Consider the following 123832-nt stretch of genomic DNA (forward strand, 5'->3'; position numbering starts at 1 on the left):
TTACAACTATTTTCTTAGATGCTTTTTACAACTCATATAAACTTTAAAATATAACTAGATAAGTACACGTAAGTGTATGGTTTGACGAACTTTCACAAACTCGGTATCTGTATAATTAGCACTCAGCTTAAGAAACAGCATTACCAGAAGCTCCCTTGTGCCCCTTCCATTTACTCTCCTACCCTCGAGGATAACTACTATCATGATTTCTAACTCCAGACATTAGTTTGCCTGTGTTTAAATTTTATATTAATGGAATCATTTGGTATATATTCATTTGTGCCAGTTTTCTTTCACAGCATTATATTTATAAGATTTATCTATACTGTTGTATTTATCAGTAGTTTGTTCTCATTGCTTTATTAACATATCATAATATATTTCTCCACTCTACTGTTGATGGACTTTGGATTGTTTCCAGCTTGGGGCTATTACAATAGTACTGCTCTGAACATTCTTGTATACTTATTTTAGTGAATATATTTCTGCTGAGTATATACCTCAAAATGAAATTGCAAAGCCATGGTGTGTGTGTATGCATGTGTGTGTATTTCCAAAGTGGTTTTACCAGTTTACACTTCTGCCGGTAGTGTTAGAGTTTCAGTTGCTCTATATCCTTGTCAACACTTGCTAGTATGTCTTTTCCATTGTAGCCATTCCAGTAGGTGTTTGGTGTATAACACTTTGTGGTTGTAATTTCTACTTCTCTATGACAAGGTTTTTTAAACTCTGGGAAATTCTGTAGCATACCTGCATGCTGATGGGAAAGCCCCAGTAGAGATGGGAAGCAAAAGCTCAGAAGGGAATGGGCTGCAGGGTAGACAGACTGATTTTCTTCTTTGGGTGGAATTGGGAACATTTTTATCTTGTAGGCTTCAGGGTCTTAGCGACTTCGTTCAAACCCTGTAACTATGACCTTTAGCAAGTTTTATAACTTCTCTGAACCTTGGTTTTCTTACCTGAAGATAGGAAGAACTAATCTGCCTTCCCAGAAGTATTGTGAGGATCACATGAGATAACACTAAGTAGTACCTAGCTCAGGGCCTGGCAGATAAGCATTTTTCCAATGGATAGCTACTTTCTTCTTTACTATTTAATATATGTAATTTCTTATCAGTTATTTCAAAAAGGCATAGCTAAGCCATATTGATAGGCTCTTCATAACATTTCCTTTCAAAACTATTGAAATTGTACTTTAATTGCTTTTTAAAGATAATATACAAGATGAAGCAAAGCCCATTCTGTATTAATAATCCACATGTGGGATACTTTTCTTTATGTACTTACAGCATAGATACTTTTAATAGTTCCAGGAATATAGTAGTGACAATAGGCAAACCACTCTCAATAAACTAGAGATGATTCTGTAAGGCTTGCCATCTAGCTATTTTCTGATTTGCTGTGTCAGAAAGGTACTTCTTTGAGGATTGAGGGCATTTTAATTAGGTATTTTTAAAGGATTTTTGTAAAATCTTATACAATAGGTTCACCAAAATGTTGCTCTCTTGCATCTGTGTGAAGACTTGTTGCAGAAGTACCTTGGTACACAGACTGGTTAATTAAAATCACAGTAGATTGGATGAGAACCTTGGAGACTTGATTTTACTGCCTTAGATTTTGTTGCAAGGCGGTTTTGGAGTTGCACTGCACACTAGCGCTAATTCTACCAGGGCACTGACATTCTGACTCTTCTACTCCATGGGTCCATTTTCACACTTCTCTCCTCCATGGAAAAGCCCACGACAACCACTGATCCACTTAAAATTATTTGACTTGGGCAGATAAACAAGAGAAGTGACTGTGGAGAGAAATCACATTACCTCTCCTTTTGCCTCTAATTCTGACTGTGCTCAGCCTACCTGGGATAGGACATTTATCTTACCCTGTGGTTAACATTAATTGTCTTGTTCAGCAGGGCTCAGTCTCCCAAGAAATACCAGCATACTTATCAAGCTGACAAAATCCTGTGTGCTAGCTAGCCATTCTTGCTTCATCCCCTGGGGTTCTTCCATAGGGAATAGTAAATTTTCTTGTTCACTCCTGCCCCACCTCCCCCATCCTTCTTCCCGTTAGGTAGAGTGGAAGAGGAGAGCTTAGCAGGTTTCAAACAAACTCAGTAGGAGACCAGTCAGAGGCTGTATTTGAGGATTAAATCACTAAGCCCATCTTTTCTGAAGAGGGTACGGGGAACTGGAGAAGGAATTTTCAAGCCCTCAGTGAAGATCTGATAGTTTTCTTTCAAGATCAGAAGGAGGGTTGCAGATTGGAGAGGGACTCTTTCCTTTCACTCCCTGAAATAACCCTGAATATAGTTGTTATTTAGGCTTAGGGCTTTCCAGTTTAGCAAGAGAGTACTTTTAACAGACCACATTAGGAAATGTGTCTTTTTTGTATTTAATGTGTCAAAAAGAGTAGAAGCCTAGTCTTTTGACTTTAGTGAACCTGTTCTGTTAGAGTGAGCAGGTCTAAGGTATTTTAGCAATGGAGTCTTTCCACTTAGCCCCTTCCATGATAGCCCCTTCTCCGCATAGACATATCCCCAGGGTAACACTCTGTTCTCATCTAAACGTGGGGCCTGTAACAGTGGCAAATTTCAAGTCTTTCACAGTGCCAAGTCCTCCTACAAGTAGCCAAATACTCGGACAGGCCAACAGCTTTTCTTTCAGAGCTGTTCAGAGGGGACAGTTAAGATTAGAACCAAAGTTGAGAGAATTAAAACAGTGCTGAGAAAGATAGGTTCTCTTGATTTCCAGCTAAGGAGGACCTTTCTTTGCTCTAGTATCAAGATGGCCTAGTTGAGCTATACTATAGCACCTTACTGGGAACAAGGACCTTGTTAGAATCACTTTTGGTATTCCCAGCGCCCAGCACATAGTTGGTGCATCCTAAGTGCTCGTAAATCATATGGGTTGAAACAGTATACAGCTGACCAGCTTTCCAGGTTTTTCCTACTGATTGTGCCTTACCAACTAGGTCTACCCATTATGTGGCAAGGGCCTTGTCTCTTAGGAAAAAATTGCAACATGTAGATTCCTAGTGTGGAAGAAAAGTTTATTTTCTTCTTGTGGTTAAAGTACATTCCACACTTTCTTTCTTATTTCATTCTTTCGCCTTTCGCTGCTAATATGAAAAACTTATCTTTGGTTACATCTGCCTTCACCACTGTTCCACTCTGGTGGAAGAGGTGACTTCTGTCTTGATCAGGAATAAGTAGTCCACTGGCATCTGATCACTTGGTCCTTTTTCTTTCTCCTCTCGGCCCTTATTTTCATCATTTATTGCCTTCCCCTATCATCTTCTAGTCTTTGGGAGTTTCCCTCTGCAGTCTGTGAATATGTCTACATTTATCTTAGTGACCCGGGTCCTCTTAAACTACCACTTTCTCTCTTCTCTTCACAGTCAGAAGTTTCTTGAAAGAATAATTTGCTCTTAGAGTCTGGCAAATCCTCACTTCTCATTCACTTTCCAACCAAAGGTTATTGTTCAGCTTCATTCTTCCTAAACTGCTCAGGGAAAGAGCACAGTCACATTTTCCTAAAACTAGATGCATTGGAAAGTTTGCATTTTTTATTATATTCTGCTCTCTGGGACCTTGGACAGTGTTGGTTAATTTCTTGAAACTCAAAATGCTCTTCCAGTTTTCCCATTTCTTCCTTTCTCTGTTCTGCTGGCTGGTTTTCCTCTGTTTCCCCTTTAGATCAGGTGTTCCCAAGGTTCGCCCAGATCTGCTGTTTGCTTTTTGCGTATACCTTCCCAGAGAAATTGAAGTTAAAATGCTGTTATAATGCTAGTAGCAAGAAGTAACGTTTATTTAGTGCTTCACAGCTCAGAGAATGTCCAGATGAATAAAATGAAGTACAAAAAAGTTATGACTTGTTTGGAGTGGGTTGCACTCATACAAGTCCATAAGTCCATAAGAAGTAAAGCAGGGCTTGGGACCCAGGTCTTCTGATTCCAGATCCTATGTTCTTTGTATTATTACATTCTGTCTCAGATGTTTCTATGAACAGGCAATTTCAAGAATTACAGAATCCCTCCTTCAGAGGGCTACTACTCCACTGTTGTCTCCCTTCTCTTGCCAACAAAGAACTCATTTAATTAACTGCTCTTTACTTCATTATTCCATGTGAACCATTAATTGCAAGTAAAGCAGATTAGATCCCTGTCTTCTGGGAACTTAGAGTCTTCAGACAAGTAATAGTGAGTCAAAAAGAAATGTTTTTGATGTGTAGGAAATAGAACGAATGTGTGCTTAGTTAATATTTATATATTGTATGCGATTCATTCATTTGGTAGTCCTTGTTTTCACCTATCTGCTGGGCAATATATGACTGTCATGGTCCCTCTTCTTATGGGGTCACAGGCAAGTGAGGGAGCCAGGTGTTAGTTGGACCCACTTACAGAAGTGAAGGAATTATATTACAGATGTATTAGAGGCCTGTTAGGAGGCTGAAAAGACCTTAGAGTTATCAGAGGCCTAAGGTTATAGCTGTGTTTAGGAGGCTGAAAAGACCTTAGAGTTATCAGAGGCCTAAGGTTATAGCTGTGTGAACCAGGAAGTTCCTCTGTTGGGCCTCTTTCTTTTCCTCTATAAAATGACCAAGGTTGAGTCTGTTGGCTTCTTAGTTCCTTCTAGCTTATCACATCTTTGAACTAGGATTTAACAAAGGCACTTTCAGTGAGTCAGGAAGCAGAGCAGAAAGTACCATTCTTTTGTGTGAACTGATTATTGAGTAATAATACTAAATGTTCCATTTATTATCTCTGTAAAAAGGGTTCAGGCTTAAAATGTCCATATTGACTGCTTTGGTCTATTGAGAAGCACACACTCTAACTGTATCATAGTAGTGCTTGGTATTTTAGTGGACTGTCGTGCAATCTTTAGGTTATTCTGACATTTGAGGGATTGGATGCTCTTTGTTCTGTGATCTTAAAAAATCATCAATCTGCTTGTCCCTAGTACCTGTATTTGGCATGTAAGATGGGAATAATAGTCCAAAACGTCTTAATAAACTGACAGGGGCACTGATTAAGCAAGGAAGGAAATGTTTTTTGAGCATCTGCTATGTACACGATGCTGGGTAGGGTACAATACAGACATGAATAGTCCCTGTGCTCAAGGAACTTATTGTTTAGTGGTAGAAAACAAAGTGTACATATCTGTGCAACAGACTTATATGTGCTGTGATGGAAGCTTATGTAAGATTGCAGATGCAAGTGTCAGGGTAGTTCGTTCTGTTGGCTAGTGGGAGGGGAAACCAAGAGAGGTGGCAGCATGGTATAGGGAGAAGAACATCAGGTTTAGAGTCAGAAGACCTGGGTTTTTAGAATCTCAGTTCTCTATATATTAGCTGTGTGACCTTGACTTCTTGGAGCCTGGGTGGCCTCATCTAGATAAGGGAAATAATACCTCCTCACATGGCCATTGTAAGTATGGAATTATACACTTATAAGTGTGTGTGCATGTTCTTTCTATCTGAGCTCTAGGGGCAAGGTCATGTTTTTGAATAAAGTGGGTGTTAGGCCACTTGTAATTGCTATGGCAAAAGATTTTATTGAAGTTAGATCTCAGATTAAACCCAAGCAGGAATTAGCAACCTTTCAAAGGCAGCGTGCCAACTTGGCAGCCCATGCTGTCGTGGCAGATCAGATGTCTGTATTCACTTTTTATGTACAAAGTCATCTATGGTGGTAGAGGAAGGAGGTGGCAAGAAATCTGTGGACCCTAAAAACATATCTTCACTCTGGTAGCAGGTGTGGATTGAGTTTCCCTGCTCCCCTATGCCCTCAGGAATGGGAGCGCAGTAGAAGTGTGTCTTAACTCTGACCTTTATCCCTTTCCTCCCTTGCACCAGATTTTATCATGTGGGCAACCTGCTGCAACTGGTTCTGCCTGGATGGACAGCCTGAGGAGGCCCCACCCCCCCAGGGAGCCAGGACGCAGGCCTATTCCAATCCTGGGTACAGCTCCTTCCCTTCTCCAACAGGTTCTGAACCAAGCTGCAAGTCCTGTGGGGCCCACTTTGCAAACATGGCCAGAAAGGTGAGTGTTGACTTCTTGGCCTGCTACAACCTCAGGCTCTTGGGCCAGCCTGCTGACCTTTCTATAATGCCTGCTGCCTCGCCTTTGTCTATGCAATGCTGGTAACCTAGACCCGTTCTTTTCACAAAACTATTAAAGAAAAACTAACCAAGCAAAACCAAAGCATCTCAGCATAGATTTTGAGCCAGCTAGACCTGAATTCACATGTCAGCTTTGCCATTTTCAAGCTGTATGACTTAACCTTTCTTGAGATTCATTTTCCCCATTTATAAAATGAGGATATCATAGTTATACCCGTCTCACAGGGTTGTGAGAATAAAGTGATATAAGCTGCGAAGGGTGCCCAGTACAATGCTTAGAATGTAGCAGTCACTCGATGTTATTTTCTTCATTAGCTGCCATCATAAAAAGGCTGACTACAGATTAAGTTGTTCTTTTTATTGAAAGCAGTGTCAAGGACGTCTGGAGTACATCAAGACCCTAACAACACTAAGACTGAGTTTATTTACTGTAGCGATTTTATTTGAAGTATGGTGTAGCCATGTGTTCCAGATTAGCGAGCAGGAAGTAAAACTATTGGCTGGCTAATGGTCTGTGGGTGTAGGCTTTCCCTCTATCAGCGCTCAGAGGCAGTGTGTTTTCTGTGGTCAGGTAGGACTGGGGCTGACGGTGAACCTTGACCTGGAGAAAGAACTGCATTCTGTAACTCCTGCATTCTGTATTCTTCTACAGAACAAGAGGTTTATAGCCTAGAATGTGATGTTAAAATGGTGATAACGGGAAATTTGAGAGAGGAAAGAAAAATCCTTTTTACACCATCTGCTATATGCCAGGGACTGTTTTAAGCGATTTAGATTTTTTGTTTCATTTAATTCTCACAATGACTCTATGATGTAAGTTTTAGGGTCCTTAAACTCCCATTTTACATATGAGAAACTAAGGCTTAGAATTTAAGTTAAAAAGAAACTTTATATGTGAAGTTCCTGACGAATAGCACAGGAGACATTAAAATACTCATTCTCTTCCCTCTACTTAGGTAGCTCTCCGAGATTACATAGTTATTAAATGGCAGAGCCAGGATTTAAACCCAGGTCTTTGACTCTCAAGCTGTCTCCCAGAAGACATTCAACATGTCAGAAATTCCGCAGTTCGATGTGTTGACCACTTCTCTTTTTGTACCTGTAAGGTGATGGAGGTTTGGCATTTTGCCTTGTAGGTTATATTTTGCCTGCACTTCACTGTAATGCAACGAAAGTGGGCACATAGCAGAGCTTTGTTGTGATTTGTGTGGCTACCCCAGGCATTGCGAGAACTCAACCAGAGAGGCTGCTGCAGGCCGCCAGGGAGCTGTGGCTTAATGAGCAGAGATACCCTGCCTTTGATACACTGAAATGTTTAGTTAATGGTTTGAGACTGACGTGGAGAATGGAAGGAACTCGGCGTGGCATAGCCTCTGTCTTCTCAGTGATGGAGACATTGGGGTAGAGTCAGGATCTGAGATGAGATGGAAGGAGGGCTTTGGGTACTTGTCACATGCCTGGCGCTGAGTTTGGCCTATCGAATGTGTTATCTCAATGAACCCTTACAACAGCCTATGAAATATGTACCATTATTTGTTCCCATCTTACAGATAAATTTTTCTCTTTATCTAAGATACTAGATTCAAGGATTCCTCAGGTACATCAAGAGTCTGTTTGATAGCCAAAGATCTCGCTGTTTTCATCATATTACATTGTGGGAAATGCTAGGAACAGCCGCTGATAGAAGTGGCAAAGTAATTGATAAGAATAGGGAAAACCCTTATTTAAATGAGGCAGCATGAATTTGCAATATGTTTGCTTGAACCTCTTTTTTTAACTTGGTGGTGAATAACTTTTGTTATTCAATAATTAAATTATTACAGTTATGTAAGTATACAACTTACAGAGTCAAAGTGTTCAACAAAGTTAGTCACAAACAATAGAATCCCACTTCTCACTTTGCTCTCCTCAGAGGCAACTGCATTTACTTCTTTTGGCTGATTTTTGTTGTTGTTGTTGTTGTTGTTGTTGTTGTCGTTATGTCCACATTACTGATACACACACACAGTTGACCCTTGAACAATGTGGTGGTTCAGGACACTGACACCTTGTGCAGTCGCAAATCTGTGTATAACTTGTAACTCCCCCAAAATTTAACTACAGTTCCACAGTACCCGCAGGGGATTGTGACCTTCCCTCACTTTTAAATGTCAGCTATATTCTCAGAGTGGAAATGGGGAAAGAGCAAAGAGGGCAATGATGGCGATCCAGGCTTGGAGATCAGCACATCAAGCATGTTGAAAACTTGAGAGAACTAGGGCATGTAGCAAGTTCTTGACATTTCTCAGCCAGAAGAGAGAACAGAAATGAGGAAGGAAATTGCCCTCAGAGAAAAGAGATTGATGGTTAGGAAAGAATGGGAAGATGCTTTATTTTTTTTGTAGTGGTTATCATTGCCTGACATAAATATGTTTATGGATTGCCTGTCTTCTGATGGTACATAGGAACAGGGATTTTGTCAATTTTTTCATAACTTTTTTCTCCAGTGCTTAGAACAGTGACCGACACATAGTAGGTAGGCAATAAAAATTTTAAAATAAAACGAATGAATGAATGGACAGTTGAGTTGAGAATAATTTGAAAAAGAAGAAGTATACCCAAGAGTTTTTATTTTTATTACTTTATGGTAGATGACTCTATGCTGGAAATTTTCCTTGAGGGCCCATTTCTGTACCAGCAGCATGCTAGCAGCTAGAGGTTCTAGCTTTGTGGAGACAGAGCTGAGGAAAGCTTAGGCTTTTCCCTCTGGGAGCTTACTATCTGGTTAAGGAGGCCCACATTTGCAAAGAACTAGTAACCGCTGCATAAGTTATGTACTGAGGAATCCAGCATTACTGGTAAATTGATAATTCTAGCTGGATGAAGGAAGATTGATTTGCAAAACAGTGGCTGAAGTAAAGTCACCAGGTTTAGGGTAAGTGTAAAATGTATTTGGGAACTGTGAATGGCCTGTTTGGCCAGAGTGCAGGGTACTTTGGAAGTTAGGGTAGAATGAAGTTGGGATCAGGTGGCGAAGGGCCATGACTGCCATAGTAAGGAGCTTATAGCCACCAGACAACAAGGAGCCATCAGAAAGATTTTGAACACAGGAATGACCTGATCAGTCCTGTTTCAGGTGGTAGATGTGGCTTCGTTAGTGGTAAGGATAGCACTTAGGAAGAAGCTCTTACACACCTAGTGAGAAGTTATTAGAGCCTGGTCTAGGGTGGTGGCTGAGACTGATTGATGTAACTGCCATTTAGTGAGCATCTCTTTATGTCAGACTTTGTGAAGTAGTTGTTGTTAACCCATTTTACAGATGGAAAATATAAGACTCAAAGACACAAAGGTACTTAGCTACCTAAGATAGAAGGGTACGCAGCCTATGAAGACAGGTGAAGTTAGGAGAAGGTCAAAAGATGACAGGATATTGGCCTGGGTGCCTAGGAACATGAGAAATGATTGAAATAAGGAACTGTTTTTTCCTACTCATTAGAAAATAAATTATTGACTATCTACCATGTGCCAAGTATTGCCTGGGGTAGGAAGGCAGAGATAAAGTAAGTCAATCCTTGTTAACAGGGCGCTTGCAGTCTAATAGGAAGGTGGGGACAAATATATAGCCATCCAAAGAGACAAGACAAAATCTTCTGTGGCAAGAAGAGCTTTCTTGGTGGGGCAGGTGGTCAGGGGAGACAAGTTTCAGTTTGGTTGGTAAAAGATGGTTATCAATAAAATATTTTCTTGCTACGAAAGTAAGAGATAATTTTGTGTAGTTCACAGTGAGTTTTGTGAATATTAAGGATGTTTTCTCCATTATAAATTTTCATTTGTAATTTCATGCTTAAGTGTATCAGCATGCTTATCATTTAATAAACAGCCACAGGCTTTTAAAATGTCTTTTCTATTGAATTGTACACCTGAAACTTAACTGGATTTTGTTAACTAGTCACCATAATAAAATCAATCAAATAAATAAATAAATAAAATGTCTTTTCTAGGAATGGTTGAATTGATATGATTACATGGATCCTGCTATCTTATTTTTATTGTGGTCAGTAGTTTCTGAATGCTCATTTGATGCAAAGCACAGATAACATTTAAGACTTTACAGAGAACACACAAGGATTTAGCCCTTGCCTTCCTAGAGTTTCGAGTCTTGGAGAGAAATGGCAGGCTGTAATTTTGCCACAAGCTAAATATCCCATCTGTTTTGGTAAAACCTACATGTGGTTTAATAGCAGCCCTGACAATTTTGGAGGGAGTTTGGGTCCCAGCCTCTTTAGTTGGACCAGTTTGAGGAGAAGGCGGAAGAGGAGGAGCTTGTGTTAGGAAACATGAAAGAGATACCCAAATCTCAGAGTGGAAAGAGAGGAAGTGGTTCCTAGGTACTTGCAAAAGCTCAGAGATGAAGCAAAAGGGAAAGAGAATAAAGGAGACTGTAACCTTTTTGTGAATATACCCACCTATGCTAAGGTGTTACATACATTATCTCATGCGAAACTTCCATTAGTCCTTAGAGGTAGGCTGACCACCTGGTAAGGAATCTGATGCTCTGGGAGGTTATCTGTTTTGTATGAGTTCCCTTAGCTAGGAATTAATCCTGGTTCTGTCACTCCTCTGGCTGCCCTTTTTCCTCTTAGTGGGCTGCAGGAAGGAATAACTATAGGAAAGATGGTGAGGAGAAAGGGCTGATAGGGTGAGAAAATGAGCCCAACCTGTGCCAAGGAATATGGATGGGGAGGGGGTAGGAATAAGAGAAGGGCATATTAGCAAATGAGAGCAACCCACATAGCATCCTTGACCGGTGATGCTTACCTGAGGTGCCACTACCAGCTTTTTTGATCCTGGATTTTTGTGTGTCTCTTGGCATTTATGCAGGCACATTGGCTCCACTAATTCATCTTTCATGCTGTGTTGTTACTCAGTTGGTTTGCACCATTTGCTAGAATTTATATATGCGTGATTCCTTTGCTTATTCTGCCCACATTTGTTGATAGCCATTTTTTCATTTTCCTTTGTTCTCTCCTGCCTCTGAAAACTGGGATTTAGCCTCCAGCACTTTCTCCTTTAGGATATGTTTCAGATGCAAGCTGACTTCAGAGTCTCTTGGGAATGGGGGGAGATCACGGACATAGAAACTGGGTTGCTGTCTTTGCATTCTGATCTTGCACCCAGTGAGTCACACACATTTGAGGAAAGAATAGAGAGTTGTTTTGATCTGGCTGATTGAGCAACTCAGGGCTTTTTAGTTGTGTCAAGCTAGGTTTTGTCAAAGTGCATTGACTTAAGTAATGTTCCATGTCAGGACCTACAGCTTTATGACGTTGAAGCCTCTTCATTTCACTATCAGTCATCCTAAACACATTTCATTTCCCAATAGAAAAGCTTTAGTATGAATGAACCCTTAATACCCCCAAACACCCATTTTCCACCTAGGGTGGCTACTGGTCCCAGAACAGTTATGATGTTAGTGCAGCTGTGTGTTCTTTTAAGTCAGTCCACAAACATTTTATTGTCTGGTTATAACTGTAAAGAATAGGGAGCTTGATATGTGTTGTTTTACAGTGCCTTCTAAGTATTAATAGTCAAAACTGTATGGTAAACATTATACCTGTTTTCCTTTACTATCTGAATGACACTTATACAAAATTAAATATTACTATCTCAGCTATGCAGACTCATACTTCAGTCCCACACAAGTTTCTCTGATTTCAACTATGAGAATCTGAGTCTTGGGCATTCTTGTTAGCTTGAATAGCTTTCTATACTTAGAAAAGAGGGAGCAGAAATGTTTAGGTTAATACTTAAGTCACCATAGACTGAAAAGTTTTTTATTTCTTTAAACAATTAGTGAGTGTGCCCTCTAGGACCATCCCAGTGTACCCAGGAATTACCTCTCCTGTGAGAGTGTAGCCTGCTCTTGCCTGCAGCAGAACTCAGTCAGATGTCGCTGTGCTTGCTCAGCCTGTGGGGCAGGAGGCTGAGGATTTGCTTCCTGTGAGTTGAGTTAGCCATCGTGTGTTGTGTTGTCTGTGATTGTGGGAGTTGCTGTTGCCAGACGTACGAGCTTGCTTGCCAGCTGCTATTGTTGACCATCTGAGACACTACTTTTGCAAACGAGAGCTTCCTAATCATGTCCAGAGAGCCTCCTGTAGCTGTCTGAATATTTGTCTTGGATGCGCTCTTATGCACCACTGAATTCCCAGTACTCTGAGTGGGCCTTCCTGGGTGAGGGAGCCTGGGCACTGGCTCTGGTTGGGAGTTTGGAGATAGAGTCAGGCTTTTGATTCTGTACTGCTATTGGCTTGAGTGGGACCAAGTTAGCAACATGGCCTGGTAGAAAGAGCATGATCATGAGCATTAGATGGACTTCGAGCGTGAATTCTAACTCTGCTGTTTACTGCCTGCCCTTGAATATGATACTTAGAGCTCTGGGCCTTGGTTGCTTTGTCTGAAACAGGCAGGTACATGAGTACCTACTTTACTGGGTTGCTTTGAGAATTAAATGACAAGCTAGGTATAGCTCTAGCACATAGTAGCCCCTCGATAAATTGAATTACTAATAGTAACAGTTACTACCACAACCTTTATACATTTGCTTTCTTATCTCGGCAATAAAGTAGAAAGAATCATAGTTCATGTTTTTAATTCTGGCTCTCATCATTAGCTTATATTTCCTAGCAGTAATCATCAAAACAGTTACACTTATTGAAGATTCCTGTGTAAAATATGCTAAAATGTATTATCTCTTTACTGTAATCCTATGAGGTACTGTTATCACTCCCGTTTTACAGATGAGGAAACCAAGGACCAAAGAGGCTAAGTTACACACCCAAGGTGACACCACAAGAAATGGAAGAGAGAAATAAAAATAGAGGGGTTTTTGATTCTAAAGCTGGTAGTCTTGATAGCCTCCATTTCTCTCAGTAAAATAAAGAAAGCCTCAAATGGGATAATAAATGCAGTGTCCTGTACATAGATACACAGATTCACACAGGGGTTTGCCACCCCTGAGTGGCTTTTAACCTGAAATCTACAGGTTAGCTTGCACCTATAGGTAAAGGAGAAAGCTTAGAGTGATTGGCGGTCTTGTTGGGCATGGCAGCCCTAAGTTCCCAGCCCATTCCATCTTGTTCTCACACTCTGATGTCGTTTCCTCTGCCTCTTGCTCTAAGCAGCAGACCTGCCTGGACTGTAAGAAAAGTTTCTGCATGTCCTGTTCGAGCCAAGTGGGGAATGGGCCCCGCCTCTGCCTTCTCTGCCAACGATTTCGAGCAACGGCCTTTCAGCGGGAGGAGCTCATGAAGATGAAGGTGAAGGACCTGAGGGACTATCTCAACCTCCATGACATCTCTACGGAAATGTGCCGGGAGAAAGAGGAGCTGGTGTTCTTGGTGCTTGGCCAGCAGCCTGTAATCTCCCAGGAGGGCAGGACTCGTGCCCCTACCTTGTCCCCAGACTTCCCCGAGCAGCAGGCCTTCCTGACCCAGCCTCATGCCAGCACAGTACCTCCTACCTCACCCAACCTCCCTTCTTCACCTGTACCAGCCACCTCTGTTTCCCCAGCCCAGGCTCAGGAAAATCAGCAGGTACGGGCCCGTTTGCAGTCTCTGCCAATCTTTGCCGGTTTGAGGGCTCATTTCCCTTCCTGCCTGTGATGTGGGAGTCGGGTGGGACCTTAGGTGTTTTGATTATGTGCAACTTTTCTGCCTACTAATGTATGAATGGTATTTTCTTGACATCACAGTTACGTTTTGGCTTTTTTCAAAGATGATAATGCACGGTACCAGGTTTTTTGTTTAATACATACATATCCCAGCTAGACATTTAAAAAAATTTCATTGTCCCAGAAATAATTCGAGAAAACTCATTGTTAACTCTTGAAATTTAGTTCTATTCAAAATACCCTCCTACTTACTCAACTTTGTCATGGTCTTCCTTAGCTGGATGGGGACAGCAGTTTCTTAGTAACCATCACAAGGCACATAGGGACAAAGGAACCTATGTAGAGAGAAGGAAGAGTGGGGAAACTGATCAAAACAAGGACACTGCTTCTCTCACCAGTCACTGTTTGGGTGGGGGAGTGGCTGGCATACTATCGAACAGTAAGCTGCCTTATCATCATCCCAGTGGGCCTGGAAATGGAAGGCTAAGAGCAGCACATTGAGTTATGAACCAGGAATAGGAAATACTGAAACGGGTAATACATTGCCTCTGCCCTCAAAAGCCTCTCCAAGAAGGAAGGTAGTGTTGACATAAGAAACGTCCAAACCTGTTGGGAATTTTTATGAGTTTATTTGAGCCAAACTGATGACAGTTGTCGGGAAGCAAAATCTCAGTGGGTTGAGGAAATGCTCTGGAGAATGGCAGTTTTATAGCTTATTTTATACATTAGAATCAAAGGAGGAGATGTAATGGGGGTTACGTGAAATTCATTGGTGGCAGATTAGGGAGGCGGGAGGAAGAAAAGTGGGGAAATCTCTGAGATTGGATAAAAAGTAAAATGGAGAGACATGTATTTCTTACTTTGGCGGGTACAGGCTGGTACACAGAGGGTGTGTGGGCAACAAGATAACAATAAGAGTTTATGTGGTCTCATGCTCTGGTGGGAGGTTGTACCCCAAGGAGTCTAGAAAAGGGATTACTCTGAGATTTCAAAGATATGTTATCTTAGATTAAAAAAAGACAATAGATAGACTTACTAAAGGTAAAGATTGACTTTTGTCAAGGGAGCTACAGGCCTAGGACTTCACTACCTATCACGACTTGCTTTTTAGTTAAGAATTTTTATGTTCAGACCATCCTTTGTGGTTACTTTCAGACTCTGAGTTTGTAAGGCCTGCCATGCAGGCCTTCTTGAGCTTGTCGGGTTTAGTACATGGCCACTTTTTGGTCCACAGTCGACATGCAAACCAACTGTTGGATTAGAGTGAGGCCGGTGGACTTAACTGCTGTGTTAGTGATGGTGTCCCATAGATGTGCTTAAGTACCTTAAGGACCCTTTTATTTATGTGGCTTGGGCAGTAGTGAGGGGATTAGGACCTAGAAGATCCGGTTTCCACATTCAATATGTCACTGACTGTTTAGTCACCTTGGCTGAACTTTGAGCCTTCAATAGTAAAATGGAGTTTTGCTCTTGCCAGGATGTTGTGAGGATTGACTAGTGTGATGCCATGTCTTAAGAGCTTTGAGCTACTTATAGCTGGCATAGTACTTGGATTGTTAGTTACCACATGGGATGTGGATGGCTGCTGCCTCCCGTTGATGATCACCTCCTTTGCCAGGACTGGGCCCCGTGATTCAGCTCTGACAGGCATGAGGCATAAAGGCCATTGTGATAGCATACTTTACCTGCAGTAAACTCATTTACTTCTTTGTTGACTTGAGCATGCTTTCTTCCCAGCTGGACTTTGACTCTTTCCTAAGCTCTGGCTCTCTGTCCCCTGGACAGGTTTTTACCTGCTGCTATGATTTCTTCTCTTCGTTTGGTTGAGCTCTCCTCTCTGTTTATAGGGAGATAGGAAGATAGTAACTTGAGGAAATTGTTCTTCCCTAATGAACCTTCAGGTGCGTTCTTCAGTGAAAGTTCTTCACTTGGTTTTAAGCTTCCTCTTGTTAACCGGAAATTTCCAGACTCTACCTACAGGTCGGTCACACAGTGTACCAGATCTAATTGGGTACTTCTCCTCCGATCGCTGATATTTTCAGAGGGCCTTCGTGTCAGCTCACATCCCCTGTTCCAGTGAGATCTACATTTTGCAAGCCAGAAAAACAGATAATTTCACCTAGAATGCAAATGTCCTCATAGTACTTATGCCACCAGAGTTCTTTTCTTTAAAACATTTAATGCTCTGGCAATAGTTGCTAGGGAAGGAAGTGAATGGAATAAGCAAAACTGTGGACAGATACTAGTTGTGGATTTTGATTTAGCCAGTGGGCAAGAGAAAAGACAACATGCTTTTCAGCATGAGATCCAGTTTCTCTTTCTACGAAAAAAGGACATACAAAAGCTGTCTGTTTAGGAACAGTTTAGGCTCTGAAAGACTTTTTGTAACTCTAAGGTGACACCAGGAGGCCAGTGGGTACCACATCTTCATAAAGCAAAGAGAAAACTAGAGGTGCTGATGAAGACATTGTTTTGGGTACCTCCCCATACATGTATGCTATATGTATATCTTAGCCTCACTTGGCATTTTTGGTGGTGGTGATAATTCCTACTTTTCATTCCCCCTGTAGTTGGTTGTTTCTTCTTAATTAGCTCTCTTTTTATATCCTAATCTGAAATGAGTGGCCAATGCCTGCTGGTGACTGGTTTCCTAGGTTGTCTCTTTTACTGGTGCTCCAAGACTCTAGTGGAAAAGGCCTGTGAACTCAGATACCTCTTTGCTCTGGGCTCACATCAAGCCCTTTGCCTGGAGGGAGCAGTGGGTGAAGAAGGCCTAGTTAAGGGGTTTGTTGTGGCTTAATAGTGATAGAATTAGGAGGTTCATAGTTCTGAGTACTCATTGACAAAACCTTTTGAGAAGTTAGAATTCTAAACAGAATTAAACTCCTTAAGAATAGGTATTTATCTTATGTAGTGTTAGGCTAATAGATTCTTAGATGCAGTAAAATAAAATTTTGATCAGGTTTCAAGACAACTCTTGGTAATAGTGTGTCTTGCTGGTTAGAACATATTTCCAGAATGAAAGAGTAGTTACTTGCCAGAAGAGAGAGAATGAATAGGGTGGTGAGGCTCTGGAAACTTTGTCCCATCTGGGCCAGATGAGGAAGCAAGGCACATTTAGTATGGAGGAAGGGAGGACATGATATGAACAATTTGGAAGAAAATAGTGGACATTAGTCCAAGGTGTGGAACCAGGGAGGGTGGGTGGAAGAGCAATTTGGGGTCAGTGTCAAGAAGAAAACTAGATGGCCGTTAGCAGTCTCCAGCAGTGGACATGTGATCTTCCTTTCAGTTGGAGTGTTCAAGCTGAGACTAAATTGATGAGTGGCAGCTAACACCATCCGGGTGGTGGGCAGAATTAATGCACTCACTCTTGTTCTAGAGTTGAAATCTGTTTGTAATGTTTCTCTGCCTGACAAAGTCAGTATTAGAGGGAAGGCTTTTGTAATGCTGCTACGTGAGACTCCAGATTTCTGGGGGAGTTGAAAGTACATTTGGGACATGGTGTGTGCTTGGAAGAGGCCCATGCTGTACAAATCCCTGGGACATCTTCATGGATGTGATGGCACCTTTCTCTTCCCACAGGCCAATGGCCATGTGTCTCAGGACCAAGAAGAACCCATCTACCCGGAGAGCACAGCCAGAGCACCTGCTGAGGATGAGACCCAGGTGGGGCCTCTGCTCGGGTCTGTGCCTTTGCCTTTGCCCTTTCACTGTTCTTAGCTTAGGCTGTTAGGAACCTCTCAACAGACTTAGATGTGGAGAGAGAAGCAGCAGCCTGTGATGAAATTCTGTTTTCAGGGGCAGAGTTTAGTGTTAATGTTCTTTCAGAGCTATCAGTATGTTAGTGTGGAGTTGTGAGATCACAGTGGAGACTGGGGAGCCTCATGGCCCATTAGTTTCTAGTCTCTTGACTTTCTAAGAGCTGCCAGAGTGCCAGCTTGTGGTGCTGCTGTGCAAATCTGTTGTTCTTCTGCTTCTAGCACACAGTAGCCATTGCCAGGGGAAGGAGGTCAGATAATCAGGAGGAAAGATGAGAGGGAGTTCAGGCCTCAGCCATAGTGGGGCCAGCCCAGAGGGCACAGCCATCAGGGCCATGGAGCTATGGTCAAGGTTACATACAGAGGAGTGCTTACCAGGGAAGTCTTCCTCTTCCGAGGGAAAACAGAACTCTCTCCAGTGGAGAGAGAAAGCCAGCACCATGCTCCGTGGTTTCCTGTACTGCCACATTTAGTCTTCACAGGAATCCTGTGCAGTAAGATTACTATCTCTCCTTCATGGAGGAGCAGATCAGCTCAGAGTGGTAGTAACTTGCCTAATATTATTTAGCATTAACCAAAGGAGGAGGTAGGATTCAAAATCGGAGCCATCTGACTCAAATTGATGCTCCTTCTGCTATATACACTGTCTGCTTGGTTTGTGACCGACTGTGCCTGAGCACAGAACTAACTGTAGGTCAGGAAGAGATGGATCTATTTTGTAATGCAAAGCACCATGCCAGGTACTATTCCTGCGCCTGTTTCTACTCTTGAGGTCAGTCACCAAAAGTATGGTATGACGAGTGCTTTAGGGTCCTTGGAGAGAGAGCCTGGCGAGGTAAAAGCTAAACTCATGGATTTCATCTTTGCTTTTTCAGTCTGTTGACTCAGAGGACAGCTTTGTTCCGGGTCGGAGGGCCTCTCTGTCTGACTTGACTGACCTGGAGGATATTGAAGGTCTGACTGTGCGGCAGCTGAAAGAGATTCTGGCTCGCAACTTCGTCAACTACAAGGGCTGCTGTGAGAAGTGGGAGCTGATGGAGAGGGTGACACGACTGTACAAGGATCAGAAAGGACTCCAGCACCTGGGTGAGGGGCTATCTGGGTGGCAGCTGCACAGAATTCCGGAGTGCTTGCTGTGTCTCACTCTAAGGAATGACCGTCTTCTAAGGAAGGATTCACCTTACACATCTGGCCATCTAATAACAGCTGCCATTTGGAATTGGGTGCCAGGACTGGGTTAGGCATTGTATATACTTCTATTTAATCCTCAGAGCAGCCTATGGAATAGGCATAATTAGCATCTACCTTTTATTATAGAGCCCAGATTTTAATTGAGAATTTCCTGGTCTGTTTCCCTGGTCTTTCTCACCATAAGTCACCCCTACCATACTTACTACTACCTCCAACAATACTTACTTTAAAGAGTTTGGAGATCAGGAAGCAAATCTTTGCACACATTGTGTAAGGAAAATATCTATTCCGCCTGCACTTGGGCTTTTCCTTTTATTCATTTCCCAAATCATTCTATATGGTATCATTATCAGGTGACGCCCAGTAAAATATCTAGGACTGTGGTCAAATGAATTTGGGAAAAAATATATTATGTCCCCCTGTTACTGATTCCTGGTCGATACTATACTAGTAAAGGCAGAGAAGTCCTACAAAAGAGAAATGTGTTTGTCTACTTTGAACTCTGCATTTCCTGAGATGCTTTCACGTAGAACCCTCCCCTCCCGTCCCCTTCCCTCCCCCACTGAGTTAGCTCGTGCACATCAACATTTTGATTCCTTGCTGACAGTAGTTGAAGTTAGATTTTAGGCTCTCCTCTCCTAGTAGCTCGAATTCATCAGAGTTAGGGAACATCTGACCAATCACCTGCTCAAAGACTCTCTTCCCTTGGGAGTGTTCCCAGAGTCTCCTTAGAGTTGTGAGGACATGGGGAATAGGAGATGGCTCCACCTGGGAACTTCATCCAGACGCCCTGGCCGTCTAGAACAGACTGTTCCTTTCTTGACTTTAATGCTAGCTTTGAAAGTTATAGGAAAGGCTATTGTGCTTATTATGCAGTATCCTTCTTACTTGAAGTTTTGTTCATGCAAACCAATGGACTCCCTTTTCTTAAGACTAGACCAGACACACCAGCAGGAGCTGTGTGTGAGTTCTTAGCATGTGAGTGAGGAGGTGTCTGTCCGGGCTCCGGGCCATCCTGGTTTTCAGTAGGAACCTAGTCAGAGGTCAGATATGAAGTCAGGGTAGTTGGAAACTTTCTTCGTACCATCACATATTGACATCTTTCTTTTTCCTTTTTAGTGTGTGGTGCTGAAGACCAAAACGGTATGTAGTTGTTTCTCCTGTTTGAAAACGGACTTAGGCTCTTAGCTCTCTGTCCTTCCGCTCCTTCAAACCTGATTCCTGTTACTAGTCTAAGAACTCTGAGCATATTGGCATCCGGACAGAGGGTGTGGAGGAAATTCACTGAGAACCAGGGCTTCTCAGCATCTTTAGAAATTTTCATTCTCCCCTCCCTGTGAAGGGGGAGGAGTGCCAACATTACGGGCAGGGGGGGGGGGGGGGCAGAGACGACGACAGACATCATGAATTTTGCATCTGGATTGCCCACGCTCAGAAGCCAGCATTTGTAAAATATTTAACAAAGCGAGTCGTGATATGTGTCACATTTGGTTCACTTTTCATATTCCTCTTGCAAAGGCACTCCTTCCCCTACAATTTTTACTCTGTTCTGGTCTGAGTGATATGGTTTCTGAGTATATTTCAGGGAGATCATTTGGGATGTTCAACAGCTTCTGGTCCCACCAAAAAGAAAGGGTGGTAACCTGAGAGACTTGTTTGTACGGGGCTGGACAGTGGCAAGAGCTGCTCTGGGGACAGATCAAGAAAGGTGGCACACACGGTGCTTTCTAGGCACAAGATGCATATCCCACCTCCACTGCCACACATGCACCTGGGCCCTTGGGTGTCTTCAGAATGTACTGTGGGACTCTGACTAGATTTGGGCTCATTCTAAAATACTATGCTAGACCTTTTGAACACCTCAAGGCTATACGGTTGTGGACTCTTTCTCAATTTTTCAGAGTAGTGCAGGGGCCCACAAAGCATTTTAAAGCTTTCAAAAGATCTCCAAATTTTTTATTTAGTAAATGGCCTTTTGCTCAGAATGGGACAATCTTCAGGCTGATAAGTTTTCAAGAGTTGAAGTCTTCTCAGTTCCCCCAAACCATTTGGAGTTCTAGATGTACTCTTTCACCTTGATTGTGCTAATCCACTTGGTGTCTTTTCTGATTCCCTGAGGGAATGCTGGCAACCGAGTTGATGAGTTTATTGTTCTTCCTAAGAGAAGTAATCAGTAATGAAATTCTGTGCATTACTCCACTCTTAGGTATTTATATAGTTCAGTCCTTTCATACTTTCCTTGTTAGGGCCAATAGCTTAAAAGGTTGAATAGGTTTCACTACCTTTCACAGCCAGCCCACCTCAGGTATTTCTTGACTTTTTGAATAGTCCAGGAAACAGAAGAGAAAGTACAGGAGCAACATAATACGGGAGGATTCCCCTGTGGAATGGCAGAGGTGACTGGTATGAGTCCAGTTCCCAATTTATGGCTACCCATTTCAGGCAGCCATTCAAAACATGCTGGCTGGGAATGGCCGGATGAAGGTCTTTCTTTTTGTGCAACTAAACTAGGAGACTGGCCATGCCCGCTGTGTCTCACCACTCAAACAAGCCAGTGAGCTGTTATTAAGAACTCTGTGCACTGAGCAGTTAATACTGTTATCTTGATAGTCCCTGCCCTTAGGCCAGTTGCCCAGAAGGCTCACCTGTCTGAATTTGAATCCTGGCTTCTCTACTTAGCAGCTGTGTGCCCTTAAGCAAGCCACTTAACTCTTTGGCCTCAGTTACCTCGTCTATAAAATGAGTAATAAGAGTACGACTTCATAGGTTTTGTGAGGATTTAATAAGTTAAAATATGCAAAGCTTTAGGATCCTGCCTGGCACCTGTAAACATTTAGTAAATGTGAGCTTTTATCATTCCCTTGGGAGATGATCATTTATCAGACATTTAGAGAACACCTACCACCTGACTGGCATATTAGGGATTCAAAGATGACTATCTGACCTCAGAACACATAACAGTGCTAAGTATATAATTGTGGAAATTGATTGAATTTGTTGAATTAAGGAACTCATAGTGTAATGGGGGAGATAAGTAGGCAAACTCAAAAATTGTAATCCAGTGTGGTAAAGCAGTCATAGGTATATGGACGAAGTTCTGTGGGGGTAGCACAGAAGAGGGAGCTATTTCTGTTGGGCTCTTCCACCAGGAAACCTCCTCAGAGGAAGCCCATTTATATCTAAACTTTTTGGAACCAGTTTTATCTTTTCAGCATGTTCTGCCTCAGGAGATAATGCGTACCTAAGTGCTATTCACTCACTCTATTACACACTCAATTGTCTGAAAATTATTTCTTTTAAACTTTGAAGACACTGTCTTATCTAGTTCTCATGTTCTGGGATGTATTTGACCTACAAGTACCTTACTTTTCAGATCTATAACCTGACCTATAGAGGTCCACATTAAACAGGCAACTGGAATTGGTTACTGGGAAAATGTTTCTTAGAGTTCTTTTTTAGGGGAAGTGCGTGAATTATGGGTTTGTTGACAGTGTGCCTTTTCTCTCCCACCTCCATCTCTCCACCACCTCGTACACTTAATAATAATCTTACTTTCCCCTCTGCCCCTTTTCTGCCCTGTGTCTGTACAGGAGGAGCAGTGCCATCCAACCTGGAGGAGAACCTGTGTAAAATCTGCATGGACTCACCCATTGACTGTGTTCTGCTGGAATGTGGCCACATGGTAACCTGTACCAAGTGTGGCAAGCGCATGAATGAGTGTCCCATCTGCCGGCAGTATGTGATCCGGGCCGTGCACGTCTTCCGATCCTGAGGGCTTGGTACCAGCTTCTTCAGTGCCTTATAGGGACATAGCGCCAAGTGTCTGGGCTCAGGGTTGGCCAGGTTGCAGAGGGGCAGGCTAACAAGAAAATTTGCAGTATTCCCAAGACCGGGGCAGGCAAAGATGCTATGTCACTTCTGGGCATGTCTGTCTTGCCATGGAGGTGCTCCTCTTAACCGGCAGAGCCCAGGTCAGTGAGAACTGGTACAGATTGCATGGGCAAGTCCCTGTTTCAGTGGTCTTAGGTGATGATGGTAACTGATGAAGAGAGGACTTTCCAGAACTTGGACCATATCTTCTTCCCTACTGTACCCTACTCATCCCCCTAAGTTGCTTGCCTGTGTTTCACCAACCAGAAGTCCTAGTAGAAATGGTACTCTTCCTCCCCAGCACATTTGGACTTATTTCTGGTCTCTCTGGCTTTCTGTGCTTTAAGCTATCTTTGCTAAAGTTTCTTTCTGCCTAAAATCCATTTGTTTTTTCAGACCAAAAGATGTTAACTTAACACACCAGTAGTAATCCTCCTTAGGATAGAATTTGGACCAGTAAACTTATCCCTGGTGAGAAATGAAACACAAATACTATTGAAAGACTTCAAAGTTATTAAGTGTTGCTTCTTTAAGTGCTGGGATTAAAACCTATCAGTCTCCTGACCTGACCTTGGGAACCAACGAAGTATCTGGTTCCCAAACTGCTGGGAAATTCCAGTCTCTGCAAGAGATGTACCTGGATCATCTGTTTCTTCTCTTAGGGCCTGACTTTGGGCCATCCTTTATTTTATGAGGAAAGGGAAAGTGTTGGGTGGAAGCAATGGCTTTCTACTTAAATTTGACTTCTCCAACAGACAGGAGTTTTAAATCACTTTCCCCTGAGACTGAAGTTCCTTTCTTTGCTTTGGAGGTTTTAAACATAGCCTCGCTGAAGACATAGAGACTTAGGAAAGAGCCTTGCTCTTCTCTAGTCAGACTTCTCATGAAGTTCCTGGAGATCAAATGTGTTAAGATACAGAGCACCTGAGAGGTATCAGAAGGTACTGAATAAGCCTGGTTTCAGCTCTTGAGCAGACAGCTGGAAGTCTTAATTCCCTAGGTTGGTGGGGACTCCCTACTCCCTTTCCTTTCTTAGTCTACTGATTTGGAGGCTAGTAAGGAAGAAACATTCTCTAGGCCCTTTAGGAAGGACCATGCAATGAGTAGGTCATGTTCTTGATCCTTCTTAGGGTCCTTAAACTACTGGAAGAGTCAAAAGGGCTAAAGAAAAGTGCCAGGAACAGCTTAGCCAAACATAAACATACATGCTATCAGAAGAGCTGTGTGTGCTGCCATTACCAATGGATGAACTATGCAAATACTAAACACTTGAGGGCCTTAGCAGACACCCCCTGCCTTCCCCCATGCAGCCAAGATCTCAGACTAGAACCACTCATGACTCTGGAAATCAGTGGGAAACCTCTGAGGGCACCTATTTATCAGTACACACTTATGCTTTTCCTCCATCAGCTAGTAATCCCTTTTTGAGGGAACAAAATAATGTAGTTGTCAGCTAAACACTAGGCCACTTACCTTGACATTACACCAAGTCCTGGATGAGTTGATTCTGAGCCATAGCCTTTGTAAGAATTGGGAGAAATGATTTCTCTGTGAAGACATCTTTTCTGCTGGACAGTACATACTATAGTTTACAATGCCTACCATTTTAGCAAAAGATTCAGCTACTCCTCAGTTCCACTGTGAAACAGGTCTGTATACATGCAGCTCAGTTAAGATCTAGCAATAAATAACTTCAGGGCAGAAGCTGGCTCTCTCTCTACGTAAAACTTGCTTTCTCTGCTGAGGCCTTACCTCTCCCTACCTCCCCATTTCCCTCCTAGACTGAATTAAAAATAATAATGGTTGGTTAGTAATAACCTCAGTAAGAATTAGAACTGATGTTATTTACTCATTTTGGAGAACTTGCCTTTAAGTCTTTTGGTGAAGGTTTTAAGAAAAAAGATGTCAAGCAACCCTGATTTTTTAAAATTGTATCTTCCTTATTATTACACCAAATAAAAGTTGGGAATTTCAAGATCCCATTTCAGTTACTATCTAACTTAGGTAGCAATTGATTTTTATCTTTGAATGCTCCTTCTTACCCCTCTTGGAGCCTTGATCTTAATTATGGAAACATCTAATTCTTCCAATTCTGGCTTTTGCTATGATTGTTCAGAAATTTCAGTTGAGACTTGTTTTAAAAGACTTAGAGAGCTGACTGGTTCATAATACATTGGATTACTTGGATCCAGACTCATAAAATAAGCTGTACAGGAATTAGTGCTCTATATATTGTATAAACTCATTGAAATCTTTTGAATGTGAATGTGTTACTTCAAGTGGCTTATATTTTCTCTGACTTACTTGGGTGTTAAATCCAAATGTGTATTTTTTTTTGTTACAGAGCTCTGCCTTATAATTAATTTTGTAATAAAGTTTCCATATAGATGGCTGTCCTATCTGGTATGAGGATGCCAGAGGTCTGATAGTTACTATTGACAAGAGAGTTGATAAACCACAGGCTAATCCCAGGCTGTGTGTGTGTAGCCATGCTCCTGAGAGACTGCATTATTTTTGGAGATGCTTGGGCCATGTGACTTTAGTCAAGATATCCCTGTTCAACAAATGAAATTGAAGCTTAGTGTTGTGATGTGTTCAAGATCTCATAACTATTATGTGAGAGGTCATGGAACAGCCTAGAAGAGGATGGAAGCTGAGTAGAAAAAAAGACCAGTCAATCCTAAAACCAAATAGGAAGAAGCATTGAGTTCAGACATTGACACTTTTGGTGGAGATGGGTCTTATAGACATGGGTAGAAAGGAGTTTGAGAACAGCCAGTGTGGCTAGTTAAGTCTTCAGGTGACCCTGGTAGATAGATGGTAGCTTCTGGATACAGCTGTGATAGTTGGGAGTATGGCTCGGAGGTTGGCCAAGCCTTATGGGTAGACGGCTATGTGTGCACAGGCCTGTACATACCCCTTGACCAGGACCCAGGGGAGGGGACTCCTGAGAATGCAGCCTTTGGGAGAGCTCAGTTATGTGCAGATCTGCCCTGTGACTGGACAGAAGAAGAAGGAATCTTGTCCAAAGTGCATAAACGCTGGGGGCTGAGCTACAGCCCTTTGTCCTCATTGTTCTGGGCAGCTGGCCCGTTTAGCACCCAGGATGACCTCTGTCTGCTGCCAAGCAGCCACATAAAACAAAGGCTCAAGGTCTGTGGAAATAACACGAAAAGATACAAAATATTTGGTATAAGCTCAGTAGCAAAAAAAACCCCAAAAAACAAAGCAACAACAACAAAACACGTGTCAGAAAGACTGGAAGGAAATAGACAAAACACCTTGAACAGTGAATTGAAGATAATACTTAGCAAGGCAGGAGAGGGCCAAAGGGCTGAGCTCTTTTCTGAGCTGATCCCCTGCAGCTGGCAGGCTCCTGTGCTGTGGGGGCACACCTTGAGTGTAAGCACCCAGTAAGGGCAGGTGAGGCTGGGTCAGCATCCTTTGGCAAATCTTGAGGGGAGAGCCCTGTTCTGCTGCCCTGCCTGTCCAGTTGCTTGGTCTGAGGAGGCAGGAGAGGGGGATGGCAGTTTATGTAGGTCAGTGCTCAGTGGAGCAGCTTTTGTCTCCATAGAGGATAGAATAAAAACAATGTCTTATTCTCCATACTGAAGCCAGACTGAATGGTGCCTATTCAAAAACACCCAATGTCCTGGGCTAGAGACAGGGCAGTACCTTCCTCTCCTACCCTTTCCTCCCAACATTTTAACCAGGTCGGTCAGGGTTTGGCCTTCAAGCTGACTGGCAAACAGCCTCCCAGCAGAGTATATTATCTTAGTTGAGCATACCAGAGGAAGGCTGAGGGTAGGTAGTGGTTCTCAGTCTTACAGGCCGAGACACTCAGGTATGTTCCAAAGGTTGAGTCGCATTCACCTAACCTATATGGGGTAGACAAACAAGCCTACCAATTTGTCGATAAGAAAAAAAAGAGTTGACCTTCAGGAGTTGGCAGACCTGAGTACATGGAAGCCAGTGTATAAATGGCCACCTGATGAGCCTGCAGAGTATGAGCTGTCACATGCATACCCAGGAGGCTATGGAAGTGGTCCTGTGGTGTTCTGGTCAGAGACCAGGCCTCCTCTCTCCTGGGTAGGGTCTGAACATGCATGCCAGTGTTGGTGTTCCTAACTCCATGCCAGGCTGTGCTGAGAGCTTTACGTAACTTACTTTTTCACAGCAACCCTGTAATTTAGGTGCAATTCTTATCCCCATTCCTCCTGGAGGAAGAGAGGCTCAGCTATTAAATAGCGTAAGGTTGTAGCTATTAAATCATCTCACAGCTTAGATTTGCATCAGTGTGTATAACTGCACTGTCTGATGAGGTGGTTACTAGCCGCAAGTGATCATTTAAAGTTGACTTACAATGAAAACTTCAGTTCCTTAGCTGTGTTTGCCACATTTCAAGTGCTCAAAGGCCAGTGTGGCTAGTTCATATTGGCCAGTGAAGATTTATAGGCTATTTCCATTGCTGCAAAAAGTTCTATTGAACAGCACTTGTCTAAACTAAATTATTTTTATAATAAATTAGCCTCAGGGTGGCATAGGAGCCATTCTTTGTAAATAAGTTGTGTAGATTTGTCCTCAGGTGGGTTATCTTAAAGAACAGCCTTGTTTCTAGAATTTGAGGAGGCAGATCATCCTGGAGCCTTCTGTCCCCCCGAGGAGTAGCCCAAACAACTTATGTTTTCTTCATAAAGGCCCCATTTTCCTACCTGATTGTGATTCCCTCCCTTCAAACCAGACCCATACCCTGGAACAGAACACAGACACGTCAGAAAATTCATTTTATTTTCTTTCCAATGAGGTTTCATTCCTGGGAAAAAGGGATGAATACAAGTTTTGCCAAATGTAAGCAGCATTTTTCTGAGGGAGGGCAGTCTCTGAAATACAATTTTAAAATGAGCCTAGAAGTAAAAGGAGGCAGGCAGGAAGAAGACCGTCACTGGGATTGGCTTCGTGGACAGAGCTTCAGTAGCCCGGCCTTGACTTTACTCGGGGTAGAAGTCGGGGGAAGGACAGAGATAACTGTAAGATGTGTTATTTTTTTTAAAGGAAAACAGCTTTTTAAAGAACAAAAAGACAAAACTAGCACACAGATCTGAAAGATCTATGTAAACCAGCAGGAGAAACGGAAGTCAGTTTCTTCACTGGTGGCACCCATAGCACCTGACTCCTGGCTGGGGAGAGACCATGCATGGTTGGTGGGTTTTGGAAGACACATTGCTTGGAGAAGAAAGTCTGTCCCCATCCTGTTCTGCCCCAGCCAGAACCCATGGTAGGGAAGGGTAGGCAGCAGTCCTAGCAGGGAGCTACCAGTCTCCGTTTCCGGATACATGCCCAAATCCACTCGGAGGAGACCTGTTGGGCCTCAAGATTCTTGTCCCTGCTACCCAGCACATGTGTAGCTGAGGCCATGTCAAATTCCTGTACCAAGTCTCCATTGAATGCCACGAAGTAGCGTCTGAGACGGCTGAAGTCTGGTGTGGAGGGCGGCAGGTAGAGCCGCACCCCAGTGAAGATGTCTAGTAGCACCTGCAAATGCACAGAGGTCAGGGTGGGGTCAGAAGTGGGGTTGGTCCTGTGCTGGCAGCAGATGTGTCTCCACCCAGATGAGCACAGGTCAGAGAATAAGGTTAGAAAAAGCCAGAAACAGGGAGCCTAGAGGTCAGGACATGAGTCAGAATTTACTGAAAAGGCACAGGTATCAAAACCCCGCATTATCCAGCCACTTCAGATTACATAGGGCTGACACTCCCCTCCATTCCTGCCTAAAAAGGATGGAGAGGGGACAGGTCCCAACGTTAGGGACCTGGATAAGGGAAAAGCACGTCTCCGAGAACCGTCTGAGAACCATCCGGTGGCTGGTGGGATGGGCCACTGGCTCTCAGTGATGCTGCTCATTCAGGTAGTCCACTGTGTATAAATAGTTAGATGTGGGGTGAGGGGTGGGGAGCAGAAACCCAGCTCATTACTGTGGATGGATTCAAGGGCTTCAGGTAGGAAAAGATGGGAAAATACTATAGGTTTGCTGAGGCCTAGAAATAGGGCCTGAGCTGCCAGACTTCAGTGCTTGCTCTTGGCTGGTGGGGGTGTGGGGTGGTGAAGTCACACTATGGTTATCACATTTCTCTATCTGCCCTTTAGGCCATCAGCTCCCCCAGAACTGAGCCTAGTTACTGGCCTCACTAGGTGCTTGGCAGCTATAATTCCCTGACCAGGGAATACAAAAGGGAAAAGGCTCCTCAGGTGGGAGGAGAGTCACTAAGGCAGTGCATGCCCTCTCCCCGGTCCTCGCTGGCTGGCACAAACTCACACCGCTGCACTCATACCCAGAGTGGGCTTTCTCCCCTTTAATGTCCCTGCAGCCTCCCTTGGCTAGGCTGGGCTGTTCTATCTCCTGCCTGTAGGCACAGCTCTCCTTCCTCTCTGCTTGCTGGCTGGCCGCCTCTGCAAGGCAACAAGAGGGCACAGGGTGGAAGAGCAGCACTGCTGGCCCTGCCCAGGACAGAGGAGCAGCTGCAGGAAGGGAGAGGGGTTTGGCCATTAGTCCCCAAAACACCTTTGCTCATCTCTCAAAGTTCAAGTGCAAAGGGTTGGGAACATGAGGCCCTAGGCAAAAGTGGCCCCTAGTGCACTGCTGTTCTTAACCCTCACCTTTGCTTGGCATGGGGTCTCGTCAGGAGCCTTCCGCTTCACCCCAACTTTCACAGAAGACTTTGTGACCAGCTTCTCTCCCACCTTCACAGGAGAAGGCTTTGCAGTCAGCTTGTGGCCTGCAGGAACGAGTTGAGGATAAGAACTAAGAAAAGGGTAGAGGGACCCGATAATGGTTCCTGAAGTCAGGGCAGCAAAGAGAGGGCCAGGTCTTGCTCTGCTATGTGCATGGGTGAGAAAAGAGAGAGCTCAGAGGTAGCTTATCTCTGGATCAGATGGGTTCTCCCAGGGTCCTGTCAGGTTTACTGAGCAGATGGAGAGTGTCCAGCAGAATGGCCTGTGGCCCATGGCTGGACATACAACAGGAATGCAGTCACTGTCAGCTGCGGTGGACAGAGAATCAGATGATTTGAAAGCTGGAATGGGACACTGGATCCCTGTCCTTTGATCTTTGCCCTCACATGCATTTTTCATCACGTCAGCCCCCTCCCTTCTTACCACCTTTGCTGTTAGGGCTACTCAGATTTCCTTCTGCCTTCTTGGCACTGGCAGAAGGATGCTTGGGGGAGGTTCTGGTTTTGCGAGACACAGAAGGCTTTGAGGTGCCCTCATTCTCTCCGCTGCTGCCCCCTGTAGTGGAGCTCCCCTCATCTCCAGCCACCACGGTGAAGTCTGCCCTCTCCTTGGATAGCTGGTACAGTTCCTGAGGAGGGGTTGGGAGAATAGCAGGTGGTTATTCCCTTCCCAGCCACTGGCCTCAAAGGCGGTCTGTGTGGTATGTTTTAGGCGCATGTGGCTGGAGAACAAAGAGGGAAGAAAGACAAATAGAGAAAAGCTGGCTTCCTTGGTGCTTTTCTCAACTCTGGCTATGTTTCCTTGAGTAATTGGTATAAATCACTGTTCTCTGTTCCCTAGTTCTTATCAACAATATAGAGGCTATAGCCTGGGGCCAAGTCCTCAGCAGGATGCTGTGAGAGCAGAAGCTCTTTGGGACCCAGGGCTGCTCAGTGGGGCCTGATGCCTGTGCTGCTGCTCTGGCCCATCAGCGGTTTGGTCTCCCTTTCTGACTGCCTTCTCAGTGGAATGGGGTAAAGGAGAAGACAGAGGACATGTGAATGGGCCAGATGCCCAACATTCCAAAGTTGGGACAGTGGGGCAGAGGACATATATGCAGCTGGCACCTTGAGCTTGGGGAGGTTAGTGGCAGATTTCCAATCCTTATCATGACGGATTCGGGTGCAGCGAGGGAATCGGATAGAGATCCCATCAGCTGTGTGAGCCTCAGATTTGGAGAATTCAGCTCCTGTGATCTCCCACACGGCAGCTTTCTGTTAGGAGGAAGTCAGGTCACTCACTGGTTAAGAAGCAAACATCTCCCAATCAGCTAGAAGCAATACAGAACAGTTAAAACCAAATAAGCACTGACTAACAGGTGGGAGACGGTTCAAGTCTCACTTTTGTTGCTGATGCTGTGTGACCTTAGGGAAGTCCTGGGCCTCAAGTGTCTGTCAGTGAAGTGCAGACCCTCTTTCCCTCACTATTGAGGATGATTCCTCAGTGTTGACTGGCCATCCCCAAGCCTGTCACTTGGCTGAACAGTCCAGATCCATGTCCCTGGGTAGACTGTCAATGAGGCAGAGACGGTGTCTCTGGCATTAGAGAATTTGCAAACTCATTCTGTGGGCTAGAGGACCCCAGGCCACCGGGTTGATACCTTTGGGTCTGGGACGATAAAGTCAGGATAGTAGATCTTGTTGATTTTCAGCCAGCTAGGTATCTTGCTGGGATCCTGGAGGAAAAAAGATGCTCTCCTATATTCCCAAGCCAAAACTAGACTTAAGCCCCGTCTTGGTCATGGGATTGTGAGAAGTGACTTAGCACAAAAGGCTGACCCTCACCCCACAGGATCCTCCCTGCCCAGAGAGGGTGTGGCCTTGAGGGCATGCAGCCCAGTTTCCACAAGGTAGGCACTCAGAGACTTTGAAGCCCTAATACTGTTCCCATGGCTAAGCAGCAGCTCTCCTGTCTGTGGAAACAGATAAGTGATACCTGCAGTCCCCAAAGTGCAGCCTGTCTCAGTAATGATGGCCAGTCCAGAGGCCAGGGCCAACCAGGTCCCTTCCTCACCTTGCTGATTTTCACCATGTCCAGCTCCTTCTGCAGGCGGGCCAGTGTTGCATCATCATGGCCACCTGAACACTTGGTGACTGTGCACCACTTCTGGCTGCTTGGATCGTAGCAGCCCATGAGGAAGATGGACATCATACCACCTGGGAGGGGGATGAGTTAAACTGTGGATGGAGGGAGCCATCTCTGCCAGCCCCACGTGCCCAATTAGAGACAGCCTGTTGGAAAGGGCTGGGCCTTGGTGTCAGAGTGCCAGAGTTTACCTGTTTCTACCTCTTACTAGCTGTATAATTTAAGCTTTATGAGCTCCAATTTCCTCTTCAGTAAATTAGGAATAATCACGCATAACTTGTTGGGCTCTGGAGGGGAGTACAAGGAATTGAACAGTGCCTGGCACATAGTAGATTGCCTAAAAGTACTAGTTCCTAAGAGCCCAGCTTTCCCTCCAGTGAGCAAACCAATTTTCCCTGAGGAGAAGGCTATCATGCCCTGAAGAAATAGTTGGTGAACTTCTTTGTGCTAGACTAGCACAGGGTATTCTTGTCTGACCTCTCCCTGCCTAAGTCTGTAGCTCTCAGATATTGCTGTCTGATGGGACATGGGCTAGGTTGGGGCTCCTGATCCCAAAACTTTGGAAGTCATGACTAGCCTAACTGGTAAATCAAGCCAGTAAAAAGGCCAGCCTCTACCTTCCGTGGTGCCTTTCAAATAAGTGCCATCCCACAGGCCAGAGGCCACCCTGACCTTTGCTCCCTTGCCCATAGAAGGCCCCAAGGACCACCAGGTCAGCTGTGTCAGCCATTGCCCCCTCATTCAAATAGTCTTTCTTCACTTTCAGCCAATGCCGCTTTCCAGGCTCATATGTACCCTGAGGGGAAGCAAGAGAAACCATGAACTAGAATGGAAATTCCATGAGGGCGGGATTTACCTCTTCACTCAATATATCAGATCTATCAGTGCCCATCCCACCCTGGGGAAGAGCCCTTAGGCTCCAGGCACTACAGAAGACACACACTAACCCATTCTCTAGATCCAGAACAGAGGTGTCCAAACTCTGGAAAGATGACCCCTCAGCACCCACCCCCCAACACCTCAGACCGCCACTGCCATCTCCTGGCCAGGGCAGGAAAGGATCAAAGGAGAGCTTCAAGTCTACAGGAGAAAACAAAGGATCTTACCTTCACGTCTTTCAGCACCAGCCCTTCCAATCCCTCTCTGATCACCCGGTTTATCATGTCAACCAAGTCTGAGACTTTCTGAGGGATAACAGGAGAGATGTTGAGAGTAGAGAGAGTGTGAGAATTGAGAGGGTGCTATGGGAGTAAGATGGAGGTTGTTCCTTTTCTCACACTAATAAAGTGCCCACTGCAAACACCCTGACTTGAATACAAGGAACAAAGGGCTTGCAAAGCAGGGACCCTACCTAGGGTGTTTCATACCCTGCCCTCCTAGGTGGAGACTAGTAGACAACATATACATATCAGCAGCCCCCATAAGAAAGTAAGACTCACTCCCAGTCACATCTAAGCCAAGGAGTTCTCTACCCTGCTGCTCTTAAACCACTAGGACACTGCTTTCGCTCACCGTCACTTGCTTCATCTCTGAGAACATGATCCGATTGGGAATTTCAACCATATTATCATGAAGAAACTTCCGCCGCTCACACAGAGGCCTAAAGGGGAGAGGAGAGCTGAGGTCTGGCCAGGACCCTCCCGCCCCCATTAGGAGTTCTCAAGAGGGAAGGGACACAATAAACTGCTTCATGAGAGGGTTTGCAATGGCTTAAAGCCTTCGTGTCTAACATTTCTGCCTGTCAAGGGCTACAAGGGCTCCAGTGACCAAAGACGGACAATCGTGAGCTATGGCATAGAGCTACTTCATTGTTCTGGTTCCTGTTTCTACTTCATTGAGTCACAGGAGAACTGGCCTTTAGCCCAAACAGATTGTATGAATTCTGGTCCCACTTGAAAAATGACTCTCACTCTCTTTTTTTATCCCCAGCACCCTGCCATACCTCAGGCCCAAGGCTGGCTGGTTCTTGGGTCAGCAGGATGACAGGCCTCAGGACCTGAAGCCCAAACCCCAACTCCTACCCCCAACAATTATTTCTCCCTTCCACTTCCTTCCCCTTCCAAACTCAAGAATGTGAGCCAGTGTGGGAGGGGTTATGGCAGGGATACACTTTGTAAGTGAGAAGGCCAGTACTGGTTTCTTGGGCCTAATAATTTGGAGGCAGCTAAGTCAAGACTGCTCGTTTTCTCTAAGACAGTCCCACTCATCGCTTCCTATTGTTGGCCTCTTCTGAAAGTAAAACCTCTGACCTGAAAACCATCTGCCTTACGTCCCTGTGGGTGCTATTGTAGAAATAAACTGAAACGCTACTGTGCTCAGTCTATTTCTTGTCAACAGTCAATTTTGCTGTAGTAGAGAAAGTATGGGGTGGGGGTTGGGGTTTTCTCTGTGACTTAAGCTGTCAAGAAGAAATCTAGTCAACACATCTACTCTTCCTAACACTGAATGGAGAGTTGACTGTAATATGCAGCCCCTGGCCCTGCCCAGCTACTGGACACAAAGAGGTATATGCTACAGGCCCTTCTCCCTCTTTTCCAATCGGAACCCCCCACCTCACCACCTAGGAAATGAAAAGAGATTCCTCACCTGTCCATCAAACTGACATCATTGAAGTAGATACAATCGAAAACAAACAGGCAGACATTAGCATCCTGGAAGGCAGCTTTCTGTAAAGAAAAATGAGATAGTAGGTATGTGAAAGACAAAAATAAGAGGGCATGAAAAATGGGTAGTACCAATCCACTTCTGAGGACCCTCTGAAGCCCCCGATAGAAAAGTCCTATTTGTGCTTTGAAGCCCCTGGGCCATTAGGGCACTTAGCAGATGGTCCTGAGTGGAAACCAAAACATCTAAACTCAGGGCTAAATTCATTAACAGTTCAGAAACAGAGTAAGCCCAATCCTGAGTGATGGATTCCTCCCCTTCTAGACTGATAGCACATGCACATATATGCAGACATGTGCATTCATTTTGTACATTTGCCCTCGGCCAGTACCTTGTGCACTCCCAAAGTCCCAAAAGGCAGTGGTTTGCCTGTCTTGTTGTCAATCAGGAGCACCTCAGAATCCAAGATCATGCTGTGGCCCCCAGGGAAAGCCTGGGGGATGTAGTCCTTAAAGTGGGCCACCTGGAGGTAGAAGGGGTCACTTAGGTGAGGGAGAAGTAGGCAGCAGGGACCTGAAGCTGAGCCACCGAAAGCAAAACCCAGTCCCCAGAAGGAACACAGACCACCAACATGTGGAAGGCCACTACTTAACTCTCCTCTGAACACCTGGAACAAGTGGCCTGACTGCTCGGTGTTACAGCAGGAAGGCCAGATGTAAGGATGCGAGCTACCCATCATGGAAATCTGAGCTAGGAAAGAAGGGGTAGCGGGGACAGAAAGTCCATCTACTCACAAGCTACTGGAGCCAGATGTTCTAGCTGCTTTTCCTAAAGATACCCCCAAATGTTCACAGAGGCCCTGTGAGCTAAGAAAGGCTGAGGAATGAGGTTCTCCTGACTGAGGGCAGGAGTCTGGCTCCCAGATGTCCCACATGGGATTGTGTTTACATCAGAAATGTAAGCTTCCAGAGGTCCAGAACTTTGGTCCACTTTTTTTTTTTTTTTTTTTACTGCTATACGTCTACTACCTAGAACAGCACTTAGCACAGACTAAGTACTCGATAAATATTTGTTGGACAAATTCATGAATGATGGCCCAACAACCCTTTGTACACGAGCCGTAATTTAGCTCAGAGGGGAGGAAGCACACAGGAAAGAGAAACACAAAAGATAAGCACTATAAATCACTCACCAGATGAGCTCACTGTCCCAATACCATGGTGGGCAAGAGAAGCATCACTGTCCACTGGGGCTCTGTGCTAACTAACTCAAGTCTGGGCTCTTTGGCTGTGCCTACTGAGCAGCCCCTCATTATCGGAAGAGTCCAAAAATGAATAAATTAATTAATTTATTCATTCAACAAATACAAAACAAACCTATTGTGTACCAGAGCTAGAACGGCTATGGAACTCTGACCTTGAGATTCTTAGAAGCAGAAGGGAAAGATAGTCCTGGTAGAAATGAAGGAACCTTACCTTGTGAGGTAAGACAGGCTTGAGACTGCGGCTGAAGTAGCTGAAGTGGTCCCCATTCTTATGCACCTGGACTCGCTCCCCATCATACTTGATCTCAGAGAACATGCCATTAGGACACTTCCTTATCGCATACTCTATGGACTTGCAGGCCTCGGCCTTGGGGTGGAGAAAGAAAAGCCTGGAGACTTACAGGTGTTCTCCCAATGAAGGACTACACAGCAGGGAGAGCCCGAGAGCTCAGGTTCTGGGGACTAACTGCCAGAACACACCCTCACAGTAGGCCACTGAAGAGGTGATGAGCATGGAAAAGGCTGAGCAGTGTCATATATAGAGATTGCATTTTGAGGAATGCAACTCATTGTAGAGAAAATAAAATTCCACTGAAACAGCATTTTGGTCCCCCCCAACCCCAATAATTTAGGATCTTGCAAGGCCTTTGGCTTATTATTTAACATTTCAGTTATCTCAGCACAGGCAGTACATAGAGGTAAGATTAAAAAGTGACAGTGAGGCTGGCAGGGTGGCAGTGACCAGGGAGCCTGAGGACAGGGAATGACACAGGAATGCTTATTCACATACCTGTGCCATCTTAACTTAAACAACAGTGGCTACCATGTTAGGGTCATTTATGTGTGTCAGATCACAAATATAATTTCATTCCTTCCTTGATGTGATATCTAATGTGACAGATACTGTTTTCATTTTATGGATGAGAAAACGGAAGTTTAAGGAAGTATTTAAGGTTACATAGCTAGTAGGTGGCAGGAATGAGGTTTGAATATAGGCCCAACTCTAAAAGCTATGTAGTTAACTGCTAAGCTATATAATCTATGCCACTCTTTAAATGGCAGGTTGTAGAACAGACTCCAGAAAGAATTCTTATAAAAGTCAGAAAGGCCACTACTGCAGGTGACCGGGGTCCCGTTCCTGGTATGCAGATCTCACAATTTTGGTGCTGGTTGTCCCACCTTCCTGGGAGGGAGAGAACACTTCCCCATCTGAAACATAAAACCCTAAACCAAAGCTTTAGTATAACACACAAAACCGTTTCATTAAAAGCACTGCACACCACTAGAACAAATCAAAGGATCCGACAGTGGGCATGGCAGCATTCATGGAAGGTCCTGTAACATAGGAAAACCAATGCCAGAAAGGAAATCCCATTTCTCATGAAATGAGCAGAGGCCCATGATGCTCTCTCTCAGAGCTGGTCTCCATTCCTTAAGCTTCCTCTGTCCAGAAAAAAAGGAGGCCTAATTCACCCTGTCACAGAAAGCCTGACTCTGCCACCAACTTTCACAGCTACTTTGGGGCAGGTCACAGAACCTCAGGAGTTACCTAACACATCCACTTGTCTTCAGGAAAGATGATAAACCATTCTACGTAGACGCTTCAGAGGGTTTCATATGTCATTCACATAGGTAAACTAAAGATCAAGAAAAGCTAAGTAACTCATCTAAGATTTTATAGCTTATTGGTGGCAGAGCTGGGCCTAGAGTTCAGGTACTTACACTAGATCATGCTGACTTCTCCTTTGCTTTTACTTCCTCATTGAGAAACAGCCCTCTGCATCTCTACTTTTCCTTCCCCAAACTCCTATAGTCAACTTGCAAGGGGCTATCAGCATTCATATGCTTCCATACCTCACATGGAAGGATAGTATACTTGGAGAGGGGTAGAAAGCAAGGCCAGAGCAGCTTCCTTACCAGCATGGGCTGCACTGGGGTCATCAGTGAGGCCTGCACACTTAGAGATCGTCTCTGGCCTGGCTCCTTCTCCACCTCCTGCTCATTGTGAAGGACCCGCTCAACCACATCCTGCAGGTTGCGCGAGGCTTTGAAGGCTTCATAGGCATTGGGGTCAAGGGCGTCTAACCTGCCAATGTGAACAGGAGCATGGAAATAAAAAACACTGTCTTTGACCTTATTGCTTTGGATAGCAGTCTGTCCTCAGAGAGAGGAGGGGTCTCAATATATGAGGAAGGGGTTATGTTCTATTATCTAAAGACTTTCATAGGCAAAACAGCTCTTGGACATGCTGCTCTAACAAAGAGGGGGCTGGAGTAGGCAACTGACTCATACTATGCTTACGGAACATATTCCATCCTTTGTGATAAGAGTATTGTTATCTCCATTTTATATATGGGAAACTAGAGGCTGAGCTAGGTCCAGTGATGGGTCCCACAGGAAAGAAGAAGGTAGAATCAGGATTCAAATGCAGATCAGGACTCCAAAGTCCTGATACCAGCTGGTAACAAAGGAAGCTGGCAGCCAAGGCTGTCTGAAGAGCTGGTACTTACACATGTTTTGCACCTGAGTTCATCTTCAGATCATGTTTAATCAACCTGATGATGCACTTGAGGTCATTGGCTGTACACCTAGGAGATGAGGCACATTCAACTTGGTCTTTGAACAGCTCTGGACCCCCAAACTTTCTTTCCCTAGAGATTCCATCTTCCCAAGCCCATTTCCACTGGGCAGCTTCCCCAACCTGGAGGCGATGTCCTGCAGGGCCTGTTGTTGCTCATCCTCCTTGGTGAGCTTGGAGAGCCGCAGGAGGAATTCGTCCACCTCCTGGATGGTGAGGAGGCTCTTGGCAGCTGGGGGGAAAGACTTGCTCTGCTCAAAGAAGACTCTGATCGTCTCTGACACGTCACCCTGTCTCCAAAAACCAAATGCCACTGCAACAACCCCTGAGTGGCCAAGTGTGTCCCCCAAACCCCCAGGGCTTGAATCAGAGATTTCAATCATCACTCTTGTCCATAGCTCACACATATCGACCTTACTTCTTAAAGAATCTATCCCACCCACAGTCCTGGAAAGGGTACCCCCACCCACCAAGGGTTCTGGCCACCTGCCTTAACGAAAAATGAAACAAGGACAAATCCAGGGCTGAGCCAATTTGATTCCTGTTAGAACCTGAACTAAGAGACCAATACGGTCATCAGATAACGGGGTACTTGGACAGAAACTTTCCGTGCAGTCATGAACAAACCAAAGCTGAATGGTAAGCCCAAGTTATAGGGGAGAAAAAAGCAAGAAAAACTAAGGTCCAGAATAAGAGTCCCAGGAAGGACAGCAGGAAGTCTCAAATCCTGACCCTCGAGAGCTAGGCTTTCATGGCTCAGCAGTATAATTTCAGTCCTCAGAACCTTGTGAAACTAACAGCTGTAGTCTCACATTCAGCTCCTCTCAAACGGAAATTTGCGCAAATCGGTTTCAGTTTCTTAAAAAAAATATGTGCCCCAACTAGAAAAAAGAGATTGCAGGTGCTTGGCTTGGCAGAACCCCACCTGGAATGCCCCTGACCTTGCCCTTCCTCTGACCTGCTCTAGGTCCCGTGCCATATCATCTGGGTTGCAGTTAAAAATGCGGCTAAAAAGCTTCACGATCTGCTTATCATTCAAGTTGTAAACACTCTTAATAACACCTGGTAGAAGCAGCTTCACTGTTAGGTACACATCACCGTGGAAACCATCTGGAGACAGAAGAGGAACCCTTCTTGAGAAATAAAGCTTAAACACATACATTAACTCAAGGAATTGCAAGAGATGTCTACATCACTACCTGTGATGCTATAGTACCGTGTGCATTTTATGACACTAGCAGAGACCATGGTGTTCTTTGGTGGTGGCTGGGGTTTATGTGTCTGCATCCCCAAATTTAGCCCCTGGATGAACTACTGCAGTGCAGAGCCATGACTTTTACTTCAGTGTGCCCAGTGACGAGCACCTTATAGATGCTCAGTGATGATTTCTTAGATGAATGAAAGCGGGGTTGGAAGATTCTATTCCAAGCTGTGCATGTGAGTCACAAAAACCTAATCAAACATGTAGGATAGTGAATATTCCTCTTAGTCAAATGGAATAGAGTCTTTTGACTTCCTGGGGGTAGAATAGGGCAGGGGAAGAAAGATGCCAAGTGCTCAGAGCAGAACTGGCTACATCCTTTGTGCGGCCCAGTATAAAATGAAAATGTAGGGCTCGTTGGTCAAAATTATTAAGAGTTTCAAGCCAGCAAGAGCAGAGCAATTAAACCAAGCATGGGGCCCCATGCAACTGAACAAGTTCATATGCCCATGAAGCTAGCCATGGCTCTGGGCTTTCCAGGGGAAAAGCCCACCCAGGATGCTCTAGGTCCTACCTCCTGCTGAGCCTTTCCGAAGGAAGTCCTGGATGATCTGAGTTTTCATGTTGTAGCTAGGATTTTCAGCCACTGTGGCACACAACTTCCGAAACACACGTAGCAGACAATCCTTGTGCTTAGGGTCACATTTGCTTGAGGAAAGACTTCTTCTAGGGGTAGGGCTTGAGCGGGCTTCCCCAGAGTTGTTGGGCATGGCTGTTGGAGAGAGAAAAAGGGAGAAACAGTATAGATAATTCATTCTGCCTTGCTGAAAAGGAAGAAAGAAAAACTAACAGGCACTCTGCTGGTGCTCTATGTGTAGCTTCATTTAATCTCCCCATATAGCCCTTTGAGGTAGATACATTACGCTTATCTTACAGGTAAAGAAATGGAGATCAAGTAATTCCCCCAAATCTTACAGCTATTAATGGTAAAGAAACAGCGGCCTCACACCCAAGCAGAGGACCAGCTGATGTACATCTTTTTATATGAGCACTTCACAGAAGAAAAAAGGCCACCTTCATGCCAAGAGTGGTTAGAAGGATCTCAGAGCAATTGTAAAGCTGAACCCAGAAAAGTTGGGATGAGGAAGGGGAAAGAAATCATGAGACATGTTAGTCAATGTGAAACCAATGCTACCACAGGCTGTTAGAGCTAGAAGAAGCCTTAAAGATTATCTAGTTTGATCTCTTCTTACTGATTAGAAGACCAAGGCCTGAGAAGACATTCCCAGCCCCTTGCCACTCCCACCCACCACCATCACCATGATCTTTTCTTTCTTATTGTCAAAATAAAAGGTTTTCGACCAGCAGGGTTTTTCTCCAGATACCCTAAAATAACTGTGTAACTCTTGAGTGATCCCTTCTTAAGTTCTTGTGACCATTTACAAAGCAAATTTCACTCTGCAAGCTTGCAGGAGAGCCATTAGCAAGCAAGTTGCTGATGTAAGCGTCTTCTTGTCTGGGCTTTGTAAATTATAAATGCATCCTCATCTCTGACCTGGAGTCTAAAGAGGATTTTAGGGGACAGAACCTCCAAAGTGTTGATGTTCAGCAGGTTTTAAGCACCAGAATACCTTGTTCTCTTCAACTTCTTTCAAATTCCTTCCCCAGGACCAGGGCCCTTCCAGAAACATGTTGTTATTGTCACCTGAACTCTTCCGTATTTCTATCTTTGGCCTACCATTAAACAAAAACACAAACCTCAGAGTTTTAAAAGAATAAAATATCCCATAGAGTCAGGCACCATGTTTACAACCATATCTCCTTCAGTCCTCATGAGAACACTGTGGAATAAATGAGGCAGGTGTTGCCATTGCCACTTCACAGATGAGGCCACAGAGGTGCAGAAGTGAAGCGACTTGCTCCCCTGAGCATGTTGTCAGGTGATACTGCTGGAATCAGGACCCAGGTCTTCTAAACTCAAGTCTAGGTTTCTTTTACTACTACTTCAAGCAACTTCTGAATCCATGTATTTTGGCTTCATTTTGTTTACCTGAGTCAGTCACGGAATGTCTCCAAATAAAAGACATAGCAGGGTGTAGGGTAAAAGAGCACAGGTGTTGGGAGTTAAACAGATTTCAGTGTAAATACTAATACCATAATGAACCTGAACATAAACTTTCTCATTCATAAAATGGACCTAATAAAAGTTCTTTCAAAGGTTAACTGAAGAACAAATGAAACTACATATGTAAAAGCCTCTAATCCAACACTATCTGTTACACAGGGCAAGCATGATATCTGCCTTCTTTCACACTTTCTTTGGTATGGGTAAGTTTAGGGATGCCATTTCTCAAAATTCTTTATCAAAAAACAAGGAAGTAAAAGGCAAGTTATAATACTCTGTCTGACCTAAGTAACTACTGTGAGAAAAGTCTTGACAAAACAAACATCTTTTTGCTGCAATAGAAATTAAAGTATGCAAAGAAATGCCATACAGTTGGGGTGTTGAGAATTAGCCATTATCTGTCTCTGCTCAGATGGAAGCAAATTATTGAGACGAGACAGCACAGAATTTTCACTCTTAGCCGGAGTCCCAAAGAGGACACCAAATTAAAAGGTGGACCATAACAGCTAAAGTAGCCTTAAACCTATCTATCTTACCTGAAAAGCCAGAAAATTTCCGGGTATTGGTACTGGTAACAAATGAGGCACCTTTCACTGGAGATGTCACCTGGCCAGTAGCTGTCAGCTTAGCCTGGACAACAGCTTTCTTCTTTGGTGTGCTTGCTGTCTTAGAAGATAGATCTGTAGGACCCCAAAAGAAAGAAAAATATCCTTCAGTGAAAGATCCCTGAGAAAGCTTCCAAAAGGTCTATCATCCACTCTTAGAACCTCGCTTGTTACTACCATGGCGTCACCCCAAAGCTGGCTGCTGGCTGGCCAGTCTTTTTGAGTAGAGGTAGTGGGTAATTGGAGGGAAAGGTTTTGGAGGGGAAGATGTTCTGGGGAAAAAGACCCAGTTACCCTTTACTTCTATTAGTAATAAATTTTCACCAACATTTTCCACCTCTTATCTCACATATAATAATCTCCAGATTATTTGTGGGGAGAGAGTGGAAATCACATTTTATCAATAGATAAAACCTGAGAAGCTTAGCTCCACAGAATTAACCCCAACTTATAGGTGCACAAGAAAGTAAAATGAAGATGGATAACAGAGAATGTTGGATTGACATAGGCAGGAAAACTTCCAGCTGCTGAGTTATTTGAGCTATATGACAGTTTAACTCTACTTTGTATTTCTCTTCCTCTGAATTAGATGAGTCAAGAAGTAACAAAGGCTGAGGCCAATGGCTAAGGCAGCATAGGGCAGGATGGGGGCTTGAGAAAGGAATTATGAGAAATAGTTTTCTCTCCTAGACGTCTTTTTTCCTTCCAAAGAACAAGGATTAAATGCCCATTTTTAGAGCCACTGTTATTAATCTTCCTATAGTGACAAGAACTATACTTAATTGAAACTATGAACATTACTTTAAAGTTGAGGACACTGATGGTCATAAAGGACTAACTGGATTTGGAAGCATCAGTGTAAAATTTATAAAATATGCATACATGTAAATATACATGCATGTGCACATATATTATATGTACCTGTGTATGTATGTACGTGTTTTCAAGTATATACATAAATTTTCTAGTTCTAGTCTGCTAAAAGGGCTTAAGAAAAGATACTCATGGCAACAAAGACACATAACACCCAGATTATGGTTTTTCATGCTATTCTCCACTAACAGGAACCAGAACTTTTCAGAGAAATGGCTGATTCCAGGGCAGGGACAAGATACACAGAAGGTAAACCTAAGAGCATACTGTGTTATGCCAGAGAGTAAGGAAGAACTTTAAAACATTTTTTAAAATAATGATAAGGGTATCCAGGACACAGAAACTAGCTCAAAGGGGCTCCCCAACTGGCCAAATATGGAACAATAAGAATCAAATTAATAAATCACAGTAAAATTATGACCCACCAGGAAAAAAAAAGTAATCTGTGAGTCCATTCAGATAAACTGATAGATAAAAGGAAGCAGTGGTAGGTATAGTACCCTATTCTTCAAAAATGTCAATATCATAAAAGAAAGACTACAAATATGTTCGATTAAAGGAGGCTAAAGAGACATGATCACCAAATGCAATATCTGATCTTAGACTGGGATTCTATATAGAAGGGGGAAAAAAAGCTATAAAAGATATTTTATCAATTGACAAAACTGGAATACGGACAGTAGATTAAAGTATTATATTAAGAATAAATTTACCGAAATTGTTAGCTGTATTTATGGTCATGTAAGAGAATATTCCTATTCTTAAGATATATACATTGAACTATTTAAAGACAAAGGGCCATAATGTATGCAACTTACACTCAATGGTCCAGGAAAAAAACTAAATGTGTGTGTAAGGAAAGAGTAATAGAGCATACAAGAACACAAATGATAAAGAAAAGACAGCAACAATAATTAAAATGGGTAAAGGGAATATAAACATTCTTTGTACTATTTTTATTCTTGCAACTTTTTGTGAGTTTAAAATTATTTCTAAATAAAAAGTTAACAGAGGAAAGAAAGAAAGGGAAATTGGACTCTATTCTCCTTATCACTTTTTCTTTCAGCACTAGCAAGATGAGAAAGCAGTATTCTTCACCCCACCTGTAATGTGCTGGTTTATCTGTTCTTTCTCATTATCTTCCAGCTCTTCCCAGCCTTCCAGCTCTGTGAGGTCCTCGATTTTTTTTGTGGTGGCCCGGGCCCGCTCCAGTTTCTCAAATATGCATTTAATGTGGTACCACTCTTTCATATCACCCCCGGACTCTGAGAAAGGATTAGGTACCACTTTGCCGATTCGGCACACACCCTTTACAATCTTTTCCTTGCATTTTTTGCAGCCGGCTGTGCCACGCTTGGCATAGTCAACACAGAACCGTTGCTCAGCCATCTCACAGGGCCCACTGCAGAGTCCCACATGCGACCCTGGCAATAAGACAAGGCAGGTGGCACGTAGTCTTAGACTGCCTTCCTGGAATGACAGAACAGGCTTTCTTTTCCGGAGTAGGCAGGGCCCATGAAGCCGATCTGTTTCTGACCACTGGCTGAAATGTTTTATGTTTGGCCAAAGATGTTCTTCTCGGAATAGGCACAATTCTTTTCGGCTGAGTGCACGGAGGGTTGATGGGAAGAGAATCTTGAAAGCCAAAGTCATACAGCTGCACGACGGGGTGAAGAACAGAAAAGGTGAGATATAAATGAGGGGCTAGGCTTCCCATTTATTCAAAGGCCAAGGTCCTAATACAGTCTATGCTGACTAATCAAACACTTCCCAAAATATTAAAGATTTATTGCCTACAGGATAAAGAAGAGTTCCAGTACAGGAAAATTCAGTTTGCAAAAGGGTGTTCAATTAACTACTGCACACATGTATAACTAGTAAATCACAATCAAGAGAATCCAAATAACATAAAACCTTTCTTAAGGCCTCGGCAATACCTGATATTCATAATGATGACCCCTAAATATTACGAGACCTGAAGTTTCTTTTTAATCACCAAAAAAATTCCATTATGTTCATGAAGTTTTTAATGTTAAGTATAACATATATGCCATCCTTAGAAACTAATTAAGCTACTATAAAGATCTGTGATTTAATCAGAAGCCCTATTTTGAGAAGCAATTAAAGGGAGTCTAGAACCAGAATGCCTGGGTTCAAGTCCTAGCTCATTAGCTGTGTGACTTTGGTAGGTTACTTAACCTCTCCACTCCTGAATTTCCTCAACTGTAAAATATGGGTAATAATAGTACCTAACTCAAGGGATTGTTATTCTAAGAGTAAAGCCCTTAGAACAGAGCTGGACACACAGCAGGGGCTCCGTACGTGCAATTAGCCTGTTTATACCTCAGTAACTTGAATCATGGAATGCTGACATAAATGGACAGCAAGAATCAAAGAAACTGAAAAAATCAATCCCAATGGAAACAAGGGATAATATCTGCATGGTATCCTTCCATCTGCTTAGATTAATTATTTTCTGAAGTATTTTCATAGTTCCGATTTTAAATGAACTGGAAATTATTTCAGCCTGCACACCGCTTTGTAGTGAAATTGCTATTGGATTATAATGAAAAGCAGGCTTCACTTACTGTAATGAAACATGATGCAGAGGAAAGTAGGTGGATGGGAATCAGGGATGGGAAAAATCCTTTAACTCCTCTCAGTTTTATTTCTAAAACAGGGAAAATAGTACCTACCTCAAAGAATGGTTGGGAAAATTAAAATGAGTCCACAGATGGGGTGGGAGTGGGAGGCTCTGAATTCCTTTATATATAAAATATGCATATTAATATGTACCTTTTTGGGGGAGAGAAGGTTTATGATTTTTCATGAAATTCACAAAGTACTCTATACTCCCCAAAAGTTTTATAACCACAGAGGTGAAGTATGTGAAAGTTTGGCAGGCCCATAAGTGAGACTCAGAACAAATGAGGTTTCAATATGTTCCTCAGGAAGAACGATTTATGAAGCACCCCTTAAAACCCGTAATGAAAGGTACTGACTTCAGAGTACCCCAACCTCCGCAGGGCCGGAGGCCCAGAAAGCACCGGGCCACGAGGAGGCACAATGCTGCTTTGAGGAAACCAGCCTGTCCCACAGTCCCCAACGGCCACTGCTCAGAATTTCATGAAAAGAAGTCTGTCTAGAAGGAAACCACTGAGGCCTGAACGCAGCCCGGGCCGCCTCGGGCCAGTGAGCTGCACCAGGCCGGGAAGTGAAAGCCTTGCTGCCGCTTTTCCTGGAGGGCCATCCCGCGATGCTTTCGGGGCAGTGGGCAGGGGTTACTAGCCGGGTGCAGACCCCGGGGTCACCAGAGAGGAGGTGGGGAAGCGAGTCTCTTGGCTTCGGACGGCCGGGGACCAAGCAAAGAGCCCTTGGATGGGGAAAAGGACGCAGCAGCAAAAGAAAGGCTTCAGCGTGCTGAGCCGGCAGGGGCCAGAGCAGCCCCCGCGGAGGAACCTTTCTTGGCGGGGACCCGTAGGGGCCAGGGAGAGCCGCGAACCATCCCCCATGGGCTCCAGGGGGGCCGTCACGTCACGGAGGGTGTGCCCTGGAGCTCTGCGGGCGGGGGAGGAGCCGAGGAGGCTGGCTCCCTGGCCGCGCCGAGCCCCGGGCCGCCTCTCTCCCCACTGCCCAGCTCCGCCGCGCCGCCACTCACCTGCCTCCCCGGCTCCGGCGCACAGTGTAGGCCTGTGACTTAGCGACTATTGGCCACGCTCAGCCACGGTGGTGGTAGCGCCTGTCGCTTTAAATCCGGGTCCTTGAGCGGGCCGCAGCGCGCAGGCGCAAAGGTCCCGGCCCAGGCCGCGACACGCGTCCGCGTCCCGCCCCCCGCCTGCCACGCGGACCCTGGTCGGATTCGACTAGTGAGGCTCCGGGTTTGATGTTGGGGAGCGGGGTTGCTTCCCAATCTTGGGTCGCACGCAGCCGAGGAAAGCGGAGGTGCGGGCAGCTGGTGGCGCCCAGGGGTGCAGCCTGGCCTGAATTTCTGAGGACTCCCTGATTTGCTCATAATGTTAGAGATTATCTAGTCCTCAAAGGTAGTGGTTGAGAAAGTATATTGTAATAAGTTTAGTGACGGCAACAATCACGTCAATTCAACCTACTTTTCTGTCATGCCCTCTGTCCCACACAGTGCCTAGCACATATTTAGTATTCAATAAATATTATTGAATTGAAAGGAGGCACTAGATAGCTATAAAGTGTAAAGGAGCGATTAGGAGAGTAACCTCTTGATTGTGTATCGTTTAAAGTGTGTATTATTTCTGAAACCTCAAGTCAACTTTGAGAGATTAGGATCGCTATTTTTACAAAAGAGTAGTAGGCTCAGAGAAGGTTAAGTGAACTTTTTCTGGGTCCAGGAACAGCGAACAATAGGGCATTGTTAGGTAAGCAAAAGTGAGATCCTGCAGGGAGTCCTGTGCTATGTGAAAAAGCTTGGCCTTTATTATGTAGGAGATTGAGAGCCATGTAGGGCCTTATGAAGCAGTAATTACTTTTGAAGCTGAGTGGGAGAGAGAGAGATAAGGGAACCAATAAAAAGGATCTCGGTGCTGGCTTTGGCGGCATTTATACGAAACTGGAACAGTACAGAGAATAGCGTGGCCTCTGTCCAAGGATGACACACAAATTCATGAAGCAGTCCATTATTTTAAGCAAAAGTTTTTTCCTTTTTTCTTTTTATTTTATTTACATGAGATGATGGATGCTAAATAAACTTATTGTGGTAGTCATTTCGCAATTATGTAAGTCAAACTATTACGCTGTACACTTAAGCTTATGCAGTGATGTATGTCAATTATATCTCAATAGAACTGGAAGGAAAAAAGAGTTCTTGTAAGAGATGAAAGTGGCCTGAACGAGCTGAGTTAGTTGGGGTGAAGAGGAAGCTGCATTTTTGATAAGAATTTAGATTTTAAATCACCTTCTAGGTATAGCGCTCACTTACCTAAAGATGAAATGAGGATGACTTGAGTAAGCAGGTATATAATAGTGCCATCAACTGAAATAGAAAATGAGAGGGGAGGAGGAGGTATTTAAGATGAAAGGATGAGTTTTGTTTTGGACATATTAAGTTTGGTTTGTTGAGGCCAACCACAATTCCATTGTTTGAAGTTGGCAGAGTCTCTAATGAGCTGCAGAATGAACAAGGCCTTTGGGATTGGAAGGTCACTGGAGGCTTAAGTCCTAACTGGCAATTGAGTGAGCCTGAACATATCTCTATCACTGCATTTACTGTGTTGTTTTGAAAATGCCCTTGAATGTATCTGTCTTTTTCCCTAGCCCTGTGCTGTCAGATGCTGTCATCACCAGCCACATGTGGCTCTAGAGCTTTTGAAATGTGGCTAGTCCAAATTGAGATGTGCTGTAAGTGTAAAATACACATTGATTTCAAAGACATGTTACCAAATAAAAAAAGACTGCAAAATTGCTCATTAGTATATTTATGTTGAAGTGATTATATTATATTATAATATGAAAATATATTATGATTTTATTTTTTTATTGTTTCTCTTTTTCATTTCTTTATTTCTTTTTTGCATTAAATTATGTTAAAATTAATTTCAACTGTTTATTTTTACCTTTTTGAAAATGCAGTGACTAGAAAATATAAAACTGCATACTTGGCTTGCATTGTACTTCTATTGGACAGCACTACCCTAGACCTCAAATCTGTTTGTAAAGAGTGACATCTGTGCCTTATGCATTTTTTTATACTTAGTGCCTAGAACAGTACTGGGCACATAGTAGGCACTCGACAAATATTTATGAATAAATGAATGAAACCCATGAGCGAATGGAATGAATGAATGAAGCTCTGAAAGTGGTAAGCTCCCTCAGAAGGATGTTCAATACATTGTATCATTGACAATGTTTGATATAAATGTATAAAAAGACTCAGACTCTAAATGTTTGTTTTGCTTAATTAGAGCTACAAGGAACCCCTAATGAAGGATCTTTTTTACTCAGGCTCCTACTTTAAAATGAACTACCTGGCAGTTGCATATCCTTAGGAACTGCTACCAAGAGAATGAGGTAGTGTGTGGTGAGAATAGCAGGGCTTTGGAATCCCACAGACTTAAGTTTGAATTATGAACTACCACTGGCTGTGTAACTACCATCTGTTTTTATAACTTCTCCGAGCCTCAGTTTTCATGGGAAATGGGAATAAAAATACCTCTTAGGACTCTGTGTGACAATTAAATGAGGCGACTTATATTACTTGCAAACTGCTTGAGAGAGATTTCAGTAAATGTATATTCCCCTTTACACCCCAGCCCGGATACATTACTACCACTGCAGAATTTAATCATTCAGTTAGTCATCAATCAGTCAAGTATTTATTGAGTGTCTACTCTATGTTACACACTATTCCAGGAACTAGAATACAGCAGTGAAACAAAACAAAAATCCCTACCCTTCTGGAGCTAACAGGTTAGTGTGGGAGATAGATTATAAACATTAAGTAAAAATGCATAGTATGTAAGATGATGATGGGTACTATGGAGAAAAAATAGAGGAGGATAGGAGGTCCTAGGCAGGGCAGGGTGGGGTTGTAGTTTTAAATACTGTGTTCCGGAAGCCTTCACCAACAAAGTGACAATTGTGGATAGACTGGAAAGAATGAAGGAGAGAGCCGCATGGAGTTCTAAGGTAGAGGGAGCAGCAAGTAAAGGCCTGTGTCTATCATATTGGGAGATCAGCAAAGGAGATGGGTGTGGCTAGAGCACAGGAGTCAAGGTTGAGAAGAGCTGGAAATGAGGTCAGCAGGGTATCCCCAAGACAAATCTTGTAGGGCCTTGTAAACCACTGTAAAGATATCGGCTTTTATTGCAGGTGAAATGGGAAGATAGTGGATTATATCAAGGAGGGAAGTAAAATGATCTGACTTAGATTTTAACAGGATTGCTATCACTCTGGCTGCTGTGTAGAGAAATTGAGAGGTGAGTTAGGTAGCTACTGTAAAAATGTAGGGGAGAAATGAGGGTCACTTGGGTGCTAACAGTGAAAGTAGTAAAAAATAACCTGAGGTTCATGGACCTCTAGGGGATTTGTGAATAGGCTCTGGGGTACTCTTGAACTCTCCTGAAATTTTATACAAATATTTGTGCGTAAGTGAATTTTTAGAGGGAGAGCTTTTATTGGAGTCTCAAAGCAGTTTCATGATCCAAATCAAGAACAACCTTGGTGGAAAATAAATACAATACCTCCAGCCTGTTCCTAGTTATCAAAGTCCCCAGGTGAAGTCCCTCCCTCAGACCTTGATCCTAAACCCCCCAGGGCACTGATCCTATGTTGTAAGCCTCTCAGAGCTTATACCACCTCAAGAACAGAGCATAACTTGGTGTTTAGACTCATCAGGATTCTTAAGGAGAAAAAAAATTTACAGAGAAAGGGGTGGATATTTTTTATGCTACTCACTGGAAGCTTGGCAGCCACAGGCAGGAATAAGAAAAAGGCTTCACACCTTCTGAGTCGGTGTGAGGCACTCGAGGATAGTTTGCACTCAGTGGATCCCTTTTTTAATAAGCTCTGTTCTATGAATTACATAAATCTCAGTACCGAGAGCCAGTTTTATGGTTTGGTTTGCTTAATAGCCACACAATTAAAATAAGTTGTAAAAAACAGTGGTGGTATTTGCCAGGTTAAATATTTAAAAGGGAACAGCTGTAGAGAGATGTAGTAATTCAAATCAGCCCATGGCTCTTCATTCTTATAAAGGCTGTGGAGGTTGGTTCAAAGTAAAGGTTTCTTGGCCTCTACTTTGTGCTGCAACTGCCAGGTTGAGGTAGGACAGAGCAAAGAGGAGTCAAATGTGCCTTTGGGAATAGCTGATCTACAGGATGGAGATGGGTCTTCTAGGGTAGGGTTGAGGTCAGAGATATGGAATGAGAGACTCGAAGTTGCTACCATCTCCTCTGAACTTTTAGATTGGGTTTTCTAGTGTGAAATCCCGATAATCATAATTTTTAGGAGGCAAGTTAATAATTTTCATAGGGGAAATTTATTTTACAAAGAGACGAGGCTGTATGGGAAGCAAAATTAAGTTCTCTGTCCTCTACTGGGCTCTGAACTGGTTAATAGGCTAGCATTGATGACAATTGGTTTTCTAGCTCTGGTACGGTGGCAGAGGTTGAAGACTGGGTTGAATGCTTCCTTCCTCTCTTGTTCTTCATGCCATTTCCTTTATACCAGCAGAGCTCCCCACTTCCCTCCCCTGGGAGCTTCCACCCAAGCCCTCTTACTGAAGCCTTCCTACCATGTAGCCCAATGTGCTCTCTCTCTCCTGCCTTCAGCTCCAGTCTTGGTCTTGGTGTTTATAAAAGAAAAAACTCTCATTTCCATTTACATTACACACAATACTCTCAGAATACTACTTAACTTTTGACATGAGACATGTAGGTTTTCTACATCAAGTAACGCTGTGACACAAACTGGGTGTCTTACAATTTTATTCAATTCTGTTACTGTCTACCTGGAATTAGTGTCAGATTCCATAGGTTAAGGGCTCAAGTGCACAAGACTGTTCCTTCCCACCACTTTAGATGCTAATTATCAAATCCAGGATGTTACCTGTGCTTCTGACTGACAAGCTATAGATCAGAGTTTCCCACAAACCCCTCTTCGGGTTTGATTAATTTGCTAGTACAGCTCACAGAACTCAGAAAAAACAGTTCACTCACTAGATTACTAGTTTATTATAAAAGGATATAACTCAGGAATGGCCAGATGGAAGAGTTGCATAGGACAAGGTATGTGGGAAGGGGCACAGGGCACCTCCACGTGTTCACCAACCCGGAAGCTCTTAAGCCCCATCCTTTTGGTTTCTTAAAAATATTATATTATTAGTTTCAAGCATACAGTACGTTGGTTAGACATTTATGTAGTTTATGAAACAATCTTCCTGATTACTCTCTTCTCTGGCTCTACACCTAGCCATTACATTACTACTGACTGCACTTCCTATGCCGTGCTCTGCATCCCTATGACCATCTATCAACTACTAATTTGTATTTCTTTAACCCTTCACCTCTTTCTCCCAGTCCCCCCAAACCCCTCCCCTCTGGCTGTCATCAGATTGTCCTCCTTATTTGTGAATCTGTTTTTGATTAGTTTGTTCTTTTTGTTCCTTAGATTCTGCATATAAGTGAAATCATATGGTATTTATCTTTGTCTGACTTATTTCACTCAGCATAATAACCTACAGGTCTATTCATGTCATTGTGAATGATAAGATTTCATTTTTTTATGGCCGAGTAATATTTCATTGTATAAATGAACCATAACTTCTTTATCCAATCATCTGTTGATGGTCATTTATGTTGCTTCCATATCTTGGCTATTGTAAATAGTGCTGCCACCTTTTGGCTTTTTATGGAGGCTCCATCACATGGGCATGATTGATTAAATCATTGGCCATTGGTGATTGAACTCAGTATACAGCCCCCACCCATCTTGGAGGGCAGGGCTGAAAGTTCTAACTCTAATCTTGTAGTTGGTCCCCCAGGCAACCAGGGACTTTCCTAAAGTTACCTCATTAACATAAACTCCTTTGTGGTTGAAAGGGGCTTGTTTTGAATAATAAATGATACCTTTATTACTCTAATCATTTAGGAAATTCCAAGTGTTTTAGGAGCTCTGGGAGGAACTAGAGAAAGGCCACAATATATACAGGTATTTATTATAAATCACAATATCAGTGATTGACAGGTGGGAAGGTCCTTAGGGAATACTCAGATAGCAAACTACCCAATACCCAGAGAGGGTAAAACTAAGGCTCAGGGAATAAATTGACTAGATTGATACCACAGCTAGTGAGTGGGAAAAGTTATAGACTCTAGACATGATCAGCCCTCTTTCCACTACTTACCAGTAGTTTAATAAATAATTGGGTCCTGCCCATTTTGTTTACAACTAGATTATAATTTTCTTGTCTTCATTCATTTATTCGACTAGTATTTGAATGTCTGCACTTAAAGCATTTACATGCATTTAACTCATTTAACCCTCTCAGTAATCCCAGAAGGTAGAAACAATTACTGTCCCAATTTTATAGTTGAGGAAACTAAAGGTGAAGTTAACTTACCCAAGGTCACATAGTTAAAAAGTGGTGGACTACAGGGCACATGATGTAACTGTTGTTTCTCAGTTGTTGGAATGTCTAGGAACTGAAATCATTATTCTTGCTTTCATCAGAGACCACTAAGGAGTAAAATTTATTGCTGGTGAAATGGGGAAAGACAGGGCAGTGTGGAGAGAATCTGATAAACTTCAAAAAATATGGCTTTCCAACCCAGCCAAGGTCTCTGAACTGTACCCTTAACCTTGAGGGGAAACTTCTCTAATCTTAATTCTTGCTATTTTGGGAGATCCTCTCCCATTTCCTACATTTCGTTATTAACTAGTAGAGAGAATATTGGGCCAGGAATCAAGTTATACCTAATCTTATCTTAGCAATGAATTTGCTGAATGACCATGGACAAATCATTAGACATCTAAAATGGAGGTGATAATTGCTTTACTTCTGGGAGAGGGTGTTAAAACTTGAAAACCAATCTGAAGGTTGGTGAGTAAACAGTACTCTAACTATGCAAATATAAGGTAATATAAAATAATAATGATGCAGAATAATAGAAGGATTTTGAGATCGTTGCCTTGAGCAAAGTCCTTCACTTCTGAGCATGTTTCCTCATCTGTAAAATGAAGATATTTTATACCTTACAAGGTTGTTGTGAAGATTAGAGATGTCACACACCAGCGTACTGCTGGACACATGATAGGAATCCAGTAAATGGTAACTATTATTAATAACCTGACAACCTGGCTTGGTTGACACTCTCTTATAACCACACTTGGCAGAACAACAAGCAAACAACACAGATGCATAACAAAAACAATAACCACCACCATCAACCCCCCAGTATGGTCCTCTGAACTCCTCTAAAGGTGACCACTGGCTCCCAAGTACACTTGAAGCCTGGCAAATGCTGTTAGCAAAATGGTGGTGCAGCCAGATGAACCTCCTTTTCTCCTCTGAGACTGGGAGTGCTTTCAGTGAAGGATGGCTGAGTGCAGACTCACTCTGAAATAGCTTTGACTACCAAGTGACAGGAGGAGTGAGCCAAACAAAATGGCAATGGCAGAAAAGGGGACTGAGGGCTGGGAGTAGCTGGGAGGCAATGTGTACTTGCCGACTCTCTGATTTTACTCTACCACTGATTTTTATTCCTCCTTTTCTCCATTTAAGAGGCCTCTCAGCAGCGAGGGCTACCCACTAGCTCCTGCTGACATATGGACATCCCTCTTTGCTTGGTTGGTGCCATGAGGAATTCTTACTAGCTGCTAAATGTGAAGGTGGCCCATTATACTCTTGAGCTTGTTGTGTATGCCTCCTGTGCTGCTTTTCTTAGAATAGGTAAGGGATTCATGCGCTAGAGAAGGGAAACACAAAGCAGGAAGATTTCTTAGCCCTTTAAGCCGTTGAGCTGACTTGTTCTGGGACTTCCATGAATCAGCTTGGTCTTTTTACTACTTTTCCAAGCAACTTGGATGAATAATGTGGGTATTATTCATTCAACGGATATTTATCGAGTTCTATTATGTGCCTGGTATTATTTTAGGTTGTGAACAAGACATACAAGCTCCCTGCCCTTATGGAGTTTACATTCTATCGGGGAGAAACATAAATTATGTATAAACGAACAAGCTAAATTAAAGTAGTGATATTTAATGAATTCATAGAATAATGTGATAAAATGAAAGGAGGTGGGAAGATGGCTGTTTGTGTCATCTGGGAAAGAGCCATTAGGCTGAGAAATGAATGATAAGATTGTCATGCTATTTGAAGTCAGGTTCCAGGCAGAGGGACCTGCAAAGCATGTCTGAAGAATAGGAAGTTAGCCAGTGAGAAATGAGACATAGAGAATAAAGGGGAGGGTGTAGCAGATGAAGTTAGAAAATAGGGTCACAAAGTGAGGGCCAATGGATCCCATTCAGTCCAGTGTTTGAGATTTCACTAAAAACAGAGACAATCTTGACTTGAAATTTCTCTTAAAATTAAAAAAAAAAAAAACAACCTGGCTATGCCAGGCTACTGTTTCTGAATAATGATTGGTTTCAACAAAGAGCAGTTATGCTTTCATGTTCCCTCTTATCCTCCTTTCATGGGGAGTGTAGTCATCAGTTCACATGTAGTAGACATTTGAATTAGCAATTGCTGAGCACCAGGTAGGCTTAATAAGGGCCTAATTTCTTTCTTTTTTTTCCCCCAAGTGTAAGGGAAGAATATAATGAAGTTTTAAGTGAGAGTGACTTCAACTAAATTTTTAAAAGATTACTCTGATTACTTTGTTGATTGAAGATTGTCGCTAGGGTGAGGGAAATAGGTAACAGTTAATGCAAGAGATGTTGGTGGCTAGGGCCAGTGGAGACAAAAAAGTAGACAGATTCTGGGCACATTTTAGAGATAGAGCTGCCAGGACTTAACTAATGCATTAGATTTGGGGGCTAAAAAAAGGGAATGAAGGATAACTTCCAGAAGAAAGGTCAGGTCTAGGGATATAAATTCAGAGTCAACAGTATATAGGTGATATTTAAACCCATGGGAATGGATGAGATCACTGAGGGAGGAAAGGTAGAGAGAAAACTGAATGTAGTTTTAGGATTTCTTTTTTCTTGTTTAAATTTAAAGCTTCTAAATTCCTGGTATCACTTAGGCTACCAGACTTTTAGTATTAAAAAGCAATCTAAGGTCACTTATCTAGCCACACGATTGCTACTCATACATTTACTCAAATCCCCCTATACAACATCCAGCCAAGTAGCTAGCCAACTGGTGCAATCAATTAACAGGAAACATACTATTTCAATTAAGACTTGCCATTCTGTTCATTATAAAGTGGTTTCCTCATATAAAACTTTTAGGTAGGTGAGCCTGTCTCCAAAAGGAGAGAGTATTGAAGGTGAAAGGAGGCACTATTCATAATTACACTAAGACAACTGGAACTTATCTTGGGCAAACCTTGCAAGCAAAAGTAATAATACTTTAGCCATCTCTCCAGATAGTCAACCAGATGACTTTAAAAATCTTTAAAAGGTGAGACACCAGTTGTCTTATGGTAAAATTAAATATCTGGAGTTAAATTTCAAAATCACCTGCTTGAATTCCCTCAATTTAGAGGAATTATTACCTACAATCAGCTTAGTAAGTTAGTAGCCTGGGGCAGGGGAAGACCAGAAACTACTAGTAGAAATACTTATCACAACTTCATTTTTGAAACCTCTTTTACATGCATGTCATTTGACTCTCACCACACCTTGTGAGGTATCATCACTTTACAGTAGAGTGAACTAAGGTTCAGAGAGATGACTTGCTCAAGATCACTAGCCTTAAAAGGAAGAATGGGAACTTGAACCTGTGCCTTCTGTTTTCTCTTGCTAACTCCCTTGTTACTATTTAAGGTTTTAGGTCTAAATTATATTTTTCCTTGCAATTTTAATTCCACAGTCTCTTATTTTGTTTCCTGATACGGAAAAAAGTAGTCATTACTTCCATCATTAAATGAATTCTTACAAGTTGGGAACATTGATGATATTATTCATGGTCTAATGCCAAAACCTATTTTACCCAGCTCAAAGAGGTATAAAGGAGCTCTCCAATGTGTGGAAGATCAGGAAGGATCCACCAACTCCTATAACAATGACCTCAGATCCAACAAGGATTCACTTAATTTTGGTCAAAGCCCCATCACTCATGCCCTTGGACAATGGACCCCAACCCCTGAGACCCCAGGTGGCCTATTAGGAACCAGGTCACACAGGAGGTGGCGGCAGGGGAGTGAAGTTTCATCTACATTTGCAGCTGCTCCTCAGTGCACAAGGATCACCGCCTCAGTTCTACCACAGATCATTAAGCATTAATTCCCACAGGAACACCAGTCCCTGGTGCTGAAAAGGTTGGGAGCTGCTTTTGGACACCCACACTAAAAAAACCCCAAACCCTTCAATTTCATCTTTCTCTCTCCTGTTTTTCCTTTACTTCTAGTTACTAAAATGTTAGCTTCTCCTGTGAAATTTTCAATTCTATTCCTTTTCTCTGAATCTATACCTAATCAAAGTCGTCACCTTGCTTTTAAAATCTAGTTTCCCAGTAGTCTACCAGCTTCCTTTTCCTCTATGTTCATTCCATTTTATATACTGCAATTTAAATCATCTCCCATATTTTTTTTGCCGATGTAATTCTTTATTCAAAAATTTCCACTTTTCCCATATTGCCTACAAAAAGAATTCTTTCATCTAGCCTTCAGGGCTTTTCATACCTTAATCTTGGTATTCTCCATAAAACCTGGGCTTTAAGGAAACTAGACTTAATTTACATGAAGCACTTAGAACCCTGCCTAACCTATATAGTAAGAACTCTGTAAGTCTTAACTATTATTATTACTGCTCACTTTTATTTGAATGTGCTATATGCATTTCTATCCCCAGAACACTGTTAATTCCTTTTTTCTATTTGAACATCTCTATTTCCAAAGGGAGAAGGAGTGATTTAAACTATTGGACCAGCACAAGGAAATTGTTACTCCTGGAGAAAACTTATACAGCAGGTCTTCCAATAATATTTTGTTAGTCCTTTCATTATGAGATTGATGAAATGCTGCAGGAATTTAACTCATTTATATCAATTATCTATGGTAAAATTGGTTTCATTATGTCATTCTGCTGCAGTTCTAAGAACCTATCGAGTACACTGAAGACTTTACTTCCTACAATAGACAGAACCTGTAACTCTGAACCCTAATTTGCCACAAAATCTAGTAATAAAAGACTGAATGGAATATAAATAAAAGGTAGTATTTTGTACAATAGACAGTAAACTTATGGTACGTGTTATTTAAAGAAAAAATAAAGCCTGAAATATTAGAAATGGGTTCAAGATTTAGGGCAATGGCTCCTCGAATTTGGTGTAATTAGAATAAATTGGGAAGCTTTCAAAACTAATAGATGCCTGGGCCCCATCCTAGATTTATGAATCTAACGGTAGGGCTCAGAATCAGGAGTTTTAAAAAAACTTCATAGGTCATTCACATGCACCCTTTTGTTTCGTAGGTGACCTTCATGTGCACTTACATCTGAGAAGTGCTGGTTTAATCAAGAGAAACACTGGGTTAAGAAGGCTGGTCATGTTTGGCATGTATTCTTCACCATGTTCTCCTACAGCAAGTTTATGAAACAGAAACAGAATACTCAGAGAACTGATTAGCCCTGAATGAACTATGTATCTACAAGTAGTGTTCTTAAAAACCAAAACCAAAACCAAAACCAAAACCTCCTTCTACCTTCTTGAGTTTGATTTAAGGAGTCAGAAAAGATAAATACCACACTTGGTGCGCATCTAAAAGCTTGTCTGTTGGTCTTCTATTAATTTACAAATTTCAAGAGTTATTTAAGTAAATATATATTTAACTATGTACAATATTTACGGCTTACAGATTTTCAGACACAAAATTATACATTTAAGTCCGTAAACGTGAAAAAATTGGCCTTTTGGCATATAATACTTCAAAAATTTCAAAACGACTTCACCTCAAAAATATTTCACACTACTTTTCTAAAGAGCTATCTTCACAGGCTCGTTGTACCGCAACAACTCAGGTAAGATATCAAACCTCCAGGCATAGAGAAACCGATATTATATTGAGAGACAGCACTTTTTATACAGTCACGGGCGGTGTTAGAAATCTTGGGTCCTCGAAACCCTATAACAAAGCCCCTTTCACCCTCCAATCCTGAGACAACAAATCCTGTAGTTCTCCCTCATCGTCGCTGTCAACATTCTCTTCTTCCTTTTTCTGCAGTTCTTTTATGGTCAGAACCTCTTTAAGTTTATTTTTTATTTCATCCTGGCGATTCCGCAGCTTTTCTACCCGACGGTAACACTCTATTTGCTCATCGATCTCCCCAATCTGCCGGTCCAACCGTCCCTCCTCATCCTCTTCAGCAACTATGGCTTCGGAAATAGTGTTGACCTGTCTCATGGCTTTTTGAAATTCGTCCCATTCTTTGTCCATCTGATCTTTTGGGGCATCAACCTTTCGAACCCTCGCATCTATCTCAGGGTCGTCAAAAAAACCTTCCGGTAATGCTTCCGCGGTGTTTTCTCTCCTTTCCACTACTTTTTCCTGTATTTCCGCTTTCTCAATTGACCCTGAATGAGGAATTAAAGGGGCCTTGGGAGGATTTGTGTTCGAGAAATTGCTTGGCAGCATATTACTTGTTGCCTCCCGGGAAGAGGAAAGCGAGTGTTCCTTGCCTTGTGCGTCGGGCGGCTGCATACTGGCGTCCCTCCCTTTTCTTTCTTCTCCCTCCTCCTCCTCCTCTTCCTCATCTTCATAATCAGGGAGTAAACCGAGTCCCGAAGACTTACCAAGGTTCGCTCTAGTGGACTCCTTTCCTGCTTTGTCAACGTTGGTGGGCAAAGCGGACGTGGAGGGCTGTACCTGGGGCACCGGAGAGGCCTTCGCTCTTTTGGCATCGTGGCTATCTGCGTCCGGCGCCTTCCTCTTGGCGGACTGAGGCACTGCGCTGGCAGACGGCCCCTGGGTGGCTTCCTTCGCGCCTTTCAACTCGGCTACTTTCTCTCGGTGCTGCTTTCCCAGGACATGAGTCGGCCACAGGAGCTCGCTCTTAACCGGAATGTTACACAGGGCACAGCTCAGCTGCCCCAAACGGTTGTACTTCGCAAGTGGAGATTCTATCCGTTTCCGGTTGGTGCTCAGACGCTGCTTCTCTCTCATCAAGCGCCGCAGTTCATCCTGACTCACTACTCGCTTCCCAGCCGAAGGCCGAGCGGAGGCGGAGGATGCCATCTTCCCGATACGACCCAAGGCGATTCTGGTTTCCGTCTCGGCGATGCCTATTGACGTCACTTCCTGTCTGCCCGGGGATTGGCTGAGGCTCCGGAGCGTGAGCCACGGCGCCGGGGTTTCCCTCCGAATCGTGGCTCAGACTGTTTTTGTCGGTTAGGTATCTCCTTCATCCGTTGGGCTATGGCTGCGATAAAGGCGATAAACTCCAAGGCTGAGGTTGCGCGTGCCCAGGCTGCCTTGGCCGTCAATATATGCGCCGCCCGAGGGCTGCAGGATGTGTTGCGGACCAATTTGGGTCCTAAGGGCACCATGAAAATGTGAGACGGCCGTTGGAGCTGCGGTTAGGGCGCCGGGGGGGTTGTTGGGTGTCGGCGATGCGCTTTGAGGCAAACGTTCCGCGAAGGGATTGGAGCGATATAGACAACTTGGTGGACTTGGTTTCCCCCACTCGCATACCTGCTCTGAGGTTCTCTCTAGCCTGATGGGGGAGGAGGAGAAAAGCCTTCCCGAGGAAAAGGTCCCACGAGTGAATTTGGTCTCTTCGCACCCCCAAGTCCGCCCCACCAATTTTCATTAAGGTTCATATGCAATTAGTTAATGTAGTATTTCAAATGAAATGAGCCATCTACATCCCCTGCTATTTAACACTATATACATTTCGGTTTTTTTTTTTTTTTGGTAGCGTGTTATAGTGGAGAAGGTACAGGCTTTGGATCCTGGCTGGCTAGGGTTCAAATCCAAGTTGCCCTCCTAGCTGTGAGTCCTTAAACAAGTCTTTTGGATGCTCTGTGACTATGGTTCTTTACATCTGTCCATCCTTTCCGCATATATTCATTTAGCGTCATTATTTTCCTCAAGAGAGTGAGAGGAAGAGGCTAGTGAGGGCAAAATGGTGTAAAAGGAGAGTCTCAGAGGAATGAGCAAAATAATAATAGTGTAAAAGGGCACTTATGTACTAATAGGGATGCTAGGAACCCAGAGATGACCAATATAGTTTCAGTTCTTGAGATTTCGTAGAAATAAATGTCCTAATTTGTGTGTGTGTGTGTGTGTGTATACAAATATACACGCACACATACACGTAGTTATACTGAGGAAAGGGACTAATTATTGATGGGAGAAGGGAGAAGAAAAACTTCTAAAATAACAGGATTTTTTTTTTGTCTTTTCCCAATTAAAATAGTGGAATGATATTTATTTTTTAAAATTTATTTTTCTTTCACAGTTGACATTAGTTTTCAGGTGTGCAACATAGTGATTAGACATTTAGATACCTTATGAAGTGATCACCCTGTTTGGTACCTGTCTGACATCATATATAGTATTATAATATTATTGAGTATATTCTCTATGCTGTACTTTACAACCCTGTGACTATTTTTATAGCTGGCAGTTTGTACTTCTTAATCCCTTTCACCTTTTTCATCCTTTCCTCCAACTACCCCCACCCCAATCTGGCAAACTCAATTTATTTTCTGGATCTATGAGTGTGTTTCTGTTTTGTTCGCTTCTCTTTTTAGATTCCACAATAAGTGAAATTATGAGGCATTTGTCTTTGACTTATTTCGCTTAGCATGATATCCTCTAGGTCCATCCATGTTGTTGCAAACTGTAAGATTTCATTTTTTTATGGCTGAATAATGTCCCATCGTATATATGTACCACATCTTCTTTATCCATTCATCTATCGACGAACCGTAGATTGCTTTCATATCTTGGCTGTTGTGCTGCAATGAACATAGTAGTGCATATATCGTTTTGAATTAGTGTTCTGGATTTCTTCAGATAAATACTCAGAAGTGGAATTGCTGGGTCACCTGGTAGTTCTATATTTATTTATTTATTCAAATTAATTATTTTTACGGTGACATCGGTTAATGAAATCCAATAAGTTTCAGCTGTACATTTTAACAGTAAGGCATATATATAGTTACATAGTGTGTTCACTTCCCATAGTTAGATTTCTTTCTGTCACCACATATTCGACCCCCTTTACCCCGTCTACCTCTCCCTCCCCCCTACCCTCTGGTATGGTAGTTCTATTTTTAGGTTTTTTTTGAGGAACTTCCATACTGTTTTCCATAGTGGCTGTGCCAATTTACAGTCCCACCAACAGTGCATGAGGATTCCCTTTTCTCCACATCCTCACCAACACTTGTTGTTTGTTGATTTATTGATGCTAGCCATTCTGACAGGTGTGAGGTGGTATCTCATTGTGATTTTAGTTTGCATTTCTCTGATGATTAGTGATGCTGAGCATCTGTTCATATGTTATTGGCCATCTATATGTTCTCTGGAGAAATGTCTTTTGAGGTCCTCTGCCCATTTTTTAATCGGATTTTTTTTGGGGGGTGTTAAGTTGTATACATTCTTTATACATTTTGGATATTAACCCCTTATCAGATGTGTCATCGGGGAGTATCTTCTCCCATTCAGTGGGTTGTATTTTTTGTTTTGTTGATAGTTTCCTTTGCTGTGCAAAACTTTTAGTTTGATGTAGTTCCATTTGTTTTTTGTTTGTTTCCCTTGCCTGAGGAGATATATCCACAAAAATTTTGCTAAGAGCAATTTCAGAGAGTTTACTGCCTATGTTTTCTTCTAGAAGTTTTATGGTTTCAGGTCTTAAATTTAAGGCTTTAATCCATTTTGAATTTATTTTTGTGTATGGTATAAGAAAGTGGTCTAGTTTCATTTTTTTGCACATATCTGTCCAGTTTTCCCAACATGGTTTATTGAAGGGACTGTCTTTCCTCCTTTGTATGTTCTTGCCTCTTTCATCATAGATTCATTGACCATATAGGCATAGGTTTATTTCTGGGCTCTCTATTCTGTTCCATTGATCTATGTGTCTGTTTCAATCCAGTACCATGCTGTTTTGATTACTATAGTCTTATGGTTTAGTTTGATATCAGGTAGCATGACACCTCCAACTTTTTCCTTGTTTCTTAAGATTGCTTTGGCTGTTTGAGGACTTTTGTGGTTCCATATAAATTTTAGGATTATTTGCTCTAGTTCCATGAAAAATGCCATTGGTATTTTGATAGGGGTTTTATTAATCTGTAGATTGCTTTGGGTATTATGGACATTTTAATGATGTGACTTCTTATCCATAAGCATGGTATGTGCTTCCATTTATTTGTATTTTCTTCAGTTTCTTTCTTCAATGTCTTATAGTTTTCTGAGTACAGGTCTTTTCCCTCTTTAAATTTATTCCTAGGTATTTTATTCCTAGGTATTTAATGCAATTGTAAATGGGATTATTTTCTTAATTTCTCTTTCTGATAGTTCATTGTTGGTGTATAAAAATGCAATTGATTTCTGAATATTACTTTTGTGTCTTACTTTACTGACTATCAATTTTCGTTTCTTTTTCTTGTCTGATTGCTATGGCTAGGACTTCCATGGATGATTTTTGATTAGAAGCTTGAAAGGTGTGTTTGAGTTCACCAATTGCCGAAGGGAGTAAAGGTCATCTAGACAGAGCAGGTTCAGGAACAAGATAGCTCAATGGTGTAAATCCAACTGAAACAAAAACAAACATGATGTATTAAGAGAACCACAAGATTTTTCCACAAGATCTCGTTTGGTAGACAGGAAAAATAGACAAAAACCAGACTGGGAGATGTCAGCTATTCCCTTCCTAAATAGTTTGGATTTTTCCTTGAAGGTGATGGAGAACATGAAAATCGTTGAAAGATTTTTGGTCAGGGAAATGGCTGAGTCACATTGCCTTTTAGAAAGATAGTGTAATATGGAGAGTAGATTTAAATTTAGAGATATCTGGATGCTAATAATCCAGACTACAGGTGATGATGACAGTAGAAATGGAGAGAAGAAGGGAGATTCAAGAGACATTTTGGATACAAAATTGACAGAATTTGATCTAATAAATGTGAGAGATGAGAGAAGAAACTGAGTTGAGTGAATGAATGGTAACATTTCACCAAAATAAAAAACCTGCAGGAAATTCACAAATTTGTGATTTGTAGACTTCCAAGTACTCTTCTTGATCAAACCACTGTTCATAGCTCATCAGCTACTCTTAACCTCATAAACACTCCATGCGGAATGAAATTACCATAGCAGTTTATCTTGGGAGAAGTGATTCTGTGGGCTGCGGATGGTGGTAATTACCATGGTATTTCCTCATGGTACAATGGAAGTTTTCCAGGCTCAGTTCCCTATATTAAAGATAGTTAAGTGGCAAGCACTGGAAGTGTCTTGCTTGACTTTTGCCATATGAAATTGGTAACGTCACTTTTTTTCTGGACAGGCTTGTTTCTGGTTCAGGTGACATCAAACTCACCAAAGATGGCAATGTATTGCTCCATGAGATGGTGAGTTGATGCTGCTGACTTTAATAAACCTTAATAAGCTTTAACTGAGAACATAGTACAATTTGTATATATGTAAACCAAGGCTGTCAGCTAACTACTGCAGTCATGAGTTATGCTTTTGAATTAAACCTTGCTAAAAAATATTTTTGGGTGTTTTCAAATCTTTGTATAGTCCAGTTAATAGCTTAAGGATGCTTTCAAATTAGTTACATCTTTTAAAGGCCCTGCATTATGTTCTTTGTAATCATGGAAAAATAAAAAAAAATCCTGTGCAATTTTAGTAAATATATTCATCTTTGAGATTGAAGGATTTAATCTAAATTTGGAAATGTCATTGCATTCTGAAGCAAAGACACTTTTATACAATGCTCAAACTTCATTAGTTCTCAATTTTTAACTTTTGGTCTTGCCATTTATCAAGTATCAATATAAAACTTGTGAACTTGTAGAATAAAACATTTCATTTCTTAATTTTACTATTGACTCTTAGGTTATCTTGTTTTTGGTGGACTAGTTCTTTATCTCATTCTCTCTCTTATAATCTGTTTCTTGCTTTTTCTAGCAAATTCAACACCCAACAGCTTCCTTGATAGCAAAGGTAGCAACAGCCCAGGATGATATTACAGGCGATGGTACTACTTCAAATGTTCTAATTATTGGGGAGTTACTAAAACAAGCTGATCTTTACATTTCTGAGGTATTAGAATTTTATAGAATTCACATTCATGTGGTACTTTATTTTGAGTGGAAAGTTGTTTTCTTCCCCTTATAAAATGGTTTAATTTCAGAAGGCAAAGTCAATATTTATCAAGATTTTTTTAGACAATTATAAATGAAAATAATAATGAACTTTTTTTTGCCAAAATAATGCCTTTTATTGGAATTACATATCTCTTTTTAAAATGAAATATTTATGATATATAACAAGGTAAAAAATACCAATGTACTCATGATTAATGGCCTAAGAAAGGCACCATCACTGATAAAGTTGAAACCAAATTATAGTTTTAAAAAAAATTGGTGAAAAATTAGTGAAGGCTTTTCACAACGTGAATTTACGCACCTTTATAAATCATCTACTCTAGCCACACTCCTTCATTCACTACCCTCCAAAATCATCACAAACATTTCTACCACTATGGCTTTGTTCAATCAATATTCTTTCCTTGGCATTACTTATCTGTCTTCTTTAATTAAGTATTTGAATTTTTCCTCTCTTTCAAGGGCCATTACAGCAAAGCATAACCTGGAAAAGTGTTAAAATTATTACTTCTTTGTGTTTCATTTAGTATTGGGAATTGTCTATTAATTCAGTACCTGCAACTTATTTTAGTTAGGATGCTTTTGGCTGGAAGCAGTGGAAACTTGACTAAAAGTAATTTAAACAATAAAGAAATTATCTCCCATAACAGAACGTAGAGAGATATGTCAGGCTTCCAGGGCTGGTTGATTAAAAAGATTCAATCAGTTATCAAGTACCCAGATCTCTTAGCTCTTCCACTTACAATGCTGTTTCATCATAAGGCTTATTTCTATTATGAATGTAAGACTGAGGAAATCAGGGCTACCTGCTTCCCTTAGTAACACTCAGTAGGAGAAGGCAAGAGAGAACCATTCACCCAACTATGGAATATAAGTCCTTCCTTTATGTGATTGGGCCAACTTTGGTCTCATGTCCATCCCAAACATAACGGTTTTTAGGGGAATTTACTTAATCTAATCAGGATCCACCCCTTGAGCTAGGGATAGGGTCAGCTTCTTCTGAAACACTGGAAGAAGAGAGATATCTAAATAAAATTAGGGTTGTATCAGGAAGAAAGAAGTTCAGAAAGGGGGAGATACTGACAGATAATGACATAATTATGAAACTGTGGCATATCGATAGAGCTAGGCACAGGATATGATGGAAACACTGAGGAGAGAGGTAGTCAGGAAGTACTTTCTGAAGGAAACAAGGCCTGGGCTAAATTTTTAGGATGAGGAGTGAACCGGATGAAAGAATGAGGAGTAAGAAGAATGGCATTTCAGGCAGAAGGAACAACATGAACAAAGGCACAGGGAAGAAAAGAAATGCAGTATGTGTGTAGAGCTACAAGAAATTTTGTGTTGGTGGAGTTTAAAGTGATGTGGACAGTAAATAGGCTGGAGAAGTAGGTAGATGCCAGATCACAGAGGGCACGTTATATACTAACCAAGAAGAATAATTGGTATTAATATACTAATGAGCGATATGGTCAGATTGGCATTTTAAATATTTGGGGGACAGTTTTAAGGGAGTCAAGACTGGGAGTTTTTAGAGCAGTTTGGATGAGAAATTGTGAGGTCCTAGACCAAGGAAATGTTTCGAAAATGGTTTGTAACAGGCTCTGGAGTCAGGCTTTAAATCCTGGCTCCACCTCTTATTAGGACAGTGATCTAAGGAAAATTACATTATCCTTTTAAGCCTCAATTTCCTCATCCGTGAAACAAGAATAATAAAATCTATTTCATACTGTTGAGAGGACTACAGTAATACATGTAAAGCTCTTTAGAATAGTGCCTGGCACAAATGCTCAAATGTCAACTTTTAGAAATTGTTATAGGATTGATGTAAAGGAATGGAGGAAGGGAATAAATAGACCTAGTTCTAGCTTTATTTTCAGGATAAACAGTACTTTATTATTTTTTTTTTAATATTTTTCTCTCTCAGATAAATAAATATATATGTGTATGTGTTTATGTATATGTAGTAATGTCCACATTTTTTTCTGAATGATATAAGAATAAGTTGCAGACATGATGGTCTAAAAATTTATCAGTGTATATTTTTTAAAGTGAAGGGATTATATAATATGGTGTAGTGATCAAAAACAGAAAATTAATATTAACATTCATATATTGATATAGTGCTAATATCTAATCTGAAATTTTATTCATTTTATTCAAATTTTATCACTTGTCTCAACAGTGTCCTTTATAGCAAAAGAAAATCTAAGCTTATGCATTCAGTTGTCATATCTCTTTAGTCTCTTTTAAGCTGGAATAGTTCCTGAACCATCTTTGTGTTTCATGACATTGCTATTTTTAGAGTACAGACCAATTATTTTGTAGAAAATCCCTCAATCTGGATTTGTCTGTTTCCTCATGATTAGACGCAGGTATTGGCAAGAATACTATAGAAGTGCTGTAGCGTTCTTAATGCATCACATCAGGAGGCATATGATGTCTCTTTGTCTCATTCCTATGATATTAATTTTGAACATTTGGTGGAACTGGTGACTGCCACTTTTCTCCAAATCAGTGCTGTTTCTTTTCCTCTACATTAAAAGGACTCTTGTTTTGTGTCCCTATTCAGAAGGATACCACACAACAGTGTGTCATAATTTTCAGAAATGTGAAGGATTTTGTAGGTTTTTATATTGGACTTACAATTTTTCTGTAAGTTTGAGATTGTTTGAAATATGAAGCACTGAAAAATTACGTTATAGATTATATACATACACTTATATTTAGTGGCATTGATGTCATATTACTTTTTTCAGACATACCTATTAATAGGAGAGGATGGTTACTTTTAATTTGGATGAATTACTTTATAACTTATAGTTTAATGTTGTTTAATAGGGCCTGCATCCTAGAATAATAGCTGAAGGATTTGAAGCTGCAAAGAAAAAAGCGCTTGAAGTTTTGGAAGAAGTTAAAATTAAAAAAGAGATGAAAAGAGAAATTCTCTTAGACGTGGCTAGAACATCTCTACAAACTAAAGTTCATGCTGAACTGGCTGATGTTTTAACAGAGGTATGTGATTAAACTTTTGCATTCAAGAAAGAGTATAACGTGACACTTTTTCCTATGAGATAATCAATTATTACATGTGGTTCTTTAGAAAGTAAAATAAAATATGAAGGACAAATATTTATAGGCTTACTTATAGACTAGATTTTATTGGTCAGAAAAGTATGTATAAGTTTTCAAAAGTTTCATATTAAGCTTTTTTTAAAGTTAACCTGAAAGTTGAGAGGGGCTTGGCTGCCTGCAGATCATCCTCTGTGGAAGATGTTGGGGTGCTATACAGGTCCATATTTATTATGTGAAGTGACACATGGGGAAGTTGTTTTGGCATCGTGCTTCGTAGTTAAGGTTACTACTTTAATGAAGCATGATTGATTTGATAGATGATACATTTGGGAAATGCATATTTATTTTGTTTACTTCTGAAGGTATAACATATATAATATAAGGGCAAGATTATGTATTTTGGGAAGCCTTTTATCAAGTGGCTATAGTTTGGTGATACCATTGTTTCTTAGCTTCGCAGTTTCTGAAACTCGAATATATTAGTTGATCAGGAATGATGAGTTTATAAACAAATTCACAAGACATTGACATATAAATTAGAATGCTATCTTACTTTGAGAAACAAATACCAAATGTATTGGAACACCTGAGTTATTTCTGGTCCATCCTGCTTACCCATAGGAAAACCTACTTGGGAATTCATATTAAGACAGTTTCTTACTAAGCAGAGTCCAAATAAAGACTCTGCTGTATTTTCTGCTGTTGGAATACGTATATCAAGTGGTGTACAATCTTCATGCTGTCTGGTTAGGGCCCTCATTCTCTTTTGGAGTTATGGAAACTCTGATACTCTCACTCTTCAGTAGTTTTTGTCCTTATGACCTATTAGGCTCCAAAACCAAATATCATGTTACCTCAAGTAAACTTTTCTAAGATACAGTTTTTTTTTTTTTTTGCTTTATTCATATTTTAGGATGGTTTTACCATAGCACTTAATTTCTGTAGTCAGTTACTTTTATATTACTTTCTGAGTTAAGCACTAGGGTGTCTTGTTCTGTGCTTCTCAAATTGCCTATCCCTGGGACCGTATGGCAGAATAAAGGAGACACAGCTTTCTGGAGTGTCAATTTTACTTTATGGTTTGGGGAAAAGCATTATTTTAACATTGAAACAAACATATATATATATATATATATATATATATATAAATATATATATATCTATATTTATATATATATATAAATAGCATGACATGGAAACTTTTCATGGTAAACACAAGACAAGAATTTCATATTGTTATAGCCAGCGAATTTGAGCTCTTCTCTTAGATTATATTTCCTTCTTTTCCATTAAGGTGTCCTTTGGTGGAAAAGTTTGAGTAGTGTTGGTATAGTAGAAAGAGCAGTGGCTTGGGAGTCAGAGACTTGAATACTAGTGCTGGCTCTGCTACTATCATTTAGACTTTGTTTTAAGATCGTAACTCTTTAAAGTCTTGTCTTAGTTTTCATAACTGTAAAATTAAGCGTTTGGACATGATGATCTATGAAGTCCCTTTAGGCTCAAAAATATCTGTTGGCATTGGTTATTAGTGTCCATGACAAAGTGGCACTCTTTGGCCTCGTGCTATGTTTTAGAGCCTGAACTCTTTATCTGTTTAGTCTGGTGATAGATTACTTGGGCCAGTGGTTTCTTTTAGTAGACCACTAAAATTTACTCTTCTCATTCACTTCTCTTCTAGGCTGTGGTGGATTCTGTTTTGGCTATTAGAAGACCAGGTTATCCTATTGATCTCTTCATGGTAGAAATCGTGGAGATGAAGCACAAATCAGAAACAGATACAAAGTAAATTATATAAACTTTTAGAATATATGTATTCTAGAATATATAGTTATCTTTAGATAGTCTTTCTTTAATTTCATTGGTTACTTTTATTAAACATCAATCTATTCATTTAGCATATATTAATTAGATACTTACTAGAGCCAGTCACTGTTTTAGGTGCTAGGAATGAAAGGTAAACAAAACAGAATTCCTTTCTCCGAGAAGTTTACATTTCTAGATGAAGGAGATAGTAAACAAGTAATATTAAATTCTTTGAAGAGGCTAGAGTAACAGTGTGCGAGCATGCATGTGATTTTAGAGTAGCTAAGGAAGATCATTGTGATAAGAAACTAAACTAGAGAGCTAAGGAGGTCTCTGAAGAAATAAGGGAGCTAGCCATGTGAATATCTAGAAGAAGAGTGTTCTAGGTAGAGAGAACAATAGTTGAAGAGGCTCTGAGGCAGAAGTGTGCTGGGGTGTTCCATTGTGCCTGGAATAGACTCAGAGGGAAAAATAGTAAGGTGATGAGGCCAGAAAGATGAGATAGGGAAGACAATTAACATTATCTGAGGATGTATGTGCTCAAAGTCTGTAGAATCTTGTTGATTTTGGACTTAACTCATTTGAAACTTTCTATTAAGGAAAATTCTAAAGATATATTCAAGTAGAGAATAGAATAGTGAACTCATACCTGTCTTTATGTGAACTCACATATACTCATCTTTATCTACTTGCAGTATATGGCCAATCTTATTGTCTTTTATATATTCCTCTTTCTTCTTCCTTGCCCCAAATCTGGATTATTTTGAAGCAAATCCAGATATCATATTTCATCTGTAAATACTTTATTTATTTTTGATATGTGTGTGTATATTATTTATAGAAGTTCTGTTTGGTTCCTTCTTAAGTTTGCCATGTCACTATTTATGTTTTCCTATGCCCTACATAGGAAAACAAACTTACCTTTTTATTTATTTAAACGTGTAGCTCATGTCTGATAATTATAATATTTAAAGTTTTGGCTTGTCTATTAATGGTGTGTATTGTTTTTTGCTGGTTCTCACTCAGCATACTTTGTTCCCATGTCTGCCATTCATCATATTTGAAAAATGTATTTGTAGAAATAATTTGAGACGTAGGATGAAGTTGCCTTTCTGCACAAAGGATTTGAATTTGCTGCTGCAAGGAGCCCAGAGACTATTTTAAATTAAATCCAAAGCCTGAAGCTCTTTGGGACTATCTAGTTGTGAATTCTAACTGCTAGTCCATATGAGGGCTGCTTGCTTCTAGTTCATCCTTCTGGTTTATACTCTTAATTATGTAGCCTTTTGGGGTTCCTGCTTAATGTGAAGAGGACCTTCTATTAGACTTTCTACCTTAGATATCCCTGAACTTTTAATTCTATCCCCCTCTCATTGTGAAGTCATTGAAATAAAAGTTCAGATTTGCCTGAATTGTCATATGACTTTATGATAATAGTGCCTGCAGTTGTCTATTTACCTCTTAGAGTTCCTGTTATCTTTTCAGTTTTGAAAAGAAAATTATTTTGGAGCTCTTTACTATTTTTATAGCTCTCCAGTGTTTTTAAGGTTTCTTTTTTTTAACCTAGCATAGTTTTTGGTAGTATGGTTGGTCCAAATTAGCCTACCATTGCTGAGGACAAGTTCTTGATTTATATTTCAAAAATCTCTCTGTGATTATTGTGTGGGGAATATACCGTGGGTGGGAGGTGCAAGGGCAGAAGTAGGAGACCAGTTAGGAATCTGTTGATATACAGATAAGTAATGAAAATGGTTTAGATCAGGATATAGACAGAGGGAGCAATAGGATTTGTTGTTGATGGTTCAACATAGAACGTGACAGAAACAGAGGAGTCAAAGATGTCTCGGGTTTTTGCATGAGCAGCTGGAGAAGTGGAGGTGCCATTTCCTGAGATGGAGAAGACTGGAAGCAGGTTTGGGGAAATAAATCAAGAGTTCAGTTTGGGGAATGTTATATTTTAGATGCCTATTAGGGATCCATGTGAAAATGTTGAGTAGGGAGTTAGATGTGTCTGGAGTTCAGAATAGTAGTCTGGACTGCAAATATATATTTGGAAGTCATCAGTGTACAGATGACTTAAAGCTACGAGAGTTAATGAGATCGCCTGGGAAGTAAATATAAGTAGAGAAAAGAGGACGTTTAAGGTTTAGGAACAGTGTTTGGAATTGAGAAGAGGAGGAACATTCAGCAAAGGAGACTGAGAAAGAGTGGTCAATGAGAGAGGAGGAAAGCCAAGAGAGACTAGTGTTCCAGAAATGAAAAGAAGAAAGGATTTCAAGAAGGAGAGAATAATCAGGTATGTCATATGCTGCTGAAAGTTTGAGCAAGTTGTTGTGAACTGAGAATTGACCACTAGATTTGGAAAACATTTAGTTTTTTGGTAGCTTTAATGAAAACTGATTCAGTAAAGAGGTAGGAGTGAAAGTCAGATTGAATAGAGAATGGTTAGAGAAGCAGTGGAGGATGCAAATGAAGACAACTCAGAGGAGTTTAGCTAGAAATCAGGCAGTACCAGAAGGGAATATGGGATGGGGTTGAAGGAGGAGAATCCTTTGTTTTGAAGATGGGAATTATTATGGCAAGTTTGTATCCTGATGAGAATTCTCCTGTAGGCAGAAAGAATTGATGTGGGGAAACAGGGGCGATGCAGGATCAGAGAGAGGAAGTGGAATACAGTACACGACTGGAGGAGTTATCCTTAGAGAGGAGCATGGACAGTTCATGTGTAGTAATAGGAAGTTCAGGTTCAAGTGTAGGTAGATTGGTGGAGGTAAGAATGGGACAGTGTTTCTTATTTCTCCAAAAAGCAAGGTCTTTTGCTGAGAGTGAATCAGGGGAAGAGGAAAGGAGACTTGAAGAGTGGAGAATAGTCAACATATAATTTGTTTCTTTCTAAATAAAATATCTTCACATTAAGTTAGGAGTTGGATTAATGTAGTTAGATTAAAATTTTGAAAACTTTCTTATATTTAACTATTTAAAAAATAATTTGGTTATGAAAGATTCATAAGTAGAAATGCATTCCCTAATTGGGCATAAATGAATTTTTAAGAGTTATAAAAATATTTACTCTTAAAAGAACATTTGGAAAACAGGAAAAAAGACTGCCCCCCATTATCTGTATTCCTGACCATCCAAGTGTAACCCCATTCTTCGTTTCCTTCCATTCTTTTCTTTTCAATGCCAAGGTGCTTATTTTTAAAAAGAATAGTTATATTTTATATGCAATTTGTCATTTTGTTCTTATCAGCTACCCCTGTAAATATTTTTTCATGTTATTAAATAGTTGTCATGACTGTGAAATAGTTGGGTCATTATTTTTTGGACAATGCCCTATTGTTGGACATTTAGGTTAGCAATTTTTAGTCGTTCTATATAATTATTTTGAACAAATATTTCTAAGAAACTAATTATGTGCTTATCTTTCATTACTTGATCAGCTGTGTTGTATGTTTGAGCAACAAAATTTAGAGAATAATTTTAGGTTGACATTTCACTGTGACTTAATCACAATGTGTTAAAGTAGATTCTCTTTTCTAATTTGACTAATTATGTGTTAGGGTTAAAGTTGATACAAGGAAACAGTGTGTGCTCTGGCAGTTCTGTTACAACTTTAAGAGTATAATTCTAATTTTATACCAATAGAGTGTATATTCAAAGTAAGAAACATTACATGTTTTTAATAGATTGATCAGAGGATTGGTTTTGGATCATGGCGCTCGTCATCCAGATATGAAGAAGCGAGTAGAAGATGTATTTATCCTTACTTGCAATGTATCACTAGAATATGAAAAAACGTATGTATATCGTTTACTATTTATAACCTTTAAAATTGTTTTTTTCTAAAAGTTTTTTAAATCTCTTTCTTCCTTCCTAAATGTTTAGTGTAAACTCGCTACCTTTTCCTCTACCCCCATTGCCTTTACTAGCTCGTTTTTATTAATCTTTTAGAGAGGTGAGCTCTGGTTTCTTTTATAAGACTGCAAAAGAAAAAGAAAAATTGGTAAAAGCTGAAAGAAAATTTATTGAAGATAGAGTACAAAAAATAATAGACCTGAAAGACAAAGTCTGTGCTCAGTCCAACAAAGGCTTTGTTGTCATTAATCAAAAGGTGAGAAAGAAAGCTTATATTTTAACTATTTGTAAATGTTCTTCAGTGTTTCTCAAAGTATGGTCTGAGAACCCGTAGGAGTCCCTAAGACCATTTTAGGGAGTTCATGAGGTCAAAACTATTTTCATAATATTAATAATAATGCCTTTTATGTTGTGTTGAAATTTGCAATGATGATGCAAAAGCAATGATAGATAAAACTGCTGATGCCTTAGTAAAATCAAAGCAAAAGCAACAAATTATGCTGGTAGTCATCATATTCTTTATTGCCACTCTACCACACACTGGCAGTTAATAAAAAAAGGCAGTTTTGTTTAAGACTGTCTTGATGAATTGGTAAAATTTATTAATTTTATTAAATTTTGATCCTTAAATATGTATCCTTTTGTAAAATGTGAACTATGCACAAAGCACTTCTGTGTCATGTCAAAAGAAATGCCTTAAAAAACACTTAATTTAATATCTCGAAGGAAAGCTCTTGTATAATTGAGTTGCAAGCTAAACTAGTTACTTTTTTCATAGACTTCCAGTTTTGCTTGAAGAATGACTGACAAAGTATCTTTACTTAGACATGGGTATTTGGTAGATTTTTCTCAAAAACGAATGCAGCAGTCTTGTCATTTGAAGGAAAACAACTGACGATATTTGTTGCCAGTGATAACATTTGAGCCTTCAAACAAAAATTAGAATTTTGGAAAACTTGTGTCTGCCACCATGAGTCTGACAGCTTTCCAAAATGTAAAATACTTTCTGATAATATTAACGATGATATTAGCAAAGGTGATATTTTTGATATTACATAACTATGATATGTGTCAACATTTGGAAGCTCTGCCTAACTTAGTGAACCAACATTCTCTGACTAAAAATTCATTATTTAACAAAATTATGCATGGGTAAATAATCAATTCAAAGTACAAGACAGACAAATGGATTTTAATGTGAGAGAGTATGGAAAGTTCATTGATATGGTTATATATTTTACATTGAAACTACTTGTTTAGTTTTGGTATAGTATCAAAGAATAATATCCACATTTATCTGAAAAGGCTATTAAAATATTCCTCCCTTTCTCAATACATATCTCTGTGAGACCAGGTTTTCTTTTTATACTTTAATCAAAACAACATATTGCACCAAATTGAATGCAGAAGCAGATATGAGAATTCAGCTGTCATAAGACAGACATTAAAAAGATTTGCAAAGATATAAAACAGTACCATTACTCTCACTATATATAATTTTTGGTTTAGGAAACTATAGTAAATTTTCATTAAAAAATGTTATTTATGTTAATGTAAAATGGGTTTATTGTTATATTAAATGGATTAATACTTTAAAGTTTTTTCAATTTATAATATGGTAACTATTATAGATACAGCTCACATGAACAAAAACTTTGGGTGCTTAACAATTTTTAAGAGTATAAAGCGTTGCTGAGATCAAAAAGTTTTAGAACTATTGGCTTAAAACATGCTTGTAACTTTTGTGCTAATTTGATTATAGGGAATTGATCCATTTTCCTTAGATGTGCTTGCAAAACATGGTATAGTAGCTCTTCGCAGAGCAAAAAGAAGAAATATGGAAAGGTAAGCTTGCAGATAATTATATATCCTAAGTTTATTAACAGATTGAATTGAAATTATCCCATGCGTATTCCTTTTAGCTTACATATAAACACTGTGAGCAAAACAGCAGCATACAAGTTCCGAATTTTGTTTTTAATTTCAGTAAATAATGGAGCTGTCAAAAGTCAAGATTGTTAACCAACCTCAGAACTTTGTTGAAATACAAGGAAGGTTCTCACCTTCCTGAAACAGATTTTAAAAACAATGCGATACAGTGACAATGCAGTCTTTGTGTTAGATATCTTTTCACCTTTAAGAAATTAGTCTTTATGTTTTCCATAGCCAAAGCTATGTTGACATATATGTAATTTCAGACTCTCTCTTGCTTGTGGAGGAATGGCTGTGAATTCTCTTGAAGACCTCAATATAGATTGCTTGGGACATGCTGGTCTTGTACATGAGTATACATTAGTGAGTATTTCTGGGGGAAATAGTTGTAAAGTGAACAGTAAACCCTTTTTTTTTTTTAATACTAAACCTTTTAATTCAGGTTTTACATTTTGAGGTCTGAATAATTCACAAGATAGATTTTACAATTTATTTACCTAAATATTTTTTAAGAGTTTAAATAGAATTTAACTGATTTTAACATATATTTAGTTATACATGACAAAAAAATTCACATGAAGATTGGATTCTATTATTACAAACTAAAAGTCTTGATTTCATAATGACATTGCTTATTAAAGTTATATCTTCTTGTATTATCCTTTAGGGTGAAGAAAAGTTTACTTTTATTGAGGACTGTATTAACCCTCGCTCTGTCACCTTATTGGTGAAGGGACCAAATAAGCATACTCTCACACAAATCAAGGATGCTGTAAGGGATGGACTTCGTGCCATCAAAAATGCCATTGAAGATGGTAAGCTCTTTTTTTGTGATGGATATGATCCTCTTGTATTTTTAAAGTGGTGATAAATCTATCATGGCATATATAATATTTTAAAAATAAGAGTTATGACTGTTCTCTCATTTCACTTTGGACAGTTTATAGTTTGGATTGTGAAAGTTTTTCCTGGAATAGCTTAATGGTTTGCTGACCTTTTATTTATCTTATGTTTATGAAATAAAAATGCACTTAATTTAATGCTGTCGTATTATTTTTTATTTTTAAAACCATGAAAAAACTTTCATATCTTAGAACTCATTTCATTACCTTAGGTGTAGTGCAATTTAAAGAAATATTAGGAAAAAATATTAGCATTTATTATTTATTGATAATTTATAATGAGCTAAAAGGAGTTAGGATAGATAATAAAAACATTTTTAAAATAGAATAATCACAGGAAAGGATGCTTAACATCATTAGTCATTAGGAAAATGAAAATCTAAACCACAAAGAGATACCATTTCACATTAAGATAGCTATAGTCAAAAAGCTGGAGAATAGTAAACGTTGTCAAAGATGTGGAGAAATTGGAACCCTCATACATACCATTGGAAAACACGCAGTTCCTCAGAAAGTTAAACATAGTTGGTTACTGTATGACCCAGCAGATAACTCTTAGGTATATATACACAAGAGAGTTGAAAACATATGTCCACACGAAAAGCTTGTGTACAAATGTTTACAGAAGCATTATTCATGATAGCTAAACAATGGAATCAATCCAAATATTCATTAGCTAATGAATGGATAAATAAAATGTGATATATCCATACAATAGAGTATTATTTGACTACAAAAAGGAATAAATACTGATGTATGAGACAACACAGTTGACCTTGAAAATGTTATGCTAAGTGAAAGAACTCAGACATAGAAGGCCATGTATTATGTGATTCCATTTATATGAAATATCCAGGAAAGGTTGCCAGAGGCTGGGAGAGGTGGAAGTGGGGAATGATTGCTAATGAGTACAAGTTTTTTTTTCTTTTAAATGTTCTAGAATTAAATAGGGATGATGGTTGTAGAAGCATGTGACTATACTAAAAACTACTGAAAATATACTTTAAAAGGCTGCATGTGAATTATATTTCAAAAAAATAGAGTAATAAACTTTATAAATAATAGGTCAGATGTATCTGATAAGCAAAAATGTAGATGTGAAATAATGATAAAATAAAAGCTGAAATTGAAAATTAGATCGTAGGAAAAAAGAATATAAATACTGTATAGCAAATATAATAGTCATTATACATATTTAAGCTGTCAGAATATAAAGAGATACAATCAATTATATAGGTTTTATTATTGAAAAGGAGAATACACATCAGTTCCTAAGTTGAAAAATACGGGGCTTTCTATAAGAATCACTGCCTCTTTTTTTTTTTGAGTCACTTTTAATAAAAGCTAGCAGCATTTTTTTTTTTTAACAAGATAAACATACATCTTGTTTAGGAATGTAGCCTTTGGTAGTTCAACCTGATACTTAGAATTTAGAATACATAGAAAATACTACTTTTTAAAATCCCTTAAACTTTGTTTTTTAAAAAATAATTTATCGAGGTATAATTGACACATATTTAAAGTGTACAACCATGAAACTATCCCCTTAATCAAGATAATGAACATATCTAGCACTCCAAAAAGTTACCTTATTGCTTATTGGCAATCTTTCCTTCCTGTCTCTCTCAGTCACCCTAGATTCAGGCAACCACCAGTCTACTTTCTGTTGCTATAGATTAATTTTCATTTTCTATTTTATATGAATAGAATAATGCAGTATGTACCTTTTTTGGTTTGGCTTCTTTTACTCAGAAAAAAAATAAATTAATTGATGTTATACTTATTAGTCATTCATTCCATTTTATTGCTAAATAGTATTTTACTGTATGAATATACTACATTTGTTTACCAATTCACCTGTTGATGGACATTTGGTTATTTACAGTTCTTGGCTATTACAAATAAAGCTGCTATATAGACTTATGCTCTCATTTCTTTTGGGTAAATGCCTAGGGATTCAATGGCTATGGAATGTATGTGCTTAACTTTTTAGAAACTGTCAAACTGTTTGCCAAGTACCATTTTATATTCCCATCAGTAGTGTATGAGTGTTCCAGTTGTTCTGCATCCTCTCCCATACTTGATATGGTCAGTCGTTTTAATTTTAGCCATTCTAAAATTTGAAAAACCATACTGTGGTTTTTAATTTGCAATTTTCTAGTGATCATTGATGTTGAACATCTTTGCGTGTGCTTGTTTGCTATTCACATACCTTTGGCGAGGTTTCTGTTCAAATCTTCTGCCCTTTTAAAAAATTGAGTTGTTTTCTTATTGTTGAGTTTGAGAGTTCTTTTTATATTCTAGATACAGTATTTTTTCAGATATACAATCTGCAAATATTTTCTCCTCTGTGGCTTGTTTGGTTATTCTTTTAGCAGTGTCTTTCAAAGAGAAGTTCTTAATTTTGATGAAGTCTAATTTACCAATATTTTCTATCATAGATTATGCTTTTGGTGTGGTATCTAAGAAATCTTTACTTAGCCCTGGGTTCACAAAGATTTTCTTCTGTGTTTCTTTTAGAAGTATTATAGTCTTAGGTTTTACATTTAGTCTAAGATTCATTTAAACTTAACTTTTGTATTTGGTGCAAAGTATGGACCTAAGTTGTTGTTGTTGTTGTTTTTTTTTTTGCATGTAGGTATCAAATTGTTCCAGCTCTATTTGTTAAAAAGACTGTCCTTTCACTAAGTTACCTTTGTATCTTTGTGGAAAATCAGTTGTCTGTATTTGTGTGGTTCTATTTCTAGGTTCTTTATTTCGTTCCATTAATCTGTTTGTCTATCTCATTGTTAATATCACTATCTTGATTATTGTAACTTTATAGGTCTTGAAATCAGTAATGTTAATCCTTCCATTTTGTTCTTTTTCAAGTTTTTTTGGTTATTTTAAGTCCTTTACATTTCCATATGAATTTTAGAATCGGCCAGTTTCTACCAAAAACACGGCTGGGATTTTGATTGGAATTTCACTGAATTTATAGATCGGTTTGGGAATTATTGAAATCTTAACAATATTGAGTCATGGTGTATCTTTATTTGGGTCTTCTTGAATCTATTTCAGCAGTATTTTGTAAGTTTTAGTATGTTTGTTTTGCACATCTTTTTTCCCTCAGATTTATCCTTTGTATTTTATGTATTTTTATCCTATCATACATGATATTTAAAAAATTTCAATTTCTGATTATTAGTTGTTAATATATAGAAATAATTGATTTTTACATATTTTTCCTATATGGCATGTTTTATCAATCTTTTTTTTCCTCTCCACTAGGTTGTGTGGTTCCAGGAGCTGGTGCAGTTGAAGTGGCAATAGCTGAAGCTCTTGGTACGTACAAGCACAGTATAAAAGGAAGAGCTCGTCTTGGAGTTCAAGCTTTTGCTGATGCCTTACTCATTATTCCTAAGGTACAACTATTCCACTAGCCAAAGAACAATAGATTCAACATAAGTGTTTAATTATAAATTGCCTATATTATCTAACAACAGAGTACAAGTATTTGCATTTCCTCAAACAATTTTGTCTAAGATATTTTACAGCTATAGCGAGAAACTTTGGGGATAACGGCTCAGAATCCTTATAGGAATTTAATGTAATAGCCAGATTAGCCCCTCGCTTTATTCTCTGAGTTTTAAAAGTTGAAGTAACTCCAAAAATTTCCTTCAAAAATGCTTCATGATTAACTCATCATAATGACAAAGTTTAGAACTTACATTTAATTAGATTTTAAGGTAGACCTTTATTTTGTTGGTGGTATCCAAAGTATTATCACTTTACATTGTGGAAAGTAAGAACTTCAGGCTGTCTAGCATTCTCAAATGCTAGTTTGCATTCCATTGTCATTAGAATTTCTAGAAAAGGAGAGAAACCAGATTTTTTCCACGTATCAACAGAAGGACAGAGAACTACCATTCTCTTTCCTTTGCCTTAATCTGGTTTTGAACCACTTAGAAACACAGAAAAACTGTTTCAAATATGCTATTACCACAAATTAAAACATTACTAACAATGCTAGCAAAGTCTCTTTGATAATTGCTTTTAAAATTATTCATAACTTATAGAATCTTTGTGAATCAGAAATCTATTTTTTTCTTTCCCAAAGCAGCAGTTAGTAAGAAATGATCCTGTAGTTGACACAAATTAGTAAGCCCAGTATGTATTTTTTGATACTTTTTTACTCATCAGCTGTTGGTTTGGGACCACTTGGAATTATACCTGAGTTGGAGTGCAGGTATCTTTATCCTTGTTACCACAGGTCATGACTCTCCTCATGTTGATGAGGTGCACAAAGATGCTGCAAATATGCAAGCTTCCTTTTGCAGGTGCCCGGGAAAAACTAGAAGATGTGTGGCTAGAAGAGCTAGAGGAAACACGAATACCAATCTACTTTCCATGTATTGTTTTTAAAATCTTTTGCAAGAAGGGAAAGTAATCTAGCGGGGTGAGGACTCTTAATGTCCTCAGAATTTAGTGTGATGTGCATAGGGAAAATGTTTAAGTAAATATAAAAAATACTAGATACACAAAATAATTTTATTTAGATCAAGTGTGAAATTCTTCAAAAAGAGATGATTATTATGGATATGTTTTCACAAGACTAGAGAATAGTGCCTTATTTTTTACATTTAATATTCAAACATACATGTGAAGGTATTCCACATATATATTTATTATTGTTTTTATTTCTAAAGGTTCTTGCTCAGAATTCTGGTTATGACCTACAGGATACACTGGTAAAAGTTCAGACTGAGCATTCAGAATCAAAACAACCTGTTGGCATAGATTTGAATACAGGTAAGAAAGTAAAGAAAAATTAGCAGCTTAATAAAAAAAGTGATTATGCTATAGTGACCCAGAACTTAAAGGGTAGAGGTTTGAGTGACTTTAATATTTAAATTTTGGGTACCTTTAGTTTACTTTTGAACTTCTTAAATGACAGTATTAATTCATTTAAGAAATAGCCATTGAGTGCTTGTTGTTTGACTCTTGGAATTCACATAGAGCAAAACAGACAAAAATTTCTTCCCTTGTGAGCTTATGTTGTAGTGGGAAAGGTTAAGCAGTAAAAGTAATAAATTCTATGAAGGAATAAAAGAACAGTAAGGATGATTGTGTGAATGCTTGCATAGTAGGGTGGGGAAGGGATTTCAATTTAAACAGAATGGTTGGGATAGGCCTCATTGAGAATATGTCTATTGAAAAAAAATCAAAGGAAGTGTGAAAGTTAACCACGTGGGGTACTGGAGAAAGTATCCTAGGCAGAGGGAACGGCCAGTAGATAAACCACGTCTGATATTTTTCAGGAGAAGGAAGGAAGTGAGAGAGATAATAGAAGATCCGATCATGCAGGAGCATATGTGCCAGTCTAAGGAGTTTGACTTTTATTATAGTGGAATAGGGATCAATTTTGAGCAGAGGTGTGACATGGTCTAATTATGTTTAAAAGGATCACTGGCTATTCTGTGGAGATGAGTTAACTGAACAACTGGGAGGTTGGAATTCCCATTAACTGCATTGGAGACGATTGTGGGAAAAGTAGTTGTGGTGATAGGGAGATCAGCACTGAGTTTTGGCAAAGTTAAGTTTGAAGTATCTGTAGACTTTCAAGTAAAATAGATAGTTGGATATATGAGTCTGGAGCTCAAGAACGAGGTCTGAGTTGGAGATAAAAAAAGTCAGAGTCATCAGATTGTTTACAGTTTAAATCCAGAAGACTGAATGAGATCACCTAGGGAATGAGTGTAGAGAGAGAAAAGAAGAATCCAGGACTGAGCCTTTAGTACTCCAACAGTAAGAGCTCAGGGAAGAAGAGGAAGAACCAGCAAAGTAGACAGAAGAAGAGCCACTAGTGCAAAAGTAACAACCAGGTGAGCACGGTGTCCTGGAAGACAAGTGAAGAAAGAGTGGTCAGGGAGACGAGGAAGAAATGGCATAGATGCTAGAGGCTTTGTTCATCCCTCTTGCAACCAAATCAAAGTTGTGACAGAAACACAGAGCAAACAGCAAGGAAAGTTGCTGGGGATCTAGACGAGCAGAAGCACTACAACTAGAGAGAGAAATAATTAATCACCCTGCAACTGTAGAAGGTAGGAGGGGGCGAAGATGTGAGGCTGCTCGGTCCTGAATGGCTGAGTGGGACAGAGGCTACCGCAGTGGCAGCCAGCAGCTGCAGACACCCCTTAAAGGGGCTGTGTCCGTGAGTAGACTTTCACGGTGACAGATCTGCTTGCTTTGAGCACCAGCACCTGGTCAGCTGCTCAAGGGACACCAGGGACTTATAGGGGGAGACTGAGTTGTCGGAGTGTGGGCCAGAGGCAAGGTTTTCTCCTGGGCAGAAGTGCTGGTGGTATATCCATTGCTCCTCTGTTGAGCCTTCCCCCTTCCCAGTGTGCAGACACAGTGTGGCCATAGCTGAGATATCACCAAACTGGATAAGAGGTTGCTCTGCCCAGAGGATTCCCTGAAACTCTGCCTTCCCCAACTCACGGCCCCACCCAAGCTACAGCCAATTGTATCCTCAGTGAGTCTGGTGCTCCTTGCTGAGCAGTGTCAAGGCTCACACTGGTGGCAGCTGGCCTCGGTTTCTGGTATGGTTTCTTGAGGCAACTCTAAGCATAGCATCTGTGGATTGCTTGCTGAATCTTAATGGGTGGCCCCAAAGGGGCACAGGGTGAGGCTAAACTTGGCCTGCATCTGAACCCCTCTCAGGACTGTGCCACTGGACACCTACTACACAAAGCCATGCTAATAAGACCAAGAGACTTAGGAGCTTTGCTTAATCATAGAAACAGACACAAAAAGGCAGCCAAAATGGGAAGACAAAAATGCAGAAAGCATATGAGAGAACAGAACAGAGATCTAGGAATAATGGAGTCAAGCAGTCTAACATAACAGATGCAGAGTTCAAAACACTGGTTATAAAGATGCTCAATGAACTTAGGGGAGTATAGATGAATTCATCTACGTGAGAACTTTAACAAAGAGATAAAAAACATAAAAATGGAAATGGCAATTATCAAAAGGAACCAGTCAGAAATGAAGAACACATTATCTGAGATGAAAAGTATATTAAATATAATAAACAGAGTGAATAAAGAAGAAGTTCGAATGACCTACATAGAGGATGGGGAAGCCAAGGACACTTAAACAGAATGGCAGGAAAAAAGAAGCCAATACTATCATAATAATTTAAGGAGCCTATGGGACACTATTAAATGTAAAAATATTCATGTCATACGGGTACCAGAAGGAAAAAAAGATGTTGAAGAGCTATTTGAAGGAATATTGATGGAAAACTTCCCTCACCTAGTGAAGGAAATAGGCATAAAACCCCAGGAAGCTCAGAGAGTCCCAAAAACCAGGAACCCAAAGAGGCCCACACCAAGACACATCATATTTAAAATGCCAAAGATTAAATACAAAGAATCTTAAAAGTGGCAGGAGAAAAACAGTTACCTATAAGGGAGCACCCATAAGACTGGCAGCTGATTTCACAAAAGAAACCATGAAGTACAGAAGGGCTTGGCACAAAATATTTGACATGATGAAAACCCAGGATCTACAATCAAGAATACTTTATCCAGCAAAGCTATCATTTAGAGTCGAGGGACAGATAAAGAGCTTCCCAGACAAAAATAAGCTAAGGGAATTTATCAGCATTAAGTATTACAGTATTATAGGAAATGTTTGAGGGTCTTCTTTAAGAAGAAAAAAATGTGTATCAAAAACAAGAATAACGAATGATAATCACTACATTCCTATCAACAACTACCTCAAATGGAAAAGAATTAAGTGCTCCAACCAAAAGATAGAGTGGCTGAATGGATAAGAAAACAAGCCCCCTACATATGTTACCTACAAGAGACTCACTTCAGATTAAAAGACACAGACTAAAAGGAAGGGGATGGAAAAAGATATTACTTTGATAGACCTAGAGGGTATTGTGTTGAATGAAATGGATCAGATATAGAAAGAAATATCAATTTCACATACATGTGGAATATAAAGAACAAAATAAACAACAATAACAAAATCAGAAATAAACTCATAGATACAGAGAATATTTAGAGGGCTACTAGAAGGGAATGAGGTTGGGGGACGGCAAAAAAAGGCAAAGGGATTAAGAGGTACCAATGGATAGTTACAGAATAGACATGGAGATGTAGCCTGTAGCATGGAGAAGATGGGTATTAATGTTCTAATAAATATGTAAGGGGGAAGAGGGTTACTAGATTTAGTGAGGTGATCGCTTTGTGAATTATGTGGATCTCTGATCACTATGCTGTACAACTGAAACTGGTATATTATTGTATGCCAACTATAATTGAAAAAAAACTCATCGTACAATGTAAATACGAGCAACTAATTGTCTATTATATTTCAGTAAAACCAAAAAAAAAAAAGTGGTCGGAAGGGTATGATCAGCTGTGTTAAGTGCTACTGATAGATGAGGCCTGAGAATCTACCATTGAATTTGACAACATGGAGGTCATTGGTGACCGTGACAATAGTAGTTTGGTGGTATATTAAATGTTGTTAGAATATACCACCAATATTAACAGGATATATGAAGACTGTAGTATTAAAATAGTTTATTTTTACTTTACAGGCGAGCCAATGGTAGCAGCAGATGCAGGAATTTGGGATAATTATTGTGTGAAAAAACAACTTCTTCATTCTTGGTAAGTTTGTATTAATAAAAAGACTTTTAAGGACATATTTGATAACATTAAAAATTTTTTCTATTATTTTTGCCACTTTACAGTGGAAAAATGGTTGAGTGTATGAAAAGAACATGGTATCCAGTTATTAAGACTAACATATCCTTTTACATTCCTTTTAACATTTTAATTCTAACAGTGTAAGTTATAGGAAATGTTAATCTTACTATTATTTATTTGAGGAGGGAAAGAAGCAACTTTACTGAAATAGTACCATATGCATAGTGGGAAAAATCAAATGATATGCTAAAAATGAGGTCAGTTTTGCTGGAATATACAATCAGCTTCCACTTTATCAAGGAAGGAATTGAAATAATAATACAAGGGTAATGTTTGTACTTAGAATAGCTTTGTTTCATAAAATCTCACACCAACATCATTGAAGAACAAGGTACCTTTAGTAGCTAAAGGTTGCTTAGGAGGAAAAGATAAGAGTGAGTTGTTTGGCTTTACTCATCCTGTCATCTTTTTCCTCAGCACAGTGATTGCCACGAACATTCTCCTGGTTGATGAAATCATGCGAGCTGGTATGTCTTCTCTCAAAGGGTGACTGAGTTCAAAACCACCTCTTCTAGCAGCTGAAATTTAACACATCTTATATCCAACTACCATTATATAGCCTGAGCCATTCTTAATTTTTACATAATAAATGCAATTTATATTTGTTGGCCTCAGCAGTCTCAGAAATATTTCATAAAGGCATAAAGAACACAAATATTTTGACAGTAAAGGAATAATAATGAAAATATTTTTCCCTAAGAGTTCTCCACCCTTTATTGTATGTGTGATATTGTGATATAATAAGAAATATATATTTGATCTTTGTCACTAGTTCCTAGCACAAGTGCTTCTAAAACCTTTGTAGTTTCCTGAGTGATAGGGGTGATAGGAGCATTTTTTCTTGTAACATTTGGTCTTAGTTCTCAATTCCTGACGTAAGAGCTTCTAAGACCCTTGGAATCTCTGGAAATAATAAAAATGTCTTTTTGTATGCTAATGAGCTGACTCTTGATGGGGGCTAGAACTTTCAGCTTCCCGCCATCCCCTAAATCTCCAGTGAAGGGAGAAGGACTGGAGATTGAGTTAACTAATCAATTATGCTTATATGATGAAGCCTCCATAAAAAATTCCTAGACTATGGAGTTTAGAGAGTTTCCGGGTTGATGACCACATCCATGTGCCAGGAGAGTGGTGTGCTCCAATCTGGGGACAGAAGCTCCTGTGCTCAGGACCCTTGTGGACCTCTTCCTATGTACCTCTTCATCTGGCTGTTCATCTTTATCCTTTTTAATAAAGGATAAACAGGTAATGTAAGTTGTTTTCCTGAGTTCTGTGAGCTATTACAGCAAATTATCTAACATGAGGGGAGGGGTTATAGGAACCCCTTATTTGTAGCCAAGTTGGAAAGAAGTGTGGGTAACATAGAGACCCACTGCTTTTAATTGTTATCTGCAGTGGGGGGCAGTCTTTGGGGACTGAGCCCTTAATCTGTGGGGTCTATGCTAACTCTAGGTAGTTACCATCAGACTTGAATTGTAGGACACGCAGTTGGTATCTGGAGAGTTGGAAGATCAGTTGGTGTGGGAAAACCCCCACATATTTGGTGCTGTGTGTAGAAAAAAGTTTTCCTTTAGTATTCTATTGAATCTATTATAATTCTTAGACCTTTTAATGAACAAAATATGGAGCACAGGTTTTAGAGCACCCAAGTCAATTTCTAATTTATCAGAGGGTATAAATGTAACAGGACAAAATGTTTTATTCTCTCTCCGAATTCCGTTAGTAACTTCGTGCTGCCACTCTTTCCTTTTATAAATATGATATCACTTTGTGAGTATAGCTTTAGATTTCATTGATACCTGACATTTTATTTTGCATATAGTTCATTATATTTTATTGGACTTTTTGGTATATATGATCAGTAACTTATGTGACTGTGCTACCTCTGGTACCTGTCAGACTGGTTGGTTAGAGCTGGTCTCATCTGGAAAGGTGGGGATTGTTGGCACCAACACTGGGAAATAATTATTTTTGGCTTTAATTATTTAATAATTATTGTTGGCAGCTGTTCTGTATCAATATTAAAACTAGAATTAATCTGTTGTACTTATTATTATTATTAGGCTCCTTGTAGTTAATTTCTTTCCATGAATGCAGGTTGATATGAGATTAAAATATGGCAGGTGCATTAATGGAAATATGGCTTGTTTAGTGCAGCTAGGAGAAGGTTTGTTTAAGAATTTAATACCTTAGTTGAAAACTTATAATCTTATAACCTGTTTTTCCTTCCCCACTTAAAATTTTGTCAACATCTTTCTAAGTTAATAACCATGCTTCTGAACTATAATTTTTTTATAGTTACATGATATTTCATTATATGGCTATTCTGTAATTTATTTAACTAATTCTATTTTCAATTTTTCCCCATTATAAACAGACATCTCCTTTTTTAGCCCCATCTTTGTTTTAAAAGCTGTCTTTTAAAATGGGCATATCATTCATATTGCCAGATCTTTTCTATGTAAAATGTTTAAATTATGAAACATTTTCAACATTCTGAAAGGACAGAAAAAAAAATACCTTTGTACCCTCCATCTAGCTTTAAAAAATAGTAATGTTTTGTTATGTTTGCTTCAGATTTTCTTTAAAGAAATAAAAGAGTACAGATGTAAATTGCCACCCTCCCCCACCCACTCCCTATTATATATTTTCCCCACCCTTTCTCCCTAGGAAAAGACTACTGAGAAGTAGTTTTGATATTTGATATATATCATCCCTATGCACTTAAAAAAAAACTTTTAATATATATGCTTATGCCTATAACAATGTAAAATTTATTGTTTTTGGGATTTAAAATGTATAAAAAGTATACTTTTGCTGTTTCTATTTCCTTCTTAACATACAGTTTTAAGACTCATCCAGTCATTCATTTTAGCTGTTTTTGAGTGTTTTAGTATATTTCTATACTATAACGTATTTATCCAATAGTAAATATTTTGGTTATTAATTATACATCATTTTAAACACCATGACGTTGAATTTCTGTGTATATGTTTCCTTGGGTACATATGTGAAAGTGTTTCCAGAGCTTATACCTAGAAGTGGAATTACTGGGGTTCAGGGCCCCTCATCTTTATATTTATCAAGTGATGATACCAGTTAGTATTCTCCCTGCAATGTATAATAGTCTGTATCTCTACAGCCTTGCCAAGTTTCTTGGTATTTTTAAACTTAAAATTTTTGCCAATCTTCAGGGTATAAAATTATATCTCATCTTATTAGAAATTGCCTTGAAATTGAACATATTTTCATAAATCTTTTGGCCATTTTCAGTTCTATAAAATTGCCTGTTTATATTGTTGCCTATATTTTTCCATTGGAATTGACTTTCTGGTTGGTAGGTCTGTCTGTCTGTCTGCATGCCTGCCTGCCTGCCTGCCTGTCTGCCTGTCTCTCTGTCTACTTAACCACTTATCTTTTCACAGTATTTTCTCCCAGATTAAGGCTTTTTCACTTTTGAAAAATATACAGAAGAATTTGATATTTGATAAATATTTTTATTTGATATTTTTATTTTTATATACTAAGTTTTGCATTTTTTAAAGTTTGTTTTTAGTACTTATACAAGAAATTCTTTCCTGCTTCAATAGTAAAGATTTTAAAAATATTTTATGAGTTTTAAAATTTCGTTTATCACATTTAGGCCTTTAATTCATCTGGAATTAATTTTTGTTCATGGTATGTGTTGTGGATACATTTTTTTCCCATATTGCTAACCAGTGTTTTCATACCCCCTAATTTGTAATACTACCTCTATTATATACCAAATTTTGTTGCATCCCATTGGATTGATCATATTATCTTTATTTGGGTTTGTTTCTGTTTAAATATTTTGTCCCACTGGTTTGGTAGATTGTTATTACATCAATACCACGTTGTTTTAATTCTTAAAACTTTATAAAAAAAAAGCCTTGAAATGTATATGGTAGGGTGATTCCCTCAGTTCCTTCTTTATTTTCTTCAAAATTTTATTGGCTATTCCTAGATTTCATCTTTTGTGTCTTCCATGTGAATTCTAGGATCAGCTTGTTGAGTTATGCGTTTGATTAGAATTGCAATGATGTTATAGATTATTTTGGGTAAAAATGACTGCATTTTTAAGTATACATATATATGTGTATACCACCCAGTCATAAATATTTTATATCACTTCATTTATATCTTACCAAGTACCTCAGTTTCTTTTTTTTTTTAGTAAATGTTTTCAATAAAGCTTTAAATATTTCCTATAAAAATGCATTGCATCCTTGGTTAGATTTATTCCTATGTGTCTTGACTTAGAAGCTGTTGTAAATAGGATCTTTTATAAAACTTATATTTTAAAATTATTTGTTGCTGTTGTTTAGGCCTTCTATGGAGTTTTATATATTGTTTTATATATTTAGTATTCTAAACCTTGCTGAACTCTCTTATAATACAGTAGTTTGCAGATTATTTTGGAATATCTGAGTTGATAATAACAGTTTAGTCCTTTTTTTCTTTTCTAGTCCTTGTACTATTACTATTTTCCTATTCTGTTAAGCTGGCTAAGACCTTTTGCATAATATCAAATAGAAGCAATTATGGCAGTCACATTTATCCTGTTCTTGCCTTTAAAGGGGATGTTTCTAGTATTTTACTGTTTTTTATTTTTGCTGTGAAATATTGGCAGGTAGCCAGCTACATAAGTTTAAATTTGTTCTATTTCTGTTTTGCTAAGAGATATGATTGTTGAATTTTATCAAATGCTTTTCTGATACATCGAATTTTTTTCTTTAATCTGTTAATGTGGTGACCTACTTTAATAGATTTCCTAATGTTAAACTATTCTTGAAATCTTGAGATGAACCCTATTTGATTGTGTTATACCATATTAGATTTTGAGATGCAGATTTTATATTTTCACATTTCTGCAATTAGAATATGTTTTATAGTCAATGGCCTCTTCTGATTGTTCTTGCTTGAATTTGGTCACCTGTAATTACTTAGTGTTTTAGCCTACAACCATTTAAGGAACACTTGAGGAAAGACTATGAATCTTGATTGTTGCCTGAAAACTTTCTGTTGCTATCTTCTGGTAAGTTAAAGAGAATTTCAACATCAAAACTTTCAGAATGTGTGTCAGTGGCTTAGAGGAAAATACCAGAGAGAATGGTGAAGACTATAAAATGTTACGCTACCACCTTTTGATGGCGAGAATGAATATCAAAAACTGAGTTGAAAAGTGATTTAGAAGAGTCGGACTCTAAATATGAAGTCTTACCTTATTTAGCTTATGTTTTCCTTGTTATGAATGTATAAGATTGCTAGATGATAAAAATCTGTGTAAATAAATCTAGAAAGCTTCATTAAGTATAAAATAAAATGTATGAGTTATAAGAAAGCATTATGTTATGGTTGAAGTGACATTTTTCTTTCTTAGTATATAAAGAAATGGTGTATCTTATAATCTGTGACATTTTTGATTTGACGAAATATTTTATTAACTTTTTATACATTGCTAGACTTGATGGTAATATATATTTTTTTCCCTCTTTAATTCAACTCCCAACCGCCACTTCCACCCCTGACCTATGGATGTTGCCATCTCCCTTTTTAAGAACTGGATCTCTGAAGGCTGGGCGTTTCCCCTGCCATGTGCTCCTGGCGCGCCCCCAGGGCCTGGCGCCCCCGAGATATGGTCCATGGCTCCACCTGGGGCGTGAACCAGGACCTTCTGCATGTAAAGCACATGTGCTAACCACTACACTATGGAGCCACCCCCAAGTTGCTAATATTTATTTAGTTTTTTTTTGCATATGTTCATAAGTGGGATTGGTCTATAATTTTACTTGTTCTACTCTCCTTATATAATTTTGATATCAGTGACATCCTAGCCTCATAAAATGAGTCGGTAGTTATTCTTCCTTTTCTGTTCTTTGGAATAGTTTGAGTCAGTAAGATGGAGGTTTATCTCTTATTTCATAGCTTAGTCTTGGCCTACTAGTTTTTTAAATGGGAGAAATAGGTTTTTGACTACTGATTGAATTTTTATTCCTTTAGGTCTTGAGCTTTCTGTTTCCTTTTGAGTCTGTTTTGATAATTTATATTTTTATAGACACAATCTATAAAATGATGCATTTCCTCTTAAAGTCTAAGTTTTGTATTACCCTATTGATGTTGGCTCTTTTTGATGTGGTGGGCCGCTGGGGTAGGGGTTGAGAGAGGATAATATTTTTTTAGTATATCTTTTCCCATCCTTTTACTTTCTTTGTTTTTAGGTTTTAAGTATGTCTGTAAATACAGCCTATTGCTAGATTTTTATCATTTTTAAAAAATCCAGTCTGACATTTCTTTTAACTGGCAAGTTTAGTTAATTTTTTAATGATTACTGATGTTAGGTTTATATCCACTATATAATTTTGACACTTTCTATCCCTCTTTTTTATGCTTTTTATCCTTTTACTACCTTCTATTGGATTGATCCAGTTTTAAAATTTAGTTTATTACCCTTCTTTTCTCTCTGCTAGTTTGGAAATGATATATCTTGTTATTGCTTTAAAATTTTTAACTTGCATACTTAATATAATTACTTTGTGCTCCTCTCTAACAATAGAAAGTCCTCAAAATATTTTAAATATAGTCATCCCCTCTTGTTTTACATGTTTTCTTCAGTATTTTTATTTCGTTTTGTTTTTTACATCCCTTAATTTAGTTACAATAATAATTATTGTTTTATACACCTCGTTTCTGTTTATATTTTCCACACGTTAACCCATTTCTTTGTTCATCATTCTTTCTTGCAGCTGTCTTCTTCCAACTGGGTTCACTTTCTTTCTCATGTATATCTTTAGTTATTCGAGCACAAGTCTGGTAGTAGTACTCTCAGTTTTGCTTCTCTCAAAAGGTCCTTATTGTCCCTTACTAAATGAGTGATCATTTAACTAGGCGGAGAATTCTAAGTTAACTGTTATTTTCTCTAAGCACTTTGAAAATATTAATCCAGTGTTATCTGCTATTTTATGTTCTTTGTAATTTCAACAGTAGTATTGCCGAATTCCCCTCCATGGGGTTCTACCAGTTTGTACTCACTTCAGCAATTTATAGAGCATGGGACCTATTTTTACTTTTTTTTTTTTTTCACTCAAACAGGTAGTGTGAATTATTCATCTGTACCTGAGCATGATGTAACTTTTGGGCTTCAATTTCTTGTAGGAGCCCTGAGCAGAACAAGTTTCTTTCTAGCTTCACTTGGGAGGTGGGTACAGTTTGTCTAGCAGCATGGAGAGATAGTCCTGTTTCATTTACGGGCCTAGTGTCAACTCCTTCCTTTAAGTGTGGTGCTCTTTCTGTGTGGGTATTAAAAGCTAAACACTTAGACTAGATTTCATATCTAGTTTCTTATTTTCCCAGGCTTTTACAGTTCACTTTTAGAGTTTATCACTTTTGTTTTCCACTTGATGAAAATCTCCCTTTCTCTAAGTTCAGCCATATGATTTTTTGTTTTTGTTTTTGCTATTTATTTAAATCGTGTAAAATATATGTAACAAAATTGATTTATTAACCATTTAAAGTGTATAATTCAGTGGCATTAAGTACATGCACATTGTTGTGCAACCATTACTACCATTCATCTCAAGAACTTTTTTTTCTTTCCCAACTGAAAATTTGACCCATTGAACAACAACTCCTCATTATGCATTCCCTCCCCCTCTTTCCCGGGGACGGGGGTTCTGGCAACTCCTACTTTCTGTTTTTCTTTTTATGAGTTTGACTGCTTATTCTAAGTACCTCATCTGGGTAGAATCAAATAGTATTTGTCCCTTTGTGACTGGCTTATTTTACTTAGAATAATGACTTAAAGGTTCATCCATGTTGTGGCAAGTGTTCAAATTTCCTTTCTTTTTAACACTGAATGATATTTCATTTTATGTATATACCATATTTTGTTTATCTTTTCATCTGTTGGTGGGCACTTGGGTTGCTTCTACCTTTTGGTGATTATAAATAATGCTGCTGTGTACGTGTATATATAGATATCTGTTTTTGTCTCTGCTTTCAGTTTTTTTTTGAGTATATATCCAGAAGTGAAATTCTTGGATCGCATGATAATCTGTATTTAAGTTTTTAAGGAACCACTATACATTTTACATACCTACAAGCAGTGCACAAGGGTTCTGATTTTTCTGTATCCTCACCAATACTCATTATTATCTGGTTTTGTGTTTTGTTTTTGTTTTTATAATAGCTATCCTAAGAAGTATGAAGTTGTAGCTCATAGTTTCAAATATGCTTCATTTTATTTGGCATTTTTCTGTATTTGTGAATTGGGGGTGAGATAGAGGGTTGTCCAGATTAGTTAAATCTGCTATGCACTACAACTGCAGACCTATCTATTTTTAATGTAAGTTGTTCGATTTTCTCTCATGGAGAGTAGCCAAGCTTTAAGTATGTAAAAACTTCATGACAGTTCCATTAAAAATAAAGACTTTATCCTAAGTTTGTTTTATAAATTTCTCAGTTTCAGTGAAAGTTCTATGAGCCAACAATCATTATCCCCCTGTCTGCCATCCTCCTAACAGTTTTTCTTACCTGTCTTTTTTACAGTCCTTTCCATAACAATAACTATTTCTTTGAGATCACTTTATTGGTGCCATCATTATTGTTTTATGTTTTGATCCTGTCTTATAATCATACATTACTACCCTCCCAGCCTCCCACAATACTACTTGCCATCTCAGGGTTTTGGCTCTTGAACATAATTAAATTTAATATCTCTAAGTATTAAGGCCTTGTAACAATCCATTCAGTCTTCCTTTACAACTGCCAATATAATTGTCAAAGATATCTAGGGGAACAAGGATACAATCATTAAGAACATCCCCAAGTGACTCTGTAAATAGTCTTGCTTTCCTTTTCCTAGTCTAAGTTGAGGTCTTTAAGCTTATCAGTGAGGAAATCAAGTGCCTCATGAATTAGATTTAATCTTCAGTCATATTTTTTTCTGGCCAGATGTTGAGGCCATATAGGAATAGGGATGGGAAACTGGAAGATCAGTGTTTTAGTGTTTAGAAGGTCAGTGACTTAGTGCTTTAATGAAAAACAAACTATGCGGCTACACTATTTATAGAGTTTGCCTTGCAACATAGACTTGATTGTGGATTCTTGACTATACTGCTCTTTAGTTATTTTATAAATATTAGCCTTTCTTTAAAAAGAGGGCTTGGGGACCCAAGTTGGAACCTTTACTGAGGGGCATATGTGTGAAGACAAAGAGAGAGGGAAGTACCAGGGTGTTGATATTTCTCCAGAGCCCATTGATGGTAAGAATGGTTTTCCCGTGAACTGACTTGCCATCTTCTCCATATTCAGCAGAGTCCTTGATACTACAGAACTGAGCTGATGACAGTCACAATGAGCAATGACTACAGTCTCCTTCCTTCTGAGATTTTCCCAGCATTTCTCAATTGCTTAGTCCAAGAATCAGCTGGCATAGCCCTATGTCTGCTCATTGCCTGGGCCAGGATGGAGCCAAATGTTTTGTTGGACAAATAGCCTATGGGCCTGAATCTGGCTCCTGCCTCTGCTTGGGAGATAAATTTAGAGGTGGAGGTTAGAGAACAAGTTTGAGCCATATGCTTGCCTGGCAGGTGCTTCACAAAACCCCAAGATTCGTAAGGTAACTTGAAAGCAGTGAGCTTAAAAGGATCTTTCCTACTGCCTTGTTCTTCTATAGCTCTGGAGCTGTATAAGAGGGCCAGTTTGTTATGTAGTGTTTGTCAGTGGGGGTGCTGTTGACAAAGGGAGGCACAGTTCATTGTGTAGACTGTTCTATCTATTGTAGGATATTTCACATTCTTGGTACCTGGGCACTAAAGGCCAGTCCACCCCCATTCCTTGTGACAACCAGCAATGCCTCTGCATTATCAGATGTTCTCTGATAGATGGCATCACTGAAGGAAACTTTGTTTAGGAATCTACTTACATGTATATCATTGTTTGTATTACTTGGTTCTATGTTTTCACTAACTTCAGCCTCAAGAAGTATTCTTTTCTACCTCATCCCCAATCCAGGTCAGAGAATGTGATGGGCTATTTTGTGGGGAGGACATTGCTGGAAACCCCCTCTGTCATGGAGTTATCTTTGTGAAGTGGGGTTTTGCTGGTAGTTAAGAATGCTGGCCTGGAGTGAGAGTATTTGGGATCATATTCTATCTTTGCCATTTATTAGCTTTGTGACCTTGGGCCAGCCTATCTTATAGGATTGTTTGGGGGATTAGTTAGTATATGAAATTGCCTCACACAGTACTTGGTCCGTACTTTGTGCTTAACAGCTGTTCAGCTATTATTCTTTTTATTACCATCAATGTTATGTATCAGAGAAAGGTTAGGGGTACAGTTTGTGACATAAATCGAATAAAATCAACTAGAGACAATAACCCTGCAAGCTTCTGGCTCTAGCTGGTGGAGCTCAAGAAGTATCAACATGGTTTTGGTTGTTGGACCAGGATTGTGCTGCCTGGAGGCAGATCGGATGCTTGAGAGTGTGCCAAAGGGGTGTGCCAAACAAGTGTGTGTTTTCCTGTTTCCCCCTTTGACATACTTTCAGTATTTACCCCAGACTGTGACTGATGAAACTTGAATAGTTTTGGGAGGCCTAATGTTGCTAAAAAGCCACAAGGACTATAAAAGCTATTTTTCCTACAGTACAGGGAAAATATTTCTGCTTAAGCACTGCATGATGTGAATGGAGAGGCCTTTTTTGTCTCAACAAATACTCCTTTAGAGATGCAAGCTTGACCTTATACATATATGTGGGTAAGCTAAAGGAGTATGGTTTCAAGGCACTGAGAATGTCCTGACACTCAAACTTCCCTACCTCCTGTGGCTAAAATTCCAAAATTTTAGCTTTTAATTATTTTGTATTAAGCATTATCTACTTTCTGGGATTTTGTTTTTAATGCAAGTATGCAGAAAAGAGTTAACATAGCAGGCTTGACTCCTGTCCTTTGAAAGGCCTGCTTACAAATTTGGTCCTTGGTGGCATCTGGTAACTTGGATTTTGAGAGTATTCCCACTACCCTAACTGATAAAAGTGGCTCACTGTACCAAGCTGTCAACGATATGGTTTATGCTGAACATTTATTTTCCTTTTGGGAGTCTGGAACGTGGGTACATGTTAGGCATAGGGAGCCTAAATGACCAGCCTCCTAGTAAAAACCTTGGATACTGAGTCTCTAATGAGCTTCCCTGCTTGGCAACATTTTATACATGTTGTCACAGTTTGTTGCTAGGGGAATTAAGAGTGTCTTGTCTGATTCCACTGAGAGCAGGCCCTTGAAAACTTGTACTTGGTTTCCTCTGGACTTAATTCCATGTGCCTTTCCCATTGTTGATTTTGCTTTGTGTCTTCCCTCTAGTAAATTGTCACCATGAGTATGACTATATGCTGAGTCCTTTGAGATTTCTAGTGAATCATCGCACCTGGGGGTAGCTGGGGGTAGTCTTGGAGACCTCCAACATAACAATATTCCTGACATCACAAGGAAACTACAGAACAATATCTAAGCAAGAATCCTCAATAAAATATTAGCAAGCCAAATCCAACATCATATAAGAAAGATTATACACTATGATCAAGTAGGATTTGTTTCAGGAATGAAAGGTTGTTTTACTATCCAAAAATCAATTAATGTCATCCACCATGTTAATATAATAAAGGACAAAACCCACACAATCATCTCCGTATACACACAAAAAATCATTTACAAAATTCATGATACAGCTCAATAAATGTAGAATATAAAGAAGCTTCCTTAACCTAATAAAAGGCATCTACAAAAAACCCACAGGAAACATCATACCTAATGGTGAAAGCCTGCATGCCTGCCACCTAAGATCAGGAACAAAGCAAAAATGTCCACTCTCACCTCTTCAATTCAACGTAGTACTAGAAGTTTTAGCTGGTGCAGTCAGACGAAGAAAGGAAATAAAAGGTATCCAGATTGGAAAAGAAGTCAAACTGTCTTTATTTACAAACGATGTTGTTTGATATCTAGAAAATTCTAAGGAATTAATGAACTAAAGTTTTCCTTAGAGAAGAGCACATTGTGAAGTTTGCATGATGATGAGTTTAGGGAACTTCCCCCCCACCGCCCCTCCCCACCCCGCACCGGGAGCCCTGAAAGAGTCTGGCCCCTTGGGACTTGGACAGAAGAGATGTTAAATGGGAAATTAAAAATCTGCGTGCTGCCTGATACGTGGTAAATTTATCTACTGGCGTGCATAGGTAAGGAAGAAGACAATCTGCTCTGATGTGCTGTCCGTAAGACAAGAGCTGGGAGATATAGCTGTTGTCAGCTGTTTTAAACTCTACTGTAATGCCTGTGCCTTCTCATGAATTACTGAGAGTGAACAAGCCTCTTACCAAAGGGATGGGAAGAGCAGGGCTTTGGGAATTAAATTCAGGTTTGAATCCTGCTTTTCCCCCTTACTTAGCTGTGGGGTTTTGGCAATCTGTCAGTCTCAGTTTCCAAATGGGGATGATGGTAGTAATTACTGTATCTGTTAAGACATGCATTTGACTACTAGTGACTAAGATCAGGAAAAATACTAAAGCAGTATAGGAGGTTATTTCTCATGTTCAAGAGGCAAGGAGATCAGTGTTCTGATCTCCCTGATATAGTGGTTCCTAAGTATTGTCTGGGATACAGAACCCTAGTTTTTTTGTTTCACTATTCTGAGCACATCATTTTCATTCTCACAGTTCCCTTTATGATCCATGATATCTATTGAAACTTCAGCCATCATAACTGAGTTTCAAGCAGGTGAAAAGGAGAAAGGGCACACTTCAGGGCTGTCTTTTCCTTTTATGCAGCTTTTCCCACATAATGACTCCCTATGCATTTTGTTAGCCACAACTTAGTTTTATGGCTGCACCTAATTGCAACAGAGGCTTTAAAATAGTCTTTAGTTAGGCACGTTGGCACTCTAGATAAAATCAGGATTATTATGTTGCAGAGGTAGGGAATCGTGACACTGGATAGACAAAGCGATCTCAGCCACCTCTACCCTCCTGAGCTGATGGAAGATGGAAGGGCTTAGTGATGCAAAGCATGAAAATACCAAGCACAGAGCAGGAGCTCAGGAGTGTTGGCTTTCACATGCTTTAATCAGGAGTAAGATGAACGTTCCATATGGAGCTAAGTTTACAGGGGGATTAACCAAAGGATCCTTCCAAGGGCCATGTCTTTCTCACCTTCGAACACTTGGTTCAATATCTGCCACTTCATAGGTGCTCATAAGTGCTTTTTGGATAAAAAGCACTTATGAGCACCTTATGCTCCATGGATTTGGAGTCAGGCAAATCTTGTGTTTGAATTTTGTCTTTGTCTTTGCTACTTCCTAGGAAGGTTATTTAACCTCTTGAGTCTCAGTGTCCTCGTCTATAAATTGGGGATGATGATTGTATCTACTTTACAGTCATTGAAAAGATCAAATGAGAGAGCACTTAAACTTCCCAAGTACCAAATGGATAGCATCACGATTGAATTTTATGGGGAGAAAAGTAGCATGGGAAGCAAAATATATTTCCTAAACTTTGCTTCTCCTGGCTCTGCCTGCTTCTTCTCTTCAAACCATCGTTGTCCAGGTTTCTGTCTCAAGCATCTGTGTAGGTATTAGTGTGGACTCTGAAGCCAGCCTGCCTAGGTTGAGTCTCAGTTCTGTCATGTGGTTGACTTTTTGAGTAAGTTACTTATCTCCTCTGTGCCTCAGTTTTCTCATCTTTAATGGACATCGTAATAGTACCCACTTCATGGGAAGACACTTAATATAAGTTTTAAGAACAGTGTCTGGCACATGGTGTTAACGGCTATTATTATTTGGCATTCCTCTTCTCTCTGCCTACTTTGTTTACATTTTATGTTCTTTTCTCCTTCCCCACTGAAATTCACATCCTCTTATCTTTCTTGAATAACAAAGCATCTCTTCCTCGGTCCCTGCAGCCATCCAGTCAGTCCTCCCTCACCATCCCATTTCTTTTTGGTGATTCCCCAGTGGATGACACATAGTTTGCTACCCCCTTGTCCTCGTAGAACCTTAAGCAGCAGCAGAGCCTGGGCCTTGGAGTGGGGGTATTGCTGTGGTCGGAATGGGAGGAAAACTCCTGTCAGGAGGGTCTCCTGTATCCCAGGCCCCTACCCATCACAATGGTCTAAGAGGCTTTATACTACATCCCCCTTCCCTTCTTCCCTGACTTCTTTCCATCCACACTGGCCTCCTTGTTGTTCTTCCTGTCAAGCTTATTTCTGTCTTGGGAACTTTGCTTTTCTCTCAGCCTGCAACACTCTTCCCCCAGATCCTTGCATGGCTTACTCCCTCAAAATGTAACTTTTGTTACATTTTCCTTTTTAAAAATTATCCTGCCTTCTGCCATGTTCTGTATCCTCTACCTTATTTTTCTTCAGACCACTTATCACCACTTGAGATTTAAAAAATAAAATCTTGATTTATTAATTGTTTATCTCCCCTGAACTAAAAGGGAAGATGCTTTTTGTCCCTTGCTGAATCCTCAGTGCTTAGAATGACTTCTGGCATATGGTAGGGCTCCAGGAGCTTTTATTGATTGAGTGAATGCTTATTAATGCTGACCTTGGGAGACTTTCTGTGATCATTTTTCCCTGGTTGAGCCCAACAGGCAGAGGTGAACTCTGGGGTGAGATAGGGTAGGGGAGGCTGGTTGTCACCTGGTGGGCCTCAGTAGGGAGGCTTGGGATGCTGTTCTAGGACTCTGCCTTGGTTGATCCCTACTTTCTCTTCTCTTGGCCCCAAGTTGTTTGCTCACATAATTAAAGATAGTTACATTCAGTTTACAAAGCAACTTCATATTCAGTGTCTCCTCCTTAATTTTCACAATGATCAAACATAACTCAGGGAGACAGAATCTACCTTATTCTAACTCTAGCAGAGTTGACTGCAGGTAAAACTGGCTGCTTTGTGACTCTGGGAGGTAGTGAGGCCTCTGGCATTAGAGACCAGGCCACCTCTTGGTGGGAGAGTTCTGGTAGGTATTCAAGCCTTGGTGGTTGAATTACATGGACTTTATGATTCTTTCAAGACTACAGGCTTATGATTATTCAATCCTTATCTTCCCCAGGAGAATACTAAGGCTCAGAGACATTAAAAGACTTGCTCAGGCGGAGATCTGGGGAAAGAGGGGCATTTGAGAGAGGCATAAAATATCCTAAAGAAGGTATGCAAAGGCCTACCTTAGGCCCATCTGATTTGTACATCTGGTTTGCACATCTAATTTGTTCTTTCCTTTCCCACATGCTGGTACAGGGCAGAGAATCCGGGCTGTGAGCTACCTCGGGACTGGCTCAGGTGTTGCCAGTGTGCTGGCCATGGAAGAGACAGGGCTGAAGGGCTCCCTTCTCCAACTCAGGCAGCATCCCCTGGCCCAGAGCCTACTCTGGGCCAGCCACATTCCACCCCTCCCCAGCCTCTACGTTTTGCTGCAGGCTATTAAGGGCCCCTATCTGCACATCTCTCATTAATTAAAAATGCTACAAACCATCTGTTGGAGAGGAAGCCTCAGAGAGGGGCTGCCTGCCTGAGGCAGCTTTCTTTCATACCTCTCAACTTTAATTGAAACCTTATTTTTAGAATAAAAACGTAGGCCCATAAATGCTTCTTGCTGCTAATGGCAGTGATGGTGGAGGGGTGAGCCTAGTGAGCCCATAGGTGATAGAGGCTGTGGAGTCAGGGATGGTGGTGTTGGGCAGAATTTAGGAGGATTACTTTAGATAGGTTGTCAGAGAGAAAAGGTAAATACACAGAGCCTCCTGCGCATAGTGGGAGAGAGGAGCAAAGACAGAGGCTGGCAGCTAGAGGGCAAGGGCAGAGAAACAGGACAGTATAGTTGAATATGTCTTGGGTATGAGGGAGCCAGGAGGTCCAAGTTGTCTTCTAACTCTTCCCTGGGCCAGGGCCACTCCCCCAATTCAGTTACTTTCCCTCCGTGGGATATTGGAGTTGGGATGAGTCCTTGCTTTCTGCAATAGGATGGTTTAGAGATGGGGTTACACTAGAGGATCCAGGTGCACGTACCCTATAGGAAGTAGAGCAGACCCCTGGCCTTCATCCTGGTCTATTTTTGCATTGTCCCTACCTGCCCATCTTCCTATTTTAAAAGCTTTGAGGTCACTGTCACTTATGAGATGTGGTAGGGGGTGGTGGAGAATTCGGCCAAGGCCTGGCCCCCTGGGTACTCTGCTCCATGGTTAGATTTCTTGGCGATGGGCAGGGCTGCTTCATGGCAACTGAAAAGATGGCAGTCCTCCCCCATCAGTACACTAAAGGCCCTCAGGTTACTAATGACATTCATTTCAACTACTCCCTAGCAAGACAGAACAGGAATTATCATCCCCATTTCCCTGTTTTCAAGAAGAGGAAACTGACAGCTAGAAATAGAAATTGATTTGCCCAAGGTCACACAGCAGTTAGAGCCAGAGCTGGTTCCAGAACCCAGGCCTTTGACACCCAAGGTCAATTCTTTTTCCATCCCATTTCACTGTGGTTCTCCTCCTTCTCTGAGTCTTGGAGCAGAAAGGATGACAGAAGCACTGCCAGAATACTCTGAACCTGATGTTGAGCTGATCCAGTCTATGGTGAACATTGCTTGCTTTTGATTTTGCTGAGGGTGACTGTATGCCAGCCAGAAGCAGCTAATTCATATCTGTTCCCACTGCCTACTGCAGAGCCCCCTGTAGATCCTCAGCCATGTGTATTGATTGAGTCAAGAGGCGAGTCAATGAATGGATGAGGGAAAGAAGGAAAGAAAGAAGCATATCCCCTCTGCGGTGAGCCATTTTGCCAGTCTCTGAGACTCAGTGATCTGAGAGATGTAAGCCAGGAGTAACCATGTGGTGAATCTAGACTGGCCCAACCTGCTTATGTTAAAGAAGAGGCCCAAAGAGGAAGTGACAGGCCTGAGGTCACAAGCCCTCTGTAGGAGAGTCATGCCTGGCACCAGGTCTCTTGACTCCTACTCTTTTCTCTTGCTCTGGGCAGGGATCAAGGACAGGAGGATCTGAACCACTTAGAATGGGCTTCACGTCAAGTCAAGTCACGCCAGCCTCTCTCTACCTAATCTCCCCAAATCAATTTGCAAAACTTCCATTAATACTGTCAGGAAATCTGCAAGCTGTTTAAAGCCAGGGCACCGTAGTAACTGCCTGCATAATGGCTACCTGGGGGAAGACAGACATTAACGACATAATTAAAGATTAGCGTGGCCTTGGGCAGTTCAGCAAAATTTACTTTTCTCAGCAGCCAGTGATGGAGGAACTTCATGTGGTGGAAGAGCTTCATAGTCACTAAGGGTTGAGCTTTGTACTTCTTTTAACACTGCGCTTGTCATCAGGAGGCTGGAGTCTTCTGGGGAGAGGGACAATGGGGCCACAACTTGTTTGCCACATAGAATGAGGCTAATCCAATGTAATACTGTAGAGCAGGGCTTCTGAAACTCTAGTGGGCAGCCACATCACCTGGGCATCCTTTGAATGCAGGTTCTGATTCAGAAAGGCTGAGATGGGTCCTGAGACTCTGCATTTCTAACAAGCTCCCAAGTAATGCTCTTGCTGCTAGTTCTTAGAACACACAGTGAGTAGCAAAGTTGTAGAGGAAAGGCTGGAGATGAGGACAGGAGCTATGGCTTGGACACTAATAAACACAGAAAGAGGCCAGCTACCAGGCTGTTTCAATTGTGTTTCCAAGCTAGCCCTGATAGGGGGTTCATTCTTATGCGGGAACTTGTTGTGGCACAGGGATTAAGATACCTCTGAAATTCCAGGTGCCCCGGTTTAGAATCCTGGCCTCGGCATTCAGTGCCCAGAAATGAAGATAGTAAAAGTGTCTATTTTACAGTTGTCATAAGGACTAAATGAGATCATTCATTTAAAGCATTAGCTCTGAGAATATAGGAAGTGCTCTGTGTCACTGTGAGATTTCTTTCAATCCTCAAGACAGTTTGTAGCAAAAAAAAATGTATTCAGAAGATACTTTGGTTTTTGAAAGAAATATTTAATTTATTTAAGTCATACATTTTATGAAAATCTAATTTTTCCTTAAGTTTTAAGAGTTAACTTATATTTTTTCTTTTAATTTTTTGATTTATTCACTCATTCATTTATTCATTTATATTTTTCTACCAAAATTTAGCAGTCTTTTAAAGGGGATTTTGGATGTTGTCTGTTTCCTTTACAAAGTTAATTAAACACCTTCAATATTTAAAATGTCATTTGATAAATGTAATATATTTCATTTTAGTTTTAAGTACTATGCTTTATTACCTAACTGATAAGCCTTCCCAAGTAATCAAATAATTCTTATAAATTCAAGAGAATTTTAAGTTATCTTAAATGTTCTAGCACTACATATGAATTTAATATGATTTTTTGACTTAAAATCACAAATATAAATTATTAAATTACATTTTATTTTGGAACTAAGGGCTGACTTGCTACTTAAATAAGCCAAATTCTCAATAATTACAAATACTTAAGGTACCAATATACACAGACCCTTTAACATCTAAAAATATTTACCCTGTGGGTTTGAGTTTCTCGAACATTTCTATATTTGAACATGAAAGGTCTTTACCAACTATAGAGATAATTATACCTTCCCAAGTAATTTTGGGGGTCACCTTCTCAGATGGCTGAGGTTGCATAATAATCAGAGTTGTAGGCCACAATGCTGACTGGATTCTTCTTAATGGCATTGATGGAACCCACTAAGCTCCATGTTTAGATGTGATACTCAGTCAGGGACTTTATAAATTAAAAGAAGGAGGTAGTCAAGCAGTTATGCCCCAGGATTCAAGTCCCTTTGTTACTTTATTTTTCAGTCTACCACAGTTGTCAGTCTCCTGCTCTGCCACCACAACACATGATCAGAATGTGCATATGTTGGCTTCTTGAGTTGTTGAAATATCCTTCTGTCTCCAGGCTCCAAAAACCTTTGACCTTGAGGAGATGCTGCAGTTCTGTTTATATTCTTTGTATTTCTTAGAGTCACACTTCCCTAGATATTAAAATGAATTTCTTTGGAGTTCTGGTTTTCTCTCATGGTTTGGTTTAACTTTGTGGTCATAACTCCCAGGGTCACACTGATGAATCAGTGTTAGCACTAAGTTATTATTATTGACATTGATCATCTTAAGATGAAGTGATTCTCTACAGACTCCTGGGATATCCGAGAGGATGCCGCATGGTGATCCCCAGGCTTCTCGGGTCCTGACAACTTCTGGTTACTCCTTTTCTGGACATTTATAGTACAAAAGAATGAGCAACAGCTCAGGGTTCAGGTCAGACACCTTGGACAAGCAGCTTCACTTCTCTGAGCCTCAGTTTCCTCATCTGTATGATGGGGATTGTAGTGTTTCCCTTGATAGGGTTGTCAGGAGGAAATGATGAAATGGAGAATAAGCATAGCACCTGGTGCCTTGTACACTCTACAAAAAGTGATGTTCTTGTTATTTTTCCTTCAATCCATTTTTAAAACAGCAGCTGATTACTTATAGATCTATCTATATATATCTCCATAATCATAGGGTAAGAGCAAATCTAAGCCAACAGACTAGATTTTCTTCAAAAAACTAACCACATCTACTGTCTACTATGGCTGTCTGGCTGAATGAGGATGCTTCCCTGAGGACAGGGTCTCTCTCAGCATAGACCTAGCAATGTATATAGATTGGCCTGGGTCTCCTGGAATTGCAGCTGTCTGGTTTCAGAGAGCATGACCATTTGTCCACAGCCTTCCTTATGGACCTACACCATCCTTGCTAGGAACAAACTGGCATCCTTAGGGTTGTAAAAAGAATACAGGTTTTAGAGTCAGACAAACCTGAATTCCAGCTCTATTATTTACTGGCTGCAGAGACCTAGGCAAGCCGTTTCATCCCCCTAGGCCTTTATTTTCTCATCTTCAGAATGAATATAAGATACTCTCCGCTTCACAGAGATGGCATGAGATTAAATAAAATGATAGGTGCAATAGCACTTTGCAAACTGTAAAGCCCTATACACGTGCTTACTGTAAGGACCATTGCAGTATTAAAATGCCATTATTAAAAATGACATTTTTCTTTCTCATGTCACCTGCCTGGTAAATTTATGAGAGGTAGCTCAAATGCCCCATCCACTGCAAAACCTTTCATAGCCTCTGTGAGTCCTTCTCTTGTCCTTGCTTCCTCAGAGCCCAGAACTTTCCCCTATCAGAGTTTGTGGAATGCTATAATCTAGTGTACCCCACTACGTGGTGAATCCTGGACTGTGTCTTTCTCTTTTCTGTCTGCCTGATATATAGCAGGGCCTGCCTCAGTGGATACTAGTTGAGTGAAAGAATGATTAACTCTGAGAGCATAGTAGAGCAAGCTGTGCCCTATCCCCCCAAGAATTTCATTTCCAGCCATATTCCCCTCTGAGTCTCTTCCTGGGCTCCATCCACTGTCCCTCCTTGGCCTTTTTCCTCACTCCTCATTTTATAGCATGGAACTAGATGTGGAGCTTCTGTTCCCTGCCTGAAGGATTAAATGCTGTGATGAGAAATGTGTTTTCTTATTGTTTTAGGAAGCCTAGCAGGGCAGGGCGAGGGAGGAAGAAATTGAATCAGAGGCAACAATTTATCTTGTGCAAAAGGACTACAAGGATTCCGGGAAGCCATGCTCTTACTGCACACCCCTCCCTAGTGCTAACCCCTCCTTGATTGGAGAGTTAATTAGCTAGGACAGCTGGCAGCCCACATGTGCCTGCCCTTGTACGTGAATGAGGGGATGGAGCTCTATGGCTTTCAGTGGAATCCAGGTTTTGCTCAGGGACTTCTTGTCATTGTAGGTGCATTCAGGGGGACTTCACCTTTCCTGCCATCACAGCCTTACTTGGGTTTCTTAGGTACTGAGGGGTCGTGGAGAGATGCAGTAAGAAGGAGACAGGGTGACCTGGTTCTGCCATTGCTGGGTGTGCCAACTTGAGCCCATTTCCCTCTCTGAAAATAGGGGTAAGGACAGACATACATGCCTCATAGAAGCTGAATGGGTCTCGTGACCTAGCCCATGACTTCTAGGCTCCAAACCCTAATTTTGTCTTTATGCACAGAGAAGTTCTGCCTTTGGGGCTGATTCACACTGACAGATACATATAAGAAGCAGATGCCTACAAGCCAGGATACTACACTATGGTTTATACAGAGAAATATAGCTACCAGGTGGACAGAATGCCCACCTTAGCAAGGCTGATGCAATAGAGACCCAGGCACAAATGTGGGCTCTGCATTGGATCTTGGTTTCCTCTTCTATAAAATGGGAGGAATAATAACACATACCTGATAGAGTTGTGTGAGAATAATGAACTATTGTATGTTAAATGCTTAGCTCTGTTTTGCATTTAGAAAACTATCACAAAGTGTTAGCTGTTATTGTTATTATTAATTAAGCAGGGCTTTCACCCATCACTTGAGTAGATTTTCTAAGAGAGGAATGGTCCAGTACACTTAGCCAGAACTGAGCCAGAACGTTCTCTCCTAGGGTGAGAGCTGGGCTGGACACTGTCAAGGATTGCTTCTGGGAGAGCCTTTTTTTTTTTGGTTTCCATTGCTGACCAAGTTTTTGTAGGCATCAGACATAATACAGTGACTGGGTTTCCATTTACTTAGTTACAGTTGTAATATCGTCTTGACTCCCTGAGATTCTTCATTAAAGGAAGATGATAGGTGAGTTGGCTATTCTCGAAGTCCTCACACATGATCAGAGCTAATATCTAGGTTGGGTCCCATTGTTGATAACATTAATTATAATAATGATATGAATGGTAACACTTGCTGAGCACTTATTACACACCAGATTTGAGAGGCTTTATGTATGTGTGTATTATTTATATATAAAAAACATATGTGTATATATAACCCAACAACCTCTGAGGTAAGTTCCATTGTTATACTCAATAATACTCATTTTACAGATGGCCCAGAGAGGTTAAGTAACTTTGCCCCAGGTTCCACATTTGGTTAATTATCCCCCGGTGTGAGATTTATCATATAACAATGATATCCTTGTAAATAAGTCATTTTGCATATTAAAAGATATCTGTGGGATGAGTTCTAGAAGTGGAAGTGCTGGGTCAAATTTTGCCATATTACCCTCCATATACATGTTGTCAGTTCACCTTCTCATGAGCAAAATGTAAAACTTCCTATTTCTCCAAAAGAGTATTATCAAACTTTAAAATTAAAATAAAATTTTTTTCTAGCTTTATTGAAGTATATAATTGGTCATTTTTTTTCAGTAATAGATGAAAAGCCATAGATATTCTACTCAGGATCTTATCATGTGTCTGAGAGCTATTTTTGTTTCCTTTTCTATGGTTGACCACGTTATTTATCCTGTTTTTAAACTAGGTCTTTAGTATTTTCTTATTAATTTCTTTAAGAAATTAGGCCTTTTTTTTTTCTGAACTATGTATTTCCCTTGACCTTATCCTTTCTTTTAATTTGTTTATAATTTTTAAAATGTAAAATAAACAATTTTATGTAGTTGAATTTATCCATCTTTTATGGTTTCTGGATTTTGTGTCCTACTTAGGTGTTTTGCCCACTTTAGGATTTTTTTTTCGTACATGTATGGTTTTATTGTTTATGTTTAAATCTGAGATCCAGCTGGAATTCACTTTATTGTGTGTAGTGAGGTAAAGATCTAACTTAAAATCTTTCCCAGATGGCTGTTTCTCAGATAAGAAGAATTGGAAATCTTTCTTATTTGAAATCAAACCCAAACAAATCTGAGGCTGTGATTTGTTTGAGTTCTCACAGATCCTAGGACCCACAATAATCCTGGGTCATTGTGAGCATTGAGAGGCTGTAGTAATGGAACTTGTCCACAAAATCATCCCCCAAGACCAAGCGAAGGGACTAGTACTTGCTATAGGAATTTTCCTGGAGGCAGGCGAATGATGAATCTGTGATTAAACACCAACAGACTCCTAATGATAGTTAACACTTACTGAGCGCTTACTAGAGGCCAGGCAGTGTTTTAAGTGCATTACAGGTATTTACTCACTTAATTCTCACACTACCAGCTAGGAACTATTATTATTCCTATGTTCCAGACTGAGGTTTGGAGAGAAGTGTCTTGCCCAGGCCCTAACTGCACAGGGGTGCCTCTAACTGCACAGGGGTGCCCCTAACATAGGCTCTGCTGCCTCTCATTGGGTGTGAGCAATGATAGCACCCAAGAGACAGACCAGAGCTTCCCAGCAGAGTGTAGTGGGGTGAGTGGTAGAGGCCTGGTCCTTCTGTAGGTGCATATTGGGGTTTCCTGGGTGCAGGGAGGAGTTAATACATGAAAAAGCAAATTTAGTGTTATGATCTTTGGAAATGAATCTTATCTTTGGAAAGAAGTTTATTTTGGAAAACAAATAACACTTTTTCATAATACAGATCACAAACAGGGTACAATATTTTAATGTTGCTTAAGCAGGGGTATATATTTAAAAGTATATATTAAGAAAAAATGGTCCAAACCAACTTGAAGATGAAAAACTAAGATCTAAAGAGGTGCTCAAGGTCTTGGGGTGGTGATTAGGGAGCATGACAGCTTTGGAGTCAGGGAGGTAAAAGATTCCATGTCATGTCCTACTAACTGTGTGCCTTTGGGCCAGTCTGTTGACCCCTCTCATGTGTGTCCTCTCCTGTAAAATGGGAAGATCACCCATTCTCAGGGTGGGGGGCAGGGGGTGAAGAGTAAATGTGATTTTTTAAATAAAGTGACTGGCCCAGCTTGCTATGTATGCACAATGGACTCTGTTACTGTTACTGCTTATTAGAGGTAGAGGTAGTCCTTCAGCCTGTCTCAGAACTCATTGTTGGGTACTCTGTCTGACCTTGGCTGAACAGATGTAGATGAGTGAACCTTGAGGGACCTGGCACCTGGTTCTCTTTTCTGTCTCCTGCCCTTGCTTTGACCCCTCTCCCTTTCGCACCCCACCCCCTAGAGGGAAATGGGGGTGGCCCCTCCTCTGCATGGGTAGGGGGAGTGGGGATGTTGTGCAGATGAGGAAATGATGAGGGGCTGGGAACCTGCCTGGGAACTGCTTCGGAGCTGCAGCTTCGGTTTGGAAATATAAATTGCAGCAAATTTGTCATCTCTGGAGAGAAATTGCATTTGGCAATTTCAGTGTTTTTCGCGCTTTGATGCTTCCGTCTGTTTAAGGGGAGGGGAGACTGCGCGTAGGGAATCAAACTGGGCCTTGGTGAATGGGAATGAAGGCTGAAAAGTGAGCAGGAAAAACAACCAAAGAGCTGTGGTGGCCATGATGTTTTGAAAAAGGCTTCTCTACGAATCCTGGCAGGATAATTCTGCACTTTGGGCTGAGATCTGTTGTGTGGGCCATCCTCCAGCCCTGATTGTGGCTAGATGGTGGCCTGAGCACACCACTGCTTTGTTTACAGAAACATTACCAGACTTAGACCAGGGACCAACCACCGAAGTCCGGGCCTCTCATTTTCTCTGGCTGGTGGCCTTGCCCAGAGGTGGTGGCTTAGGCTAGATGATGTAGTGAAGTAATTCATCTGGCTATAAAGGCCTCAAGCCCAGTAGTTAACCTTCCCTCATTTGGTGGTTAAGAGTAGCTAAGAAACACTTTGATAATAGCACTCTGTGCCTGGCACTACCTTAAGGCCTTAGGTCTGTTAACTCATTTAATCTTTGTAGCAACTTTATTTTATAGATGGGAAACCTGAGACACAGATAGTTTAAGTGACTGGCCCAGGATCACACAGGAAGTTGGTAGCAGCACTCAGGCCTCTTGACTCCTAGTTTTGGATTTATTTCCAAGTCTCATCTGTTGAGTCAGTCTAGTGCTGATCCTCTAAGACCAGGTGTCGGGGAAAGTGGTGGGAAAGTAACCAGGGTGTTTTAAATCAAGGACTGTTGAGATCCACCTGGTTAATCATGGGGGATTTTTGGAGCAGGAGAGATTTCTGGAGTAGTTAAAAAGATCTGAGAGGTTCACCCAGGTTGGTGTGGGGGTTACTGCAGACATATGACCCTGCATAGGCAAAGGTTGGGCTGGCGTGAGATGATTAGGCAAAGGAGACTTTAGGCAGCTTAGTTATCTGGGAGGCTTGTCTGAGGAAGAAGGGGAAGAAACATCAGTAGGCAGAGAATTAGCACTTGGGTTTGTTCGTTCGTTCGTTCGTTCGTTCGTTCGTTCGTTCGTTCGTTCGTTGGTTCGTTCATTCATTCATTCACTCACCAGACATTTCTGAAGCCGCCTCTTCATGGCAGGTCCTGTGCTGGGTGGTGGGGATATAGAAATGAACAAGACCCACTCCTGGCCCTGGAGTTCATTGTAGATTTTGCAAGATAGTCTTGTAATAAAGTCAATTATAGTATTATGTGACAAGGGTTTTGATAGTTAGAGGTACTGGGAGACCTGGGAACTCAGAGGAGGAACATCCAGCCCAGACTGGGGTGGAGGGGTAGTCAGGGAAGGCTTCATAGAAGAGCTGACTTTGAACTGAGATATGATGAGAAGCAGCCGTTCTGCCAGAGGTCCTCAAGTTGGCACCACAGAATACACTGGGGAGCTTTTAAAACATGCTGATGCTCAGGTCCTGCCCAGACTCATTGAATCCGAATCTCCCCTGCTTATTCTAATGTGCAGCCAACAGTGAGAACCTCTGAATTAAAGGAAGAAAGGAGGAACTGATGGGGAAGGGGATAACAGCGTGAAACAAGGATGTCTTGAAGGTGAGAGGGTTGTTTGTTCTGGGGCTGCAAGCCAGACTGCAGGCGCTGGGAAGCAGTGGATTCTGGATTACTGTAGGAAGAACTGTGAGGGCTGCAGATGCAGGGAGAGAGGGCACACACTCAACAACCCAGGTCCTAGCCATTCTGGGCAGGGACTTCCCATGTTGCTGGCCCACCCCATGCCCTGCATCTGTCCTGGGGGTGCTAGCTGCTTTGGTGAGGGGCAGGAATTCAGCTAATTCTTCTGTTGTCATCACTGCTCAATGGAGTCATTGGCCACACTGCCAGCTGTGTACAGAGCCTACTTCAGGAAATGCTGCTGGATTAGTAATAAAGATCCCTTGGCTCTCAGGGGCAGCTCGAGGCTGTCAGGAGGGCATGGAAGGCCTCAGGGGTGGATGGCCATTGCTTATTGGAGACCCTCTAGGAGGTTCCTGACGACTCACCATGGTAGCCCAGAGCCCAGGGTTACTGGGAAGTGGAGGCCATGGCCTTTGGAGGGGAGAGGAGGGAAAGTGCTCACTGACTGGTTTATGCCCTGGTTCAGGAAGATATTTTCATGTGGCACTGTGGGTTCTGGGCACCCTGCAAAGGCCTGTCTTTGAGCAGACTCTCTCGCAGACTCCTGGCACTAGCCCTGAAATCTAAGTGCCCAGATCTAAGTTTCAACCCCAAAGCTGTAGCACATCTGGTCTCAAGCAAGGGGCCTTTCTCCTCTGGGCCTAGGCTGCTTTATCTGTAAAGTAAGGATCACAATTCTACCTTCACAGGGTTTGTGAGTTGAGACTATGTGTGAGAAATGCTCAGCACACAGTACAGTCTCAACAAATGTTTCCTCTCATTTTTTTCCCCCGCTCCACTCTGGCTTTCCTCAAACATTGGTCCCTGGCATTAAATAGCTTGGGGTTTTTATAGCTGTGCTTTCTGAAAAGCAAACTTAGATGACTCAGAGTGGCCTCTCTTCATTCCCCCTTCTCAGGGCAGGGCTATGGACTCCTTCTAGGCCCTGATTCTGCCCATCCCAAGCTGGCTGTCTCTCCCTTCCACATGGAACATCTTGTCACCGAGGTCCCAGCAATGCTTCCTACAGTCTCCTGGCCCAGAGGACATGTGAGGTGTGGATTTCTGTGTGAGGGCAGCTCATGCCTGGAGGAAGGGTGATGGGGAGTTATGGAGGGCACTGCTGAGGAAAAGGCTATGTGCAATTTACGACGAAGTCTGGAGAGATGCTTGTTGCTAGGTGACCAGCAGGGGCCTGTCAAGTGAGGTGAGCAGGATTGCTGTGGAGGCCTGAGTCTCTTTTATAGTTAGCTTCTTGGTGAATTCCTGCCACCTGTATGGTCCTGTCTTCCTGCTTTCCCTTCTCCCTCTTCTGTATCTCCCCTGATCCAGTGCCACCAAAAGCTAATGCGTGCAGGGATGGGACAGAGTCCCAGGTTGTTGGCTTGAGGTTTTTTTCCTCCCCTTTATTAATATATGCAGTATGTGTTGTGTGTGTATATGTTTGAGTGGGCACGTTTGTGCATTGCGGTGTGTATGAATGTACATACACACGTGCGTGTATGTGTAAATATAAGAAGACAGTTCACAGAGGAGTAGCATGCAACTGTTTCCTCATAGTGAATGCTCATCATGTGCTAGGCACTTGCTATATCCTTTTACCTAATTCAGCCCCGCCATGTCCCTTAATCCTCATAGCCATCCTGTGAAGTGAGCAATTATGCCCCTGTTTTAGAGATAAAAAACAGAGGCTCAGAGAGCTCAAGTGGGTTTGTCTGATGGGCCCCCACTGAGAAGTAGGAGAACCAGGATTTGGACTCAGATCTGCCAGTGTACTTGAGCACTGAATAGAGACAGGGTTCCCCAGCTCAGTGAAGCCATTCTCAGCTTCAGAAGAAAGGTGAGTACAGGGGAAGTACCTTGGCCTAGGATTTGGCAGGCCTGAGGTCTGTCCTCACATTCTCACTTATGACTCACTCTTTGACCCTCAACTTCTCTCCAGGCCTCACTAGCCTAACTTGTGAGTGGTCCTGTTGAGTTGATGTCCCATGGCTCTCCCCTAGGAAGGGATCTGGGTCCCAGCTATGGCCTGATTCCTGTAGACAGGGGAGCTCAAAAAGATCCCCTTAGCAAGGCAAGCAGCTCTGGTGGATTCCCAGGGCAGAAACCTGAACAGAGCCAGGCAGAAGCCCACCCTGTCCTCCTAGTGGTTCCTGGGCTCAAGCAGACAGATGTAGAGTGTTGATCCATAGGGACTCAGAGCTGGAGCTTGGAGTGAGCCCAACACTGTGTTGAGGGAGTTGAGATATAGCCAGGGAGCTGAGTTGTCCACATGATACTGAGGGAACCAGTGGTGATATCACTAATCCATGGGCACATCTCCTTGCTGCTGCTTCTTCTGAGGGGTCAGGGGCTCTGACCCTGGAACCCAGGGCCCTGAAACATAATGCATATGGCCGTTTGGATGGGGAAACTCAAAATTGGAGAGGGGCTATAAGGAAACCTCTCAGCTGGCTTCAGAATTCCCTCCAAAGTGTCAGGGTTCCTATTCTGGCCAGCAGTTGGTTGACAGCATCTTGTTACCAATAATTCTGACTCAGCACTGACCTACTATGTGCCAGGAGCTTTTACACATGTTGCCTTACTTAAGCGTAATTGCAGCCCTCTGATGGGTATTGCTAATCCCTGCTCTACATACAAGGATTATCAACAATTCTTGGAAAAGTTACTTACCATTGAGGCACAAAAATGGTAAGTAACTTTTCCAAGAATTGTTGATAAATTGGCTGAAATGGTTTGGAACCCATTCAAGGCCATCACAGAAGGACTTCCTTTTGAATGTGTATGGAGCACTGAGTGTGTGCCTACCTTTGTGTTGAACTTTCTGAAGCAGTACACCGTTTAAACCCTTTCAAATACCAAATGAGGCAAGAATTATTCTTCTTCCTTAACAGATGAAGAAACTGTGGCTCAGAGAGGAAGTGGTAGAGCTGGGATTCAAACGCAGGTTAAGCTAAGAATAAGCTCTTGCATTGAGACCCTGGTCTGGCTGGTGGGGTGGGCACACACTAGTCCCTGTTCACGCCAGATTTGAAGTGCTGGTTAGCACTGTTCTGTTGGCATGGGCACATGCTCCTTGCTATAGACATGTTCCAATTAGGAGAAAGAGCAGTGAGGATAACATCTTTATGGAAATGGGGCTTTGGGCTGAAGGCTGCAGAGACGTTTGTCTTCAGGAGACGCTCTTCTCTCTGCTTTGAAGATTTCCCTGGGGGCTCCCCCCACCCCACTGGTTCTCTTTTAATACTTGCTCTGTCTACTTCTCTACTCTAGGAAGCCCTGAGAGCCCAACACTGTGCCCACTCACTTATCTCCCCCACTCTGGACCAATCGGGACCAGAACATTTGGACCTGGGCTTCAGTTGCAGCAGGAGGGATTCTGGTTGGATCCAAGAAAACACTTCCAGACAATTAGTGGTTGTAGGAGGGTGCATGTAGAATAGTTTTTAAGGCCCAGAGACAGTAATAGGGACAGTGAAAGGGGTGGAAATGGGGGGTGGCGCATGCCCTCTGACTCTGAACCTTGGGGAGAGTTCTGACTAGGATTATCACTGTCCCTGGTTCCACATCCATATGCTGTACATGGAACTACCTTCCCCACCACTCTGAGCCTGCTCTTGGTATCCTTTAAACAGATTTCTCCCAGCCTCAGCGTTTGAGGCGAGGTTCAGGATCCCTGGACACTTCAGCAAAGAGACTCTGACCTCCCCTGACCCCCCCACCCCGACCCAAAACATTACCACTCCCTCTGTGCTTACAATGATTTCAGGCTTTCTGAACAAAATGACCTCCTCTCCTGACTGCCTGTTGGGGGCAGCCTTACCCCATGCACCCTCTGCAGAGCTCCTTGGAGCCCAGTTGCTCTAAGTGTTAGACGGGGCGCAGGGAAGAAGAGGCAGAAGAGCTGGGCCCCCTCTTCCTCTCCCCTGGGCCTATGGGAGGGGAGAGGAGGGAAGATAGTGGTTTGAGGGTAGCCAGGGATACAGCTGAGTATGTAGGTGGAGGCATCTGGGCATTCTGAGGGCCACTTCAGGCTTGTCCAAGGGAGAGGTCCTCATCCACATTCCAAAGCTCTGCAGTGCTGGGCTATGGCCATTCCAGGCCCCACTCTGCAGGGCCCTAATGAGTGCCCTGGATAGGCAATTTAGATGAGGCAATGGGGAGAGGAGGTGGGGAACTAGGCAGCTGGCTACTTGGGCAGGGAGAGGTGAAAGCCCTTTTGCAGGAAATGTAAGGCAGGGAGTGACCTATGCCCATCTGGTCATCTCACTGTCCATCCCCAGAGTGTCCAGAAATGCAGAAGGTGGCAGGAGCTTTGGACTCAGGAAGACAAAACAAGGTTGAGATTGAGTGGAAGTACCATAGCGAAAGACATAATTCAAATCCCTGCCAGCTAGGAGACCTTGGGCTTTCCGGTCCTCAGTCTCCTGATGTGCCATTAGGAATGAGGACACCTGTCCCCTGGGACTGATAAATTGGGAGGAAGGTGCTTGGCACACAGTAGGTGCTCACCCAGGGGCAGCTGTCTCTGGCCATCTTGTCCAGAGAGGCTGACTCCCTGAACTTTCTTCCCCTCAAACTGCAGCTCTGGAGAGAGGCAGCATCGCCCAATGGTTAGAGCAAAGTCTAGCGCCAGACCGTCCTGCTTCACAAGCCTGTCAGAGCCACACACTAGCTAGGTGTCCTCAGGCAACTTATTTAACCTTTCTGTGCCTCACTTTTCTCATTTGTAAAAATGGGGTAATACTACTTCTCACTTCAGAGGGTGGTTCTGAGGTTAAAATGAGTTAATGTACATCAAGAATTTGGAACAGCACCTGTCACATGTGAGCACTCTATAAAGGTCATGTCCGTTGTCACTATTAACTGTCGTAATCCTGTACATCTACACTACCCTGGGCTCCTCACAAATCTTCTCCACAAGTGAGCTGCTTGAATTCCCCACAGCAGCCTCTGAGACAGGTCCACCAGGAGGACCACCCATTTTACAGGTGAGCACATGGGGGCTCAGAAGATGAAGTGACTTGCTCAAGATCACACCACACCCTTCTGTTAAAAGTGACTCTTAAGTTTTTTCTTTGTGTGCATGGCCCTGAGTACATCGCAGCTCACCTCCAGCCTGGGACCACCAGAGAGCCAGGCCCTGAGTCCTGGGCCAGTGAGGATGGCTGCTATTCCTTCAGGTTGCCCAGGGGTGGCACCATCAGTGCCTGCGGGTTTGATGAAACAAGGATGGCAGGTTCAAGGCTCCTTGTTCACTGTGTACGGAACTGGAGACCTGGGTGGCTGGAGCAAGGGGAGGGCAGGGTGAGGTGTGTCTGTAGGCTGAGTTGGGAGTTTCAGCTGTCTTGGAGGCTCTGGGCTTCCCTTTAATTATCATTTGCAGGTGGCTGGGCACCCAGGGCAAGGCTTTCGTCTGACAGGTGAGGCTTATCTCCAAGAGCTGGAGAATTGACTCTGTAATTGACAAGGATGCCAGGATATTTTATCTTTGATGGTGTCCCCTGGCAGTCTGAATTCTGGTATGGGGGGCAGGGAGGACACTGTCAGTCTCAGCCAAACCTCTGGTCCTTTCAGTCCCGGACTCACATAGAGGTTCAAGGGGGGTCAAGGTGTGGTGTGGATGGGCAGTAGACAGTATGGGGTGAACAAGAGCCTGTACTCCAGAGTCAGACAGGCCCAATTTGAGTACCAGCTCTGTCACTTAGTAGCTGCGTTACCCTGGTCAGCTTAATTAACCCCTCTGACTTCCATTTCTCCATCTGAAAATGGGGCTAATGGTATCCATGTGACATAGGTGTAAGGAGTAAATAGGATAATTGTAAGTGCCCAATTAAATGTTGGCTTTACTCGTGTTCATGAGTGTGGTGTGCTCTGAGTACCCACACGGTGCCCAGTGCCCAGCTCCAGGTAGAGTTAGCCCGTGGCCCCATTGCAGTGTTCGATATACAAAGGCTTGAGAACCACCCTTCCTAAGGACTCCCACCCCAGGGAGAGGGCAAACCTCTTCTCCACCCAACCTTTATTGAGCTCCCACTATGTGTTGGCAGTGTGTGGGCCACGCCGAGTAAGACTCTGCCCTGCTGTCAAGGAGCTCGGTCTCCTGGGTCCACAGTTATATCACAGGGTGATAGGCAAATGGGGTTTGTTGTAGTGGGCACTGAGTAGGAAATGATGAACCCTGGGGGTGATTGTGGGTGAAGCCATCCACATTTGCACTGTGCATTGAAGCATAAGAAAGATTTAGGGCCGGTGTGTAGAATGGCTTCCTGAAGATGAAACAGCTTTTACAAAGGCCTGGAGGTAGACGGTGTCAGCAGCACCCCAACTCTTTCAAGAACACTCAGAAAGGCTCCAGCTTCAGCGAAGGGACACATCTCAGGCTGGAGATGCAGTTGGGTGAGGCTGTTCCGGGAAGGCCCCTTTTCTTTCAAGAGGCAGTGGGAGGCCAGGTTTGATAACGCTGGTGACAGGATGGGGATCTCAGGAGGCAGCGCTTCCATCTGCCAGAAAGAGGCTTATTTAAACGAAACAGAAACAGGAGGGTGAGGCTAGAGGAGGAAAGCAAGACCAGTTTCTGCTCTCTCTCCTGTGGGGCCAGAGGGTTAAGGGGGCATACCTAGCTCCGGGGATGAGGGTAGACAAGATACTGAAGAGACACTCATCCCATGTGGCAGAGGGGCACCTGCCAACCCAAGCTTGGGAAATTGGTGTTCAAGGGAGTGAAGAACCCACTTGTGGAGCTTGGAGGGCCTTTTAATTAGTTGTACAAGAGGCATCCATCTCCATGTGTTTCTCCTCACGAAGATTCCCCAGGGAAGGAAGGAGATGAAGGAGAGATGGGTGTGGCTGTCTAGAGAATTTCCCCAAACCCTTATGCCTGCAGCATTTGCCTGGATCCTGCTTTTTCCTTTCGTCTCTTGTCTCCCCTGGAATAGGACCAGAACTGTGGGAAGGGAGAAAAGGTAGGGGTAGGGTGCCTGCCAGCCAATTGCAGATACTGGACATTTGTGTAGAGGGGATGCTGGATGGTAGGAAGCATGAGGACAGGCTGCCATACACTTTCTGGCTTGGTCACTTACCAGCTGGGTGGACCTGAGCATGTCCCTCTGAGCCTCAGTATTAGAATCTGCAAAATGAGGCAGTGATGTTCACCATCCGGAGTTACTCTAAGGATGAAATAAGATGTATATGAGGCATCTAGCACAGGCCTTGGCAAAGTCTAGTCTTTAGCTTTGATACACACTGGCCTGGATGATGTCTAAGAGAAGTGTTAGGTGAGGGGTTGGCCTTGGAGAGGTCCGTTAGGAGGTAGATGGGTTACTAGATAAGGCCATCAGCCTCTGGGGTACATACCTCAGTTTTCAAATCTGCAAAATGGGGTTAATAATTCTTTAAAAAGTTGTGTGAATAAATAAATTATATGTAAATGTCTGGCTCATAGTGCTTAATAAATATTAGCCATTATTACTGATTTTTTTTTATTATTGTTAGTTAGCTATTGATCAAGCTCTTAAGCCCAAAGATTTGGTCACAGATATCAGAATGGGGGCCTAGAATGGGACTTGGCTTCAAGGTGGAGGCCAGAGGCCCAAGAAACCATTAAATGGGACTCTGGTCCAGATCAAATTTGGAACCTCTAGGTTGTTCAGAGAACTAGGTGGTTTGTCAAGTCTGGGGTGTGTGTGTGTCCAGGGCTGGTCTGTGGCTCACCGTAACCCCACCCTCCCCTTCCGGGTTTTCGCAACACATTTCTTCCTCACCTTGGGTTCTAGCTGGAAGGGCCATTTGCATCACAGGCACCTACACACTGGGCTCCCACGTGGCCAGGCTCAGAGAGGAGCAGGCCCAGCCCCGGGCGGAGTGGCGATGTCTTCCCACCTAAGGCTTCAGTGGCTTTTTTCCACTTGAGGTTGCTCCCTTTCTCATAAGAAGAGCTGTGCTAGAAGAGGCCCCTGTCAGGACTGAGGGAGACAGCAGTCTCTTGGTTAACTGAGGCTCTGATCTAGCTAGCATGTGTGGTAATGACTCTTCTTACCCCAAGCATCTGTTTGCATTTACTGATTCATGGGAGAGTAAGACTTTGTTGGCTGAGAACCCAAACCCTTAACTCTGTCCACAATTGGGGTTATACATTCAGAGCTGTGTCTGCTGGACCAGTGAAAAGATGCTGGTGGACAGTGAAGTCCCTGAGAGAGAATTCATCACGGGAGGCTGAAGCAGTCTGGTCTTGAGGTCTGGCTGCTGTAGCATGTCTGAGGGCTGGAGAGGCAGTGGTTCTAGGAACAGGTGTGTAGCTGGTCCTCAAACCCCTCTGGACCTAATGACATTGGCAGTCTGAGTGTCCTCAGAGAGAAAAACCTGTGTGTGTGCGTGTGCGTGCGTGCGTGCGTGTGTGCGTATGCGTGTGTGTGTGTTGACTGGAAATCATTTTATTTACTTTCTTACCCTTTGGGGCCCAAACAACACTGTGATGGGACCCCTCCTGCCAGTACCTGAACTTAAGACAAGTTGAGGGAACGTTCTCACCACTCTGCAGGAGAATGCTGAGTTCTTAGCACAGTGTCTGATACAAAGCTGGTGCTGAAAAATACTTGGTAAAAGTAATAAGATTTAAAAACCCACCTCATTTAGTGAAAGGTTTTGTCATAGCAAATATACAGAGCAATTGAGAGTGGAAACCCAGACCTATTCATTTTATTTAAGTTTATTGGGGTAACATTGGTTAATACAATTATATAATTTTTAGGTGTACATTATAATTTGACATCTATATATTCTATTTGATTACCACCCAAAGTCCAGCTTCCTTCAGCTACCATATATTTGATCCCCTTTACCCACTTCACCTTCTCCCTACCCCTATATATTTAATTCCCTTTACCCCGTCTACCTCTCCCCTCCTCCTTCCCCACCCCCTACCCTCTGGGAACCACGAGTCCATTGTCCATGTCCCTGAGTCTCTGTTTGTCCTGTTCATTTGTTGCTTTTAGGTTTCTATCCTACATACAAGTGATATCATGTTATTTTCAACTTTTTCTGTCTGGCTTATTTTGCTTAGCATGTTTATCTCGAGGTCCATCCATGTTGTTGCAAATGGCAGAATTCCATCTCTTCTTATGGGTGAGTAATACTCTAATATATATATTTACCACAGCTTCTTTAGCCAATCATCTATCGTAGGACACTTCGGTCGCTTCCATGTCCTGGCCACTGTGAATAATGCTGCTGTGAACATCGGTGTGCAAATATCTTTTTGGATATGGGTTTTCAAGTCTTTGGGGTAAATACCCAGTAGTGGGATTGCTGGATCATATGGTAGATTAATTCTTAGTTTTTTGAGGAACCTCCATACTGTTTTCCACAGTGGCTGTACCAATTTGCAGTCCCACCAGCAGTGTATGAGGGTTCCTATTTCTCCACATCCTCTCCAACAGTTGTTATTACTTGTCCTGTTGATTATAGCTATTCTAACAGGTGTGAGATGGTATCTCATTGTGGTTTTGATTAGCATTTCCCTAATAGCTAGTGATATTGAGTATCTTTTCATATGTTTGTAGGCCATTTGCATGTCCTCTATGAAGAAGTGTCTGTTTGGTCCTCTGCCCATTTTTTGATTGGATTGTTTGGTTTTTGTTGTTATTGAGTTGTATGAGTTGTTTTGTATATTTTGGATATTAGGCCTTTATTGGAGGTGTTGCTTGCAAATATATTTTCCTATTCGGATGGTTGTCTCTTTACCTCATTGACGATTTCTTTTGCTGAGCAGAAGCTTTTTAGTTTGATATAGTCCCATTCATTTATTTTTGCTTTTACTTCCCTTGCCTTTGAGGTCAAATTCATAAAATCCTCTTCAAGTCCAAGGTCCTTGAGTTTTGTTTCTATGTTTTCTTCTATGCATTTTATTGTTTCAGGTCTTATATTCAGATCCTTAACCATTTTGAGTTAATTTTGGTGTGTGGTGATAGACAACAGTCTAGTTTCATTCTTTTGCAGGTGGCTTTCCAGTTTTTCCAGCACCATTCATTGAAGAGGCTTTCCTTTCTCCACAGTACGTTTTTGGCTTTTTCGTCGAAAATTATTTGCTCATATAAATATGAGTTTACTTCTGACTCTCGATTCTTCTTCACTGGTCAGCGTATCTGTTTTGCTGCCAGTACCATGCTGTTTTGATTACTGTCGCTTTGTAGTATAATTTGAAGTCGGGCAGAGTGATGCCTCGCACCTCGTTCTTTTTTCTCAGGATGGCTTTGACAATTCGGGGTATTTTGTGCTTCTGTACAAATCATGATTTTTTGTTCTATTTCTTTAAAAAATGCTGATGGGATTTTGAAGAGAATTGCATTAAATCTGTATAATGCTTTAGGTAATATGGTCATTTTAACTATGTTGATCTTTCCAATCCAAGAACACGGAATATCTTTCCATTTCTTTGTATCTTCTTCAATTTCTTTTAATAGGGTCTTGTAGTTTTCATTATATAGGTCCTTCACATGTTTCGTTAAATTTATTCTTTTTGTTGCAATTGCAAAAGGAATTATTTTTCCTCTTCTTTTTCTCATACTTCGTTATTAGAGTATAGGAAAGCTATGGATTTTGGAACATTGATTTTGTATCCAGAAACTTTACTGCATTTGCTTATTGTTTCTAGTAGTGTTCTTGTGGAGTCTTTAGGGTTTTCTATATAGAGAATCATGTCATCTGCAAATAGTGACTTCTTTGTTTCCTATTTGGATGCCTTTTGTATCTTTTTCTTGCCTAATTGCACTTGCTAGGACCTCTAATGTTATATTGAATAGCAGTGGTGATAGTGGACAGCCTTGCCTTGTTCCTGATCTTAGAGAGAAGGTTTTTAGTTTTTCACCATTAAGTATAATGTTGGCTGAGGGTTTATCATATATGGCCTTTATTATGTTAAGGTACTTTCCTTCTATACTGATTTGTTAAGTGTTTTGATCATGAATGGATGCTGTATCTTGTCGAAGGCTTTTTCTGCATCTGTTGATATGATCATATGATTCTTATTTTTCAATTTGTTTATGTGGTGTATCACATTAATCGATTCTGTGTATGTTGAACCATCCCTGTGCCCCTGAGATGAAGCCCACTTGATCGTGGTATATAATCTTTTTACTATGTTGTTGTATTCGGTTTGCTAGTATCTTATTTAGGATTTTTGCATCTGTGTTCATGAGAGATATTGGTCCGTAGTTTTCTTTTTTTGTGTTATCTTTACCAGGCTTTGGTATCAGAGTAATATTAGCCTCATAAAATGAGTTGGAAAGGATTGCCTCCTCTTCGATTTTTGGAAGAGTTTGAGGAGAATAGGTATTAAATCTTCTTTGAATGTTTGGTAGAATTCACTGATGAAGCCACCTGGTCCTGGACTTTTACTTTTTGGTAGGTTTTTGATGATCGTTTTAATTTTCATACTGCTGATTGGTCTCTTTAGATTTTCCAGATCTTCTTGATTCAGTCTAGGAAGATTGTATTTTTCTAAGTACTGGTCCATTTCTTCTAGGTTATTAAATTTGGTGTCATATACTTTTTCATAGTATTCTTGGATGATCCTTTGTATTTCTGTCAGTTGTAATATCCCCTCTTTCATCCCTGATTTTGTTAATTTGTGTCCTTTCTCTTTTTTCTTTAGTGAGTCTAGCCAGGGGCTTGTCAATTTTATTAACCTTCTCAAAGAACCAGCTCTTCGTTGTATTTATTTTTTCTATCATATTTTTGTTTTCAATTCCATTTATTTCTGCTCTAATTTTGATGATTTCTTTCCTTCTGCTGACTTTAGGCCTCATTTGTTCTTCCTTTTCTAGTTTTTTAAGAGGAAGCGTTAGGTTGTTTCTTTGGGCTCGTTCTTGTTTTTGGAGATAGGCCTGTAATGATATGAACTTTCCTCTTATGACCGCTTTTGCCGTGTCCCAAAAGTTGTGCTATGTTGTACTATCATTATCATTCATTTCTACGTATCTCTTGATCTGTTTTCATTTCTTCCCTGACCCAGCTATTCTTCAGTAGCATGTTGTTTAATCTCCATGTATTTGTGGTTCTTCCTGCTTTCTTTTTACAGTTGATCTAGTTTCAAAGCATTCTGATCAGAGAATATGGTTGGTAAGATTTCAACCCTCTTATATTTGTTGAGGCTATTTCTGTGTCCCAGTATGTGGTCGATTCTTGGGAATGTTCCATGTGCACTAGAAGAATATATAAGCAGCTGTTTTGGGATAGAAGGCTCTGTGTATGTCAATTCTGTGCAGTCGGTCTAATGCGTCGTTTAAGGATGTTATTTCCTTATTGATTTTCTGTTTGAATGATCTGTCCATATCCGACAGTGGGGTGTTTAGGTCCCCTACTACGATAGTGTTTTGGTCTGTTTCTCTCTTTAGTTGTTAGTAATTGCTTTACATATTTCGGTGCTCCCTGATTGGGAGCATAGATATTAATAAGTGTTATGTCTTCTTGCTGCATAATTCCCTTTATCATTATGAAGTGTCCCTCAGTATCTCTTTTTTACCTTTTTTATTTTGTAGTCTATTTCGTCCGATATTAATACCGCTACTTCCACTTTTCTCTGAATGCCATTTGCTTGAAACATCGTTTTTCACTCTTTCACTTTGAGTCTATATTTGTCTTTGGAGCTGAGATGTGTCTCCTGGAGGCAGCATATGGTTGGGTTTTGGTTTTTGATCCATTCTGCAACTCTGTGCCTTTTTATTGGTGAGTTCAGTCCATTTACATTTAGGGTGATTATTGAAATATGAGGTCTTCTTATAGCCATTTTACCTTTTGCTTTCTGGTAGCTTGGTGTTTCCATTGCTTCTTTGTCCTTGTGTTTCTGTTTTCTCTGTTTTGGTTGGCTTTTGTGGGTTCTGCCTCTGGTTCTTCTTGTTTTATGTTATATACTTCAGTTCTGAATCTTTGGTGTGTGTTTACCATTACAAATATGAATAGGATAGTTGTATATATATAGTCATCCATTTTCTTCTGTGTG

General features: G+C 40.8%; 4 protein-coding genes and 1 non-coding gene across 16 annotated transcripts in view; 3 read left to right on the forward strand and 2 right to left on the reverse strand.

Moving 5' to 3' along the window:
• Window positions 1-24859, forward strand: part of RFFL (ring finger and FYVE like domain containing E3 ubiquitin protein ligase) — a 62146-nt gene extending 37287 nt beyond the window's left edge. For 3 of the 6 annotated variants that reach the window (XM_039885972.1, XM_039885970.1, XM_039885971.1), the window contains 6 exons: window positions 5856-6043; window positions 13284-13694; window positions 17357-17440; window positions 18408-18618; window positions 19843-19866; window positions 22314-24859. In XM_039885972.1, coding sequence (XP_039741906.1) covers window positions 5864-6043; window positions 13284-13694; window positions 17357-17440; window positions 18408-18618; window positions 19843-19866; window positions 22314-22495 — 1092 coding nt within the window. In that variant the 5' untranslated portion in view covers window positions 5856-5863 and the 3' untranslated portion in view covers window positions 22496-24859. The remainder of the gene's footprint in view (window positions 1-5855; window positions 6044-13283; window positions 13695-17356; window positions 17441-18407; window positions 18619-19842; window positions 19867-22313) is intronic. The other 3 variants (XM_039885973.1, XM_039885975.1, XM_039885976.1) reach the window with 2 other exon arrangements.
• A 2504-nt stretch (window positions 24860-27363) lies between these two features.
• Window positions 27364-46510, reverse strand: LIG3 (DNA ligase 3). Of its 3 annotated transcripts, none has more exons than XM_039885968.1 (20): window positions 46355-46510; window positions 43800-44353; window positions 41755-41898; window positions 39668-39865; window positions 38851-39002; window positions 38016-38182; window positions 37825-37902; window positions 37232-37400; window positions 35526-35681; window positions 34442-34573; window positions 34033-34112; window positions 32959-33046; window positions 32553-32630; window positions 32119-32242; window positions 31375-31517; window positions 30962-31036; window positions 30429-30575; window positions 29746-29950; window positions 29248-29366; window positions 27364-28125 (listed from the first exon to the last, which is right to left on the reverse strand). In XM_039885968.1, exons 2-20 carry the CDS (start codon window positions 44347-44349, stop codon window positions 27892-27894), a joined length of 3039 nt encoding a protein of 1012 aa, XP_039741902.1. In that variant the 5' UTR covers window positions 44350-44353; window positions 46355-46510; the 3' UTR covers window positions 27364-27891. The 3 variants fall into 3 exon arrangements, 2 of the variants coding, with proteins under 2 accessions (XP_039741902.1, XP_039741903.1); XM_039885969.1 differs by lacking the exon at window positions 46355-46510 and adding an exon at window positions 45393-46230; XR_005658024.1 differs by having other exon boundaries at window positions 28020-28125; window positions 29248-29630.
• A 737-nt stretch (window positions 46511-47247) lies between these two features.
• LOC120621366 (U6 spliceosomal RNA) lies at window positions 47248-47349 on the forward strand. Its single transcript, XR_005658132.1, has one exon. It is a non-coding gene; the product is annotated as a U6 spliceosomal RNA (small nuclear RNA).
• A 10514-nt stretch (window positions 47350-57863) lies between these two features.
• Window positions 57864-59604, reverse strand: ZNF830 (zinc finger protein 830). The gene has a single exon (XM_039885981.1). The coding sequence runs from the start codon at window positions 59562-59564 to the stop codon at window positions 58455-58457; it is 1110 nt and encodes a 369-aa protein (XP_039741915.1). The 5' UTR covers window positions 59565-59604; the 3' UTR covers window positions 57864-58454.
• Window positions 59605-59649: 45 nt separating this feature from the next.
• On the forward strand, window positions 59650-85944 carry CCT6B (chaperonin containing TCP1 subunit 6B). 5 transcript variants are annotated; one of them, XM_039885977.1, is made up of 14 exons: window positions 59651-59881; window positions 63838-63901; window positions 64464-64598; window positions 67505-67678; window positions 69417-69520; window positions 73228-73338; window positions 73493-73652; window positions 75159-75241; window positions 75595-75691; window positions 75996-76143; window positions 79501-79634; window positions 80919-81021; window positions 84836-84908; window positions 85425-85944. In XM_039885977.1, exons 1-14 carry the CDS (start codon window positions 59745-59747, stop codon window positions 85495-85497), a joined length of 1596 nt encoding a protein of 531 aa, XP_039741911.1. In that variant the 5' UTR covers window positions 59651-59744; the 3' UTR covers window positions 85498-85944. The 5 variants fall into 5 exon arrangements, 4 of the variants coding, with proteins under 4 accessions (XP_039741911.1, XP_039741912.1, XP_039741914.1 ...); XM_039885979.1 differs by having other exon boundaries at window positions 59680-59759; XR_005658025.1 differs by lacking the exon at window positions 85425-85944 and having other exon boundaries at window positions 59650-59881; window positions 79501-79554.
• The last annotated feature ends 37888 nt before the right edge of the window (window positions 85945-123832 follow it).

Source organism: Pteropus medius, unplaced genomic scaffold (assembly GCF_902729225.1).
Source record: "Pteropus medius unplaced genomic scaffold, Ma_sr-lr_union100, whole genome shotgun sequence".
In the NCBI taxonomy this organism is placed as follows: Eukaryota; Metazoa; Chordata; class Mammalia; order Chiroptera; family Pteropodidae; genus Pteropus; species Pteropus medius.

What these genes read in the sequence shown, in the direction of transcription:
- LIG3 (XM_039885968.1), bottom strand. Translation starts at nt 44,349, where the DNA reads ATGACTTTGGCTTTCAAGATTCTCTTCCCATCAACCCTCCGTGCACTC. An exon ending in AACTCAGGTGCAAAACATGT is followed by an intron (nt 37,401 to 37,824) that starts GTAAGTACCAGC and finishes TCACATTGGCAG; the next exon opens with GTTAGACGCCCTTGACCCCA. An exon ending in GATGTCAGTTTGATGGACAG is followed by an intron (nt 33,047 to 34,032) that starts GTGAGGAATCTC and finishes TCTCCCCTTTAG; the next exon opens with GCCTCTGTGTGAGCGGCGGA.
- CCT6B (XM_039885977.1), top strand. Translation starts at nt 59,745, where the DNA reads ATGGCTGCGATAAAGGCGATAAACTCCAAGGCTGAGGTTGCGCGTGCC. An exon ending in TTGTACATGAGTATACATTA is followed by an intron (nt 75,692 to 75,995) that starts GTGAGTATTTCT and finishes ATTATCCTTTAG; the next exon opens with GGTGAAGAAAAGTTTACTTT. An exon ending in CCTTACTCATTATTCCTAAG is followed by an intron (nt 79,635 to 80,918) that starts GTACAACTATTC and finishes TTATTTCTAAAG; the next exon opens with GTTCTTGCTCAGAATTCTGG.
- ZNF830 (XM_039885981.1), bottom strand. Translation starts at nt 59,564, where the DNA reads ATGGCATCCTCCGCCTCCGCTCGGCCTTCGGCTGGGAAGCGAGTAGTG.